General features: G+C 40.5%; 10 protein-coding genes across 13 annotated transcripts; 3 read left to right on the top strand and 7 right to left on the bottom strand.

Moving 5' to 3' along the window:
* The first annotated feature begins 9410 nt into the window (after window positions 1-9410).
* On the top strand, window positions 9411-9704 carry LOC131347519 (persephin). The gene has a single exon (XM_058381619.1). It carries the CDS (start codon window positions 9411-9413, stop codon window positions 9687-9689), a length of 279 nt encoding a protein of 92 aa, XP_058237602.1. The 3' UTR covers window positions 9690-9704.
* On the bottom strand, window positions 9546-14417 carry wdr83 (WD repeat domain containing 83). The gene is made up of 10 exons (XM_058381617.1): window positions 14083-14417; window positions 13459-13579; window positions 13240-13345; window positions 13102-13150; window positions 11353-11479; window positions 11174-11241; window positions 10981-11089; window positions 10681-10795; window positions 10322-10474; window positions 9546-9685 (listed from the first exon to the last, which is right to left on the bottom strand). Exons 1-9 carry the CDS (start codon window positions 14183-14185, stop codon window positions 10328-10330), a joined length of 945 nt encoding a protein of 314 aa, XP_058237600.1. The 5' UTR covers window positions 14186-14417; the 3' UTR covers window positions 9546-9685; window positions 10322-10327.
* Window positions 14418-15508: 1091 nt separating this feature from the next.
* On the bottom strand, window positions 15509-18303 carry sde2 (SDE2 telomere maintenance homolog (S. pombe)). The gene is made up of 7 exons (XM_058381615.1): window positions 18144-18303; window positions 17338-17455; window positions 17125-17236; window positions 16825-16994; window positions 16526-16631; window positions 16021-16417; window positions 15509-15948 (listed from the first exon to the last, which is right to left on the bottom strand). Exons 1-7 carry the CDS (start codon window positions 18297-18299, stop codon window positions 15730-15732), a joined length of 1278 nt encoding a protein of 425 aa, XP_058237598.1. The 5' UTR covers window positions 18300-18303; the 3' UTR covers window positions 15509-15729.
* A 733-nt stretch (window positions 18304-19036) lies between these two features.
* On the top strand, window positions 19037-20611 carry mrps28 (mitochondrial ribosomal protein S28). Its single transcript, XM_058381618.1, has 2 exons — window positions 19037-19275; window positions 20172-20611. Exons 1-2 carry the CDS (start codon window positions 19069-19071, stop codon window positions 20532-20534), a joined length of 570 nt encoding a protein of 189 aa, XP_058237601.1. The 5' UTR covers window positions 19037-19068; the 3' UTR covers window positions 20535-20611.
* Window positions 20612-21371: 760 nt separating this feature from the next.
* capn1b (calpain 1, (mu/I) large subunit b) lies at window positions 21372-45714 on the bottom strand. Of its 3 annotated transcripts, none has more exons than XM_058381609.1 (23): window positions 45555-45712; window positions 42355-42455; window positions 40038-40284; window positions 35907-35976; window positions 30110-30228; window positions 29194-29327; window positions 28938-29106; window positions 27835-27918; window positions 27377-27462; window positions 26997-27071; window positions 25920-26080; window positions 25561-25730; window positions 25402-25413; window positions 24934-25145; window positions 24778-24817; window positions 24552-24617; window positions 24373-24430; window positions 24214-24278; window positions 23558-23626; window positions 23363-23441; window positions 22915-23028; window positions 22697-22755; window positions 21372-21691 (listed from the first exon to the last, which is right to left on the bottom strand). In XM_058381609.1, exons 2-23 carry the CDS (start codon window positions 42366-42368, stop codon window positions 21665-21667), a joined length of 2130 nt encoding a protein of 709 aa, XP_058237592.1. In that variant the 5' UTR covers window positions 42369-42455; window positions 45555-45712; the 3' UTR covers window positions 21372-21664. The 3 variants fall into 3 exon arrangements, with proteins under 3 accessions (XP_058237592.1, XP_058237594.1, XP_058237593.1); XM_058381611.1 differs by lacking the exon at window positions 42355-42455 and adding an exon at window positions 42874-42899 and having other exon boundaries at window positions 45555-45686; XM_058381610.1 differs by lacking the exon at window positions 42355-42455 and having other exon boundaries at window positions 45555-45714.
* Window positions 45715-46263: 549 nt separating this feature from the next.
* On the bottom strand, window positions 46264-61211 carry LOC131347511 (calpain-2 catalytic subunit-like). Its single transcript, XM_058381612.1, has 21 exons — window positions 60913-61211; window positions 60352-60421; window positions 56323-56441; window positions 56016-56149; window positions 54489-54657; window positions 54307-54390; window positions 54143-54228; window positions 53861-53929; window positions 53294-53454; window positions 51884-52053; window positions 51319-51330; window positions 51008-51219; window positions 50007-50043; window positions 49792-49857; window positions 49630-49687; window positions 49482-49546; window positions 49243-49311; window positions 48674-48752; window positions 48198-48314; window positions 47567-47625; window positions 46264-47458 (listed from the first exon to the last, which is right to left on the bottom strand). The coding sequence occupies exons 1-21, from the start codon at window positions 61147-61149 to the stop codon at window positions 47435-47437; spliced, it is 2097 nt and encodes a 698-aa protein (XP_058237595.1). The 5' UTR covers window positions 61150-61211; the 3' UTR covers window positions 46264-47434.
* Window positions 61212-62460: 1249 nt separating this feature from the next.
* On the bottom strand, window positions 62461-68664 carry LOC131347602 (calpain-2 catalytic subunit-like). Its single transcript, XM_058381764.1, has 12 exons — window positions 68491-68664; window positions 68160-68238; window positions 67632-67750; window positions 66634-66767; window positions 66319-66502; window positions 66146-66214; window positions 65608-65696; window positions 65387-65461; window positions 65009-65169; window positions 64139-64296; window positions 63941-63952; window positions 62461-63112 (listed from the first exon to the last, which is right to left on the bottom strand). The coding sequence occupies exons 1-12, from the start codon at window positions 68662-68664 to the stop codon at window positions 62936-62938; spliced, it is 1431 nt and encodes a 476-aa protein (XP_058237747.1). The 3' UTR covers window positions 62461-62935.
* Window positions 68665-77789: 9125 nt separating this feature from the next.
* LOC131347512 (calpain-2 catalytic subunit-like) lies at window positions 77790-86273 on the bottom strand. The gene is made up of 12 exons (XM_058381614.1): window positions 86034-86273; window positions 85724-85793; window positions 84987-85105; window positions 83123-83256; window positions 82823-82991; window positions 82599-82679; window positions 81571-81656; window positions 81329-81403; window positions 80937-81097; window positions 79459-79616; window positions 79261-79272; window positions 77790-78483 (listed from the first exon to the last, which is right to left on the bottom strand). Exons 1-12 carry the CDS (start codon window positions 86205-86207, stop codon window positions 78292-78294), a joined length of 1431 nt encoding a protein of 476 aa, XP_058237597.1. The 5' UTR covers window positions 86208-86273; the 3' UTR covers window positions 77790-78291.
* Window positions 86274-92765: 6492 nt separating this feature from the next.
* LOC131347515 (calpain-2 catalytic subunit-like) lies at window positions 92766-104676 on the bottom strand. The gene is made up of 12 exons (XM_058381616.1): window positions 104503-104676; window positions 104250-104319; window positions 103411-103529; window positions 98255-98388; window positions 97959-98127; window positions 97759-97839; window positions 97372-97463; window positions 97146-97223; window positions 96735-96895; window positions 93888-94045; window positions 93730-93741; window positions 92766-92957 (listed from the first exon to the last, which is right to left on the bottom strand). The coding sequence occupies exons 1-12, from the start codon at window positions 104674-104676 to the stop codon at window positions 92766-92768; spliced, it is 1440 nt and encodes a 479-aa protein (XP_058237599.1).
* Window positions 104677-105933: 1257 nt separating this feature from the next.
* On the top strand, window positions 105934-118304 carry LOC131347309 (calpain-2 catalytic subunit-like). Of its 2 annotated transcripts, XM_058381274.1 has the most exons (21): window positions 105934-106279; window positions 107156-107225; window positions 108972-109090; window positions 109691-109824; window positions 111529-111697; window positions 112505-112588; window positions 113624-113709; window positions 113800-113874; window positions 114165-114325; window positions 115298-115467; window positions 115573-115584; window positions 115707-115918; window positions 116147-116183; window positions 116276-116341; window positions 116414-116471; window positions 116569-116633; window positions 116782-116850; window positions 117477-117555; window positions 117637-117753; window positions 117873-117931; window positions 118110-118304. In XM_058381274.1, exons 1-21 carry the CDS (start codon window positions 106043-106045, stop codon window positions 118131-118133), a joined length of 2103 nt encoding a protein of 700 aa, XP_058237257.1. In that variant the 5' UTR covers window positions 105934-106042; the 3' UTR covers window positions 118134-118304. The 2 variants fall into 2 exon arrangements, with proteins under 2 accessions (XP_058237257.1, XP_058237256.1); XM_058381273.1 differs by having other exon boundaries at window positions 115298-115584.
* The last annotated feature ends 1207 nt before the right edge of the window (window positions 118305-119511 follow it).

The raw sequence follows: 119511 nt of genomic DNA on the forward strand, positions 1-119511 counted from the left end.
AAAAAATAAATAAAACATCTGTTGAACAAAAATCACACATCTACCCCAAAAATTATTACTTTTTTTTTTTTTTTGTATTTTGGTGTTCACAACATGACATGGACCTCTTGCATAAATAGTGTCTACAACAGCAGATACAAAAGAGACCCAGGTGGCAAACGGAGGCTGCGCCAATGTCATCAATGCCATCTTGACCAGTGGGCAAACTCTGGGCTACTCGGCCACCTTTAAAACCATCTTGCAACCACCGAGCCGAAATTGGGTGCCTGGGTTGGGCTACGTAATTTCCTCCACAGGCCACCAGGGTCGACTATATTTAAATCCACCTTGTTTGCCCAGCGTTGGCAGGAGAAGCAAATGCTCCTTCATCACCACATGGAAATTTTGCAGGGCTGTTTTTATTATTAAAAGTGCTCCTTTGAAAACAATGGCTCAGTGAAAGCACCTTACATGTCTGTAGTGTGAACACACAGCCATACAATCAAAGTTATGTTCTGCTGCTGGCCAAGCAGTACCACTTATCCTCTAAATTTTTATGTTTATCCTGCTCTAGTACACATGATTCAATCAATCAGCTTATAAAAATGGGTCCCTGAATTGCTTGAGCATGAAAAACACTAAAATGTACAGGACAGGGGATACTCCGGGTTCTGGGTAGGGAACCTGTGCTCGAGGGCCCAGCATTTGGGAACTGAGCGACCGTTGAGCCTCAGGGGATTTTTCTGGCATCTTTTCCATTATACTTCCAGCATGTTACCACCTGAATGCAGGGCAGACTGCTCTTGATGTATGCCTACCAAGCACCTTCACACGAATCTAATCAGCCAGTCATGTGGTAGCAACACATGCCATAAAATCATACACATACAGATCAAGACCTTCAGTTAACATTCACATCAAATATAAGAATGGGAAAAACATAGATGTCATTCTGAATCATGGCTGATCCATGGCATGGTGGTTGGTTCCAGATGGGCTGGGTTTGAATATGTCAGAAATCGCAAATCCTCTGGAACTTTAATAGGTGCAGATGGGTTAGAGTGTCCATGCTGGCCCCTACCCACTGCCAAAAGCACCTACAGTAGGCTTGTGAGCATCAGAACTGGCTAACAGAGCCATGGAAGAACGTAGCCGGGTCTATATTCTGGTCTAAATGTTTTCTTTTATATTGTCAAGTGTGTATGTTGCTTACCTGTTGAAGAGATGGCACCACAGGAAGAAAGCAAGCTGATGGAGGCAGTATGGCACTCTGGCCAAGGTTCTACTGTGAAACCTTGGGTCCTGGCATTCATGTACGATATGGCACATATCACTTACCAAACTACACCGTTGCTTCACGGCATTCCCGAAAAATCAGTAGCCGCTTTCAGCAAGACAATACATTCAGAAAAGGCAAAGAGTTTAACTCTGTGTTTCTGTGCTGGACAAACAACTCTGATCCATCAAGGCCCTACCTTAATCAACTTAAAGGATCTGCTTTTAATGCCTTGGTGCCAGATCCTACAGCACTGGATCAGAGATGTTTTGGTGGCACAAGGGGTGATTTTAATGATATGGCTGATCTCTCTCTCTATATATATATATTTTTTGCTTTGTCTGCTTTGGGCATCCATAACATTTTCATTCAGTTATTGATCTTAACTGTATAATCTTAATCAGTACAGTGTACTAACGAATTGTCCACCCAAAGCAAAACTGAGGATCTGGGAAATCCCTCTGGAAATTAAGATCAGCACTTGGCATGACCACTGGACATAAAATAGTCGCTCATTCTTAATCTGGCAGACATCCATTTATAGCAGCTCTGCCATGACTACCAGTTATAACGCAAAGACTTTCCCATTCCTTTCTGTCTAGTCGTCTCTGATAGAAGATCTCTGGAATTTGTCTCTTGAAGCATTTTCTATCTTTTACTTTTCAGATACGACAGGCTTTCATTCATATGCTTATAAAAGAAATCAAAACAGACATTGTACCGTATATATCACCGGTCATCTTCCACCAAAATACGATGGCTCCATTTAGACAAATGTCATTTTGTGCAAAGTAACCATACTGCAAAAACATAGTGCCTACCAACACAGCAAAGCTCAGAAAAGTTTTTTTTTTTTTTATTTACTTAAAGTGGTAGAAATAGCAACATACTATTGGACTGTTTTATCCAATATAAAACATATGTAAGACAAAGGGGGCAGTGAAAACTGACCAACCGTGCCAACAACTCCATAACAATGTAGTTACAGAGTAACAAAGTGACTGAAAATGGTTCCCCATTGGGGTTCTGAGAGTATGGACGCTACCAGTTGTGCACAAATGTTACCACATGGTCGCAGGTTCAAACCCCTTCTTAGAATGTGAATTAAACAGTAGTTTAACTATCGCTAAGTTCCTAACATGCGAACCATCACACAAATCTGAGAATGGAACTGAACCAGTCTTGCCCTCCTCCAAAAGTCCATTCGAGCCACTGTAGACAAGTGATGCTGGATGGAGTGATGGAACAGAGAGATGGAGGAGGGATAATTCAAGCCGGTGGAGGAGGCCGGCCGCTGTCCGCCGCCTAAGGTTTGCCGGGTCAAATTTACGGCGTAAACAGCAGCCGCACAGCGAGCTTCAGATTCCGAACTAATTCCCAGAAAATGCTTCCCATTACGGCCCCTGCATTCCTGCCCAAAGCAGACGAACCCTATATGGACCAGAGATGAGACCTGCGCCTTCCTGAACCAACCAGCCACCATTTCAGCAGCGCACCAATACGCTCAGGCCCTTTACAGCAAAAATGCGGGTTGATGCGGAAATTCTTTTGTTAAAATTCAGTTTACATCTGTTAAAAGTTTGGATAGAATTTTTAAAATCCCGCTACTCCATACAAATTTAAGTGCTCTCCGAGGAGGTTCTTTAACTGTTCTTCATAGGGGTTACAAGAGAGTACTTGGCAAAAATAAATTTCGATGGAATAAAAGGATGTCACACACACACAAGCTGGCACCAAAGGGCAATTTGGTATAGTCAATCCACCTACTGGCTATGGGTGGAAACTGGTCTACCTGGAGGAAACCCACCCCGAAGTATTGAAAGTAACTTGAGCACAGGATGGAACCAATAACCCTGGATCTTTGAGGAAGCTGCCTGCTGCATCACCAATTTGAAAATGCAATGCAAGACAAATTCAATATAGTACATACTCAGTTATGAGAGGTAAAGACATTTGGGACAGAGTTCCAAGGATATTTTAGCTCTAGTTTCCACTAGATGCATTAGAGTTCCTGTATGTTTGGAGTTGTATGTTCAAGAAATCATATACTTGCAGAACAGATCTACTGTCTACAGTAAATAGTTTAACGTCACTGGGAACAGCAGTCCAGAGAACTATGAGAGGCTGGTGACAGAACAATGGTTCTTCCACATCACAGCACCCTGGTATTGGATTTTTTCCTTTAACAGCACAGCATGGCATGTTTTATTCGTAACGTAATCCAGTTAGGTTTTTAGACTGAGTCACACTCATCTCCAGAAAGACCACTGCTTTGTAGAGACTGACGTTTTCACGTTCTTCATTCGATTCAGCTGGCAAAGGAATTTATAACTAGTCACCAAAACCCAAAAGGCTTTGATGATGAACACAGCTTTTTTTATTGGAAAGTTCAAGAACCATTTTCTTTACAGAATCCAGCTCTGGGAAAATGTTTTCCCTTTACAACATGAATACATGAAAGCGTCCATGTTTCAGTACACCCTCATATGCGACGGCTTTCCCCGTGGATAGGACAGACAAAAGACTAAAGGCCAGACAGATGGACAGCTCACACAAGGAGAGAGAGATAGAATAGCCATTCATCTTTTCTAAATCCTTCCCTGGAGAGAGAAAGATGAAGGAGAAGAAAACATTCCTTCCGTGAGTTCCTGCAAGAAGCAAAGCCATGAGGAGGAGTACAGTGGAAGATACAGCAAGCCTTTTGGCATGCCCTTTCACAGACACTGTGGAATCTTGGCCTGTCTGCGTGCAGAATGGCAGGAATCTCATATTAGTGTCATACAATGAAAAAATAGCTCACCCTCACGCTATAAAACATGCAGTTAACAGAAAAGAGAGGAGTGGACTTAATATACAGCAGGTAGATTAAGACAAGCTTGGATGGATTCTTCTCTTTATGTCCCAGTTTTCAGACATTCACTTTGTTGACACGCACTCTACTCAACAGTCTACTGACCCCCTTCGTTTGACAAAAATTAACAGATTGGGTTTTAATGTCTGGATTGAACTAAGCCAGATTTCATGATTTAATCAGATCCAGAAGCTAAGATCCAGTTGGTGTCAAAGTTTTCTACACACTGTCAAAAAAGAACAATTCTCTTTACCTCAATGTTGATCATTTCCACCAGGTCGAAGATAAGATCTGTGGGTAGACATATGGCTGAAGTAGATAAAAATAGACAGATGTGCAGCAGGAATATATGGAAACCCCATCTTTATTTCAGTCCCTTCCGACCAAGGGATGATAATGGGGTCATGATGTCACCTCATTTAGTTACTTGAATCTTTAGACACTTCCAACAGTTTCTGAGCTGCATTATACACTATACACATTATACACTATATGGCTGAAGGTATGTGGACTCATGAGCATTACACCAATATGTGCTTTTTGAATGGCCCATTCCAGATTTTTTCCCCCTTTGCTGGTCAGAAACTGTAGGGGCGGTGGTAGCTTAAGTGGTTAAGGTTCTGGGTTGTTAACCGGAAGATCGGGGTTCAAAAAAAAAAAAAGCTCAGCTCCGCCAAGCTGCCACCATTAGGCCCTTGAGCAAGGCCCTTAACCCCACCTGCTCCTTGGGCTCAGCAATCGTGGCTGACCCTGTGCTCTGTCCCCAACCCCCAAGGATGGGATAAGCAAAGAAAGAATTTCACTGTGCAGTAATGTATATGTGAAAAATAAAGACAAATTAACTTAAAAGAACCTCCACTCTTCTGTGACAGATTACTAGACTTTTGAATGTTGCTGAGGGAATTTGTGGTCATTCAGCCCCAAGATTCATTAATGAGGACAGAAAGGAAGAGGCCTGGGGTACATTTAGTATTCCAGTTCATCCCAAAGGGGATCAGCAAGGTTGAGGTCCACTCCAAACTTTGCAAACCATATCTTCATGGAGATTGCTTTATGGACAAGGCCAGTGTCATGCGGGAACAAGCTTGGTTCCAGTGAAGGGAAACTAAAATGCTACAGCATACAAAAGACATCCTAGATGATTGTGTGCTTCTAACTTTGTGGCAACAGTTTAGAGAAGACCAAGATATGGGAGGACAACCTATGACAGGGTCATGGGTACCCAAAGCTATTTTAAATCTGGTCTGATCTCAAAAATAGTTACTGGAGCACAACTCGCAGAAAATGTTAAACACTACAGTGCATCGCAGGTTGCTGCCTATGGGGCTGCATACCCACAGACCAATCTGAGTGCCTATGCTTTCCTCGTCCACCACCGGAAGCACCACATTGTAGCTACAATGGCTGGGGGTATGTGTATTGCTTTCCTGGGGAGGACATGGCACCAGTACTCATCTTGGGCAGAAGGCAAGTCGGTGAAGGCAGTGTGATTCCCTGGGCAATGTTCTGTTGGGAAACCTTGGGCCCTGGCACTCGTATTGATGTTACTGTGAGTAAATCTCATCATAGCAACTGTGTTCCCTAATGGCAGTAGCCTCTTTTAATAGGCTAATGAATCCTGCCACAGTGCAAAATTCGTTCAGGAATGGTTTGTGGAATTTGACAAGGATTTCAAGGAGTGACCTCCAAAACCCCAGGTCTCAATCCGACCAAGCATCTGTAGTATGTGCTGGACAAACAAGTTCAATCAATGGAGGCCCTACCTCGCACCTTTCAGGACTTTAGGAATCTGCCACTAACACCTTTAGAGGTCTTGTGGAGTCCATGCCTCGGCAGGTCAAAGCTATTTTGGCAACACGGGGGGAACACGCATATTACTAGGCAGGTGGTCTTAATTTTAGGGCAGATTTGTGTAAGTAATGCAGGGCACTACAATAGATTCTGATCACGGAATCTTTTTTTGGTGTCTGTCTTTGATCACAGAGCTTTCTGGAGCACCCCATTCCACAGTTAATTTTTTTTTGCATATATCTAGTCATTAACACAAGCTTCAGAAATGCAGTTGAATTAACTGATCAGGGCTTTCTACAGACATTTTTGGACCTTAATATGCAGATGACACAAACTTCTACAGAACAGAGACTCTGTGTTAGCCGTTTTGTCGTGCAGTACTCCAGACAAAGCGCAGCAAGCATGAGCTAGCTCTGGGCCAACATCAGGAGAACAGCAGTGGAAAGTGGAAGTTCTGAATCTAATCCTGTGGGTGATGGATGGGTTTCCATGGTGTTGCATTATGCTTGGAAGCTTCCCTCTAAGGCTCAGGTTTTTTATGGTGTCCTGTTAAGCTGTGGGTGAAGTCACTAGACAGCAGTTTGCGTTGATCCAATGTGTGTATATAAATACCTTTTTTTTTTTTTGTTTTTTTACATTTTTTCTCTTTATAACAATAGATTTGATAGTTGTAATTGAAGTTAGAATCTTGGGTACATGGGCTTTTCCTTACTCAAGGAAACTGCAATCTGCAATCAAGTAAATGCTAACAGGAACTAACTTCTTGAATTAATGAAACCTCGTTTTTATGTCAAAAGGCTGTAAGAAAATATGGTTGGCTCTGGTCTGATGAGACCAAAACTGTTTGGCAAAAAGCATTACAACTGGCCTAATGCTGTTGAGAACATGAATCATACAGTGTTGCATGGTGATGGCAACATCATGTAGTGTGTTACACTTGACCTCTTGATTGCTTCACAGATCAGTACCATCCACCAAAAGGGTACCGACTAAGCTTTGTTGGACGGACTCCTCTAGGTAGAGTCTAGGTTATGGCAGATTTTTTTCCATAAAGTAATGAGGCAAGGAGTTCTATGACTAGTCACAATAAAGTGACAACCTCAAATGTGGAAACCCTCACTTTGCCAAAGGATTCTTTACAACTGAGTCCAGATTAAATTCCAAGCAAGTCTGACAGCAAGCTCATCAGTCACCATGTTTCCTTGGTGGAAACTTACTTCTAGATCACTGTTGGCTCCTTAAATGTGTGTCTGCTACATAACGAAATGAAAATACTGGAGCAAGATAGTAAAGCTATGATGTTTTAAAACGTTTGGGCCCTTGGAAGCTACCAAAAGTCTTGCAGTTAGTCTGTGTGTAGGTTTGAAACAAGAGGGGGTGAGTTTTTGGTCATCTGTAACATTGAACAAAGATTGGTTAGGTGTAAAGTTCCTGAGGTCAGCAGGTCAACAGTCGCGAGTTATCAGAAAACTGAAAGGCAGCAGGATAAGAACACGAAAAATGGCAGACATCTCCACACTTTTTTAGCGTCTTTCCCCCTGAGCATAACCTTATAAAGCACAAGGAACATATGACCGTGCTGCAATCCTTCTGCCAGTCAGACACATTCCACAATTCCTTCGGCATTAGTCTCCTCAGAGCTACTTTAGGAATGTTGCAAGTAGGGGGAAAAGGCACATTTCTGATAAAATCCCTGAATTTATGTTCGGATTTCAGAAGTCAGTCATCGTTCTCGGAATGTTTCCAGGAAGATATCTAACCGTGGTCTGCCGTGTTCTTTTTTAATTATTATCCTTCGGTCTGTCTTGTCTTCATGGATTTAACCCGTTTACTTCCTCATCTGCAACCTTTGATCAGCAGGTCACGTGTGCTCGACCCGAACGCCGGTCCCGAATATGAACCATCCCGCTCAGATCAAGCCCTGGAGTGTGATTGGCTGACGGATTAAGATCGCAGACACCTTGTCCCGCTCTTCGGCAAACAGCTTTATGTGATTTAGCTTCAAAACTCTTTAAATGATTTATTCTCGCCTCCCATGTGCTCGGGGCATCGGAAAACACCTGCGAATCGATATTTATGCCATTTCGGTATATATTTTTGAAAAGATCAGCGTTGTCCCGAGCACAGGTGAGAAGGGGCGGGGCTAAGCCAAGCCCCCATCTTCCTGAGACAAGCATATATGAAGCAGGCTCTGGTACACATCAGCATCATCCACTTTTTCACCTTGAAGACAAGGCAGAGACAAGATACAGAGGACGGGAAAAGAAAGATGTGTTCTCTTCTGAAGCTTTCCATGCTGCTGTTCTGCTTTCAAGTAGGAGAGGGACACTGGCTGCACACGCTACTGGGTAAGTCCAATAAAAAGGTCATGACCTTCTAAAGAAGGGAGCAGAATCATTTTTTTTTACCCCATCTAATTTTTTATTTAATTTAGCACATTTTAATGTATTTTTGTAAGACTATTTTAGCATTACAGATACAGGACAGTGGGCAGAATGCTTATTTGCTTTCTAGAAAATTTGTATGTATTTTTATTGCTTTTCTTCAATTAAAAATCATTTGAAAATGTCAACTTTTTACAGCAGTGAATATAGATTTACATTTTATATGCTAAAGTGTTAGGACTTCAAACACCTACACAATAACTAATACACAGTTCTCACAGATTATTTTTAGTTTGTTTTTTACATTTAGAAAAAAAAAATATATATATATATATATATATATATATATATATATGCGTGTGTACATGCATTTACACATTCCAATAGGTTCTAAAGGTTGTTTTATAGCACCACAGAACAGACAGATTGTCTATGGACTGAGGAATCTGTGTCCTCATCTTTCAGCGTCAGATATCCAAGAACAAACCACTTACTCTGAATCGGGCCTCCCAGATGAGCCGAGGAGAGAAGGAAGAGGAGAAGAAGAACGAGAGGAGCGGGACGGATCGGGGAGACGCTGGGGAGGAAGCGTGCTGCGTTCACGCCGCAGCTCAGAGGACCCGTGTGGACTTCATTCGATTCTGCTGCAGGTTCGAGACGTCACACATATCAGATATCACATCTATATAAAGTGTTTTACACGGGGTGATGAGCTAGTCTGACAAATCATTGTCCTATGGTATTAATCAGCCGTTTAAAAACACATAAGCCGAGAGTTAAAATTAAAAGAAGAAATTTATTACAAAATCTTTTTACAGAAAAAAAAAAAAAAAATCATTTATATAACGGAAAAGCCCTAATTAATTAGCGTCCTTTCAAAGACAGATGATAGAGAGAGTGGCTGTGAGGAATGACTTAAAACACCAAAACTGCCCAAGGAGCAGTAGTTCTGGTCAGCAATAACATGATGTTTGGTGATTGATAGCCAACATGTACTAGGAGCAACAGGAAATTATGAAAACTGCATGTTAATTTGGTGTACTGAAGTCAGCAGTGAGGTTTCAGTCTACTGGTACACCGTGACATCTTAACCACCTTAATACAGATGTTTATAGTTCCCTGAATCCACATGTTCGTGTTGCAGGTACGGGACCTGGGGCTCGGCTACGACTCGGATGAAATGGTGTTGTTCAAGTACTGCAGTGGCGCGTGCCCGCGTGTGCCGTCCAACCACGACCTCACCCTCACCAATCTGCGCTTGAGCGGCGCTCTGCCCCCCACCGAGACCTGGCACCACGCGCCATGCTGCCGCCCCACACGCCACGAGGACATGGCCTTCCTCGACAACGCCCACCGCTGGCACAAGGTCGAGAAGCTCTCCGCCTCTGCCTGCTCCTGCGTCGGCTGAAAAAACAAAACAAAACGATATGAACATTCGTATTTGGTGGAGAGAAGGGAAAAAAAAACAAAAAAAAAAACGCTCAGGCTGTAAATAAGACCCGTGTTTAAGAACAGCAGGTAACATAACGCTGACCGCGTATCCAAACACGCTGCGTGTCAAACGCGCCTCTTGCTTTCTCTTGATACTGACGTGGCTTCTTTCGCTAGTGACGCTGAAAAGTTCGGCTTTAGCTTGCGATGGCGGTAAGACACAGCTGAGGGATTGCGGGGTCCGAACAAATTAGCGGTTGAAAGCAGACTTATAATATATTTATGTACTGTAAATTATTTATTTATTGTTTTTCTTTTTTAAAAGAAAGTCTTTTTATATTTATTGTTAGTCTTTGTTGTTCCTCTCGGCTGTGTACATACAGTGTGTTCAGTTTCAATAAAGATGTTACATTTGTCTTTATTATCAAAAAAAAAAAAAAGAAAGTATTTTTCATTTATAAATTTAGCATTTTAATAGTTTATGAATTTTCAAAAACAAATCCTAAACTGATTCTTATTAGTCAGAAATATATATAAACAATGTGCCTTTTTATTGCACCATTTACTTTGTGCGAGTGAAACAGATCCAGGTTGTGTAAAGTCTCTCACCGTGTCTTACTCAGCCGTGTCCATTTCCTCTGGCTCCGCCCCCCAGATCTGGACACGCCCCTCCATGGCTGTCAGCAAGCGAGGCTCTGTGGGGTGAAAGGACAGCGACTGGACCACGGCTTTCCCGACGGGCAGCTTCAGGGTTACTGAGCCCTAATAAGAGATCAATCACTTTATTAATCCCAGAGAGAAACTGCTGAATAAAAATGTTGTTGTTTAAGCCATCAGTTAGACATTTAATACTGCAGCATATGAGGATTTCCTGGTGCCTGGTGGTGTGTTAAGAGTTATTGTGCGTGTGTGTGTGTGTGTGTGTGTGTGTGTGTGTGTATTAGGGGTGTTTCATGTCCCTCACACACCTCCACCAGGTCCCAGCAGTACACGTGACCGTCCTCAGAGCAGCTCAGCACGTGAGTGTCTTTCTCAGACAGGCAGCAGTCCAGCTTGTAGTCTTTATTCTGGTGTCCTGTATATCTGTGTACCAATACAACACACACAAAAATCTTGTCTTGAATCCCAGAAACACTACCTGATAGTAGAGACACATATAGCACCATAACCTAATAAAGTGACCAGTGAGTGCAGAATAAATTACACTTGCTTTCATTGACTCTGTGCATGTGAGAGTGTGTGTGTGTGTGTGTGTGTGTAAGACTCACTCTCCCAGCAGCTCTCCAGTGTTCTTGTCTAACAGACGCACACTGGCATCAAGACTGGAGCTCAAGGTGCACTGACCATCCTGACTGAAACACACACACGTGATCGGACCTGCAACACACACAAACATGCAGAAACAAATAAGTGACTTTCCCAGAGACCTTCCTAAACCTGCCAAATATTTATAACACTCACTGCCGATGAAGTCGACGTGCAGTTGGCCCATCCGTAGATCGTAGCGCCTCACCCGGCCGTCCACAGAACTGACACACACACGGCATTTTGATTAGCTCAACAAACCTATGCAACTGTCAATCATTCAAGATTCACATCACCTTGCGCATCTGACATTTGATGATGAGTTTGGTTCTTACCCAGTCAGCAGCTCGTGCGCAACCACTTTCAGGCTGCTGATGCCGTCTCGCGCCTCGTCCAGTTTCTGAATCGGCTCCATCTTTCTGGACCGAGTGTCCCAGCAGCGCACCGTGCCATCTATTGAACCTAAAATCGCACAGAGTCTCATTTAACCCTTTTGCATTTAGGCCGCGAAAAATTTCGTCGCCGCAATACTCAAACAGGTTTTCCCCTGCTTTATTTAATCGTTCTGAAAATATGCTTGATATCATCAAACTCTTGTACTAAAGTGAGAACTTGCGAGATTAAACCTATTTCTGCCTAAATTCAAAAGTGGAAAAAAATACTAGTTTCTGTGTGTTGAAGGTGTTAAATGGATTAGCATAAGATGGCAATGGAGTCGGACACTAGCGTGTCAGATTTTGAAGGTTTTACGCCAGAATATGTGGAAGAATTGGAACAAAAAACTAGCGAGTTATCGTCAAATGAACCCGACAGTGATGTGCCGGAAGTTTCTTCATCCGGTGAGGAGCATTTAGTGAAAGTGACGATATTCAAGACGCAGTTCAGAATATCTCGGCAACGTGGATGAGAAATACGACGCCAGTTCGTGAGGTAAACTTTGTGGTAAATACTGGTCCAAAACACAATCTACCACCAGAAGCTCGGTCATGTTTTCTTGTTTTTGCCTCAATCATTCTACAAGACTGTTGCTGAAGAAACAAATAGGGACGCTGAACAGTGCAAGTGGCAGACAGGATCCAATATGGCGGCCTACAGATGCGTGAGAAATCCGAGCGTACTTTACATTAAACATTATGTTTGGAATTAAGCATCTACCAAGATTATGGAATTACTGGAGCCCAGATATAAGGTATGGTGATCCCTACATCTCCAGCATCATGCCAAAACCTACATTTTGAAGCTAATTCACCTGAGGGACACATCAAATGCACCAGGCCGAGACGATCCACCCTACAAAGTACGACCATTGTTGGGATTACTGACTGAGAAATTTTAGGAAGCCATTTCAGTGTAGATGAAGCTAGGATTGGTTTCAAAGGATGAGCGCATTTTTGACAATACATGCCTGCAAAACCGACCAAACGGGGCATCGAGGTATGGGAGCTCTGTGAATCGGACACCGGTTATTGCTCCAACTTTGAAGTCTACAAGATTGATCAGTACATCTCCTACTATCCTGTTGGACGTCCTGGCAAAAAAATGGCGGAGATACATCATGTGGTTTTTGGTGAATGTTACAATAGTGAATTCTTCTATTGTGTACACAAAGAGTTACAAGAATCCACCTCCCTCCAATAGATTACGACCACATGAAGTTTCGCGTTAATGTGGCATCTCGGCCGTGTGTCGACTTTTCATTTAGAAAGCATAAGGCTTAATAAGGAGGAAAGCTAAGCAATGTGGCCTACAAGTAAAAAAAACAAAAAAAAAACGTGTAAATATTTCTATGGAGGTCAGATTTTGATTCATAGGATAGAAAACTTGACTAATGCTAACACGTACACATAAGAAACACATACAATATTTTAAATTTTAATGACCTTTTATGAAATTACTATAATTTTATATATTAGAATTCTACAACAAAAATGAACAGCAATACACTTAATAAAAAAAAAGGTGACTGTAAAACTATATGAACATATAAGGCATTAACTTCCCCGGGGTAATATGAATGCGAAAGGGTTAATAGTAACTACGAGGTGATTGGAACATGAGCGGTCACTCTAGTTAAACGGACTCACCCGAGAGCATAACGGTGGCCTCTTCGTTGAACCGGATGCAGTTCACTCTCTACAGAAAGAAGAGAAGTGATTGAATACTATTCAGTGCAGCAGTGTGCAGCTTCGCATGTAGCAATAGTAACGTCACACGGCTCGTACCCCGGCGTGTCCGCGGAGTTTGCGGGTGACCTGCCCGGTCGCTACGTCCCACAGGACCACCGTCTTGTCTGCGCTGCACGAACACAGCTGACTGTTATCATAAGACCTGTGACGATACAGACAAGAGAGGACACCGCTGAGCAAGTGCAATTCTCCACCATGGGTCTAATCCTACCGCAAACACACTAAACATCACCAGGTTAAAGGTGAAGCTCTCACCCGTCCGCGTCCAGCACCTCGTAGCCGTGGCCGGTGTACGTCTTCAGCAGAGCTCCTCGGCTCGCGCTCCACAGCTTCAGGCTTTTATCGCTGCCACACGTCATCAGGTAGTTCCCATCAGCTGGAAAACATTTTAAAACCATTTTATTACAACATAGACTGCTGTACTGATTAATAATGTCCATGGCGGCTTTCACGTTCTATCCTTTTAAATGTTCTCAAAACACATTCACTTGACCAAACATTTCCTTATTTATATTATTATTAATATTCTGCTACACATCACTGAACAATTTTATTTATGAACTTCACAGCAAGTTGATAATTATTTAAAATTTGTTAAACGGATGGATTATTATTATTATTATTATTATTATTATTATAGCAATTTGGTGTAGTGGGTCTATTTTATTTTAATAAATTTCAGAACAAAAATATAAACACAAATAATTACATTTACTAGGATAAAACTAGTTCAAGTTTTATTAGCTTTATTATTTATTAAAGTATGTTTAAGAGTGACGTAACGGGTCCCCTAATCATTAAAATAATCATTTTAACACTCGATAGCTCTACTTCTTTTTATTTTAACTTCTGTTTTATTGATCTTTTTTGTTTATTTACCGTTGAAGCGCACCGCTCTGACGGCGCCCTGTTGGCAGTCTACAGTCCGGAGAAGGTGCTGCGGAAGGCGGTCAGGCTGCGGCCGGGGCTCGGGGAACGCCATCACTCTCTCAGCCTCTCACTCTGCTTTAGCTTAGCCGTGCTAAACTACACTAAACATTTAGTAACCGGAGCTGTGCTTCGACTCAAAACGACCTTCTTTCCGTAAAGCTACTTGCAGGAGCCACTTTTCTCACTAACACAAAGTTTCAATTCAATATATAGAACTACTAAACGCTTAATACATTTAGTCTACAGATTAAATCAGCTGCTACCGCCATGTCTTTAAGCTCATGGCTGCGTCTTAAATAAAACACTACCGTACTACGTAGTATGCCTAAGTACAACGGTACCTTGGATCTACTCAGTGCACTACTTAGTAAGACAGAGTGCCGATTGAGACACAGCCTCTGTATTCCTTTAACTACGTCACCTCGGAGTAGATTCATAAACTTTTGCGCCCCTGCTGACTTGGAGTCTGCACGCGCGTTTTGTAGCATTACTTAGGGGTTTTTTTTTCTTCAGAAAATAAAACTTAATAAAGAAAATAAACAAAATGAATATTCCCCTTTCCTAATTATATAGCCATTAAGAAACCCTGGGCTTTTCTAGGCTTCTTTTGCAGCTTTAGGAATCACAGTATGCTACCATTAACTAGCTAGCAAAGAAAAGCCAAAAACACTACTTTACAAAATTGTTTTTATTTTCAAAATATTAAACATCTTTAATAGTTCAAACGTGTGAATTTTCAATGACTTTTCAATATGAACACTGTACCAAATAAATGAGGGTTTTTTTTTTTTAAAATGGCCGCCGCTAGCTTCTCTCTCTCTCTCAGAGAGTCAGAAAACACTGAGCCATCTTTACCCGAGAGGAAACTTTCACCCTAAATGTGTTTCTACTCAAATATTTGGCATGTGAGACTTTTGTGCTTACTTGCCTTCTTTAAATTATTGTTTTTTTTTTGTATTTTAGTCTAGTTGTGACCAATTCCTGTGAGAAGCTAGCGTTTGTGTCACACCGACGTCAAAGCTAATTGAAATATTGATATGGATCCTGAATATATGTTTAAAGATAAATTGACCAAGTATAGACTTGTGAATCAAGCGTCTGATGATTTTGGGATACGCTTTATGTTTCACGTCACATTCACATCCGTTGTTTCAGACACTGGTCATCTACATTAACCATCACACATCATACCTGTACTGCCAAACCTGAGGAGCAAAATTTGGACACTATTCATAAGACATTTGAGAAAATGGGGTGGAAAAAAATCTAAATCTACAGATATTACATACAACTGTAGTTTAATAAGCCAACATACATTAACAGAAAATGAACAAAATCCATATGGGGGGGAGGAAGAATCATCCCAGTTATATCATTTCTCTTGAATGTATAAATGATTCTCTTTTGGATGAAACTTTAAAGTAAATACTTAGAACGTTCTTTAAAAAGGCACCGAACAACATTAACAGTCCAAAAGGCTCCTTTGCATTCTGCCTTAATGCAAGCTAGGAAATGACAGTGAAATTTCATTTTACAGAATCAAAATTGATTAAAAAGAGTAAATAAAAAAAAGAAGGGGGGGTGGGGATGTCCTGGTTATTTTTTCTTGCCCTTGCTGGGTTTGGCTAAGAGAGCCAGGTCAATCTGATCAGCAGTCAGTCCTCTGACGGAATAGAGGCGAGCAGCACGCTCTTGCAGCATCCCTCCACACTTCATCCCACGCTTCATCAGCTCAGCCTTCAACCTCTCCAGACCCAGAGCCTCCAGCTCCTCCACCCCGCTCACAGACAGCAGGTCTAACGGAGTCTCAGTGTCCTGATACAGATATACAATAAGTACTGTAGTAAAAAAATTTGGTGAAAAGGAAACCAAAATGTCGCTACTCACCTCTGGCTGAACTGGCTGTGTGTCTTTAGTCTCGACAATTGTGTCCTCAGCTTCCTGTTGATCGCTGACATTCTTTTTGCTCTCTTCTGTTTCTGTCTCCTCGGGCTTTCCATGTTCCTCTTTCTCTTCTGCTTTCTCCTGGCTGGAAGACGGCGAGCAGGGAGCTGAGCCTGCGTTGGAACTGCTGTTGCTACTACTGCTGCTGCAGGACTGGTCCTGAGACTCGACTTTCTCCTGCTCCCTAGTTGCTGTTGTGGGTACTGCGGCTGGCTGAGAGCTGCAGGAAGGACCAGCACCGGAAGAATAAGCGGAAGAGGAAGAGGAAGAAGCTTCGGCCTCGCTCTCATCACTGTCTCCATCCGAGCTGTCCATTTTCTCAAGGTCCTCGAGGCCGGTCCTGGGGAAATCAGGAATGTCAATAACCGTTCTATAATACAGTGTTTAACTGGCTGTCTATGATTTCCATTTCAAATATCCAGAGCACTAATATTACTGGATTTCTCACCAGAAACATTTCTTCTTTGAAGACGTGGTGCTGTCTTTTTTAGCCGGGCGTTTGCGATGCGGCTTTTCGACTGCCTGGACCACTCCACTGGAGGAAGCCTGCATGCCTGGATGGAGGGAACAATCGATCAAAGTCTAACTCGGTTCAGTTCTAGTCCAAGAGAAAGGCTTAGCTAGGACAAGCATCAATGAAAGTAGAGAAGAACTAGCAGATTAAAACTAAGCAGCATCTTTGTCATCAACAATCTAGAGCCATACAGAGGTCCCTAGATCATTTTAGTTCTTTTCTGAATAATCAACCTTTGAGCACAGAGTCCTCCAGCCTCTCGGAGAGGTCGTGACACTGCTGCTCGTACTCGGAGTCGGTGAAATGGTGTTTGGGCTCAGCTAGCTTCCTCTGAATCCTCTCCAGACGCCGCTGCTCCTTCTCTGCATCACGGTCAGCCTGCTTCTTTAGCCACTCTGCCATTCTGTGCTCACACAAACAAAATGTTACTCTCACATCAACTATATTGACACTCATGACAATTAATGCAACAATAGTTTTTCATATCTATTGCACCCTATCCCACTTTCCCCTTGCTCTATGCTGAACCTTACTCTTTTTCGTGATTGACATCTCGAAGTCTCCGCCCACTCAGATCCCTGCAGGCTTCTCGATTGGTGGTTTTCTCGATCTGCGCCCCGAGAGCTCGCAGCATGGAGCCGAAACCTGACGCACAGACATGATGAACGTCATTAGAAAACGAGATGCTGCATACAAAATTCACACAATCAATAAATAAATAAATAAATAAATAAATAAGTAAGTACCTCCTTTTCCACCACATAAACGAGGCTCGAGTCGATAAATCGCTCCAGCTTGCAGTCTCTCATCACCATATGATATTCGGCCATTGTTCTTCACGTAGAAATCCACAGAGGAGATGGCCTAAACAGGAAAATTAATTATTTAAGCAACAAAATATAATGTTTTCAACAACAGCTGTGGCTCAAGTGGTTAAGGCTGTTGATCACAAGGTCGGGGTTTGAGCCCCTGCACCACCAAGCTCCACTGTTGGGCAACTGAGCAAGGCCTTAACCCTCTCTGCTCCAGGGGTGCTGTATCATAGCTGCCCCTGTGCTCTGACCCCAAGCTCCTCAGCTGGGATATGCGAAGAAAACAATTCCACTGTGCTGTAATGTATGTGTGGTGATAAAGACTTCTTAACATTGTGATTGGTCCAAAATGAAGCAGATGTAAATCCTAATATAAAACAGCTTATTTTCCTATATCATGGTGTCCAGGAATGCTTTATTCCTCTTACACAAAGTCAATTTTACAATAATCAGCGTTTAACGTTGTTTAGTGTTTTTTTTCTTATGTATTTCCTTTTCTTCCCAAATACACAAAAGCCTTAACTGTCTCTATACTCCTGATTGTTGTGTCCCTCCTTTGATTATATTTATATATTTTCTCTCTCTCTCTCTCTCTCTTTTGTCTGATGTATACAAACTGTCAACACCATTTCTCTAACTTTTACGTAATCAGCCCTTTATCCTGTTACCTACCTACACACCAGACTGCTTGAACACTCGTAACTAAATCCGATCGAATAAACTAAAACTATTTAACTCACCTCTCCGGGGCTGAAAAGCCCGATCAGGTCGCTGACAGTCGATTCGTGTGGAACATTACAGTTAATAAATCTTAGAGACGGAGAAACGACGAAAACCTCCATGTTTACAGCGTCGTCGCGTTCAGCCTCCATACCGTCGCGTTTAAATGTCGTCATGCACTAGAAATGACCACGCATGCGCACTACAGCTTACATGGAACTAGATAGATAGATAGATGATTATTATTACTGCGTTATTATTATTGTTATTATTATTAATATTACTGCGTAATTTTCCCCTTTTCTTTCTTTTTCAACAAGCATATTTATACGATGTATTTTATTTAATATTTATATTTTGATATGTTTTTTAAATCTTTTTTGAAACAGATCAATCTAGAGTGTATTTAATTTACATGACTAAATAAATGTATTTGTTTGTTTTGCTTTTTATTTGTTTACAATCTTGAATCGGTCAAGATTAAGAAAATTATATTTTAAATTTAAATTATATATATATAAATATATATATTAAGAGGGCAAAGAAATCCGTCCGTATTTTGGCGACGCAGTTGACCGTCACTACGGAAAGCAGAGAGGATATTAATCTTTTTGAGCAAATCGCGTTGTTTAATGTTTGGTTCAAAACAAATTCAAACTCCCTCATGTTATAATTCGGCCATTTTTTTTATATGTATACGATATATTCATAAACAGATGTTGGTTGTTTATATATATATATATAAAATCTTCAGCTGAACTACAAAACCCTCCTCGTGTGTTCCTGTCAATGATATGATGCTAAGGCTAAAGCCCAAATAGCGCATTCCGCTAATCTGTATCTGCATATAAGCACTACATAGTGCATAAGCTAGCTGACTGTCCTCCCTATCTAGGGCACTTCACGTGGAATAGTGTAGCTGTTTGAGAGTGGTCCAGTCTCAAAATGGCGGCGCTGTACAAGGTTGCGAGCAGCGCGAGACGCGGAGGAAGATGTTTATTAAGGAAACCTGCAGTTTTTCTGGGGAACAGATTTTGCAGCAGCGGTGACGAAGGTGTTTCTACAGCAGGAGGAGAAGAAGAGAAACAGAGAAGCGGCTTTGCTGCTGCTTATGAGCTTCATTCCGAGATGAAACAGCAGCAGGACACCGAGGTCTGATCTCAGAGAACTCATTAATATACTCTGTATTTCAGTATATATGCACTGTTCAGTCTACAGTCACGTGTTAGATGTCAATTTATATAAATTCTGTGCACCAGTTACACATCTACCTATTCATTTAGTCAGGAATAACACACTCAGGGTCGTGCTGTTACAGGAGAATAATCCATTACCAGGTCTCTGCTAAGCCCTGAGGTCTTTTATTCCTCTTTATAGCTGATAATTACACTGTTTACTGTAATAATCATCATGTCTTACTTTAATACCCACGAAACAGATCAGTTCCTGGTATCACTTGCCTTACAGCAGCTGTGACAGACATCTCATCACCCTCTCCCTTTTCTCTGTCGAATTTAATATCATCATCATCATCATCATCATATCTTGTCATGTTATCAAGAAACTCCTTTGTCCTGAAGATCCCCAATGCTGTGCCTGGACGCAGATAACCTCTCGAGCTGCACTGTTTGTCTATTTATTTCGTCATAAAACAGAACTCCGGCCTTTCTGTGTGGAGTTCGCATGTTCTCCCCGTGCCTGCCTGGGTTTACTCCGGGTTCTCTGGTTTCCTCCCACAATCCAAAAACATGTACATTAGGTTGAATGGTAATCCCAAATTGCCCATAGGAATGAGTGTGTGTGTGGTTGTCTGTCTATATGTGTGGCCCTGCGATGGACTGCTGACCTGTCCAGGGTGTGCTGGGATAGGCTCCAGCAGATCCCCGTGACCCTAATTAGGAATAAAGCGGGTGTAGAAGATGAATGAATGAAAACAGAACTCCATTATATGTTTCTTTAAGGAAATTATAACAGAATAAAGATGAAGCTGGTGTTTTGGTACTTATCAAGGTTTGCTGTAAATGTTTTTCTTTTTTTTTTTTTTGCAGAGCCGCAAGGTGCGCAAGGTTCCCAAGAGCTCCTCAGACGACTCTCAGTCCTTTGCGTCGCTGCTGCGTCACTCGCCGTTGATCCAGATGGGTCCGGCTAAAGACAAAATCGTCACCGGTAATGTTTTCCACGTGGTCCAGGATGACCTGTACATAGATTTCGGTGGCAAATTCCACTGCGTGTGCAAGCGGCCCAAGGCGGACGGTGATAAATACCGGCGGGGCAGCGTCGTTCGTCTCAGGCTGGAGGACCTCGAGCTGACCTCACGCTTCCTGGGTGCGAACACCGACACCACGCTGCTGGAGGCCGACGCCACCCTCCTCGGACTGCTCGAGGGGAAAGAGACCAGAGAGAAGCAGTAGCTTTTCCCCCACCGGAGACTGTGAAACTGTTTGTCGTTATTCTGTGAACAGCGATGAATAAATCATATTTGAATTTTTTTGGACGTCTAAAGGTTTGACTTGGGAAAGTTTATTTATTAACTTTACATGAATGCGCGTTTTCGAATACATTACGGTTTCCATAGCAACAATTCACACAGGGATTACTACGCTACACGCATCACTTAATCAGAAACAAACGAAAAAACGGCTTAAAATTACGAGTCATTGTGTAGTAAAGAATAAATAAAAAAAAAACAACGTATTGACAAACTGCTGTAGTACGAAAGTCGAGCCCTGTGCCACGTAAGGAATGAAGGCGGCCATTTTGAAATGAAACTTTAAACCAAAATCAGTAAAAACAACCCAGACGTTTCTTTTCTGTTTCATATAACTTTATTGTTAAGCAGCATTTCTTGAGAAAACAATCTACAATGAAATAATACGATAAAATAATCTCGATTAAGGCTAAAATGGCAAGCGTAGATCGATTTGGTTTTTCGCTTCGAGTATGAGAGACACAAAGACACGTAGTGAAATGTTATCAGGTGTGTGCCGAGGTCAAGCTTTACGTTATGATGCCATCATGATATTATATGTAGCTTTTAGCTTTAAATGGATCTCGCATTGATCTCAGTTTGGATGGATACTTTGGAGACCGTCATAACATGCATGTTGAACGTTATTTCGCATCGTCTGACCAAAGTTCCCGGCCCACGCCTAATCATGTACTGTTCCATGAATATGCACTGGATATGTAGTGGTGTACTTCTAAATACAGTGAAACATTCCACAACTCCCAATAAGAGAAAATATATATTCTAGGTTATCAAATGCTATGAAATAAGATAAATGACATGCACTTAGGCACAGTGCAGGATTAACTCGCTCTGAATAAACATGCAGTTGTGAGTGTGTGTATGGAGTGCAACACAAGTTGTATAGTTTTATGTGGCTGAAAGGTTCATGTTGCATAGTCATTAACATATCTGAGTTGGGTCTAGTTAGCAGTGAAGTGGTTAAGGCTGTTTTCTCGCCATCCTAGGATGACCAATGCTCCGAGAGTGGTCTTCGTGGACATCGGTTTCTTGGTGCAGGTTGGCTCAGGAAACTCAGCCGCACATGGTCACGTACAGCCACTGTGTCCGAGAAAGACAAGGGTTAATTCCTATACTCAAGAACTAACACCATTAAGTGATAAAGCTCCAAGAGGAATGCATAGAAAGCAAACATTTTTATTTAATAGACTCTAGTTGCATCCCAAATGACATACTGTGCACTGTAAAATCTAGTGCTTGAACTTCAGAGAGGTGGTATTGTCGACAGTTATAAGACATCCTGTCCATCAGAGTGTCGTCTGCAATCTCAAAAACAAAAAGCAAGGTCCGTAAAGACGTGGATGAGTGAGTTTGGTTTGGAGGAACTTCACAGAGTCCTGACCTCAACCTGATAGAACACCTTTGGGATGAATTAGAGTGGAGACTGTGAGCCAGACCTTCTCGTCCAACATCAGTGCCTGACCTCACAAATGCGTTTCTAGAGCAATGATCATAAATTCCCATAAACACTCTCCTAAACCTTGTGGAAAGCCTTCCCGGAAGAGTTGAAGCTGTTATAGTTGCAAAGTGAGAGCCAACTCCATATTAAATTTATGTGCATGTAAAGGCAGATGTCCCAGTTTTGGCCTGGCTCCCAGTCTCCGCTCTAATTCATACTAAAGGTGGTCGATCAGGTTGAGGTCAGGACTCTGTGCAGGCCGGTCAAGTTCCTCCACACCAAACTCTCTCATCCATGTCTTTATGGACCTTGCTTTGTGTACTGGTGTGCAGTCATGTTGGAACAGGAAGGGGTCATCCCCAAACTGTTCCCACAAACTTGGGAGCATGAAATTGTCCAAAATGTCTTGGTATGAAGCAGAAGCATTAAGAGTTCCTTTCACTGGAACTAAGGGGCCGAGCCCAACCCCCGAACTGAATGATTTGGAGGGGTGTCCCAAAACGTTTGGCAATAGAGTGTATTTGAGCATTACTACATCTTGATGGAATTTTAAGGGAGAACACACTATTCACACTATCTGTATGTGATTTGGGACACGCCTGGTGAGTATCGACTTACTCGGACGCAAACATGCAAAACAAACCCACCTCGGAGATGTTAAGCTCAGCGACACCGGAGCTTTCTTTGTCCATCGCCATAAAGGATCCTGTTTGGACAGAGGCAGAGTAGGTCTAATTAATATCCACTGAACAAAAGCTGCATGCAGAACTCTCTTCTCTAGTATCTGTCAGTGGTTTTAATGTTATGGGTGACTTTGTATATCTTCAACCTCACACTGAGTGATTAGAGCAGTTTGGTTACTTACTAAACATGGCCTCCAGTTTGACCAGGCAGCAGATGAAGTTATCAAAGTCGATTACTTCTTGGTCAGCATAACGTGCCACCAGCACCTGGTTCAGCTTGTTGTTGAGTTTAAAACCTGAAGATGGAGAAACAGATAATCCATGACAGGCTATCCATCAACATCATTTTACGCAATGGCCTTCCAACCAGGAGCTTTTTCCACTCTTTCACACAGAGTGTCAGTGGAAAGATTGTACTTCAGTACTGTTCAGCTTTAGCAGGCAGGAATTAGATCTTCTTTTTTTTTTAACAGTCTGTCCCAAGAGACTAAACCTCTGAGACGTTACAGATTTATACTTAAAATATCATTAGCGATCATCTTGTGGTCCCTTTTCCACCCTTTCAGTAGTAAGTAGAAATGTGCCTTGAAACAAACATGCATGTGAACAAAAAGACGTCTGTTGCCTTACCGGCAGACTCCAAGGCCAAGCGCATCTCGTACGAGCTCATGTTTCCCGATTTGTCCAGGTCATATTCCCGGAAAATTCCCTGCAGAGATGGTGGAGAGAAACCAGGAATTAAAGAACACCACCATACGTCTCACGCTGAGTTCAGATTTGAACAAACAATCTTGGATTATAAATCTCCTTCAGCATGGCACTCACCAGCCACTTCCTGATCTTATTCCACAGGATCTGGAATTCCAAGAGTCCCAGGCGAGCGCTTCCGTCTTTCTGAGAGTCACCTTAGTCAAGGTTGTGTGTCTTTATTTTCATGCGGAAAACTTGTCAGCTACAGTGGGCGCAGGTTCAACGTCCACTTTTGGTTCCCACCATAGCCTCAGATTGCTAATGTGGCAAATTCGACTTAAGATTCTTCTTATATGCGTTCTGAGATGCTCTTCTGCTCATTACGGTTGTAAGGCATAGTTATTCGGCATAGGGTCCTGGAGAAACGTTGTTTCATTTCACTGTGTACTGCGTCAGCTATACGTGGTCGAAATGACAATAAAAGCTTCTTGAATCTTGAATCGGTTTGAGCTACATTTCTTTTCACATGCATGCAAACACGCATAAAACATGACGTTCAAAGCGGTGTGCACGATCTAGCGCGTTACACGTGGTGAAAAAATCATTCAAATTGGAATCTTTGACATCAGATCATTTGTAAGAGAAGGCGGTGTGTGTAGATCCGTGATCAGTGACTTGTTTCAAAACTCCTCTGTGAAAGTTACAGAGTAAGGTTTATATACAAGCTAACAGTCATAAGTTTAGATCCTTGATTTAAACACGTTTATATATAACAAATGATTGTAGGATACATCCATGAGGGCCACCATAGACCTGCAGGACTCCATACTGAACCCGTCTGTCTTCAGATCCCGGTCTGAGGAGGGGGGGGAAAGCAGCACGTTAACACACTCTCTCTCTCTCTCTCTCTCTCTCTCTCACACACACACACCTATTAATAACAAGCTTACGTTTGGACACTACTCTGTTCAGGATGGTTCTAAGCTCGTGGACTGATATCTCCATATCCTACAGAGAGAGAATGTGTTACACAACTGTAATAACATAAACCTGGGGTTATACCATTATACAATTATAGACAATTAGAGGGCTTGGATGTGCAACAGATGCACGAAATGACGCATCTTACCTCACCAGAAAGCTGAATGAACATGTTTCGGAACGAGGAGTCGATATCGTCCTCTGTGATCTCCTCCTAGACATGCACAATACACGTGGTGTACACAAACCTTTGCTTAAAAAGTAGCTAGCTGTATTCTGTGTGTTTGGGTAAAATGGCAGGTTTTCTAAAAATCTGCTGGAACAATGATCGAAATCTTAACCAGTTATATCACCCAATTAGCTACGGCCTTTACCTCTTCTTCCGGCGTGAATGACACCTCATCATCCAGCTCTCTAAAACAGAGCAAAATTGCATTCATTTTATATTAACAGTTAAATAAGTAAAACTATGGTTACTTATTCCCTATGGAGAAATGATAAGCTCAAATGAATAAATAAACGTCGCTCACTCCGTCTCAGACTGTTTCTCTGTGAACACACGGAGGACGAAGTCGGCTTCTTTCCCGGGTTCGAACGTGGAAGGCACGATGATGTACTCTCCCGGAGGCAGGCGGAGTCGCGTGCTCACCTCCCGCAGGTTGATGAAGGTCTCAGATCGAGCGCAGGACGAGTGGCGCAGGAAAAACTCCTTCTTCAGGTGAACGCTCTGGCAACCGTGGAACTGAGGAACGATGACAACAGAGTTCCTTCGTTTATATCGAGTGCAGTTTTACTTTAGCTAGCTCACTTTATTTACTTTAAAAAACAAAACTTCTACTTAATAACAAGCAGCGGTACCCCCACAACCACCCCCTCCCCCTTTTTCCGAAACCAAATGGACCAACACTACGCTGACACACATTATGTGAATGGAAACAATTTTACTGCATGTGACCCGTCCAAATGTAACAGGAATCCAGTACAGCCGAATTGTTTACCTCATCTGGGACCTGCAAAAGAGAAGGAAGTGTGACATTAGTACGATTTTATCATCTCCAGAGATTTGGTACAGATTGTAACTTCCAGTACTCAAGAGCAAATCTCAGAATCGTATGCTTGTGGGACAGAATCGTATGCTTGTGGGACACCTGACTGACCTCGTAGATGGCGAAGCCGATGGTGTGCATGTCCTGGCCCTGTTTACGGTAGCGCCGCCGGTCCTTTTGCATCAGCGCCACCAGGAAGCTGCATGCCACTTCAGGGTCATCGGGGTCATCGTCCTCCTCCAGCAGTGTGATTTTGTACTGTGGGTTTATCCAGAATGTGTCTGATGGATAGAGAGAGAGAGAGAGAGGGAGAGCAGCAAATATTGTTTAGCGTGCTTAGTGAACTGTCAATACTGTGTAAATACAGGATGTGTGTACGTGTGTGGTCACTGCACAATGATACGACACGTACAATGCTCACCTGATCATCAGTATGTTATGTGAGGGTGTGTGTTTGGGTGCGCACGTACTGGGATGATTCCTGCAGCCTCCCGCCGTACTTCCTCTCCTCCACGTCCCGTCGAACTTGATGGTGTTCCAGAAACTCAGACCGTCGTCGCTTAGTGCATCCGGTGTCAGGTTACAGATCTCCAAGCGTGAGAACTGGCGCTTAAACTCCTGAAATGACATCCTGACAAAAAGATTGGACAATTAGATAACCTAGGTTAAGTTTTAAAAATAACGCTCTGCAACAAAATCAAGACATCTGTGTTTCAAATTTCGGTGGCTACATGCCAAAATCTCAGTATTTTCAACAGCATGTGAATAAACCGAGCCACGTGTGGTACATGTTATTGTATACTACATTATTAAATAGAGTATAAAAAAATAGGGTATACTTGTAAACACACTTCTACATCTGGATAGTATTAGTAGCTCTGCTTTTAATGTTCTGTAGTAGTGATTTCGGACTGTATTTTGGACAGCGGCGAGACCGGCCATGCTGTATGGTTTAGACCAGGCGTTCTGGCTTCTGCTCAGTTGGAATGAAAACCTGCACCCACACCGGCCCTTTGCGGATAAGTTTCGACACCCCTGGTTTAGAGGCAGTGTCACTGAGACAGAGACAGAGCTGGAGGTAGCAGAGCTGAAGATGTTGAGGTTCTCTTTGGGAGGGACACGGTCGGACAGGATTAGGAACGAGTCCATCAGAGGGACAGGACATGTTGGACGTTTGGGGGACAAAGTTAGGGAGGCCAGATTAAGATGGTTTGGAGGAGGGAGAGTGAGTATATCGGTAGGAGAATGTTGGACATGGAGCTGCCACGCAGGAGGAAAAGAGGAAGGTCAAAGAGGAGGTATATGGATGGAATAAATGAGGATATGAAGCTAGTGGGTGCAAGTGTTGAGGATGCAGAAGATCGGGATAGTTGGAGAGAGATGATTCACTGTGGCCACCCCTGAGGGGAAAAGCCGAAAGAAGAAGAAGAAGAAGAAGAAGAAGTAGTGACTCTGGACTGGATTCGGCTTCACGTCTTTGTAGCGCTTTGGATGAAACCATATACAAAAAGATGAAATGTTTTCATGAACAAAAACTCAAAACTCACCAGAACTCTCCGTCCTCTTTTTTGCAGTTCAGCTCCTCTCTGTCAGACGGATCGATCTGGTTCCATTCAGATGAACTGAAGAAGTACGGTGATGTCAGCACACGTTTCATAACCAAACAGCTCACGTATACAAACGGTCATTTCAGGTTGTCTAAGACCGTTAATTTCAGCTTTTAGATCTTAAACACTTTAACTTAGATTTAGACAGAGATATTGTGTTGGAGTTTGCAAATCTGACACTAAATAATGATGTTATTGCTGTCCTGTTCTATAAATCTCGTAATCTGCATTCCAGAGATAATTTAGTTGATTTTGCACAAACACTGTGGAAGTAGGGTGACTTTGGTCATGCAACCATGCCTTCTGACTGGCCGACTCACTTGTCACTCCACGCCCCTGTCCACTCAACCTGTCCCCACGGGTTCCTGATACGAATCAGCCTTTCTCTGCTACCACGAAAATCCACCTAGAGAACACACACACACACACACACACACATCAATGAATAAGTTTATCCATTTTATTGCTCTTCACCACTCTGCACTTTTAATCCTTACAATTCTGTCTGTTGTACTTTATTACGTCCTTCCTTTAAATTCATGATCTCTTTATCTAGCATCAGAAATCACAAGTGATCTTTTTCCAAATAACATCATATCAGCAATCAGTCTGGCTTGTCCCTATTTTTCTGGAAGTGACAGTATAAGCAATTTTCAGACATTTCCTCTATTTCACTTCTCCATTACATCTCACATTTCTCTTTTCTTTTTTTTCTTCACATGCAGCTGTGCCGATTACACGGCCCTAGATGAATGGAAATGTGGCGCTCCGGACCCACCTCTCTGAGTCCTGTCACAGAGTAGGCGTGACCTTTCACCAGCTTCTTGAAGGTCACCGCTTCCATGTCGAAGGCACTGGTGATCTGTACGTAAATTTAAATACACTTTATTACTCGAAAAACAAACAAACAAACCAACCAGCCAATTACTTCCCACACAATCAAAAACACATACAATTTCATTTGAATATGGTATGCGGTGAAATTGTTCAAACCTCTAAGCAAATGAATTAAAACCACAGAACAAAACAAGCCATGCTTAAAAAACTATTATGTTATGCCTCAAATTGCTTCCCCAGGTCTATTATTGACTTCGGACCAAACCCTTTATCCCTGGGGTATAAATTAAAGTGTGTACAAACAAATCAAATTTCTTCATCACACCACAGCGAAAAGCAATAAACTTCAGGGATGAAAGGCAGAAGGATGATCGTAGAACAGAGGTTTTTGTGGCAAACAACAAAAACATATAGACTGTATAGACTACCAAGCTGACAACACCACTGTAAAACATGGGAGCTCATCAGGAATTCCACTGCCCGGCATATTTCAGACCAAAACCTGGTTATCTCTCTCAGGAGGTTAAAACCTGATCCTAAATCAACATTTTGTCCTCAACATGAAACCCACCTGCATAATATTATGCAGGTCTGCCGTGTGCTGCCAAAACAGCTCTGCTGCTGTGAGGCACCGTGCATCAGCGTTAACTTTTCAGCAATCTGTGCTACAGTAGGTCTTCTGTGGGATCAGATCAGACGAGTCTAGGGTGGCCATGTCCCTGTCACGAGTTGTCCTTTCTTTCGATAACATTTGGTAGTAACCACTGCGTCCCAGGAACACCCCACAAGACCTACTGCTTTGGAGATACCAGTCGTCTAGTTGCCAGTTTGGTCTTTATCAAAATCCTTACACTCGCCCATATTTCCTGCTTCTAACACATCGGATTAGAGTTTTTACTTTCTGCCTAATATTGCCCACCCCTTGTATCTACGCTATTCACTTCACCTGTCAGTGGTTTTGGCATGTTTACCTATAAATTGACAGACCTGATGAATACAGCTACGTGTACTGATGTGTCACATGGTGGCACCGTGCAGACTCACGTCTATAGAGCAGCCGAGCAGCGATCCTCGTTCCAGGGCCTTTGTGATAATGCGGGGCAGATCTCTGGGCGCTGACTTCAGCTCGTACATCTCGGACACTCCGCCTGTGAAGTCCTCGAAACCCTCGGTGGTAGAGCCTCCGGACAGAGCCTCGTATGAGCCGTTCAACCTGGAACGCAAGCATAAAACATTTATAAAAGTGTCAGGCCTATGCAAATATTTCAGAGGCACTCGCTTATAAGAGTCGGGTTATTACTTAGCGTAGGCTTTCTCCAGCAGGGCGCTCCAGAACTCGGACCCCTCCACCGAGTGCACGAAAACAAGCTCTCCGTCCTTGACGGGCAGGCGGTCGTCGATGACGACATCCACCCAGTCACCGAACTGCCAGAACTGCAGTGACAAAACAGAGTCAGTGGTCTCAAAAATGGCAATCAACGCAATCATGACTATCTCCAGTGACGTACAATCCTAGTCCCTTCATTAGAGTTCAGGAATTTAAAATGGCAGTCACTATTCGTTAACGATTCCGCCAAGTGGTTTCTTTTAGGAAAATTTTTAACAGTCGCAGAAAAACAGGTGGATGTCTCAGCTAGTTTGTAGTGAGTCGAAGTCGGGCATTCACACCAAAAATATCTTCAAACTAAAGTAATCTTTTTTTTTTTTGTTGCTATGACCCACTCATTCATTACTGTTATGTGGCTGGAATCATTTCTTGGCACTACAGATTGTTGTGTAGTATTTTCTGCTTTGGCAGAAGTTGAAAAGTGGAACACCCATTGACATGACAAACAGAATGTGAAACAGGACCAACACGTTTTTTGGCGGACGGTTGTACAATTTATGATGGTAATATGCGGGTTTGGTTGTATCTTTGTGCCATTTTTGCTTCCATCTTCCTTCCACCCACACTAATTATGGTCACCCAGTGACCATCCAACAACTGCCCTTATGTACCGCCCTGACCACATGCTAGAAATTTTAAAGAAAAAAAAAAAATAAAGATTTCTGCTATTGGTCTGTATTTCGGAACTTGAGTCACTGTTGTGACGTACAAGTCTGAAATATGACCGGTGAAGGCGAGGTGTCAGCTGCTTTTTACGATCCAAGATATTGGTGGAAAAAACAAACAAACAAATAAACACATAGATGTATTTGTTGTAAATGAATTGCACCTGAAAATGGAAAATCCCGGCGTAATCATCTGTGAAGCTCTGGCCGTGAGGAACCACCCTGTGTAAGAGCTTGTCATTGAGAGTGAGAGATGCGATAGCAGCCAACAGCCAGCAGTCACCTGAGAAACAGAGCGAGACAAATAAATAAAGCAAAACAAAATACACACACACACACGAAAAACCAAACTCCTCCAACTAGCAGTGGAGCAAAGGACCAAATTTCTGGGTGTTATATAAACATCTTGCCTACCCTTATTACCTCCATCTACGTTGACCGATGTTGAAGGTCACAGTTAAACCCTGCCCTTGCCTATCATACAGGTGACGGTTAACACTTCAACCTTAAGCAACGCAGCCACCAAAAGTGTACGCTAGTGAGTGAATGAAACTTAATCGATTAAGTAAATAAATGTAATAATACACTGATCAGGCATAACATTATTATGCCTAATATTGTGTTGGTCCCCCTTCTGCTGCCAAAACAGCCCTGACCCGTCATACACTGTGTATTCGGACACCTTTCTATCAGAACCCGCATTAACTTCTTCAGCAGTTTGGGCAACAGTAGCTCGTCTGTTGGATCGGATCACACGGGCCAGCCTTCTCTTCCCACGTGCATCAGTGAGCCTTGGCCGCCCATGACCCTGTCACCGGTTCACCACTGTTCCTTCCTTGGACCACTTTTGATAGATACTGACCACTGCAGACAGGGAACACCCCACAAGAGCTGCAGTTTTGGAGATGCTCTGATCCAGTCGTCTAGCCATCACCATTTGGCCCTTCATCAAACTCGCTCAAATCCTTACGCTTGTCCATCTTTCCTGCTTTTAACACATCAACTATGAGGACAAAATGTTCACCTGCTGTCTAATATATCCCACACACTAACAGGTGCCATGATGAGGAGATCATCAGTCTTATTCACTTCACCTCTCACTGCTCATAATGTTATGGCTGATCGGTGAATAAATAATAAATTTGCGTGATTTTGTGTTCATTTTTTTGTTCAAAAGGCAGACTGGAAATCTTGGCTAACAAGTGAACTCAGTAGAATATTAAGTCCTGCACAGAAAGTTCAAACTGATTTTATTTATTTATATATATATATATATATAATGCAGGGAGTCATCCATACACTAGCGAGCAGCAACTAAACACCTAATAAGACCTAAAAGGAGAAGCATTCCAAGAAGCTTCGCTATCACATTCATCTTCACCCCTTCATCAAAATGGCCATGAATCAAAGAAGTGACAAGCCTAACTGGATAACCAGCAAAGGCTTTCTGTGGAAATAACAGTGGGGCAAAATATCTGACCGGTGAATTTTGGACTGGACTTGATCTTAATGTTCAAAAAATGCTAGTTAAATTTATATGAAAAAAAAATTGTATTGGAATTTGTTGCTTAATTCTAAAGCACTACGTGAGGGATGTTCAAGTTAAGATGGTGAAGGTCCACCTACACGAAATTCCTTGTTTATCAAGGCCTTGGACAAGCTACGACTACACATCGCTGGATGATTCCTGGCTATAAACAAACTGGACTTTGACATGGTTTTGATCATCGCGTTCGTACTTTTATTTAATATCACGAGCTAACAACCTTAAATTGGACGCTGTTAAAAAAACATGTTTCTCTGCTCAATTGTCTTTAAACATTGCCTTTCTTTTGTTGTCAGTTCTGTAATCAGATCAGAGATGTGAACACGTTCCTCACTGTGAGGGAGTAGATCATTTGGACGTATTGGCTGTACGGAAGATCTGCTACAGACAGGGTGCTTCTTCAGGTTAAAAAACTCAAACTAGTTTTTCTTCTTAAAACACACTGAGCTCTTCTGTTACAGTATTTTTCCATGTGCCCTAGCTGAAATGCTCTACTGGACCATGGTGACCGTGGCTATTTGAGAAAACCCCGCCTGCTTCCTGGCTAGGACACGAAAGCGATGACTGTGGGATTGTGAGCTGTTTGGAATAAGGCCTAGGGTGAGAGTGGGAACTAGAGAAAGAAATGAGCAGGAAGAAAGACAAATTCAGACAGAAAACCACAGACAGAGACAGACAGAGACACGCAAAGCAAATGAATGACTAAACTGCATGCGATGGAAAAGCTGTAATGGTCAGTGTTCTGCTCTACACAACATAAACAACGCCTCCGCCTGCTCTCAGCGCTTTATTCATCCTTCCACACACTTACTTTCACTCAAACAATACTTAATAAACACTCTTTAAAAAAAATATAATACAAAATATAATATAAATATTATAAAAGACTGGAATCTGCAGCTGAAATCTTCTCTGATGTTAGAATAAAAATATTGTTTTTATTTGAAACGTTTAAAAAAATAACTGCGAACGCTGTGTATGATCCCCCCCCTTTTTTTGTTTGTTTGTTTACGTATTTATCCTGTGATTTGTTTATCATTTGTTTCGTCCCCCCCTCCCCTTTTTTTTTCTTGTTCCCCCCCCAAACTCGTGAATCATTGCATATGTTTGTGTTTATAATTGAGTATTCAATAAAAAGTTGTTAGCAAAAAACACCACTGTGATGTAGGGCAGTTCTGTTGCTGTTGTTGTTTGTTTATTTATCTGTACAAACACTTCAAGTAAACATTCGCACTGTTTGGCTGCATAAATCTAAGTCTTTTCAGCCTTTCCCGTTCCTCTATGCTCCTCCATCGCTGTTAATTTTCTGCTAATTTATCGACAGTAACAAAGCTAAGCTAGCTAACTCTTCAGCTAGATCGCGCAAGCGTCTTAATCAGAGACGTGGAATTAATTAGCTCGCGTTCCCGGGAGACCAGTCGAGTTGACATTTTTTTCGCTATAAAATATACACAGTATCTTTCAAATATTTGGACGGGTACAACGTAAAATAAACCATTACTAAACCGCGGCTATTTCTCAGTGTAATGAAGGTTTAGTTGAAGCGCCATTATTCGCGGTGCTTCATTTAATAAAGGATGCGGGACGGTCTCAGCGCACATGCTCGGCAACAGAAGCCGCGAGATACTGCGATATAGGTCAACGTTTGTGTGTTTGTTTGTTTGTTTGTTTATTTGTTTGATCGATCTCATATGACGTTCCCGCTGTGAAAGTAATAACAAAAAATAATAAGTAAAAATAAAGCAAATAAATCTGAACAAATACATAATAAAAACAAATAAATAAATAAAATAAAATAAAAATCATGGCTCTTTTGATTGGACCACAGAATACCAGTGAAGAGATGTCAACATGTTCCTTGATTTTAAACACCTATGTGTTTGTTGTCTTCAAATAGAGCGAAGTGCTTGGGATAAAAACCTCTGCCTTATTAATAAATACAGCATGACTGTCAATATTTAGCGTTGTTACAGAAAACAGAGGCATTTTAGGTTTAACTTGGCTCTTGGTGGATGTTGAAATTTCACCTAAAGTGGAGGATTTCGCAGGTCTGGAACACTTGCGGAAATGTTTTAAGGCATAGTTAGGCAAGTTAACAGAAAATAAACAATAAACAAATGAAAAGATAAAGCAATTCTCTGGACACTTATCTCGGTCTGGGAGCGATGCAAATATTTCCAAACCTCTGATGGATGTGCAGTAATAGGAATGAAAAATAAAGAAATAAATAAAACCAACAACTGGCTAAAAGGACAAGATGTAAACGTCATCAGAAGCTGCATGGGAACATTACAAGAAGCTGCAGGAATATCTGGAAAGAACTGATCAAACCCTGCATGTAGAAACACTCCAAAAACACCCAAGTTCAAATCAATCACTCTATACACCATGTGCTATGGTCTGGTGAGACAAACATTTTGGGTATAACTTGGGTAAAACACCATATCCACGATGAAGCACGATGGTGATCATGGCTACGTGACTGCTTCTCTCAGCTCTTGGAGTTTGGAGCTATTCATGATCCATGTTACAACTGCCAAATCAAGAGGTTTTCTTTGCTTCTATTATAAACAAAGGTGCTTTAATACAGTATGAAAGAGTGTGAGACCTGAAACCCATCCTTTCGTTCACTTTGAACACTTCTTCTGATATGATCTTGGCTTTTTTAAACATAAAAAAAAAAAAAAAAAAACTTTCCATGTTTAAGAAGAGAGTGTAGACTTTTTACATCGACTCAAACTGTAGTCACGCAGCCTGCAGTAACTCAGAGCACCACCAGAGAGAGAGAGAGAGAGAGAGAGGGAGGAAGGGCGGAAGAGAGAGAGAGGGAGCAAAGGAGAGAGAGGGAGGGAGAGAGGAAGGGCAGAAGAGAGAGAGAGAGAGAGACAGAGAGAGAGTGAGAGAGAGAGAGAGAGAGAGAGAAAGAGGAAGGGAGGAAGGGCGAGAGAGAGAGAGAGAGAGAGAGAGAGAGAGAAAGAGGAAGGGAGGAAGGGCGAGAGAGAGAGAGAGAGATGCATGGCATAACAATGCTTGGCATGGGAGTCCAATCCCATTTTTCCACACTGCCATCCTGTTCGCTCTCAGGATTCTCATGAAACACACATTCATTAAACACACACTTACTCACACACACATTCATGAAACACACACAATTATTATTCTATGACATGAATTTCAGCAGTTGTGCTTGTAACTGTACACCATGTTAGAATGCACCAAAACTTCTCTCCGCCCTGTATGGCAAACCAAACCTTGTGGGCTCTCTCTCTCTCTCTCTCTCTCTCTCTCACACACACACACACACAATGTAAGCGATGGCAAGCAGCCAAACCTCCGAGCGCTCTTTTCTGCTAAACCACTCTGTCTGTGACTCATCACTCAGGCAGCGAGCTCTACACACCCCACGCCTAGGAAACACACTCATATGCTCTCTCTCTCTCTCTCTCTCTCTCTCTCTCTCACACACTCAAGAATTTACACACTCTTTACAGTTTTTTTACAGCAGCCTGCCAGGTCAAAATCTGATCCCTGAGTGCTTCATTAGTTTGACCCGTATATCTGCCCTGCCGGCCAGCAGAAAGCCGTTCTGTCAGAGGCCCAGACCAACCCACATGACTCAAAACTAAGTAGACAATCCGCACAATGCACAGCGGTTTTCCTGTTTTCTGCGACCGTTGGCACACCACCCACTGTAGATCTTACGCTAAAATATTCAGCCAAACCCTGGGTTGTGCAATTATGCTGCTATCTGATCATCATGGGCGCTGACGACCTGAATCACAGGCTGTGGATTTACTGGAATAATCCCTGTCTGTTCACAAGCTACTCAGTAGCTAGTCACATACGGTCACAATACTGAAGGTGAAAAGGTCTGCTTTAATCAAACGTTTAAACAATTTCAGAAAGTAGCATTACAAAGTAACCAGGAAGCATTAGAAATAAGCCTCGTGAGGCAATAGGCAACAAGTGGGCGGGACTGTAGGGAAAAAGTAAACAAAAGTCACCTGTAAAATCAGAAATTACAACAGGATCACATGTAAATTCAATCCCATCCGAATAGGGCTTCCAGTTGTTTTTGTTTGTTATTTTCACAGTTTCACTGCACTGTCATCCTTTGCTGGTTTGTTACTATCAGAGTTCTCTCTTTCACCAGTATATACACTTTTTATTGCAATAAATGATTGTTTTCTCTCTTCTGTGAAGACTGGCACGTTACAGACAGCGTCCGAGATCCTGACACTTTCATACGTACCGGATTCGTATCTGTTTCCAAAGAACCTTTAAGGACGTACACTCACTCCTCATGAGCTTCAATCTTGTCTGCAGCTTAGAAGCAGTTTATCTAAAGCCTGATGAATAATGCATGCCTGAATACGGGTAATAATCCTTTTACAGCATGGTCATTTAGGACTCACCCAGAGCTCCTTGGCAGATATCGGTCCGTGTGGCTCCGCCCACGATGAACTGAGGATCTTCGACCAGGTCCTGTAAAAAAATCACAACAAAGACTCAACACCTCTCCGCTTCGGGCTTTCATTAGTACTTTCTTTTTAGTGCTCGTATTTTTGCGTTTCTAGAGAGAACACGTCAATAAATCATGAAGCCATTAAGCAGCACTATAGAAGCTCAGGCAGCCTGGATGACGTAAACACTCGCCGCTGATTTAATCAGGAAACCAGCTGACAAAGCCGATTTGATAAGTGACAGGTCCGTGTCGCCATAACAACAACAAAAAACAAAAACAAAGCCAGTGTTTATACAAGAAACTAAAAGTATATCCTAAGCGATAGAGTGATATTTTTAAGACCATGACGTGTCTTCAGTGCAAATAATTGTTATTGTTGAGATGAGTTTTTTTACCAAGTAACAACACATCCTGAATAATTTCAGACAATTACAATTTTTTAATTAATTCATTAAAAAAAAAAAAAAAAACTTTTTACTGGTTTCTAGCTACATTTTTTGGCCCAAGTTAGCTTCAAATAAATAAATAAATAAATAAATAAACTGCTGTCTCCTTCAGTAAATGTTGCATAAACCATATCAATGATCACGTGTTTGTTAAATAATCTTCGGGTTCATTTTAATATCACAAATCCCTGTGATTGGTGAACCTGTTGCTATAGATACACTACATTTCCAACACACATTCCATTAGAAATGCCTGTGGTATACAGCTGCGCGGTCTCATGTAGCCAGGGCTGACGGCAGAAGATCCGATCTCCACAGCAGCTTTCCACGGCCAAGAAACCGCCAAAGAAGGCGTGTGACTGACACGTAAAGCAACCAATCACAGTTCATTTTGTACAGCATCATGTTTAGGGGCGTTGACATGTAAAGTCCATGTCTTTATAAAAACAAACCAGTGAGCCTCGATGGTTTTATGTAAGAAAGACGTGCAACTTCACATCATTTGGAAAATCCAGTGTAATCTGAACCTCATAAGTGCTCAGAGTCACGACGGCTTCCTTCTCACATGAGGGAAGTAAAGCGTCACAATGGCTTTGTTTCCAGGAGGACTGTTAAAAAACGTGACACGCACGTCTTCCGGAAATCCTGTCGAATCCGCCTGATCAGATGATCACTTCGAAACGTTTCCAATTTTGTGATCCGTACGCATCAGACGTTCAGGGAACGATTCATGAGGTCTGAGACTGAGACTACGCCAGACCTCTGGCTAATACATCAAACACATCATTTATTCCTAAAGTCAAGCTTTAAAGTGCAGCCTGAAGCTTTAATCGCCAAGCAAAGGGTTAACAGTAAACACACACCCCTAGGTTTTATTCGCTCGTCCATATTTGCATGACCCGAAGGGTGTGCGTGTTTGTTTGTGTTGAACTAGGATACAGCCAGAAACTCTTCCCTCAACAATTCAAGAGCAGAGGAACAAGCCAGCAATCTGTAACAGCTCATAATCTTTCCTCGTTCACTTCCCTCTATGAGTCACAAGTATGCCTCAGTGGAAAGGAACACACCCGTGTGGACGATTTACACTCAGAGCCACAGCGTCATGTCACTTAGTCAGTACAGTCGAGAGCAAAGGTTTACAACTTGCATTGAAATACTGTTTGTGTGTGTGTGTGTGTGTGTTGTGTCGTAAACTATAACATCAATAACACAAAGCAAAAACCAACAGTAAAACAGTTTTAACGATGAACATGGCAAAGGATAAGTCGTCGTACAACATGAAGGACAGGAGGACTGTGGGGGCGTGGCTAACATGAGCCATAAAAGGGAATATATTTTTTCGATTCAGAACACTGATGTGACTTTCCAGATCCTTTGGTTGTTCTTACTTGTAAGAGTCGACTCCCAAATGACTCACTGGAATTCTTTCTCGCTCTTTGCTATGACTAAAGGCGTCTCATGAACTTTCTAATTAAAGAAATAACCACGTACACAGTATGTGATTCCCCTCGAAAACGGAAACGCAGTATATAGAAATAAACCCGAAGTTTCTGTTACTAGTCAATATTTAACAAAAAAAAATTAACCAACCAAAAATGAGTACACCCGATGATTCAGGACCACACACCTTGCAGCTACACACACTGACACTTATTTTACCGCAAAACACATCCACTGTATAGGTTATGCTGTAGGAGCATCTACTCAAGTGACTGATATACCAGATCGCGCCTTATAAATGACCGCTAAAACCGCTATCTATGACCAGATGCGCTTGACGAGGCACGTCGTTATGGAGATTAGACAAACACTGTAGCATTGAACAGTTGTTTTGTGAGCTGTGTGTGTCAGCATGTTGGCCACGAGAGAAAAACCCTCTAGTGAGCCTCTTGCACTCTGTGACAAGCCTGAGAGAAGAAGGAGGTTAACACCAAGTGATGACCAAACACGCACAGACATGCACACACACACACACACACACACACACTCCTGTACTCTGTTATGCTCAGTGCACCCTTTCATATGAGTCTAACTTATCCAGCTGAAGCAAATATTTACCATATCCAACTGGAGCATTTTGATTCCTGAAACGTTTCACAGAACCCAAACCAGTTCCAACATTTTAAAACACATTGAAAGCATAGTGTAGCTTATTAACAGTATTTTCTCCCTTTAGCTTTCATTAAAACTGCTTCTGGATTGCAGTTGAAATGATTTAAACAGTAATGGATTAAGATAAAGAAAAGTAAACCCTCTGTTAATTGTGGTGGTGTTGTTTTATTTCTATTTATCAGGCCCTCACTAACTTGTATATAAATAACTTCACATGACAGGTTTCACGTGTAGTCAAGCTTCCTGTGAAGTAAACCGACATTCAGAAAGCAGGTGTGAAAATAATAAGTAACATGTAGAACCGCTTTTAGCAGCAATAACTGAAGTTAATTTCCTGTTCTGCATCAGTCACTCATATGGGTTTGGAGAAACTCTTTGCTTCAGTTCATTGATATCTGAGGGTATTTTTTTATGCACAGCCTTCTGAAGGTCTCACCACAGCAGCTCACTGGGGTTGAGGTCTGGAAGAAGGAGGATTTTTTTTTATTACCGTCACAGGTACACAGTGAAATTCCTTCCTTGCATGTCCCAGCTTTGGAGGTTGGGGTCAAAGCGTAAGGTCAGCCATGATGCAGCACCCCTGGAGCAGAGACGGCTAAGGGCCTTGTTTAGAGAACCAACAGTGGCAGCTTGACGGTGCTGAGACTTGAACCCTGATCCTCCGATCAACAACCCAGAGCCTTGGCCACTTGTCCTCCATTTTTAACCATCCAGACGTTGAATTACTGGTTCATCAGGATCACTGTCCTGCCGCATGACCCAGTGTCACTGGCTGGACAGATGATCTCATATTTATCTCATACATATTCTGGTGGAGTTTATTGTTTTCTCAGAAACTGCAAGTTTGTGGGAATTAGTTAGCTATTCTACAAACCGAGGTCATGCTGCCATATGCTTAAATGGACAGTCTTTGGAATGACTTTGCTGGGATCCTCACTAGGCAACTAGCAACTGTCCTGAAGGCTCTCAGCTTGTAAAACATTCATTCTCACTGTATAATGGTGAATTTCAAAATGTCTGGAGACGGCCTTATAATCCCTCTCAGACTGATGAACAGCAACAGTTGCTTTTCTAGTCGTGGCTGATGTCTGTTCTTCTTGGCACGCTGTAGACACACACCTGAGTGCTCCAGGCAACTCCGAGCTTTTTTTCCATCTACTCTTATGCATTTCATTCGTAACAACTCTCTTAATGATAGTAAGAAGGATGTACTTATTTTTCTCACCTGGGTTCTGAATGATGGTCATAGAAGTAGACGAGGACCGTAAAACTGTTATTTAGACCCTGAAAAGAAAAATACTGAGACTTCACTGAGACTAATCCTAGCTCCGATTAAATTCATTTCCAGGTATAGGGATACATGTTTGGTATTTTATCCATTCATAGGTACATTTAACATTGAGGAACATTTTTACAAACCACTAGTCCCTCTTATCTGCTTCTTTGGAGTGACTGATATATAGACCAACCCACTTTTCCTCATCAGTGATGGTGCTTAGCTAGTGTGTGATGATGTGACTCACTTTTGGTCGCTTCCACTCGACTCCACGTGTTTTAGACGAATTAGGCGCGAGCTCCTTGAATCCGAGCGATGGCGACCGGGCCGGGAAACAGGGGTCCTCGAAGAGAGTGTTGTTTTCCAAACATTCCTGTCTGAGTGCCTGGAAGTCCTGGTTGAGGAAGGTGATTGCTCTCTCGTTGGTGCCCACGCCCTCTGCCCGCAGGCGATCGTACTGAATTCTTGCTGACATCCCACCAAAAACGTACATGCTACAGGGGGGTACAGGAGACACGTGTAAATAAGTGTGTGTATGTATAAGAAATGACAATAAGTGTGTATGTCAGTGTCTAAAGGCCTGTTAACACCAAACTGTATGAAAAAAAATAGTCATTTCCAAAATGATTGGCACCCGTCATAGACAAAAATGAGAAAATAACGAATATAAAAAAAATCAACAACATACAATAAGTGATATATTGATATATTATATACAAATATATATATATTCAAATATATATATATATATATATATATATATATATATATATATATATTTGTATATAATATATATATATATATATATATTTGTATATAATATATATATATATATATATATAATATATATATATATATATATATATATATTAAATATAACGGAATGCTCTTTAATGATTTTTGAACTATTTCTTTAGTAGCAGCCTTTGTCCGAGGAGTATTTGTTTCAGAAGTATTAGCACCCTATAATAATTAAGATTTCCTGATCATCGTCATGTAAAGTTTATATTCACTTGTAAATAGATCAAATATGATTGGTATGAAGTCTTTTTAACCCCTCATACCAACAAAAAATATATCTGTCTGATCTGACACCACACGATTCGAACTGTAGTTTAGATTATTCTCGGTAAAGCTTTATAGCCGCATCGCACGCGGTTCTCGGCTTCCAGACAGGTGCTTGTTATGAAAGTAGTGTCTAGCAGCTCATTTGGAAACTTGACAAACCGAAGAACTACCTCATCTGTGCAATAATTACACTGAACTTTGCCTCGCTCTCAGCTCTTTTGCTGAATGTTTTCAACATAATGAAAAAACATTCCCGTGGACCTGTTTTTGGTCAGAGGGGAACAAAAAACAGCAGTAAACTTGCTCAGTAACTCAATTGTCCAAGCAGCCAATCACGTAGCGGAAGTGAAGGGGAGTCCGAGTTCACCTTCGCCTCAGACTCCTGCTCATGACTGAATGCAGTGGAACCTGATGTGGTCTCATTGTGCTATAGCTTAGTGGTTTGGTTTGGATGCTTTTCTGCACACGGTGGGCACCGTATCTTCCCTGGTAGCTGAAACCAATCTAGACGTTCCCCTACCTCTGGTGGAGTGTGCTGCTACACAAACACTTTTTAAACTGGACGGTTAGGGAATGTAAACTGGATCCTTTTAAATAAATGGTGCCGGTAATTCTTTAGGCTGGACTGTAAAATAATAAGAGAAATGTCTTGTGAACGTTGTGAACTGGCCTACAATTTGTTTTGGGGCTCGAGTGAAACCGCTCGTTGCACAGTCTCAGCTCCAGCATGAGAAACTGGAACCTTCTCTCACGATAGTCCTTTTTTTTTTTTTTTAGGGTGTTTTTTTTAGTAGTGGTTAATTTTGTTGACCAAAACAAAAGCAGCACAAATACACTTTTCTGTTCCTTCTTTAATGTTTCTTGCACATGGCCAACTTAAAGAACAAAAATTAAAAGAAGAACAAAAAAAAAGAACCAAATAGTTGTTGGTTTGGTGACATTTATCTGATACACTGGTTGTCGGTGTGAACAGGCCTGAAGTGAGGAGGAATAAATGGAGATTCATAGTGATTGTTACTTAGAGAGGCATGCAGGATGATAAATGTGTTGACTGTGGGTGTGTTTGTGTGTGTGCAATGTTAAAAACATAAAAGAGCATGTGTGGGGAAAAAGAGGGAGAGAAAGAGAGACTGATTGGCTGACACAGGCAGCTATTACAGTGTGTGTGTGTGTAGACTGCTATTACCGGCATTCAGCAGACACAGCTGCTACCATGCATGCAGAGTGTCTGCATTCCTACACACACACTCTCTCTCTCTCTAAAGCAGCAGTTGACAGAAAGCTTTTACGCACAGCGCTCGATACACAGGAAGCAGTTAAAGTGGAACATGCGCTTAAAGGACAGAGAAGTCTGCATCATGTCGTGATACATGGGTAACCATGAGATAGCATACAACAGCCTCACAGCAGCATTTTGACTATTTTTGCTTTTCTCGCAGAAATTTAGCCTTTTGACAAAACAAAGCGGGTTGAACGTTAAAGGAGACGTTTGTCACTTTTCCGATTTCATTTCCCCAAAGCAGGCGCTGCGGAGACACGAAAGACTCGTCTGTGTTCTCACTGCACTGGCAATTCCCTTCACAGGCAGCAGGGGGCGCTAGAAATGACAAACAGCTCCTTTAATGATCCGTTAGGATTCTTGGGTATATTTTAGTGTCACATTCACACACTGTTCATGCGGGATACGGTACACTGTGATGGCAAAACCAAACGCTGGCGTGTCACATCCTGACTCAAGAATGTGCTTTAAAGCTGTCTGAGATCGGTGTAGCTGTGATGGCAAACAAAGATATTTCTATTGGAACAATGCTGGAAGTGACACGACTTGTTCCGGAAATATGAAGCATATGTATGACATGATGTACATCAGCAGTGCAGCTGACTATTTTGCTGTTGTTCCTCTTTATACCACCGCGATTTGTCGCCGATTGTTCACAAAACGTCGACACTGGAGACTCCTTACGCCAATGCTAAATCGAAGTTATTCAATTCATAAAGAACACACACACGTGTACCTGCAGGTCCTTGTGGCAGTGGCAGGCTTTGAAGAAACAGAGGTTTTATTTATCAGAGTGAAAGGCCATTAGATTATATAGATTATATATATACATACACACTAAAAATGGGAAAAGAATCACTGAATCATATAAGTGAATCATATACCCGATTCACACTGTACGCTTTTCAGTCATATAAGTTATAAAGTTATTTATTATACATTATTATATATTAACAAATCATACATAAAAAAAAAAAAAACAACAACAAACCCAAACAAACAAAAAAATGAAAACTTTGAGAAAAAGTCAAACCACAGTATCAACATATAAGTTTTACCTCCTTTAGTGCTGCACTGGACCCACGATGCTAATGTTGCTAACGGGCACACACACCCTCACACAAAAGTTGTTTTTTTTCCCTTCTTCTTCTGCAAAATATTTGGCTTTAAACCATTTGTTTAAAATTATACATGTAAAAAATCATAGATTTATACCTTGTTTTTCAGCAAAAGGTTTCCCCTTTACTCCAGCCACAACATGTCTGAAATCTGAGCCTTGCCTGTTTAGCCTTGACCTGGACCTAAGATCCTAACATTGCTAACAAGTCTCTGACACTTTTTTTCCCCCTCCTGCAAATTATCCGCCTCACAACACATTCAGTCTATTTAGTGATATCACTCCGGTGTGTTTTTAGTCCCAGTATGTCTGTAATGATTAAACAAGCCCTCACAGTAAAGCTCAACCCTGTATTGTTATGAAAGGCAGCCATCTTGGACAGCTGGAATTTTCCCTTCGGTGCTAATCATTCACTCGTGTTTTGTAGCATGTTTGAGGGTGGAATTGGAGCAGAAAATCTGGGAAAAGTGATGCCAAAATGATCCCTTTTATTATAAGATACTTTAATTCAACGTTAGATTTTAGCACTCGCAAGCAGAATGAATCTGTTTGTGAAGATACCACGAACCCTTTCTGAAAATCTCATATAACATTTTATATACGTTTGTTTATAAAAATGTCACCTGTGTTTTTGCTGTTTTGTAAAATTAAAAATAAAATATCACTTGAAGTGTTTTGTGGGCAATTTATTTAAAACCTGAAATCGTAAGCAGATTGCCACATGCCATAAATTTAGCCATAATCGATCCGTCTCTGTCTGAATCAGCAAGTTCCAGCATACATAAACACACACATCTACACACACACACACACACACACACACACTAGTACTGATAAGCTTAGAGTGATAGGAATTGTATTCTTAGCATGATTTTCTCCCAAATATCCACCAGAATTTAAAGAGAGATTATAGAGAGATTTTGGCAGCTGATTAATATTGCGCAATACCGCGTCCTGAAGTAATGTATCCCTCTTGGGGAACTCTTAAATGTTCTACAAAAATTTCCTGTAAGAAAAGTTTCCTTTTTAGATTATTTAAGTCCCGGGCTTTTCTTTTTTGAAAAACTGTGTTGAAGCTGAGTGGAGGTGTTGAGTCGAGATGTTCAGGTGTTAAAACACCTCACCATGCCAAAAGTGTCAAACTGTTAAAGTTAGTTCCGACAAACTGGTTAGGTTTAACTGGTTTGCAAAAATGACATGCGACGATGCAAACGATCCGACTCCGAGGCACATGGTCGATAATCTGGCTGCTATGACAGCTCTTAATCAAGAAATAAAACATCCGTTATAGTAAAAGAATGCACAGTAGTGTGACAAGACAGGTCCTGACGTGAAGCACACCCTGAAGCGTTTCATTCCTTTTATTCGACTCATTAACAAATGACTCTACTGCGCTTATTAACCGTTCAGAGTCACGTCTGCTCCTGTTATCCTTTACGTTACACAGCTGTCCCCTCATCAGGCTTTAATTAACCTTGTCACGATGCGAAGAAACTGGACAGAGAAAGCTCCTCCGATCCTGAACACTTACTGACTGTTACAAAAGCACTGACACTGGAGACTCCTTCCTCTGGTCTAGGTGGAACGTTGTTTCACTTCGCTGTGTACTGCATCTGCTATATATGGTTGAAGTGACAATAAAGCTTCTTTGACTTTTGAATGTGGAATTACAGAAGAGATAAGACAGGTTTAAGACTGATCCTTATGTTTCCTCCTTACTGTGACTATACAGTAGATGCCATAACGTATTAGAGTATTAATATAAATCGGTGAGACGCCTCGAAGCCGGATCTACTTTTAGAGCGGTGACATTAGCAACACTTTCTGACCAATCAGATTAAAGGATTCAACAGCGCCGTGCTATGAGAGTTATTCGTGTAAACTATGCTGATTTATTATGGGCACTGAATTAAAGTAGATTTTTTTTTCTTCTGGTCTCTTGCGGACCATTTTAAGGTTCAAGTTTTGACGTAAACACTTTTATTTTCGCAGACTAAACTGCACCTTAGGCCTCATTGTACCGTTACTCTGCTCGAGTCAGTGTTTATTTAACGAGCGTACAGAATGTATGCCTCTTCATCTGGGTGTTGTACCCAACCAAAGCATGCTTGGACATAATATTTGGTAGCATTAATCATACGGTTCAAAATGAATACCATATTACATTAGGATTTGTTCGGCCATATATAAATAAATATAGAGGTAATCAGTCCACGCACATCCGGTGCACCCCGATAGTCATCAAAAAAGTTATTTAAAAAAAAAAACCCAAACAAAAAACCGGAAGGATGCTCACTTACCACTATTTCGCTCTCCGATTTGCCTGAGGCGACTAACACACAGCTGTTTACATGAATTTAAATGGGGGAAAAAAGGATGGATGAAGTAATCGCACTCTCTCTCTCTCCCATACACACACGGTACAATCTCTTACTGCAGTGCGCAGCCCTACCCTTGGAGGCGTGGCCTCCGAGTGGCAGATGCGAAGGGCGTGTCTTAAATCGACCCTGTTCCCTATATAGCGGACTAAATGTAGGGTAGGCAACATTTAAACCTGGGGGTTTTTCTTTCTTGGGGCTCTGCACATACAAGCAAAATACAAAAAATTGAAATTTGTTAAGAAAAAAATTATATTTCTGGTTGTTTATGGTCAAAAGAAATCAAATCTACTAAATGCAGAAATAAAACCTCATGCGCATATTTCTACTATTTACACCCTGCTACATGGTGTATTTCTACACATACATTTCAAGAAATAAAAGTTATTACATTTTATTAACCCCACATCCACAGTTTGAATATCTCTATTCCAGGTTAGTGTCAAAGAGCACTAGGTTAAACCACGCCACAATAAACATTACATGGCACACGATACATGAAATTTACTACCCTTTACTCTTTTTTCTTTTACACTCCCCATTGATTGATTTGATTTGAGAGGAGACGTTTGGAAATCTTGCACAAGAAAAATGACTGCGCTTTGAGAAACAAACTTTTAATAATGGAAAAAGGCACTGCACCATAAACCCGCCAAAACACAAACCACGCAACAAAATCATGTAGCATTTTTGATTATAGTACCCCTGAAGGTGTCACTTTCTAATCAGAAATGTAATCCAACCTGGATGAAAAAATGTTTTTATATGTTTTTCAATGCCAAAACAGATCTAAAACTAGCAGGCCTACACCCTTCCCTTCAAAAATAAGATAGAACTATGAATATGCATTAATATGCAAATCGAAAAAAGTCTAAAACCCCACCCCTGCAGCATTTTGGGGAAATCGAGCTGCGTTTGATCAGCACTGTAATATTTGAAGTGATTTATTCAAATTATCGTAACAACCCTGATTCATTCACTACAAACATGCCTTTATTTCTAACTAAATATTCCCAGTTCCCCTCTAAACTACCCTAATTTGCATATATTAGCATACGAGTCTGCGGGAGGCTTAAACTCTTGTCTATTTTGTGACACAATTCAATTCCGTTTTAGTCGAATAGTGCTTTTAATAATGACATCACAAAATAATATTTGTTTTCCTTGGACCTTCTCTCTTTTACTTAATACATCAGGGGTACTTTTTTTTTTTTTTTTTTAAATGCAGAACAAAAGAAATGTCAGATATATTACATCACAATGAGCTCCTCCATAAACATTTCATAGATTTGATATTATATGTTTAGTGTTTTTTTTTTTTTAATAGGTAGCCCAAAAATGTTTTGCCTTTCCATCATTATATAACCAAATAAAACCAAGGCCAGATTTCTTATCATTTATGTGATTGAATATTGTGCGATATATTTCAGCCGATGTCTAATCCAAGAAAATACAAACTTATCTTTGGTTAAAAAAAAAGAAACCAAAACCTCAATAATAGAAATCTTTTCTTTCTTTCTTTCTTTCTTTCTTTCTTTCAAATACATATCCTATAGTATAAAGACTTTAATTAGCATAATTGTATGTTTTATGCAGAATTAGCAATCCTGACGATCAGCATGCTAATCCATGTGGTATTATAGTACACTTTTAATGCACCAACTATAATTAATGACCTAGAAAAATGTTCATAATGTCCTTATGCATACTGCTGCCTTAAGTATCATGGAATGTTTTCATTTTTAAGCAACTGAGAATTTTTAGTATTGTACTCTTAGCTTGGATGCTCAGGCTGGAGCTTTTTAAATCATAGTCAAACACAACCACTGTGGAGAGAAGAGAGAAAACGGTGCTTAGATCAAAATCGACACATTTCCATTAGATATTTTCAAATATAAATATATACATATGTGTGGAACGTGAGGTAAACAAACCGATTCAAAGTTCATCTCTAAGAAACCGGTGTTGTGTGGATCCATTTTCCGGAAAAGTCCTAAACAACAGGAAAAAGAAATGCAAGATGTGGTAACAGGCTTTTTTTTTTTTTTTAATTGTTTGACAAATATTTAGTCAAGGATTGAATAAAAAAGTAAAAGAATATTATGAAAGGTTCACTTCAGGTATTAACAACTTGCTAGTATTTCAACTAGTTAGCAGTTAACTTGCAGACAATCTATGCTAACTGCTGAATACTGTTGTTCCGAGAGTCCTACATTCCCTAGATTTATAAATCACATAAAGAGCACATGGCAAAAGGTCCTATGTTCCCAGGATCCTATGAGCCTAAGGGAATTAAACCTGTTCCAACATGACTGGAATGGGATGTTGAGCCTGCAAATATGCATGTGATGGTCAGACATATAGTGTATATTACTCCATCCTAATGGTGTGTTTTCATTGTAACAGGCATTGATGGAAACCCCTCTACCATGCTCAAGCACACAAAGTTATTCCAGCTTTTTGGGAAAGGCCCACTTTTGGACGTGTTGGTCAGGCGTCCATGTACTTTTGGCATTATAGTGTTGCCTTTTTTCTTCTACAGGAAGAATTTCAGACTATACTTACGGAACATCAGCTCCAAACGCATAATGCAGCCCACAAAGTCATCAAAGTCAATAGTGAGGTCAGGATCAGCGTAGCGGGCCACCAAAAGCTGGAAAATGGTATCATTCAGAGTGAATCCTATAAAAAGAAATGACAGAATCAGAGCCTTTAAAGGCAAATTGTTCCTCTGAAATATTACAATAAATTCAAAACAGTGTCAGAATGTGTAGGAGTATGACGGTATGATTTGTTTGCAAAAAAAAAAAAAAAACTTGAATGAATTAACCCACAGGCTAATATGAAACCATGAACACATTTGGACTATTTCGTGCATTCTTGTAAGTCATGCTCTTGATCTATTCTAAGATTCCCACTCACATCACTGTGTATAGCTGTGTGAAGCAGCAGACAGTGTGTGTGTGTGTGTGTGTGTGTGTATATCAGAAGAGTGTGTGAATAGAGGTCTTGTGACTGATGTGGGACGAGGCTTGACTTACCAGCTTTCCCCAGTGCACCACGAAACTCTGGTGTGCTTATATTCCCAGAGCCATCCATGTCGTTTTGTTTATAGATTTCCTACAGCAACCATAAGAAATCACTGAGAAATTCATTCCAACTACAAACTACAAAGTGCTTTGAAACCTGGAAAGATCATTCCTAGACTTTTGTGCTTTTATTAATGCAACAATTTGTGATGTGCATTTGTTAATGTTGTTATTTTGGTTACATTTGTAATGGTATGCTAGTGGAGTAAAAAATAAATCCTAAAAATTACAGTTAGGGTTCCTTAAGGTGCTTGGAACCCTAAATTTAGCTGCAAGCAGCGATCATCGGGGTCCGAGCACCTTCCGCAAATATTACTCCCAATGGACAAGATACAAAAGAAAACTAAAGATTAAGAGAGATTATTTCTAGCCATTACAATAGTTTGACCATTCAGAAGGTTTTAGCCAAGATGTGTTTTTCTAGCTGTTATGTTATTCTGAATATTTTGAGTTAAATTTGATACGTATATATATGAAGTTTATTTATTCTGTTGTGCTGACTGGTGATCATTGAATTTTACCAAGTATCTCTGCACTTTCTTCCACAATGTGGCGAACTCGCCAAGACCCAGCTTCCCGTTGCCGGAGTCCTTAGAGTCAGTCAAGGGAAAAATTCAAACATGGTGGCTGTATAAGAAGCTACATTTTCTTGGAGGACTTGGAGAACTTGCACTATTACGTGGGTAATTATCAGTGTGTGTGACATCAGCACTTTCGGTTTAATATTAGCAGAATATTGCCTGTATTAGCATGAGGATACATCCATGAGGTTGACCAAGGTGCGACACGTGTCCATGGAGAAGCCGTCTGTCTTAATGTCGGTTCCTTGAAAATCAAAACGCAGTGACGTGAGACAAAGTCCGGCAATACTACGATCTGTTTGACAGGATGATAAAAACCATACGTACGTTTGGCGATAACTTTGTTCAGGATTGTTCTGAGCTCTGAGGCAGAGATCTCCATGTCCTGAGAAGAGACAGAATTTCAGCACAAAAGACTACAAGCTGCAAACTTAAAGACAGTGCAGAAGTTCATATATATCAGATAACATGGAAGCGCTGTGTACATACACTTCCTGCCAGTTTTGTGAACAGACTCCTGAAGTTTGAATCTAATTCACTCTCCGACACGGTTTCCTGAAAAGCAAGGATCGGATGTATTTATTGCCAAGGAAAGAATTCACGTTCAAGAAATCTATAATTGTTTTCAAGTAAGATTAATGGATTTGAATGTGAGCTTTAATAAACACGTGAAAAAACATACTTTGTAATAAAACCAAACTCACGTCTATTAATTTAGCATCGACAGGATCATCACAGCGCCTGGGAGGGGACAAGAAAAGCTGTTGCTCAAGAAGTTGGTGTGCGTCAACTACTAATCCTGAATTAATTATCGAATAATAATTACAGAATTACTCATTTATGCATTCATTCATTCATTTGTTCTCTTTCATACATGTATTTCTCAATGTTTCAAGCATTCATTTATTCCTACTATACAATCATTTCTTTCTTTCTTTCTTTCTTTCTTTCTTTCTTTCATTTATGTTTTTTGTCGTTCTTTAACTTTTTGCCAATTATTCATCTTCATTTTCATTATTTCTCTCTTTTTCAATAATTCATTCATTCATTTTTCCTTCTGATTCATTAATTCGATTTCATTTTGCTATGAAATCATTGTTTCTTACATTGATAATTTTATTCACTCCTTCATTTTTTCACTTAATGTCACAAGCATTATTTTCCACCATTCATTCATTCATTCATTCATTCATTCATTCATTCATTGTTCTGTCTTTCTTTTATTCATGGTTTTATTTATTCTTTTTGTCATTTTTACATTTGTTCCTTTTAACAGTTCTTTTTCAATCATTTATTAATTCTTTCTTTCTCATTCACTCACTCGCTCATTCGTTCACTCAGGCATGCATTTATTTTCATCGACTATTTAGAGTTTTTATTAATTTATTCTTTCGTTCTTTCACTGATTTCAGTCATTCATACATTCTCTCTCTCTCTCTCTCTCTCTCTCATACACAGTGATGGTGTTTCATTTATAAAACACTGTTTTGTGTTTTCTGCCTTTTATGGCATTTGGTGGGTGTGGCTAACTTGCAAAATAAAATAGTAATAAATAAAACACAATAAGCAAATTCCAACGGGCATCGAGTGTTTAATGTAATGTGAGATTTATGTGTATTAGTGTAGACTTTGCCTATTTGATATCCAGCTGATTGTTGTCCATAAAAAAGATGCCATTCAGTGAAAGATGATTTAAAATGCTTACTGTGTTTCGGTCTGCTTCTCAGAAAAGACACGCAGGCAGAAGTCACCGTTTTTGTTAGGCTCGAAGGTGGACGGCACGACGAGGTATTCGCCTGCAGGCAGCTTGAAGCGTGTGCTGACCTCACGCAGGTTGATGAAGGTCTCAGAGCGAGCTTTCTGTGCGTGCGTCAGGAAAAAGTTCTTATCCAGGTGAAGGTTCGTCTGGCCTTTGAACTGGTGTTAAGACAGAGCTGATCAGAAGGACAGGAAGTGCACAGGAAACTGCGCTGCTACATGAATGAGAGCTGATTATTAAATTATCATTGCTCTTACCTGCGCAGGCACCTGTGGAAACACAGAAAATAAAAACGTGTCAGATCAACACGAACATGAACACGTCACAAAAACAACATCAATTATTTGTCTTTCAAATAGGTACTCCCGACAATTTTCCCCAAATCTTTAGATCACACACATCCTCAGGCATCATCACAACCCAAACAAACATGCAGCAATGTCACTGGAGACTGGAAACCTCCCCAGTGGGAAAACGTCCTCGATGAATCATCTTCCTGTTCTCCAAGAATATCACAACAGCTTTTTGTCTCATTAAACCAACCTTCCTTTCTCACACATCCTCCACCCGAGTTCCTCCTTTCCTGCATTCAGTTCTTCATTACCTTCTTTTATTGTTTCTTCCATATACATTGTCATAGTGTCGGTGGTTTTGCTCAAAACCAATCGGATTCAGTGCTCATTATGATCTTATATTGATATTATACAGTATAAGGAGTAGAGTGCTTTTTTATATGAATACCTATATTATAAATTTTATATGAATTCCTATAATCGCATGTAAGCTCCAGGATCAGGATTTAAAAGAGACTGTGGCTCTGACCTCGTAGATGGCGTAGCCGATGGTGTGCATGTCCTCTCCCTCCTTTCTTAACTTGCGCCGGTTCTTCTGGATCAGACCCACCACGAGGCTGCAGCCCTGCTCGTTGTCGTTCGGGTCGTCATCCTCTTCGTTCACCTTGATAACGAACTGCGGGTTCATCCAGAAAGAGTCTGCAAAAGTGAACAGAATTTAGAGTTTATAGAAACAACGACATGTTCGGGCCAGAGAAATCCTGAAAGAGCCAAATCATTATTTCGAATTCAGCGAAGATTATAAGGACGTTCTTCATGACTAATAAAGTGAATTGTTTTTTTCCTGAACACCACAGACCCTTTTGCTCAATCTAACGTGTGTCCAAACTTTGATATCCTCCTTTAAAATGTTAAAACTTATCCATGAAAAGCACTTAACCCTCAAATTCTTGGATTATACCCTCTCTTTTAAAAGAAAAAAGGGTCAGCCACGTGCATAAAATCAATTCAATATATCAAACACTGGATGTACAGCTTGCCCACAGTGAAGCACGGTGATGGTAGCACCATGTTAAGCGTTGCTAATTCGTTACTACTCGGACCTGCCCTCTGCACCTTGTTGACTTTTGGAGGACGGCCTCCTCTACGACGAGTTGCTGTTCTGTCATATTCTTGGATATGTGAGTAGTGGCTACCACTGATCTATCTGCGATTGTCGGTTTTGTGTTGGTTTTGTTCTGTTTTTATAACCAGGCTTTGATTTCCAGAGCTGCTTTGTTAGCTCTTTGTTCTTCAACGTATGATGAACAAACTCTGGTGTCGTTCAAGGACAGGTGCACATCACGTGACGCTCAAGTTTTTCCGGAAGCTTACGGAGGCAGCCCTGGGTTTTAGTTAACCGACACCACAGCGTGATTTTTTTTAAGGGTATTTAGACTTGGAAATGAGAGAAACGCCACATTCAGATGGACAATTCTGACAGTCGCCACGGTTTCCACGGCACCACCAATCAGGTTCAGAAGCAAAACAATGAGAGATAAGGGTATGAAGGTGTGGGGAAAATAAGGGAGTACGCTGTTGTCCTTCACTCTCGCATTACTTTGCTTTTCATTTGCATAACATTACACTCCGTCCAAAATGTCCACATCGCTCACCCCGCCCACTTCGCTATGAAAGGTCACTGGAAAAGGAGTAACATCCCGGCGCTTTGTCATTTTGCTGGCGGCGTAAACATAGAATAAAAGTCTTTTGATTGACTCTGAACTAATACGTCATCAGACATTCATTTATTATTTAATTCATCCCACTCTGCCCTACCTGTCTTTCATTTCTTCCCAAGAGAGACGCGCCTGAATCCTGCCTAGCAGGTTGGTCTTAAACAATCAACTCCAAACTGTGAGTTTATTAAAAAAACGCTGGGTTTGAAAATTGTACTTACTAGGATGATTCCTGCATCCTCCGGCGGTGGAGCCCCTCCTCCAGGTTCCGCTGTAGTTGCTCACACTCCATGGCTTGACCTGGTCACTGGTGATGGCGTCGGGGGTCAGGGTGCAGATCTCGATACGCGAGTAATGACGCTGGAATTCAGAAAACGACATCCTGTGCGCAAACATACAACAAGACTCGCGTGAACTCGCTGGATAAACCCGGAATCCAATTCTTTTAGCCTGTTGATTTATGGCAGCGTCGTTTTCCATAGGATCTTAGCAGAGACTAGTTTTTTTACTTTAAAAAAAAAAAAGACCACAGCTTTAGCAATACTAAAACAATTTAAACATGAAAATTAATTATTTTGTGTCTGTATATAGGATTCATTTGTTTTAACCCCTTAAGTCTGCTTATTATTCTACTTTAAAAATTCTGAGCATTTTGAAATAGATTTTTTTTTTTGCACATTTTTTTCACAGAATAAGATGTTTAATTTGAATATAGTGTTTCAAAAGTATTACCTGAATATTTTCAATAATATGATAAAATATCTGTTTGGTACAATTCATAACTTTACCAGAACTCTCCGTCTTCAGCGTTGGCATTCGGACGCTGCGAAGGATCCACGGAGTTCCACTCGGACGAACTGCAATAGCAGGGATAATGCATTGATGTGGCCATTTAATAAAAATGGTCTGGCTTTATTACAACATCCTGCTACACACCGGTGTGTGTAATGAAAATAATATATTCATAATGTAAGAGTTAGATTACTATATATTATGTACAGTATACCTATCTATTACTTATAAACAGTAATACAGAGTGTAGCATGTTTGTGTGTGTGTGTGTGTGTTACCCATCACTCCAGGCTCCAGTCCACTCCACCTGACCCCATGGGTTCCTCATGCGCACCAGCTTCTCCAAACCACCACGGTAATTAACCTTAAAGCAAAACATGTAATGAAACACACACACAATGTGAAATTCTGATATTTATTCATTTGATTATTTTGCTTGTACCTCGACAGCTCCTGTCAGTGAGTAGGCGTGTCCCTTCACCAGTTTCTGCCGAGTGATGGCCTCTGAATCGGCAGCACTCGTGATCTACACACACACACACACCAAAATGAATAGTTCATTTCAGCTAGGCCTGGTCATTAAAAAAAGAGAGGAGCATGTATGTGTGTTAAAACAGTGCTCACATCTATGGAGCAGCCAAGCAGAGATCCAGATGCCAGAGCTTTCTGAATTATCTGGAACATGTTCGCCGGCGCGTTCCTCAGCTCGTACTGCTCGGCTAATCCACCGGTGAAATCCTCAAAGCCCTCGGTGGTGGATCCTCCAGATAGAGCCTCATACGAGCCATTCACCCTGCAGAAAGATGGGGGGGGGGAGCAGCTGATGAAGTAGCAGATAAATTGCTGGGATAATCAACTAAACTGTTTACACACACAATTCGATTCCATTAAGTATAAGTACCAGTCATTATATCTTATTTAACTGTCTACCCACAATTTTCTCTGCCCTCACAAGCCTGTGATTCCCATATTGGCTTGCATCACTTGGATAGAAATGGCATAAAATGGCCCAAGAATTAATGATAGTATGCATTTATTTTATTGTGCATATACATGACATTATTTAATTTGACAACAAAATCATTTGAATTGCACAATCCATTACCATAAATAAATTCATAAAATAAATGAAATAAATAAAACCTTCTAAATGACACAGAAGGAGAATGTTAAGGTTTCTCCAGTGGGGATTGTAGGTTCGTGAGGTTTTAAGAATTACTGCTGTTGAGCTGATTGATTTTGTAAGCTGTATCTTAAAACAGGGAATAAAGCAACAGATTCCTAAAACACTCCTCGTGCCCCTATTTAAAAAAAAAAAAAAAAAGCCACCCCCAAGCCCAAATCAACTCCATGTGTGGATCACTTCCTTGAGTTGGTTTCAATTAAGGTTGAATCATGTTATAGTCAAATTGCAGGCCAAAGCCATGGCTCTGTAACAGGTTTGGATCTTGTGCTGCTGCCAGGATCTAACTGGAAAGCAGTGTGGCTTGTTGACATGGTGGGCAGTAAGGAGGTAGTGGAAGTGTTAGCACTGCTAACAAGAAAATCCTAGCAGGCAGAGAGAAAAATCTGGATTTTAACAACAACAACAACAAAAAAATATCAGTCGGTGGATAGGACCAATAGAAAGAACAAGAAAAAAGAAGAAGCAGCCACACCTCCATTTTTTTAACCCAAGACCCCCAAAGCCCTGACCAGTTGCTTTTTAGTGGCTCACAAGACTGAGATTTGTGAGCTCAATGGTCATATAGATAGTGCTGTCATAAAGCAAATGTAAACTCTACCAGAAGAAATTAGACATTTCGCATTACACGTTTCCCCTTTCCCCTTTGGTGAAATGCCTTTACTGTAAAGGTTCTGTCTTTTTATCTCTACCAAAGAATATTGGTGCAGAAAAACTCTACAGAGTTTCTGGAGTTATTTTAACAGTACAGCTGCTGCTCTTCAGACCTAGGAGAAGGTAATTAGGGCACCTTAAAAGGCTATTCCCCAGGATCCCTTGGGGCGGTTTAGCATTCAGCCTCAACTCACTAGCTAATTGCCCAGACGGGTAAAGACGTGTTAGAAAAGGGAAGCCATCCAAAACTGGTGTCTGACAGTCCTGTTTCAGATTCTGAGCACAAGCTGGCTAAGAAGCAAAGATACACTTACTTAGCGTAGGCCTTTTCCAGGAGGGCGCTCCAAAACTCGCTGCCTTCTTCCGAGTGGACAAACAGCAGCTTCCCGTCCTTCACAGGTAGCCGATCGTCGATGACGACATCCACCCACTCACCAAACTGCCAGAACTAAATAAGTGTGGAAAGACTTCTTTTAAAAACAAAAACTGGAGCACTACAAGGTCAAGGCAAATGTTTCCATCTTTTTGCTGGACATTATGTGATGCTGATGATGTAGAAAACTGGTGTCATATCCAAAATATTTACTGCTACAAAATCAAGAGATTGGTACACATGAACACCTGAAAGTGGAAGATTCCAGCGTAGCCTGCGTCAAAATCCTGGCCACTGGGGATCACCCTGGCCATCACATCTTCATTCAACGTGAGAGAGGCAATGGCTGCTAAGAGCCAGCAGTCCCCTGAGAGACGGAAACAGAAAAATTCACCTCAGATGCTTTGAATCACATGTCCCAACAATCACTTATACAACATTACAATAATATCACGGCATTATGTCCAATTTACTGAGCAGCCTACAGACATCTGTCTTCTGAGGTTCTGTATTTTTGGAATATGAAGGATAATCAGGAGTTGGGAAAAGCAATCCTAGAACTTGAGCATCGCTATAATACTTTCTAACTTTCTGACTTTCTTTTGTAAATGCTCACCATTAGAAATCCAGTGATGCAGTGCACCAGATTTCAGCGTGATCAGACCTTCCTGATCTGAACTTAACCCCGCCCATTATGAATGACCTCCCGGAGCACTATTTTTTTTCAATCCGTGCAATCAATCCTCAGCTACAAATTAAGCTCCGCCTACAGCAAGGATTGACTGTCGTGTGCTGGTCATACTGCCTTTTATTCGTTGCTTGAAATTTCAGACTGGATAAGATTTCAAGTATTTGAATACCAATTTGGTGTACTAGGTAGTAATACATTACCACACTTATCCCTTCAGACAAGCTGTCACCACAGAAACGCTACTCTGATCTGAATTACTGCCGGCACTATAATTACAGAAAATTAATCACCACCTTCTAAAAAATCAGAATCAAGAAGTCAAATGCTGCGTGGTATTAGTTTATTTATTATTGGGACAGTCTCGAAAAAAACCCCTAGGGTGATTCTTCTTTGCTCTGGGTCCTGTGATTACTTTTGGAATGCTGATGTGCCACAAGCATGGAGGTGGAACACGAATTAAACTTCAAACTTCAAATGCCAAATCATCGGCCTGCGCCGCCCAAAGCGGCAGGTTTACAGAGAGACACAATCCATTGTATTCAGCCTAAGCTTCCGGTACGCAATGGCTTTGCATTTGGCGCGAACCCTGAGGGAAGTGTGGTCACAACCGATTTGCATACACTGACACACAGTGTCTTAAAACCAAAACAAGTTTTGACATGTCTTCTTTTGCTGGATGACAGAACGAGCAGGAGAATAAATCTGTCAAGTTGCCAATGAATTTACAGCAGACTTTCCTGTCTACCAAATTTGCTCTACTTCCAGTCAGCCATTTCCACATAATCGTTAAGGGCTTTACTTTGAACTTGAACACACCCAAATGTAAGTGGAACGTTCACACCTACTAATAATAAAGGTTTGATTGGTCCACACCAAACCCATAAGCACCCGCTCTTGGCTGTGCTGTCACCACTTATAGAAGGCCATGCGGCAGGGCTTTAATCTTCTCATCTGTCCAGCTCTCTTACTTCCTTATTTATCTAAACTGCCTTTAAATCTTCAGTGTTCACGCTTGAAGCACCTTCACGCCTCGTACAGCCCTGACTCTCTGCTGGATGTGCATTGTGGCCCAGCATTCCACGTCTCTGCTACTTCTACACTGGATGTCTATGGACATCAGTGAGCAAGAAAGGAACCATAGCGCATGACAAATATTTCAAAATAAAGACATATCTAAACTGTTTCCTGTTTACCAGGCCATATTTCTCAATTTTTGGTCCTCAGCTCTTGAAATAAACATTTTGTAGAGATTTCTATAGCAAATGATCTGATCATATCTCCATCTTGAGAAAAGAATCTACGCAAAGTTCACAAGAAACCAACTCCTCGACGATGAAACTTATTTCTAGGCATAATTTACTACGTGCTGTTTTTAAGCTTTAAATCTTCTTTTTCTCTCTGCATTCGGGTTGCGAATTTTAGAATAAGACTCAAATAAGAAAGCGTAAAGCTTATAAACAGTCAAATATGCCTAGCCATACTCAGTAATCCTTTATTTGGTTTATTTTAATCGTATAGGATCAGTTTGACCAGATTCACGTTGCTAAGATGTAGATTTTATTCCTCCAGTGAATTTGTGAAAAATTGGAAACCAAACCCAAGCAGTCCGGGAAACGATGTTTACACGCTGTTTACTAGAATATTGCGTCTGTCTGTTGCCAGAGACCAAAAAAATAAATAAATCTGGACCCGCTTGTGATTAGTTCATGATGAATCTGTTGCACAAATTAAATAAATAAATGCGTAGATGTACAAGGCATGTGACGAAAACATTAAACAATGCAACACGGATTAAAAAGTCATGCAAATCGTCCTGCATGTATTCATTCCTGCACAGCCAGCGGCTGTGTTTCCTCTCTCATCTTTGTTTGCTACTTGGATCATATTTCAGTCGGAACGTCAGTGCAGGCGAAACAAGATCATATGTCTGATAGTGCTCCGTATTGTGAAAAGACCTTTAAGCATAAATCCATATAGCGTAAAGCGTTAATACTGTAGTGAGACAAACATCTAATGCTGATCCGAAGTGTTCAGATTAACACTCACTAGCATTAATATACAAATTTTTGTTCAATTAAAGATGATCTGTGGGGCATCATCCCTGTGCTCTACTACCACAAGTTAGCTCTGTTTACGGCTGAATAAACAAAACGATAATCCTGATCATTTTTTTGCCCTAATAGCTGTAATTTTTGCATCATTTCCTCATCATCTCCTCCCAATAAGGCCCTGTTTTTCTCAACACATTAATAAAGTCCCTCCAGAATGTGGTCCTTTTGGCATTGCACAAATGATCACAAAGGAGTGACCGCAGTTTTTTCGTGTATATTTGGGCAGAGACGTGTTGTGATGTCGCCACAACATGAGTGACGGCATTCAGCCAAAGTCATCTTCGTTTGAAGTGCATTGAACATGATAGAAAGTCATTACACATGTGTCTTCGCTGGTAGGAAAAGTCCTGTCTTTTCAACAGTTCAGGTAGTTTTCCACACAAAAAAGCCAAGCAAATTTTAAAAAAGCCTCAGCAAAATCAGGCAGTTTTACCTTCCGCAACATCCTAGAAAGGACTGATTTAAAAAAAAAAAAAAATCAGTAAAACTGATTAAAAATTGAGTAAAAATCATAAAATTTACGTTATTAAAAAAAAAAAAAACCCTCCTCTTTCCTGAGGAAAACAGACAATACTGATGGTCAAGAATCACTGACACTGGAGACTCTTTACACAAACGCTATATAACGCTATATCAACTTGGTATAGTTTATAAGCTGTTAACAATGGTAGATTTCATTCTACAAGTCCCTTCTGACCAAGTACAACAAACTCATTTTACTCATTTATTTATTTATTTTTATCATTAATTAAAAAATATACAGTAAAAGTAAAAGAGCTCAAACGGAGGGGGAGAAAGTCAGTCACTGCACTGAATCCGAATACTAAATATAAATGCAATAAAAACAACAACCAAAGTTTCAGCTCATCGTGGGGATCATTTGCTTTTAACACCTGCCCTTAATTAATGAACTGGATCTGTGAAATCAACAATATAGTGTGTCCAACAGGACAATCCTTAAAAACGCTTTTTTTCGTGACCCATGAGATTTGATTCTCTGTGTCTGTCTGTCTGTGTGTGCATCCTGTGACACACCCCGCTAGTTCTCCAGGTGACCCTTTGTTTTCATTGTTAATACTCGGTTGACCGAGATGCAATTTATACTTGAACTTTCACACTGCTTAGCTTTTCAGCCTCTGCATGAAAAGAATCGATTACGTATGATTTATTTACGTGTACAGAAGAGGAATGTCAAACTTTAAAGTGAAGAAAACTTATACGTATATGGGATATTATTTCTATGTATGTATATGTATGCGTGTAAAAGCTGTAGAACTGGTTCAGGGAGTTAACCACTCAGTGTGGTTAAAGGAGGGTAGCAATTACCAGCTTATTTGTTTTGTGTGTGTGGGTGGGTGCATGAGTGAAAGAGAGAGAGAGAGAGAGAGAGAGTCACCACTTCCTATTTCAGATGTTGTTCATCAAAACAACACCATAGGCAACAGCATCTATAGTGACCGTGATATCTGCCTTACCCAGAGCTCCTTGGCAGATATCGGTCCGTGTAGCTCCTCCGGTGATGAACTGAGGTCTGGAGCACAAGTCCTGTTATTGAATAAACATACAGGCACATAAAAAAAAACCCCCCACATACATTCATAAACATAAACACTCCTGTAGCAACCGTCCTTCCTGAGTGTGCAGTGGTGCTGGTTTAATCTGACACCCATCTTTTACTACTGATGGGATTATAAGCATTTTTTGTGAGATAAAAAAGGTGATCTTGTCAACATTCTGAGGATATCCATATAATATAAAACAAAGACCAACCCCCCCCCCTTTTTTTTTCTTTTGCTCCCAGCAGTTTTAACAAAAAAAGAAAAGAAAGAAAAGTTTGCATCCCTGCGCAATCTTTTCATGCCTCAAGATTTGGTTTTCCCCCTGTCTTAACAAGATATTTCCCCCGCCCCTTCCCATGCCAAATAAACCTGCATGGAAAAATTTCCCGACAGCTCAAGGCACCATTGTGCTTCTTGCCCCAGCATCAAGCATACGTTTCGCAATCTGAGTTGAAGTAGTTATTCAGCACTACTTACCCCGGGTCTTTTCCATTGTACTCCCCTGGTCTTGGCGGAATTTGGTCCGAGCTCCTGAAAGCCCAGGGACTCTGGCGCAGCTGGAAAATAAGGATCACTGAAGAGCTGCCCCTGACTTTTGCACTGACTCCGGAGCGCCTCGTAATCCTGGTTCAGATATTTGTTGGCGTTCGCATTGGTGCCGAAACCCGCAGCCCGGGCTCGCTTCTTAGCCAAAGTGGATGCCACTCCCGACATATCTGAACCTGCTTTCACTGGAGGATCCGAATGAAGTGCACCGAGATCTGCGATTGCCTAAGTGAGTTTAAGGAAGTTTTGGGTTCTCCTCCTTCGGGCGTGGTTTCATCTGTCATGCGAACCAGGAGGACTGAATTCAGTGCGTAAAAAGCAGTTTCGTGCGCAAGACATAGTACTATTACTACCGCTATTATTATTATTATTATTATTATTATTATTATTATTAGACTATGGAACTAGAAATCAGTTCCATCTTGCAGATGATGTAGGAACAAGAAGCAGGAAGACCTTGTTAGCTGAAAACCAGTTCTTTGTTTTTAGTTTTTATTTTTAGGGCATAAAGTGACGTCAATGGGCTTCTATGTCAGATTCACAAAAAACACTGTGTTTTCATGGGAGGAAAAGATTAAAGCACAGTGGACAACAAGCTTTTAACACGTCATATTGCGTCTTCCGGCTCTGCTTCTCTTGAACCCCCCGGAGTAAACCAGAGGTATATTATAAGACCTGTGCGTTTCCTTGTTTACAACCAAGAGCATATATCTATAACCCGTGTACATCATCAGGCATGTGTTTTCTTTCTTTTAGTTTGGTTTTCAAAGAGGGAATGAGATTTTGTTATTCACAATATGATAAGCACACTTCAGTGTTTCACTGTGCGCGCAAAGATAACATCACTGTGTTGATGCGCATCTCATCCCGTATGTATAAACTGTCAGGGGGATTTTTTTTAACACATATTCAAAGATGTTCATAAAAATGTTACACACATGCAATAAGGAACTGGTCAGAACTATCGATTATACATCGACATGAAGTGAAAATGTGTAGAAGATTTTATAGATGAGCTCTGTAAAGAAAAGCATGTCTCTTGCGCCCTCTAGTGTTGGATCAGAGCACATTCTAAATAAACACACAAACCGGATCTACAACTGAAACGGTGTTGCCTTAATCTTCATCTCAGTTAAGGTCAAAATGAAAATGAGGACCAGATTAAAAATTAGAGACAGAGAAAAAGAAAGTATAGCCAACTTAAGGTCTATGTTTTTTATTTATTTAAGCCTTGAGCAGTCCCAAAAACCATAAATCAACAAGGTAAGAAGAACCCTTATAATCCAGTAACATGTAGAAACACCATTACTTGATGGAAAGCACATAAAGGATCTTATTGCCTATTAACCAGGAGACAGGAACACGATTACCAAGAACAGGATAAAAGGAACAGGTTTTCATATAACATAGCCTTGTAATAGTATGTCAGCAATGTGAAATATGCTTTCGGATGAACTTATGCATGTGCAGTGTGGCTGAATGAGAGTCCACACCAAAGGCTATTTTTCATTTCATTGTCTGTACCACTTATCCGATCTTTTCTCGGGTCACGGGGAGCCTTTGCCTATCTCGGACATCATCAGGCATCAAGGCAGGATACACCCTGGACGGAGTACCAAAGGCTATATTCGATTAATTATTAGAAAAGAAGCAATCTAGTGCCATTACTTGACTGGGACATTACAACACTTTTGTACACAAAAATAGTGATGTAATTTTACATAAGCAGCTGCTTTATCAACAATGCTGAGAGAAAAGTGTGATAAAATGATGATTCCCAGTTATCAGAAGAGTAAGAAATAAATCAAAGAAAGATTTTTAAAAAATAAATGAAATATGTAGCAGTTAATTAGCATATCCTGATTGGTTGATTTGCGTTAATTTGAATATGTTTATTGATTAGTTGCTGTGCATTTGTTCATTCATTTGCACATGTTTAAAAATAGCAGGCAGCCTACTTCTCAGAAAACACCCGCAACAGGAAGTCGGCCTCTTGATTTGCCCCATAGGTGGCAGGAATGATGACGTATTCACCAAGCGGAAGGTCAAAGCGTTGACACACCTCCCGCTTTGGCATGAATTCGCTTTGAGCTGCTGGTCTCTGCAGATCATCAGGTCCAAGGGAGAGATGCTGCAACACACAACACACAGTGTGACATATTGTGTAAACACACAGGATGTGTTCACTGTCAAATGATTGTCCAGAGAATTTGTAACAATATGTTTGTGAAGGATATTTCAAATCTCATGTTGTTGATGGGAGGTATATGTTCACATTATATAAAGTCCTAAAATGATCTTAGGATATTATAAATAGTTGTAAATGTCAACACTTAAAAAATACTTAAACCATTTTGCATGAAAACAAGCTAAATTCAGTTGCTTGTGGATTTTTTTGCTAAACTATCAATACACAGTAGGTTACAGATGATGTGTTGAAGCAGTGCAATGAAATTCAGTCTGGCTAATGGGTGGATCGGTTCTCTGTTACTGCACCAAAAGCATGTAAACCCCTGACCACCACACAGCACCCGCATGTGCTTCTACCTCACACTGTAGCCACAAAGTTGCAATTGAATGTATTTGCCTACTGTAGAGCCCCAAAACCCAATGTACACAAAGTGAGCTCCATGACGACATGGTATGCCGAGGCTGGTGTGGGAGAAATAAACAGCTTGACCCTGACTGAACACTGCTGGCATTTCACCTGACACCAGTGCCAAGAAGATGGAGATCAGCCTTATATTAATATAACCATGGTTTTAGAATGAGATTTTAAAAAAGCACATATGGGTGTGATCCTCAAGTATCTACAAAGTTTTAGCCCCAGACTGTATGTGTCACAAAGGTGGTGTGAAGGAAGAGAGGAACAGAGGCTGGCTTCAAGATCTTCGGGATCTGGTCACAGTATAGCGGCTACTTCAGACTGGACTACACCACTGCTACCTGCAATACACACCTTATCTGGGACCTGCAAGGAAAACACACACACACCAAAGAATAAGACCATTATAATGCTGAATAGCTTGAAATGATTAGTTTCACTTCAAATGTCCAATTGTATTGAAGAACTTTCCTTAAAGATTCTCTAAACACACTAGCAAACAGTGTACCATCCTTTCACCATTACTGATGTCTTATAAGGTTACAGTGTTACCTTGTAGATGTAGAAGGCAATGCTGTAGTTTTTGCCTCCTTTTTGTTTGGCTTGTCGTGCACCAATCTGCATCAGTGCCACAAGTACTGAACATTTGTTATCGCCGTTACTGTCGATGTCCAGTTCCACCCGAAACTGCGGGTTAGTGCTGAATGTAGCTGCAGAAACCACAAACACAGTGTGAGGACTGGTATACAAATGTGGGCCGGCTTTTTCATAGAAAAGGCATCTTTTATAAAAACTGTGTTTCGAGGAAACACAGCATAAAGCTAATAGAATGACTTTAAGTGTGTGTGTCCTACATAATTATTATTATTAGGTCATCAGTGAGACCGAGCGCTATAACCCTAATGGTGTCATTGTCAAGCTACTGATAGATATTAGTGTTTACCCAGTGTGTGATTTGGTGATCGTGAGTCCTGGTGTGTGTTTGACTTTGAGAATCTTGAGATGCTGTAGTTCTCAGTGGTCATGTGTAAGCTCTGGGAAATGTAGATGGATGCTACCCTGGATGGTCACAACCACCCAGCATTGATTATATCACCCACACCCATGCCTTATACAGCAATACTGCCTAATATTTAACTACGTCTGTCTTTGGTTACCAAATTTGACCCAGTGTTGGCGCTAAAGTGTTGCATATGCAGTCCAAATTTGGTTCCAGCATTGTGCCAATTTTTTGTCTCCTCCTACAAATTTTGCCCAATATTTTTTAGGCAGATTTCACTGTCATCAACAAAGTAAACTTCACAAAAATGTTAAAAATGTTAAATATTCCAAACAGAATTCGTAATAGGCTGATGAATCTGACAGCAAAGCTGCCAGTGATTATAATGGTTGTTATTATTATAGGATCACTTGGTAAGTCACCTGGGAAGTTCAGGCAGCCACCAGCAGAGATCCCTTTTTTCCAGGAGCCCTCGAATTGGCAAGAGTTCCAGCATCTCACACTGTCATTGCTTGGAGAGTCTGGAGTCAAGTTACAAATCTCTAGCCTCGAATAACGCTGAATGTAGTCTGCATATGCCATCCTGAGAGAGAGAGAGAGAGATTTCTGTCCTCTTGATTGTCTAATTGAAATGAACAGATGTACAGGTGCTCTATAGAGAACGGATTGTCAGCATAGTGAAGCTAATCATTTTAAGTGTAAATGTAAGCTAACTTTTGTCTTGGTGAAAGCTTTACAACTTAAGTGGACCAGCTGTGGTAAAGACAGTGAAATAAGAAATAATGGTGCCTCAACCTTACCAGAACTCTCCATCCTCAGCTGAGTAATTAAGCTTGGCCTTATCCTCTGGTGAGACTTGGTCCCACTCTTTGGACCTGAACATGAAATCAAGATGGATTTTGTCCAGTAGAACATCATTAAACAATAATTATCTGTGAACTTTTGGCATTTTATTGGATTCAATAACACAATGTTTGATTGCATAACTACATACTCATAATGTATTTTTTCGACAGCTTACCGATCGCTCCAGGCACCGTTCCACTCTATGTGGCCCCAGGGATTTCTGAGACGAACCAATTCCACGACTTTAGTATCACTCTTCCTCACCTACAGCAAAGGAACCATCAGTACAGTATGTCTTGTATAGGGGTTCCTAATAAATTGTCTAGTGAGTGTAGATTACAGTAGGTGTGCATGTAGGTTTCAATGGTGTACAAAAAAATTATTCATGGGTGTCTGAGGTGGCCTGGGTGGGTCATACGTGAACATACCTGGAAATATATATAAAATATTGGTTGACAAGTGTTTGTTTAATGGGCAGGGTGGCTTAGCACGTTTGCCTCGCACCTTCAGGGGTGCACAGTTTGCATGTTCTCTCCGTACTTCAGGGATTTTCTCCCACCAGTCCAAACGTGCAAACATACACTGTAGGCTGATTGGCATCTTTTGTGAGTGAGTGTGTATAGTGACCTGGTATAGACTCCAGGTTTCCTGCAACCCTGTGTAGTATAATGGCTCCAGAAAATAGATGGAAGTGTGTCTTCTCAGTGTCTGACCTTCTGTGCTGCCGTGATGGAGTAGGCATGCCTTTTCACCAGTTTCTCTGTGGACCTGTGTTCAATTTCCTTATCGCTGGCCTGTGAATAAACCAAAAAAAAAAAAAAACCCATAATTTCAAAATGTATTTCAGTAATAAAACTTATTTGTAATAGTTTTTAGGCAATAAAGCTGCTATAGTACATACAGCAATGGAGGTACTGAGCAGAGAACCCCGACGCAGAGCTTTCTCTATGATGTTAAACAGGTTCGGTGGGGCTTTGCTCAGACTGTACCACTCGGCAATTCCTCCTGTGAAATCCTCATGGGCTTCACTGGCAAAACCTCCGGAGAGATTCTCATAGCAACCGTTTACCCTTTAAATTAGACATATTAGAGCTTTTCAGAGACCTCTCTATGCATTACTAACCAAGAGCCTAGATTTGATACAGAAAAACTCATCCAAACCCTAATTTATGATAACTGACATACTAATACACACACTTACTTAGCATAAGCCTTCTCCAGGAGCGCACTCCAGAATTCAGTTTGTTCTGTTGATTTCACAAACAGCAGCTCTCCGTTTTTGGTGGGAAGCTTGTCGTCGACAACGACGTCCACCCACTCGCCGTACTGCCACAGCTGGGAAGGTAATCAAACACAAGGCATGTGAACTCACCCTGGAAGGTACCAAACCCACAAAGAGATTGAATTTATGGTTGGCAAGTAGCAGTGCTCCAGACTGGGTTAAGTGTCCATAGAGAAGAGGTCCAGGTACAACCCCAGCAAACCTAGTGATATATTTTGAATATATTTTAGCACGCTCTGCTTTGGGCTGACTTTGTGATACCATTTGTTTATTGCCCTAACTTATGACTGTGATATCCTTTTTTTTGACCTAGGCATTCTTTCTGTTGTGTTTCGATAAATATGATAAATCCACCAATGTACACGTCAACCACCGCGACTGTTTCTGATGATGTTGTTTATTGACCTGTCGAAAACAAACTTTCTTCTGTATAAATACTCCCCGTTCATCTCAGTAAAATATAGAAGAGTTTTCTATTCAATCACAGTCTCTGTGTGGTTCTTTGGCAAAAAACTTCCCTGATATCAGCAGAGCTAGCGGCGGCAACACAGCTCAGGCTTCTTCTCAGAGTGAAACCGAAAATTCGCTACATCCTAGCAGCCAACTGGGATCATACGGAAACTTCATAAAAACATCCCCGGTACCACTGAGACCCCATAGCAGCCAGGTTGAAACCTCGACCCCTAAAAGTCATTTAAGAATTTTACCACAGAAAATATTTTGTTTGTTCATTTTCTGCTGATTTAAGGCTAACTATATGTGATCATGCATTAATATATACTATTTTTTTGGACAATGAAACATTTCACTACATGTTGCATGGTTGTGTTCATGACAAATAAAATGTAAAATGAAATTTAGAAATAGGAAATTGAAATTTGAGTTTCAGAGTTGAACCAAACACTGGTATGATTTACCCGAAAGTGAAAGATGCCAGCATAATTTTCTGTAAAGTTCTGCTCAGGATGAATCACACGAGCGAGAATGTCTTGGTCCAGAGTGAGGGCAGCAATAGACGCCATCAACCAGCAGTCACCTAGAAGGGTCAAAGGTCAGTTGAACCACTTGCTATTTACACCCATTACCTCATTGTATTAGTGGGTTCATGAAGTTAAAAGACATGACTTAAAATAAGAGAATTGCTGTGATATAAGTAGAATCAAGGGGAAAAAGCACAACCAACCCTACAGAAAAATAAATCCAAATGTTGTCTTTAATCATTGTAATAATTATTAAATAATAATCGTTGTTTTCTTGAGATCATGAGAAAACAAGAAAGAAAAAAATATAAAAATGCATGACCTCTTACGACTTTTTAATTCTTTTCTGTTCTCCTGGTAAAAGTGTGGTAAAGTAAAACAAGGCCTTTTGTTTTCTTTTACAAGCTGAATTAAATAATATACACCTCAATAATGTGTGCATTAATTAATTCATTTATGAATTACCCAGATGTCCTTGGCAGACATCGGTACGTGTGGCTCCTTCGGCGATGAACTGGGGTTTCTGAGGTTCGGGACATAACTCCTGCAAGACAAATTACAGCAAAATGCAAATGGAAACAGGTAAAACATGACTTTTACTTAGGATAAATGTGAGTATTTATGTACTATTGGTATCTTTACTCCACAACATACCTCAGTAATCTGTATTGGATATCATTTTTCATCATTCTCCAAATTTATATTAATGTTTCACCAACAATGAAAAACTGTATTTTTTTTAATGATTACATGTTGGGGAAAAAAACTAGTTACTTATTAATTCAATACCACTTACCCCAGGTCTTTTCCATTCCACCCCCTTGGCCTTGGCTGAATTGGGTCCAAGTTCGTTATAGCCCAGAGACTCAGACGCAGCTGGGAAACAAGGATCGCAGAATAGCTTCCCTTCCTTCAGACACTGACGCCGGAGGACCTCGTAGTCCTGATTCAGGTACTTCGATGCAGACATGTTTCTGTCTTTTGATGAGACTCGTGTGAGAAAATGTTGGCTAAAGTGTCATTGTCAAAGTGAAGATCAGTTATTTATAGTTTCTCCTCCCCTAGTGTATGGATTCCTGAGAAATTCAGAAAAAAATCTAGAGAACAAAATAGTCAAAACCAACAAAGAAAAAGAAAAACCCAAACAATTTGCTTCTCACTGTGTCTTGAGTGGTGTTTCTGCTTGAGTAAAATAGTCAACAAACATTTAATGACATTTATTCAATACAAAAGAAACTAGTTGCATGCATGGCTCAGGTGAGAGTTTCCTTGGCTATGTGTTTGGGATCATTGTAATTTTGAAATGTCCACCTTTATTTAATCTTCATCATCCTGGTTGATAGCAGCAGATTATTATCAAGAATGTCTCAGTACATTTCAGCTGGTGATTTTGGATTGATTCCACATTGTTACACATAACTTAATTTATGGACAACTATGGTTTGATTTCTTTGCATGTGTGGATGGCATGGGATGTTATCAACTGGTGATTTTCATCTGGTGAAAACCTAACAGTTGCACCTTTAGAAATATATTTACTGAAAAAAATGGTGACGGGTTTAATACTTATTTCACCTGCTGTGTTTGTGTGTGTGTGTGGCTTTAATTAACAACATTTCTAGATTAACCTACCCTACAGTAGTCAGCAGTCTAGCAACTGCCGATAATCACTTTTCTGGTAAAACTAAGCATCCATACTGTAGCCTGTTGGTCATATTAACCAGTGTGTATCTTCTGTCAGTTTGGTATATTACGTCTACGTAGCTCAATAATTAAAATAGTTTCACCACAGTAGGTTACAGCTAGCATTTAACGTTAACTGTAATGGTGCTGCACAGCAGTAAGTAAGTTTTTTTTTTTACTGATTTATTTATTGAATTTTTAACAACAGCAAAAAAAAAAAAACATAAGAAAATAAAAATCACAAAAAAGAAAAAATAAATAATAATAACAGCAATAATAATAGTAATAATAATAGCAATAATATCACCTACATAGCCTTGGGGGGGCTTAATAACAAATCAGGAAAAAGGGAGGGAGAGGGGAGGATGAGGGAATAAATGGAGGGGGTGTTTTTAATTGCAGCTAATATTGTGCATATTAAGTGCTTGCCTGGTAAGTACAGACTAATAGTGCATAGCAGACTGGCCAATCAGCCAATAGAGACTGCATCTAGCCTCAGAGACTGAACATGCTCCAAAAAGGGTAAGCAAATTTTGGTAAACCATGGAACCTCGAAGAGTGTGTTTAATGGACTCTGTGCACTACTTTGCACTGTAAAACCTTGTGACGAGCACAAACAGATGATGTATGAAGGAGGCAACACAGACCAACTGTGAAAAGCTTCAGTTATTTGATCCAGCAGAGGAGAAAAATTACGATTAAATAAGTCTGAGTAGTTCTTGGGTACACATATGCCTAAATAATTAAAATTGCCATTTTGAAAGGGGATAGGCGGCAACTGTGGAATTTATAGGCAAGAGTTCACTCTTATGAAGATTCAGTTTATACCCCGAGACCTGCCCAAATTCCTTCATTAAGGCTAACACATGAGATATGGATCTATCTGGTTCAGAAATAAAAATCAAAAGGTCATCAGCATACAAAGACAGTTTGAGTCCCCTCTTATCATATGACTCGAACCTGAGTGCCACCGCAAGTGGTTCAATAGCAATAGCGAAGAGTAAGGGGGAGAGCATTATTATTGGTGCGGAGAGAGGCATAAGGAAGTTTAATCCATGAGATAAATTTACTACCAAATCCGAATCTTTTTAATGAGTAAAACAAATAAGGCCACTCCACCTGGTCAAATGCCTTCTCTGCTTCCATTGAAATAACCAACTCCGGGGAGGCTGAAGTTGAAGGGGAGTATAAAATATCAAATAGACGTCTGATGTTGTGAAAAGTGTCTGCTCTTCACAAACCCTGTTTGGTCTGTAGAGATGATTGAAGGCAGAACAGCTTCCAGACGCCTTGCCAGCATCTTGGCTAATATTTTAATGTCTGCACAAAGAAATAGGGCGATAATTGTTGCAGAAAAGGCGGTCCTAGTCCTTCTTTGGAATGAGAGAAATGATGGCCTGCATTAAAGTAGGGGGCAGAATGTTGGACTCTAAAGATTCATTGAACATATTTAGCAGTAGTGGGGAGAGTTTATCAGCAAACATCTTAAAAAATTTAGTGGGCAGGCCATCAGGCCCTGGACATTTCCCATTCTGCATTGAGAATAATGCCTCTTTGACTTCTTCTACTGTAAAGGGCGCATCCTGCCTGAAAGATGTATCACAGTCAATGGAGGGAATGCTTAGGAGCTTAAAGTCGTTCCAATTGAGCTTCATCAGATACACACTCAGACCTGTATAATGAGGCATAAAAATTCTTGAATTGGTCATTGATAGTTTGAGGGTAAATAGTTATGCTATCAGCTGCAATAAGTTCAGGATCATTTGCATCCGCACATCTGGATCTGGAATCTACCAATTCCTTGGAAATGGACATGCTCCTTTCAACAGTGAACTTCCTGCGAAAATCAGAGTAGGATATTTTCTCTCCCACGATCAGAAAGTAGTGACGAGTTGAAGCGCCATGGGGTTCGCAATAAGGATCTACCAGGAAATGAGATATCCATTATGATGGTAGCATGATCTGAAATAACAATAGGGTTGTAGAAACAGGTACTAACAGAAGGAAGCAACTTATTGTCAATGAGGAAGATCAATTTGTGAAAAAGTACCATGGACAGAAGAAAAGAAAGAAAATTGCTTATTGCTAGGATTGAAAAAACGGCATACCTCTGAGACTGCATACTGCTCCATAACCAGTTTGATGACTTTGGATGACTTAGATGGAGAGAGGGGCTTACTAGATGAACGATCTAGTGTGGGATCGAGATAACAGCTGAAGTCACCACTGAGAATAAGTTGACAAGAGTCTATGTCTGGAAAAGAGGAATTTTTTAAAGAAATCCTCATTATCCCAGTTTGGGCCATATACATTAGCCAGGATCAGAGTAGTGCCACAGACTTTCCCTGTAACAGTAATAAAACGACCATTGGGGTCCGATATGACTTTAGATACAGGAAAGGGTACTGACTTGTGCATAAGGATAGCAGTTCCATGAGCCTTACTTGAAAATGAAGAATGATACAGTTGGCCTACCCATCCTCTACGAAGTTTAAGATGGTCCAATGGTTTCAGATGGATCTCCTGCAAAAATGCGATTTTAGCGTTTAACTGTTTCAAATGATCAATCGCCTTATTGCATTTCGCGGGTGAATTCAGCCCCTTCACATTCCAGCTGGCAAATCTCAATGCACCACTTGGTGTCACTTTTACATTACAACTTAACATAAAGGAAGAATTCTAAAGGCAGTAAACCTGTAACAAGTGAGACAAAATTCCCAGAAACTCGTAAAAAATAGTTAGAGTAAGGGTAGCAGCATCCAAGCACACTCTGATAGAAAGATCAGCGAAGATTAACACTTCCCTACATCTATCGCGCCCACAGTATTATGCAGCTAAACTTTACAAATTAAACATTATCCAACATCTCAAGTTTTCCAATTTTAAAGAAACATAAAATAAAGAAAAGGGCTGTGGCTAAAACTTAAAGCCAAACAGCAAATAATTGTCTACTGAGGAGATACCACAGGACAGGATAGACCAGGTCGACAGTACCGTACAGCGTTTGTATTTAAGCCTGGACAAATTTGATAGCCTCCGAAGTGGACTGGATCCACATTTTCTCCCTATTAGGTAAAGTGATGCGCAGTCTAGCTGGGTAAAAGAGCGCTGGCTTGTACAACTCGGCCATGGGACCTCTGTACTCGGCACACTGCTTCAACACTTCAGGGCTGTAGTCGTCAAACAGCCGAATCGTATGGCTTTTGTAAAGCAGGGATCCACGTTTACGAGCCTTGCGAATTACCAAGTCCTTAACTTGGAACAGATGAAAGTGCTTTTCACCCGGGCCCGGCTTAGGTGCGAGACTACTATGCGCTCTATCCAGCTCAGGGGGCGAAGCAAAAATGTCAACTAATAGTTGGTAAGCCAATGATCCGGATATTTTGGCATCATCTGTGTCCCTCCAAATCCGCTACTTTCAGTCTGAGCGACTCATTGACTTTCCGCAAACCGGAAGAGGTGTCCTCGAGATGTTGAAGCCGTTGATCAGTTGAAATGGCGTTAGTTTCTAGCGAGTCAATGTGTTGTCGGTGGTCAGTAATTATGGAACGGATGCTATCCGGCATTGAAGCGAGGGACTCAAATGACGTCTTAAAATCAGCCAAAAGTGAGCTAATGTCCGCCATAGTTATGCTAGCCATTGGCGATCGCTCCTTATCTATTTCCACGGGTTTTGCTTTAGCCTTGGACATGACAAAGCCGTCAAAATGATTGCAACTAGTTTTAAAAGCTATTATGTACACTATAAATGAAAGAGATGTTTAATTAGAAGATTATAAGTGAACCTGCAGGAGCACGCTAAACGTGTGACTACTCTACACGCCACATATCCGGAAGTCCCATGTATAAAGTTTTAAATCAAACAGGAAGCTTTTAGGAAAAAAATCCCATGTATGTACCTCCATGTAAAGTCCCATGCATCTACAAGAAGTGGTAGAAGGTGAAACCAGTACATATTCATTATATTAGAATAAAGTAATAATTTTATTTAAATACAGGAAACAAATCAAAAGGCATGTGAAGGACTTTCCCAGGCCGCCTGAAAAATATTCCCAGATGGGTGACTATTCGAGAAATACTTTAATAAAGTGGAGAACCTTAATCAGTGAAGACGCTTTCTAATGGTGAATGGAATGTCTTTGCACTTCAGGCAAGTTCTTTAGTTTCATCTGGTCTTTCATGCCAACAGAACTTGACGTGCACCCATAGTGTTTTACTGAGTCAATTAATGCACAAGATGGCAGACAACCTACAGTAGCTGCGTATTAATTCAATACCTCTTACGCAAGGCCTTTTCTATTCCATCCCCTTGGTCTTGGCAAAATTGGGTCTGAGTTCATTACAGCCCAGTGACTCGGGTGCAGCCGGGAAATAAGGATCACAGAATAGCTTCCCTTCATTTATACACTGATGCCGGAGGACCTCGTAGTCCTGTTTCAGGTACTTCAGTGAGGACATGTTTCTGTCTTTTGATGAGACTTGCGTGAGAAAATGTTGGAGAAAGCGTTGTTATCTAAGTAAGGATCAGTAGGTTTTGGTTTCTTTTCCCCTGAGGTATGGGTTCCTGAGAAAATCACAAAAAAGAACAAAAGTGTCAAAACAAAAATAAAAAACATCAACAATCTGCTTCTCGCTATGCGTGGAGTGGATTTCTGTTTGAATAAAATAGTGACAAGACAACATAGAAATAAAATCCATTTTTCATTCAATTATATATTTGATTCTTCTGCCACACACACACACACACACACAAATTGTTGTGTGTGTAACAACAATTTGAGCACCAGTGCTTGGTCTGTTGGATTGGATCTCACAGCCTTTGCTCCCCATATGAATCAATGAGCCTTGGCCGGTTCACCACTGTTCCTTTGTTGGACCACTTTTCACAGATAGTGACCACTGCAGACCGGGAACACCCCACAAGAAATGCACAAAAAAAGGTATGCACGCTCACCATACAGTACAAGACTCCACTGCCGAACAAAAAGCATGTTGAAGCTCGTTTAAAGTTTGCTGCACAACATTTGGACAAGCCTGAAATACTGGGAGAATATAGTCTGGTCAGATGAGACCAAAACTGAACGATTTGGATGCCATAATATGCAGAATGTTTGGTGGACAAATGGCAAAATGTTTGGAGGTGGGAACGTGATGAGGGGCTGTTTTTCCATCATACATACCAAAACATTCTTGATAAAATTCTGCTGCCATCAACCAGGATGAAGATGAAATAAAGGTGGGCATTTCAGCAAGACCATGATCCCAAACACACAGCCAAGGAAACTCTTAGTTGAAAAATTAAGCTGCTAGAATGGCCCAGCCAATCACCTGACATAAATCCAAATGAAAATCTATGCAAAGAACTAAAGATCAGAGTTCACAGAAGAGTCCCACAGAACCCTTAAGATTTGAAGATTAAGATTTGACTGTTTGCGATGAAGAATGGGCCAAAATCACACCTGAGCAATGCATGCAACTAGCTTCTCTTTACAGGAGGCGCCTTGAAGCTGTCATTATCAACAAAGGCTTTTGTACGAAATATTAAATATTAAGCATGTTCGATACATTTTCCCTGTGTCATTTCACACTATGGCCATCTACGGTTTGATTCCTTGGCAGGTGCGGATTGCGTGGTTTGTTACCAACATCTGGTGAAAATGTTATGTCAACAGCGCCTTTAGAAATATATTTACTGAGAAAAATTGTGATGTGTTTAATACTTATTTTACCCACTGTAGATCTGTTTAGTCTGTATGTCTGTACATACTTCACTACTGCTTTACACGTCTGGTGTACCCATGTGCAATGACAATAAAGTGGAATCTAATTTAATCTTAAAAAAAGAATGTAATAATATTATTTTAATGCGTTCTTGCTTGCTGATGGTGAATGGAATGTCTTTACGCTTAGATTGAGGCAAGTTCTTTAGTTTCATCCTGGTCTTGCAGGCCAGCAGAACTTCAGGTGTGCCCATAGTGCTTTACTGATTTACATTCACATTTCTGTCATTTGTCAGACGCAGCGACAAACAAATCAATATCTGGACATGCAGATCTGTATCAATAAATACATCAACAGTGGGTCACTAGGTTACAGACTTAGGATACCATCAGCCTAAATCTCTGGTTGGAGGAATTACAGGACATTTTTAAAAATAAATACAGAAAACAAACGGGGAAAAAATAAGAGCTAGTTTAAGAGCTTCAGGAAGAAGTAGGTCTTCACTTGTCATTTGAATAGAGCTGTTCACCCATTCAATTCAATTCAATTCAATATATTTATATAGGGCTATATTTTAACCAAGGGCATTGTCTCAAAGCAGCTTTACAGAAGCATAGAAACATAGAAAAAAATAATAAAGTTATGTTACTATTTATCCCTGACATTTATCCCCAGTGAGCAAGCCTGTGGCTGAAAAAAACTCCCTGAGATGATTAGAGGGAGAAACCTTGAGAGGAATCAGGCTCAGAAGAGATCCTCATTTGGGTGACAATTACATTTATTGGTGGTTTATTCCACCACCTTGGTGCAAGAACAGAAAAAAGTCTTGATGTATAACTGACAGATGGTGGGACCAGTCCAGCAGTGCTAGTAGATCTGAGGGAGTGTGGTGCAGTGTGAGGAGTGATGGGGCTTTCATTCAGCCACAAGATGGCAGACAAACTACAGATATTCCTCAAAGACTACAGGAGTGGATTGGAAAAGGCCACTGATAAGAACGTAGTGGGCGATGGATAATCTGTACCTTTGGGGAATTTTTTTCTATACAAATCAGACAGTGTTGGTTTTCCTTTCCTATGGAGACCAGACAATGATTTGATGTATATTTGTGATGTGTTTCTGATGTACTTTTTACTCCCCTATAACAGCATGTGTGTTTCAGTTCTCTTATACACCAGCAACTTGCCAAATATTGATTAAACAATTATTATTTTTATCCATTAATAATTGCATTTAATGGTGTGGACGTTTCACAAAACAAGCTGGTTCTGTTATGATGTTATAACAGTGATAAACAATCATTCCTTCATCAGCTTCTTTTTTCTTTCCTTCTTGAAACTAATGAGAAGAATAAAATTAAGTTTGAAACATAACTGAGAAACCGCAAGGTCTTCTGTCCTTACAGCTGTACCTTAAAGTGCTGGGGTTACATTGTGCATTTTCTGTACATTTGTATGTTATGTGGCGTGTCCCCCCTTCATGTCCCCATGAATACATTTTTAAAACTCTTTTGAAAGTTACTAGAACAAGTTCATTAATACCAACCTGTCATTTGTCTGGCAGCCGGAACAATAGTCAAAGCTACTGTTAAAGAAAATTAAATCAACACCTCCTGACAAGATCATGCTTTCTTTTCCTCTGATGTTTTTAAGGACCTTTGCCCAAACCCTCAGTTCATTTGCGATGGAGCTACGAGGACTGACATCCGTCAGGTGAGCTGAGATACCATCTTAACTGAACCTCTTCAACAGCTGATAAATGTTTCATAACTGTTTGAATGCTGGTGCCACACCGGATTGTAATATAAACTGTAATCAGTCAAAAAGTCTCATGCATGATTTAGCATTGTTTTAGCCTCTGGGTGTCAGATATGGTGATAGGTGATCGTACAGGGTTAAATTTCTGACTTTCTGAAAAAATGAAATGACAAAAATGAAAAAGAAAAAAAAAAAAAAAGCCATGGTGCAATACACATACTGTCCCTGGCATCTGTGATGAATGTTGTATAAGCTGAATGTTGTAACCCATCCACGTTACATCAGTACAAACTGGAACTAGGTTTTATTACTGTGCAATCTGCAAAAAAACCATTAACCTCAGATCTTTAAAGTGAGTCACTGGTACATAGTCTTTAACACCTAAAAACTTGAACCACAGTCATAACTTTATAATCTCAGCCAAAGGCTAAAAATACTGTAAGAATACAGCCTTGGAAATATGTTGGTCCACCAGAACAGCTTCAGTGCAAGGCTCAGGAGTAGTACTGGAGCAATGGACACCGTTCTACCCAAAGATATTCCCTCAGGTAGCGATTTGATTATAGTGATGTTTCGTTCACGAACGATTCGTTTATTTTGAACAAATCCTTAATGTGACTCGTGAACAACGAGTCGTTTCAGAGGTCGATTTGCTCATTTTGTATTGACAGTGCTTGTGCAACATCCTACAGGTTCTGTACGGGAAACATGATTAGTTCATCTCCCGAGTCATTCGCTCATCACGTGACGGCCTCATAGGCTTCATATCCTAAATAAACACGCAAACTGTAACAATCTTGTCTTAATCTTGATCTCAGTTATGATCAAGATGAAAACGACCAAAATCCATAAAATGAATGAAAAGATTAAAAAAGGGAAAAAGAAAGTATAGCCAACTTAAGGTTTTTATTCATTTAAGTCTTAAACAGTCCACAGAACCATAAATCACCATTCAGAAATCAGGTAAGAAAAAAAAAATAAGTACACCCTTATAATCCAGGAACATTTAGAAATATCATTACTTGAAGAAGAGCACATAAAGGATCTTATTGTCTAATCATATTGCCTAATAACCAGGAGACAGGAACACGATTACCAAGAACAGGAAATCATATAACGTAGCCTTGTAAAAGTATGCCAACAATTATTGTGAAATATGCTTTCAACTAATGTATGTACTGAAATACGGTCCACACCAAAGCCTTAATTATTAAAAATAAAAAGCAACTTAAAGTAATGATGTAATTTTACATAACCAGCTGCTATCGTTTTATCAACAATGCTGAAAGAAAAGTGCGATAAAGTGGCCGACACTAACCTGCAAATGATTCCCAGTTATCATAAAATAAATAATTAAAGAAACATTAAAAAAAAAAAAATCATAAGTGTAAAATATAAATGAAATGCATAGCAGTTAATTTGCATATATTGATTGCCTACTTCTCAAAAAACACCCGCAGCAGGAAGTCGGCCTCTTGATTTGCCTCATAGGTGGCAGGAATGATGACGTATTCAGCGAGCGGAAGGTCAAAGCGTTGACACACCTCCCGCTTTTGCGCGCATTCGCTTTTATCCACCAGTTTCTGGAGATCATCAGGTCCAAGGGAGATGTTCTGCTTTCCTTTATACTGCAACACACAACACACAGTGTGACATGTATAAACACACAGGATGTGTTCACTGTCAAATGATTGTCCAGAAATGTTTGTGAAGGATATTTAAAATGTTGTTGATGGGAGGTATATCTATATATTATTATACATTATATTACATAAGTCCAAAAATGGTCTTAGGATATCATAAATTGTCATCAATGTCAACACTAGTTAAACCATTGTGTATGAAAACAAGCTAAATTCATTTGCTTGTGCATTTGTTTGTATATTGCTAAACTATCAATACACAGTAGGTTATCTATTGAAGCAGTGCAATGAAATTCAGTCTGGCAAATGGGTGGATCTGTTCTCTGTTACTGCACCAAAAGCATGTAAACCCCTGACCACCACACAACACCCGCATGTATTTGCCTACTGTAGAGCCCAAAAACCCAATGTACACAAAGTGAGCTCCATGACGACATGGTATGCCGAGGTTGATGTGGAAGAAATTAACAGCTTGACCCTGACTGAACACCATGACACCTGACACCAGTGCCAAGAAGATGAAGATCAGCTCCATATTAATATGACCATTTTAGAATTTTAGGTTTTAGAATGAGATTTTAAAAAAGCACATATGGGTGTGATCCTCAAGTATCTACAAAGTTTTAGCCCCAGACTGTATGTGTCACAAAGGTGGTGTGAAGGAAGAGAGGAACAGAGGCTGGCTTCAAGATCTTCGGGATCTGGTCACAGTATAGCGGCTACTTCAGACTGGACTACACCACTGCTACCTGCAATACACACCTTATCTGGGACCTGCAAGGAAAACACACACACACCAAAGAATAAGACCATTATAATGCTGAATAGCTTGAAATGATTAGTTTCACTTCAAATGTCCAATTGTATTGAAGAACTTTCCTTAAAGAGTCTCTAAACACACTAGCAAACAGTGTACCATCCTTTCACCATTACTGATGTCTTATAAGGTTACAGTGTTACCTTGTAGATGTAGAAGGCAATGCTGTAGTTTTTGCCTCCTTTTTGTGTGGCTTGTCGTGCACCAATCTGCATCAGTGCCACAAGTACTGAACATTTGTTATCGCCGTTACTGTCGATGTCCAGTTCCACCCGAAACTGCGGGTTAGTGCTGAATGTAGCTGCAGAAACCACAAACACAGCGTGAGGACTGGTATACAAATGTGGGCCGGTATAACTGAGCTAAGCCTCTCTGGTCTTTCATAGAAAAGACATCTTTTATAAAAAGCTCTTAGAATGTTTGCGTTTCGAGGAAACACAGCATAAAGCTAATAGAATGACTTTAAGTGTGTGTGTCTTACATAATTATTATGTCATCAGTGAGACCGAGCGCTATAACCCTAATGGTGTCATTGAGTTCGTAAATTGAGTACCTAAGTGTGGGTACGCAAAAATTTTATTAATTGCAGGGAACAAGAGCATACAGCATAAACAAGGGCAGATTGGACTAACAAAACTAGATGAACCATGAAATACTAAATAAAGACATGGTAATGACTAGCACAAAAGGACACAGAGTGTATACATGACAATGAGTAAAAGAACAGAGTATTTGTTAGGGAGACCGTATGGTGATGGGGGGAAAAAAAAAAAACACCATGTGAAAATAGGGTAAATGAACAGGACTGCACAACAATTGTTTGATTTCCATGGGCTCTTGTTTTGTTTTGCTTATTTGATGAATAGTGACTGAGATGCTGTAGTTCTCAGTGGTCATGTTTAAGCTGTGGGAAATGTAGATGGATGCTACCCTCAATCACAACCACCCAGCATTGATTATATCACCCACACCCATGCCTTATACACCAATACTGCCTAATATTTAACTACGTCTTTCTTTGGTTACCAAATTTGACCCAATGTTGGCGCTAAAGTGTTGCATATGCAGTCCAAATTTGGTTTAATCGTTGTGCCAATTTTTTGTCACCTCCTACAAATTTTGTCCAATCTTTTTTGGCCAAATTTCCCCGTCATCGACAGAGTAAGCTTCACAAAAATGTAAAAACTTTTAACTGTTCAGCAGATGAATCTGACAGTAAACAACAACTTGAATGAATGTGTGTAGATGTGGCTCCCTTAGCCCGGGTGTTTGCACTGAACATGCTGTTTGCATTATTATTATTATTATTATTATTATTATTATTATTAGGTACATTTGGAAGAATTTCTTTTCCTAAATTTACCTTTATGTCTACACTTAAGTAACATAATATATTAAGTAAAAGAACTGTCAAAGCTAAGTGGAAGTTGAAATAGGTTCGTTAGAAGCAGGTTAGAATCATAATTAACGCAACAATGTGAACAGAATAGAGAATTATTGATATAAACATTGTTAGGAAATCTGTATGATTGTGATCTTGACTTAATCTTCCAAGTGAAAATAGATACATTTAACTACCAAATTCTGTATAGTCTGGTGTTAGGCTAATTTGGTAAGTCACCTGGGAACTTCCGGGAGCCACCAGCAGAGGTGCCTTTTTTCCAGGAGCCCTCGAATTGGCAATAGTTCCAACATCTCAGACTGTCATCGCTTGGAGAGTCTGGGGTCAAGTTACAAATCTCTAGCCTTGAATAACGCTGAATGTAATCTACATATGTCATCCTGAGAGAGAGAGAGAGAGAGAGAGAGAGAGAGTGTGTGTGTGTGTGTGAGAGAGAGAGACATTTTTCCATCCTCTTAATTGAATAATTACATAAATGAACAGATGTACAGGTGTTCCACAGAGAATGCATTGTCAGTGTAGTGCAGCTGATACTGTAATTTTAAGATAACTTAAGTGGACCACCTCTGGTAAAGACAGTGAAGTAAGAAGTAATGGTGCCTCAACCTTACCAGAACTCTCCATCATCAGCTGAGTAATTAAGCTTCTTTTTATCCTCTGGTGAGACTGGTTCCCATTCTCTGGAGCTGAACATGAAAACAAGATGGATTCTGTCCATTAGACATTATTAAACAATAATTTCCGGCGAACTTTAGACATTTAATTTGATTAAAAAACAGACAGTGTTTGCATAACTGCTTACCCACAATGTATTTTTAAATCTATATAATTTCGTGATAAGTCGACAGCTTACCCATCGCTCCAGGCACCGTTCCACTCTTTGTGGCCCCAGGGATTTCTGAGACGAACCAGTTCCACCTCACTCTTACTCACTTGCACCTACAGCGGCAAGAAGGAACCACAAATACTGTATGTCTTGAACAGAGGTTCCTAACAATTTTCCTAGTGAGTGTAGCTTACAGTAGGTGTGCATGTAATTAAAAAAAATAATTAACTGGGGTGCATGAGGTGACCTGGGTGGGTCTGAGAATTAGGCCATATGCTATAGATTGTAGCCGGTAACTATAGCATGAATCCTGTCGAATGAATTGGGTTTAAAGTGTGCAATTTGAATGTATCTGGAAATACTCTCCAGACATGATCATTGTGTTTGTGTAAAAAAATGAAAATAACCTTATCAAATATACATCTAAACCCCAATTTGTAAAGCAGATTTTCCATATGGACACAAACAAACAAAAACGGTATATCGTCATTATTTAACAAAAGGGCTTATAGCTTTCCCCAGACTGATGAGCTGTCATCACCTTCTTCCTGATGTCCTCAGATATCTCCTTTCCTCTTGGCATTGTTGGTCTTTGTGGGTACACCACAGTGGTTTGGTTGGTTTCCTCTCTCTTTTAGTCAGTGTTGCCCAACCCCTTTCCTATCAATGTCTATTTTGATTGGTCTGCTTAACTGATTGAGCACCCAAATCTGTTTCACCTGAATCAGTTACCCACTTGACTTTACCAGTGCAGCTGGGGGGTTACTTTAATTTTACACATACACTAATTCCATCTTTTATGTAGATTTTTTTGGCTGCTTACACAATTACCTCTAAACAAACAAATGCAAGTCCAAAGACATGCTTTGTAGGCTGACTGGCATCTCTAAATTATCTGTGGGATGTGTGTGATCGCGCCCTCAGAGGGGGTGGCATCCCACCCAGGGTGTCCCCTAACTTGTCCTAACTGGGATAGACTCCAGGTTCCCCGCAACCCTGTGTAGAATAAGTGCGCCAGAAAATACATGGAAGTGTGTGTCTTCTCAGTGTCTGACCTTCTGGGCTGCTGTAATGGAGTAGACATGATTTTGCACCAGACACTCTCTGGTCTGTTCTTCTTTTTTTCCATCGCTGGTCTGTGAATAAACCAAAAAAAACATGATACTTTTACAAAAAATTCAAAATGTTTGACCAGGTATAGTATTATTTCAGTCTGAACTCCTGTAATAAATGTTATCCATAATTGTTTGATTCATAATAAAGCTGCTATAGTACATACAGAAATGTGAGTGCTGAGCAGAGAACCCCGACGCCGAGCTTTCTCTATGATGTTAAACAGGTTCGGTGGGGCTTCGCGTAGTTTGTAGCACTCGGCAATTCCTCCTGTGAAATCCTCATTGGCTTCACTGGCAAAACCTCCGGAGAGATTCTCATAGCAACCGTTTACCCTTTAAATTAGACATATAAGAGCTTTTCAGAGACCTCTCTATGCATTACTAACCAAGAGCCTAGATTTGATACAGAAAAACTCATCCAAACCCTAATTTATGATAACTGACATACTAATACACACACTTACTTAGCATAAGCCTTCTCCAGGAGCGCACTCCAGAATTCAGTTTGTTCTGTTGATTTCACAAACGGCAGCTCTCCGTTTTTGGTGGGAAGCTTGTCGTCGACAACGACGTCCACCCACTCGCCGTACTGCCACAGCTGGGAAGGTAATCAAACACAAGGCATGTGAACTCACCCTGGAAGGTACCAAACCAGGGGCGTATGTAGGATTTGAAAACATCCGGGGCTAACTGAGGAGAGGGGGTAAGCAAGAATAACACGTTTTATAAGGGCATTTTTTATGTAATATTGTTTAATAATAAACACAAATGAACACAAACAGTATGCAACTTTAGAAAATTTAATTCAATCTTTTTTCTGACTCCTCCCATCATTGCAGAGTCTTGCTACTAAAAAAGGAGTTCATTAAATTCATGACATTTTCTCTCCCATGCAATATTATCTCTTTTACTGCTTGTGTGTGGAGCAGTGCCGTGCAGATCCTTTATTATTAGTATTATTTTACAATAATCTATACTATACATGCACCTATTATTTCATTCCTGATGCTGTCACTACTGTATGGATTATTCTTTGTTTATTGTTTTTATTTTTTACAGCTTCTCTTCTCTTATCGTTCTCTCGATCTTACTGCTTGTATCTTGTCTACTTCATGCTCTTGATGACTTTTCTATACTATCTTTTTGAGGGTGGAGTATCTCCGAGCCTTGAGCAAAACGGTCAATTATCATGCTAGTATTTCTAGTGCTGAGAATTCCTTTATCAATAGACAGAACAGCCGAATGATGGAGTCTGTACTGGTCCATTGTTCCCCTAAGTCATGTCTGTAAATTTTAACTCAAATACTGCATTAGTTGAATAATAGAAAGTCATGAGGTTCAGACTGTAATGCCTTAGTGCTTTAACAGTTTAGATTTTATTTACATCTATCTTTAGGATGATTTAATTTAAGGCTTTTGTTCGTCTTGGGTGTGGAATAATATTCTAAAGGGTCCTAGATGTCAGGGGTTTTCAGAATCAGAGACAGTGGGCCTCCTTTTCGACACAACATACATTTGTTAGCCGACTTGTTAACATTAAATATTAGAAGTTAGACTTTTATCTGAATAATAAGATTGTTGTGTTTTCTGACATTTTTATTGCTGTCCCGTTTAAGGGCTGTAAGGTATTTAAGTCACGTGGTGTGAAAGCGGCGCGGCGCAGACCGACAGGTGTAGGACATTAAAGTATCGCGGCAACAGTGCTCTAATAAAACGATCAACATTTCATTAATTCCTCGACACTCCTGTGGAAAATTCGGGATAAAACATTCCGGGCTAGATTAAAAACATCCAGGGCTCGAGCCCCAAATGAATGGCCCTAGCGACGCCCCTGTACCAAACCCACAAACAAAGAATTTCACTTTAAGAGAGATTGAAATTATAGTTGGCAAGTAGCGGTGCTCCAGACTGCAAACCTTACTGTGATCATATTGAAGCTATATTGAACCACTTCAGACACTATAATAGCAACCAGCAGAGGCTCCTTAGCTGTTGACTAGCTACATTCTAGCAACCAGCTGGGATCATACTGAAACTTCATTGAAACATCACAAAATTAATTTTACCAGAGAAAATTTTTTTTTCTTGCTGCTAACTATATGTGATCTAACCAATGACCTGCATTAATATATTCATTTTTATATTTTTTAATATTCTTTCTTCCCTTTCCCGCCTGGATAGCAATTTTTTGTAATTTTATTAAAATTCTCTTCTTAGATATTGTGAAATTTTTGTATTCTTATTGCTTCTATTTTTAAGACTCAGAGAGTCTATAAAGTGTTTCACTACATGGTTGTGTACGTTACAAATAAAATGTGTATGATTTACCTGAAAGTGAAAGATGCCAGCATAATTATCCGTAAAGTTCTGCTCAGGATAAACCACGCGAGCGAGAATGTCTTTGTCCAGAGTGAGAGCAGCAATAGCCGCCACCAACCAGCAGTCGCCTAGAAGGGTCAAAGGTCAGTTAAGCCACTACCTATTTACTCTCATTATCAATTATATTATTGGGTTCATGGAGTTAAAAGAGACAACTTAAAATATGGGAATTGCCGATAGTATACGTACAATAAAGGGGAAAAAACCAACCAACCAACTTAAAAACAAAAACAAAAAACAAGCTAATAAAATAGATTATTTTCCAGTAACTGCATTTCCCATAATTTTTTCATTTCATTACTTTACAGCAGCACTGATTCTACTTATGTTCGCAAAAAAAAAAAAAAAAAATTATATTGATTTTCTTTTGTGGTTTCTCGCGGTCGAGACTCAATTTTCTTGAGATAACAAATGTTGTTTACTTGAGATCATGAAAAAACAAGAAAGAAAAAAAAAAAGGCATGCCTCCCCATGCCTTTCTTAAGAAATGCACAATTTTGTTTTCCCCAGTAAAAGACCTGTTTATCTCGTTTAGTGAGTGCCTGTGTGTGTGTGTGGTGTGGTGAAGGAAAACAATGCCATAATGTGTGTTTTATTTTACATTTTACAAAATACTGTGGACCTAAATATTGTGTACATACATTTATTTATTTGTTTGTTTGTTTATTCATATATTTATTCATTACCCAGACTTCCCTGGCAGACGTCAGCACATGTGGCTCCTGCTATGATGAACTGGGGTTTGGGATGTATCTCCTGCAAGACAAATTACAGCAAAACACAACTGGCAACAGGCAAAACTTGACATTTATGTAGGATAAAGTAAGTATTTATGTACTGCTGAAAAATATCTTTACCCCACAACATACTTTAGTAATCTGAATTTATTACCATTATCTTTTATCATTCACTAAAGTTACATTAAGGTTTTTTCGAACAAAAAAAGACTTTTTTAAACAAGTCCCTGCCCTAAAAAGTAGTTGCAATACCACTTACTCCAGGTCTTTTCCATTCCACCCCCTTGGTTTTGGCTGAATTAGGTCCGAATTCATTCCAGCCCAGAGACTCGGGCGCAGCCGGGAAATTAGGATCGCAGAATAGCTTCCCTTCCTTTAAACACTGATCCCGTAGTACCTCGTAGTCCTGATTCAGGTACTTTGATGCAGACATGTTTCAGTCTTTTGATGAGACGTGTGTGAGATGTTGTTGTCGAAGTGAGGATCAGTTAGTTATGGTTTCTCTTCCTCCTGGGTGTGGACTCCTGAGAAATTTGAAGACAATGCTGGAGAAGAATTTAGATTAAAAAACAACAAAAACATGCTTTTTGCTGTGCCTCGAGTGGATTTCTGCTGAAAAGTGACAAAACTACATAATATAAAATCCATTCTTCATTCAATTATTTAACTTATTATTAATAAAAGTCGCAACAAACAAATTATTACTTATTTGTATAGTACGTTTAACAAACTCAAAACTGTTTTACAGAAATATAGAAACATAATAAAAATGATTTATGAAGTTTAAAGTTAAGTTACTGTGTATCCCTCACTGGCACGTCACACAGGGAAGCTGAACACCAGAGGAATCCCCTCAAAATAACTCACAGCCATTAATGTCTAAAGGCCTGGTCACACTACAAGACTTTAACCGTCGGCAGATCGCTTTGCTGTTCAGACTACATGACTTCACTGTATGTCTTTTTGTCCTTGTGGTGTTCACACTACGTGACGCTTCGTAAATGATCCACAAGGGAGGGGTCGCACACCACACCATCTGACAACAACTCTTGTCACTCAACGCCTTAACGCCGTCCCCAAACCACGTTTTGTCCCGAAAACACACGCGACAGGTGGATCCGGAAACGATGCGAGATTTTCGGTAGAGGTTTGTTTTGAAAATGGACGTCGGCAGGAGTCTCGCTCTAAATAAATGTTAATTTATTAAAATAAATGTTGTGTCCACACTATTTTTGAAGCCATGTTGCTGCTGCTGCTGCTTTTCTTCCGGTGACCTCAACTCTGTTGACTCTGTTGCTCTCTCATTGGCTGGAGGTCGTAACTACAATTGACACCACGTGATGTCGAGTCGGCCGACATTTTGTCAGCGACGAGTCAGCGAGCCTCTTTGATGCGTCGTTGAGTAGTTCACACATAAAGATTGCCGAGCGCTGATCACCCGCTGATTTTCCCACGATCACAGACCGATCTGTCGGCAAGCCCGTTAATTTGCAAATCAGGCTTAAAACCCTGTAGTGTGAACTAGGCTTAAACCATTGCCAACAAAAGTGAGTACACCCTTAAGTGGAAATGTCCAAATTGGGCCCAATTAGCCATTTACCCTCCCCAGTGTCATGTGACTCGTTAGTGTTACAAGGTCGCGGGTGTGAATGGGGAGCAGGTGTGGTAAATTTGGTGTTATCGCTCTCACACCCTCTCATACTGGTCACTGGAAGTTCAACATGGGACCTCATGGCAAAGAACTCTCTGAGGATCTGAAAAAAAGAATCGTTGCTCTACATAAAGATGGCCTAGGCTATAAGAAGATTGCCAAGACCCTGAAACTGAGCTGCAGCACGGTGGGCAAGACGATACAGCGGTTTTACAGGACAGGTTCCACTCAGAACAGGCCTCGCCATGGTCCACCAAAGAATATCTGGAGGTTGTCTTTGGGAAATAGACGTATGAGTGCTGCCAGCATTGCTGCAGAGGTTGAAGGGGTGGGGGGTCAGCCTGTCAGTGCTCAGACCATACACCGCACACTGCATCAAATTGGTCAGCATGGCTGTCGTCCCGGAAGGAGTCCTCTACTAAAGATGATGCACAAGAAAGCCTGCATACAGTGTGCTGAAGACAAGCAGACTAAGGACATGGATTACTGGAACCATGTCCTGTGGTCCGATGAGACCAAGATAAACTTATTTGGTTCAGATGGTGTCAAGCGTGTGTGGCGGCAACCAGGTGAGGAGTACAAAGACAAGTGTGCCTTGCCTACAGTCAAGCATGGTGTTGGAGTGTCATGGTCTGGGCCTGCATGAGTGCTGCCAGCACTGGGGAGCTACAGTTCATTGAGGGAACCATAAATGCCAACATGTACTGTGACATACTGAAGCAGAGCATGATCCCCTCCCTTCGGAGACTGGGCCCCGGGGCAGTATTCCAACATGATAACGACCCCAAACACACCTCCAAGACGACCACTGCCATGGTGATGGATTGGCCAAGCATGTCTCCAGACCTAAACGCTATTGAGCATCTGTGGGGCATCCTCAAATGGATGGTGGGGGAGCGCATGTTCTCTAACTTCCACCAGCTCTGTGATGTCATCATGGAGGAGTGGAAGAGGACTCCAGTGGCAACCTGTAAAGCTCTGGTGAACTCCATGCCCAAGAGGGTTAAGGCAGTGCTGGAAAATAATGGTGGCCACACAAAATATTGACACTTTGGGCCCAATTGGACATTTCCACTTAGGGGTGTAGTCACTTTTGTTGCCAACGGTTTAGACATTAATGGCTGTGTGTTGAGTTCTTTTGAGGGGACGGCAAATTTACACTGTTATACAGGCTGTACACTCCCTACTGTACATTGTAGCAGAGTGGCATTTCTTCAGTGTTGTCACATGAAAAGATAATAAAATATTTACAAAAATGTCCGGGGTATACACACTTTTGTGAGATACTGTATACAGTGCCTTGCAAAAGTATTCACTCCCCTTGGCATTTTTCATGTTTTGTTACATTATAACTTGTAATTTATATGTTTTTTAATCTGAATTTTATGTGATGGATCTGCACAAAATAGTTGGTGAAGTGAAATGAGCAAAATATATATAAAAAAGAATTTTTAAAAATCTGAAAATTGGCATGTGCATATGTATTCACCCCCTTCGCTATGAAGCCCCGCCAAAGTTCTAGTGCAACCAGTTACCATCAGAAGTCACATAATTAGTATATATTAGTAATACAGCTCGGGAAAAAAATAAGAGACCACTGCCCACATTTGAATCCTATTGAAAACCTCTGGAATGTCATCAAGAGGAAGATGGATGGTCACAAACCATCAAGCAAAGCTAAGCCGTTTGCTTTTTTGCAAAAAGAGTGGTATAAAGTTCCAAACTAAAGTGAGAAACTGGTGGAGAGCATGGAGCCAAAACCCATGCAGATCGGGGTTATTCCACCAAATACTGATTTCTTAATGTTATTTAGCCAGAGCATTAACACAATTTGTTTACATTTTGTTTTATTTGAGTTATTAAAGCTCTGCAAATATACTGCGTGATCTTGGGTTATTTTGATGTGTTGTCATTTCCTTTAAATATACACTCTAAATAACAATAGTTATATTTTGAATTTAGGAGAAATGTTGTCACAAAAAAATGAAACAAAACTGTTCATCTCACCAATACATGAACCTGGAAGAAAAAAACAGAAGAAACTGATTATTTTTTCCAGAGCGGTACATATTAATAACAACATTACAACATTTCTAATTTAACCTTCCCCTAGCCACAGGTCAAGCAAGTGTAGATAAGCACTTTTCTGGTAAAAGTAAGCATCCATACTATAGCCTGTTGGTCATTAACTGGTGTTTATCTGTCAGTTTGGTATATTACCACCACATACAAGTTTGGTATATTACCCCATTAACTTTAATTGTAATGGTGCAACGTATAAAGTTTCTAAACAAACAGGATGTTTTTAGGAAAACATTTTTTGTGCATGTACAAGAAGTGATAGAAGGTGAAACTAGTACATATTCATTAAATTAGAACAATGTAATAATTTTATTTATATGCGTTTTTGCTTTAAATCCAATTTTGTACATGCTACAGGAAATCAAATCAAAAGGCATGTGAAGCGATTTCCCAGGCTGCCACAAATATGTTCCCAGATGGGTGACTATTAAAGAAGTGCTTAAATAAAGTGGAGAAACTTAATGAGTAAAGAGGCTTCCTGGTGGTGATTGGAATGTCATTGTGCTTAGATTTAGGCAAGTTCTTGACTTTCATCTGGTCTTGCATGCCAGCAGAACTTGACATGCACCCATAGTGTTGTACTATTTCAGCCAGGGACGATTCTAGGATTTTCATTTAAGGGGGGGTTTAGCCCCCAATGAGAGTATAAAATTAAAATTAATAAATAAAATAAAATAAACGTTACTAACAGACTAAATAATTGCAGCATTCCACTGTATTGCATAGATGTGTATAACATTTGAGAACTGAACAAGCCAAATGAGAGTCTTCCTGATCACACACACACACACACACACACTTGTCCTCTGATCCTTGCTCTGCTAAAGCCCCCCTAAAAATGGCCTAGCGACGCCCATGATTGCAGTTAATGCGCAAGATGGCAGATTACCTGCATTAGATGTGTATTAATTCAAAACCACTTACTCAAGGTCTTTTCCATTCTACCCCCTTGGTACTGGCTGAATTGGGTCTGAGTTTATTATAGCCCAGAGACCTGGGCTCTGCCGGGAAATAAGGAATCGCAGAATAGCTTCCCTTCCTACAGACATTGACGCCTGTTTCAGGTACTTCGATGCAGACATGTTTCTGTCTGTGATGAGACCTGTGTAAGAAAATGTTGGGAAAAGCGTCGTTGTCTAACTGAGGAGCAGTTATTGAGTTTCTCCTCCCGTAGTGTGTGAATTCCTGAGAATTTCACAAATATTCTAGAGAACAGAAAAAAAACATAAACCATTTGTTCTTGCTGTGCCTCAAGTGGATTTCTGCTTGAATAAAATATTCAAAACAACATAGAAATTAAATCCATTTTTGATTCAATTATTTCACTGATTATTAATAAAATTTGCAACAAACGAACAATACTTCTGCCATACATACACTGTATTGCCAAAAGTTTTGGAACTGCATTTCCATGCGAATGAACTTTAATGGCATCCCATTCTTAATCAGTAGGGTTTAATATGAGGATGTGATAGGAGCGGTCATTCAGCCACTGTCCACCACCTCAGCATCAGCTCTGCCAAACTGCATGGAGAAGCAAACACTCTTTACCACACTTTTTGAAGACTAGCACCAGGGACCAAGCTTGTGTCAAGATGTCCAACATAGCCCATGTGCTGTCGTACTTTCTACGATACAACCAGCTGGGAGGATATTCCTCAAAAGACCATAACGGTGAAGTGGAAAAGGCCATCGGTTAGAACTCTGACAGCAGGTGATGGATAACTTGTACCTTTGGATAACTTGTGTTGGGTTTCCTTTCTTGTGGAGATCAGATGATTTGATGTATGAAAAAGTATTGTGTATGGTTCCAGAATAACCTTCTGACCCAATGCAGTTACTTTTTCTTTACTTGCTTTTACTTGCATTGTTAAGAGTTGACTAATATCTATATATTATACAAATACTAGATAACACAAAACTACCACACTGCATAATGATCCTGTGTACTTTGCTTAGAAATCAATTAATTATTAATGACAGGCAATGACATGCAACAGCTAACTTAGAATTAAACCAATTAAGTGGCATAATGGCTGCTGTTACAACCCTGATTTATTATAACAACGTGTGTTTTAGTCCTCTGTTTTAGTAAAGTGAGTCACTGGATACGTAGTCATGTGACACCTAAACACCCTGAGCCACATTTATAATCTCAGCCAAAGGCTAAAACTACTGTAAGAATGCAGCCTTGGAAATATGTTGGTCCAACAGAACAGCTTCATGGATGCCACGGATGCTATGGATGCCATTCTACCCAAAGCCCATCACTATTAGCATTTTGCTAATAGTGATGTTCCGTTCATGAAAGATTCGTTTATTTTGAACAAATCCTTAATATGACTCGTGAACAATGAGATTGATTTGTTCATTTTGTATCGACAGTGCATGTGCAACATCCTATAGCTTCTGTACGGGAAACATGATTAGTTCATTACGTGACGGCCTCATAGGCTTCATATCCTATATAAGCACGCAAACTGAACAATCTTGTCTTAATTTTGATCTCAGTTATGGTCAAGATGAAAATGACAAAAATTCATTAAATTAAGAAAAGATTAAGAAACAGAGTCAGGGAAAAAAAGAAAGTATAGCTAACTTAAGGTAAGTTTTTATTTTTATTTAAGTCTTAAACAGTCACAAAAACCATAAATCAACATTGAGAAACCAGGTAAGAGAAAATAACACCCTTATAATCCAGTAACATGTAGAAACGCCATAACGTGAAAGAAAGCACCTAATTGATCTTATTGTCAAATCTTATTGCCTATCAACTATGAGACAGGAACATTACCAAGATTGCCAAGAAATATGAAATATGCTTTCAGATGAACTTATGCATGTGCAGTGTGGCTGAATTAGGGTCCACACCAAAGGACTAATTATTTAAAAAAAAAAAACAACCTAAAATGTAATATAGTGTCATTAGTTGATTGGAACTTTAACACAAAAACAATGATTGTAATTTTACATAAACAGCTGCTGTCGTTTTATCAACAATGCTGAGAGAAAAGTGTGATAAAGTGGCCGATACTAATCGGTGGATGGTTCGCAGTTATCGAAAGAGTAAGAAATAATTAAAGACTTTTTTTTTTTTTTTTAATAACAGAAGTGTATAAAATAGCAGTTAATTTGCATATATTGATTGTTTGATGTGTGTTCATTTGTATTTATTTATTGATTAATTTCTGTGCATTTATTGATTCATTTGCACATATTTATTGGTAAATAGATATTACTGATTAAGTATCAGGCAGACTATTTCTCAGAAAACACCCGCAAGAGGAAGTCGGCCTCTTGATTCGGTTTGAAAGTGGCAGGAATGATGACGTATTCAGCAAGCGGAAGGTCAAAGCGTTGACACACCTCCCGCTTTGCCACGAAATAGCTCTGAGCTGCTGGATTCTGCAGATCATCAGGTCCAAGGGGGACGTGCTGCTTTCCTTTATACTGGAACACACAACACAGTGTGACATGTTGTATAAACACACAGGATGTGTTCACTGTCAAATGATTGTCCGGATAATTTATAACAATACATTTGAGAAGGATATTTAAAATCTCATGTTGTTGATGGGAGGTATGTGTTTACATTATATAAAGTCCTAAAATGGTTTTAGGATATAATAAATTTCCATGAATGGCAACACTTTAAAAAAATGAAAACAAGCTAAATTCATTTGCTTGTGCATTTGTTTGTATATTGCTAAGCCATCAATACACAGTAGGTTACAGCTGATGTATTGAAACAGTGCAATAAAGTACAGTCTGGCTAATGGGTGGATCGGTTCTCTGTTACTGCACCAAAAGCATGTAAACCCCTGACCACCACACAACACCCGCATGTGCTTCTACCTCAAACTGTAGCCACAAAGTTGCAATTGAATGTATTTGCCTACTGTAGAGCCCCAAAACCCAATGTACACAAAGTGAGCTCCATGACGACATGGTATGCCGAGGCTGGTGTGGGAGAAATAAACAGCTTGACCCTGACTGAACACTGCTGGCATTTCACCTGACACTAGTGTCAATAAGTTGGAGTTCAGCTCCATATTAATATGCTGATGGTTCTGGAATGGGATGTTCCCGGAGTATCTAGAAGGTTTCAGCCCCATACTGTATTTGTCACAAAGGTAGTGTGAAGGTAGAGAGAAACAGAGGCTGCCTTCAAGATCTTGTCACAGTATACCAGCTACTTCAGACTGCTATCTGCAATACACACCTCATCTGGAACCTGCAAGGAAAACACACACCAAAGAATATGCCATCATAATGCTGAATAGCTTGAAATGATTAGATTCACTTAAAATTTCCAGGTGTACTGATCAACATTCCTTAAACATTCTCACGAAAAAAGAATTCTTGATAAGATGATGTTACCTTGTAGATGTAGAAGCCAATGCTGTAGTTTTTGACTCCTTCTTGTTTGGCTTGGCGTGCACCTTTCTGCATCAGTGCCACAAGTACTGAACATTTGTTATCGCCCTCACTGTCGATATCCAGTTTCACCTGAAACTGTGGGTTTGTGCTGAATGTAGCTGCAGAAACCACGGACAAACACATAAATAAATACATACAGACAAATTCTAATTATGCCATCAGTGAGACCGAGTGCTATAATGCTTTGCCTGAATGCTAATGGTGTCAAGCTACTGATAGATTTTAGCGTCAGGATACAGTTGAGGATGCAAATGTGGGTACGCAACAAGGGCAGACAAAACTAGATGAACCATTAAAGACTATAACAATCTCGAAAGGTATGGTAAAGATTGGCAAAAGGACACAAAGCGTCCACATGACAATGAGTAAAAGAACAGAGTATTTACACTGTGTGATGTGGAGTCCAGGTGTGTGTTTAGTAATCAGGTGAGTTTGACTGCAAAGAATCTTTGGATGTTGTAGCCCTCAATGCCATTTACAGAGTAAACCTCCAAAAGTTGTCCAAAGAATTTTAAATACTTGATAAGGTTTGCCTGTAATGGACCAGCAGATCTGACAGTGAAGCCACCAAACAGGAAGTGAGGATGTACACTACCAGGCAAAAGTTTGGACACACCTTTTAATTCAGTGTTTTTTGTTTAGGGATTTATTTTCTACATTCTAGAGCAATACTGGAGACTATGAAATAACACACATGGACTTAAGTAATCCATGTGTAATGACGACAAAAAACAGTCAGTTGTTATTTTAAGACACGAAGGTCAGGAATAGTTCTTGCAAGAACAGTATTGTCAAGTGCATTTGCAAAACCCATCAAGCACCATGATGAAACTGGCTCACATGAAGACCATCCCAGTACAGCAAGACCAAAACTGACCTCTGCTGAAGTTCATTTAGAGTTACCAGCCTCAGAAATCACCAATTAACAGCACCTCAGATTAGAGCCGTTATGAAGGCTTTACAGGGCATCAGTAGCAGACATATCTCAACATCAACTGTTCAAATGAGATTATTGTGTATTTCGGCCGCCTTCAGCATTGTTTTACAATGTAGAAAGACATAAACATCAGGAAAGAAGACATTAGGTTGTGTCCAAACTTTTGACTGGTAGTGTATCTCAACTACAACCTAAATTAATATGTGAATGTGTGGCTCCCTGAGTCAGGGTGCTTTGTGCTTAAAATGCTGTTTGAGTTATTATTTGTAACAGCCTCACTATAATTCCAACCACTTCCGGTTCAGCTGTTCACTTCCGGTCTTTTATACTGACACCACCATTGCGACCACGTAAAGTATTGGTAGTGTCTGTGCTATCATGCCAAGCCATTTATTGTCTGCCTGTATTTATTGTGCTCCAACACACGAGTTTCTGTTTCTTGGTTTACCCATTTTGTATTGTGTTTTTGTTTGTCCTGATGGCACACAACAGAATATTTTGCCAATGTCAAATACAGTGGAGGTTTCCCAGCTCCAGGCCATGGTTGTTCACCATGGGGAAGTCTTAGCGACCTACCAAAATGAGAATGGTGCTGTCACATCACCTCCTAGAGCTGGTCACGAGAGGGAGGCCTCGCCCGAATTCTAATCCACTTCCGTTTCCACTCAGACGTAAAAGGACAGCGCTCACCTGGTATGATGCGAGGTATTGTCTCTGATGGACTTACTAAGCGTTGTACTCTCTCTTTGTGGATTACTTTTTGTGGATTACCCGGACCGTTTCTCGTTACGATTTTCTGCCTAGTCTCTGATATTGCCCCCCCTTCTTCTCTGCTCAAGGATCCGGCCTCTTCCGCTTCCGGCGGACAACCGCAACAGGTTCAAGGCCGAGCCAGAGCAGAACCTACATGCATGTCCCTACCTGGGGCAGCAGACCAGTGGCACTGATTTCTAAGCCAGTGTGACATTTTCACATACCAGCCAATGGTGTACCAGGACAATGCAACAAAACTTGCCTTCATGTCATCCCTCCTCACACCTTACTTCTTTCAGTTGATCCGTCAGTGTAACTATTGCAACTATGCCAGAGGGTCAACACTGCTGCCGACTACGTGGTCAAGTTCCGTATGTTAGCTGCCAAAAGCAGATGGAACGATACAGCCTTAAAACCTCTCTACAGGGAGGGACTGAACCCAGCACTGCAGGTGGAGATGGCGAGCAAGGACAAACAGATGGCTGTCTCTGACTACATCACCTTATTCCCCCATCTGGACTATCTGCTCCGTAATCAGCACCCAAGGTTCCAGTCTCGGGATACAGCCCCATACAGAGAAGCCCCCTCTCTTCCTGAACCCATGCAATTGTATTGAAACCATGTTGAACTAACCCATAACATCTCAGCCCTAGTTGACCCCGGATTGGCCATGAATCTCACCCATTAGCAGCTGGTTGAAGAACTCCATCTCCCCATTGTACTATGTAATGCACCCACCCCCCACCCCAGAGGATCAGGGCTGTTAACAACCGGCCTATTGGGGATGGCTATATCACCCAGATATAAAACAGAGATGCGGCCTCCCAAGTGCCAAAAAATATAACAGTCAGAAATTGCTTCAAAGGGAAGTGGTAGTTGACAAAATCTTATTAAAAATAATGGTCTGAAATTGCTTTCTAAGGGAAGTGGAACAATTGACATAAGTCAACAACGTAAACAGAATACAGAACTATTAATATAAAGATTTATAGGACATCTGTGTGACTGTGGTCCTGACTTAATCTTCCAAGTGAAAATAGATACACTTAACTACCACATTCTGTATAGTCTGGTATTAGGATAACTTGGTAAGTCACCTGGGTAGTTCAGGCAGCCACCAGCAGAGGTCCCTTTTTTCCATGAGCCCTCAAATTGGCAAGAGTTCCAACATCTCAGACTGTCATTGCTTGGAGAATCTGGAGTCAAGTTACAAATCTCTAGCTTTGAATAACGCTGAATGTAGTCTACATATGCCATCCTGAGAGAGAGAGAGAGAGAGAGAGAGAGAGAGAGAGAGAGAGAGAGAGAGAAATTTTTCTCTTCTCTTGATTGATTGATTAAAAAATAACATAAATGAACAGATGTACAGGTGTTCCACAGAGAATGCATTGTCAGTGTAGTGCAGCTGATACTTTAATTTTAAGATAACTTTTGTCTTGGTGAAAGAGTTTCACAACTTAAGTGGACCAGCTGTGGTAAAGAAAGTGAAATAAGTGCCCCATCCTTACCAGAACTCTCCATCATCAGCTGAGTAATTAAGCTTGGCCTTATCCTTTGGTGAGACTTGTTCCCACTCTTTGGAGCTGAAACAAGATGGATTTTGTCCAGTAGAACAAATCTTTAAACAATAATTATTGGATTTTAAAACACACAATGTTTGATTGCATAACAACGTACTCACAATGTACTTTTAAAACTATATCATTTTATGATGATCAGTCAACAGCTTAACCATCACTCCAGGCACCGTTCCACTCCACCTGGCCCCAGGGATTTCTGAGACGAACCAATTCCACCTCTTTAGTATCACTCTTCTTAACTTGCACCTACAGCAGCAAAAATGGAACCATTAATACAGTATATCTTTTATAGGTGTTCCTTGTATATGGTCTAGTGAGTGTAGATTATAGTAGGTGTGCATGTAGGTTTCAGTGGTGTAAACTGACTGGCATCTTTTGTGATTGTGTGTGTGATCATGCCCTGTGAGGGGTTGGCACCCCGTCCAGAGTGTCCTCTGCCTTGTGCCCCATGGCCCCTGGGATAGACTCGAGGTTCCCCGCAACCCTGTGTAGGATAAGTGCGCCAGAAAATAGATGGAAGTGTGTTTTTTCAGTGTCTGACCTTCTGGGCTGCCATGACGGAGTAGGTATGCGTTTTCACCAGATGATCTGTGGTCTGTTCTTCTTTTCTGTCATCGCTGGCCTGTGAATAAACCAAAAAAATTCAAAAGGATTGATCAGGTATAGTATTATTCCAGTCTGAACGTCTGTAATGAAAGTTATTCTTAATCATTTTGGGTAATAAGCTGCTAAAGTACATACAGAAATGGAGGTGCTGAGCAGAGAACCCCGGCTCAGAGCTTTCTCCATGATGTTAAACAGGTTCGGCGGGGCTTCGCTCAGAGTGTAGCGCTCTGCAATTCCTCCTGTGAAATCCTCATTGGCTTCACTGGCAACACCTCCAATGAGATTCTCATAGCAACCGTTTACCCTTCAAATTACACACATAGGAGCTTTCAGAGACCTCTCTATGCATTACTAACTGAGAGCCTACATTTGTCTAAAAAATCATCCAAACCATAAATTGTGATAATTGACATTCTAATACACACACTTACTTAGCAAAAGCCTTCTCCAGGAGTGGACTCCAAAATTCAGTTTGTTCTTCTGATTTTACAAACAGCAGCTTTCCTTGAGTGGTGGGAAGCCTGTCATCAACAACGACGTCTACCCACTCGCCGTACTGCCACAGCTAGAAGGCAATCAAACACAAGGCATGTGAACTCACCCTGGAAGGTACCAAGCCCACAAACACAGAATTTCATTTTAGGATAGTTTAAACTTATGATTGGCAAGTAGCAGTGCTCCAGATTGGGTTCCCAAAATGTCCAGCAAGGAAAAGTGCGGCCTGAGCAATCCTTTCGTGGGATCATTTTGAAACTGTATAGAACCACCTGAGACACCCTATCAACCAGCTGAGGCTCCTTAGCAACTGATCCCTGCAACCAACTGGGATCATACTGAAACATCACATACATAGATCACAGTAACCACCTGAGACATGGAAAAAACATAATCACACGTGCTAAGCAGAAGTTGTGGATGACTGGTGAGGTCCATGCCCTGCTCAAACAGAGGGATGCTGCCTTCAAGTTGGAAGTAGAAGGACCTCTCTGGTCAGCAAGGGCTCAGCTTTCCAAAGGCATCAAGAAAGCAAAACACCAGTACGCACAAAAAAATTAACAATCCCTTCTGTGATCCTCAGGACCCCAGATGCATGTTTCATGCCCCAACTGACTACAAAATCACATCACATACCAAAAACAGTGACACCCATCTCCCTGACATGAAGCTCACACGAGCATGCAAGTCAACGCCCACCCCTGAGAAGCAGGTGTTCTTCCTGGCTACAGCTGATGTGAGGAGGACACTATCTAGAGTCAACCCACGGAAAGCTGCAGGACTGAATATTACACCAGGAAGAGTGCTGAGAGACTGTGCTGACCAGCTGGCAGGTGTCTTTACAGACATCTTCAACATTTCCCTGAGCCAGGCTGTGGTCCCTGTGAGCTTCAAAAAGACCACCATCATCTCGGTGCCAAAGTAGTCAATGGTGAGGTGTCTCAATTATTACTGCCCAGTAGCAGTGACTCCCATCATGATGAAGTGCTTTGTGTGTCTAGTCAAGAGGCACAGTCACATTCACACTCCAATTTGCATACCGTTCCAACCGCTCCACTGCTATCTCCTACACCCTGCACTTTGTTCTCTCACATCTGGACACAAAGGACACATATGTCAGAATGCTATTTGTTGACTTCATCTCAGCATTCAATACAATCATCCCCCAGCAACTGTTAGGAAACTCTCTCTACTGGGACTCCACTCCACTCTGCAAATGAATTCTAGACTTCCTGACAGAGAGACCACAGTCAGTGAGCATCAGCAGCAGGACATCAGGCACCATCACACTGAGCACAGGTGCCCCCCAAGTCTGTGTGCGGCTTCAGGAACGGGTTGGGTGACCACCCTCCTCTGCTCATCAGTGGATCAGTAATGGAGAAAGTCAGTAGTACCAGGTTTCTTGGTGTACACCTTTCTGATGACCTTACCTGGACTACCAACACCAACTCCACAGTGAAGAAGGCCCAACAACATCTTCACTTCCTGAGGATTCTGAAGAGAGCCATCCTCCCTCCACCAATCCTTACCACCTTCTACAGAGGATCTGTGGAGAGCGTCCTTGCCAGCTGCATCACTGTATGGTTCAGAAACTGCAAAACCTTAGAACGCAAGACTCCACAGCTGATAGTGAGGACAGCTGAGAGAATCATAAGTGTTTCCCTCCCCTCTATCCAGAACATCTATCCCCTATAACCAGCCTCTGCCATTGTGAAGGATCCCTCTCACCACTCCCACAGTCTGTTCAAGCCCCTGCCAATCAGACAGGAGGTTCTGAAGCATCAGGACCCACACTACAAGGGTCTGAAAGAGCTTCTTCCCCCAAGTTGTCAGAGCACTAAATACCCTGGTGCCACCCATCACCTTGCTCCCACCTCCTTAACTGTGCACTATGGACATTAATGGTCACTCAGTAGGCATATGGAAATAGTAGCACATTTGCAGACATCTGCACTCAGGTATTTTAGCTGTTTACTGTTTACTATAGACATCCGCTCATTCTTTTAAAATATACACATTCGACACTGCACTTACATTTCAACCTTACATTTATCACATCTACCGCATATTCATTGCACCGTAACTCTGTTATGTTTGCTCTTGCTGTTTCACAGTATATGCACCTTGGCCCATTAGTAACGACATTTCATTCTTATGTATACTGTGTATATGGGGTGGTGGTAGCTCAAGTGGATTATGCTCTGGTTCGTTGACTGAAAGATTGCAGTTCAAGCCCCAGCACCGCCAAGCTGCTGCTGTTGGGCCCTTGAGCAAGGCCCCTAGCCCACCCTACTCCCAGAGCACTGTATCATGGCTGACACAGTGCTCTGACCCTAACCCCTAAGGATGGGCTATGTGAAAAAAAGAATTTTCACTGTTATGTATATGTGACAAATAAAGACAACAGAATGACAATAAAGCTTGAGTTGAGACTCCATAGCAGCCATGAACTAAACTAAAATTCTAACCCTTTTCCAGAGAAAGTATTTTCTGTTAATTCCTTATTGCTTCAAGGCAAACCATATGTGATCTACCACTGATCGGCACTAATATATACATTTTCATATTTTAGATTTTTCAATATACTATCTTCCGAGCTCCGCCAAGCTGATTTAAAATTCTCGATTTCTTGATTTCAATCCAGCCCTATATTATAACTTTTTTCCTTCTTATGAAGGGTGAACATATAGCTGATAGTATCCTATAATATACTCACTCGAATTGCTTTGTATATCGCTAGTTTTAATTGTTTTCCAGAACACCCACATCTAGCCGGTTAGACCATTAGCATCGCTATCCCGCTAGCCCGGCTATCGCCAGTTTGTTTGTGTTTCTCACACCGATTATCTCTGTTGTTACTGCTCTTAAACACCATGTCGATTGTGTGTCTCGCTACATTTAGGTCATGTCCCTAAACTTCTCAAGTTGGCAGTCATTAAGCCTCATCTTAAAAATCCTAAATCAGACCCTAATGAAATAACAAATTACAGACCGATTTCAAACCTTCCGTTTATATCTAAAATACTAGAAAAAGTGGTGTCAGCTCATATATGCTCCTTCCTACAGGAAAACAACATCTTTGAAGAATTTCAGTCAGGTTTCAGGCCCCATCATAGTACAGAAACTGCACTAGTTAAAATCACAAATGTCTTGTTTTTAGCTTCAGACCAAGGCTGCATCTCAATTTTAGTCTTACTTGATCTTAGTGCTGCATTCGACACTACAGATCATAACATTCTCGTAGATCGCTCACAAAATCACACAGGTATTCAGGGACAAGCATTAAAATGGTTTAGATCCTACCTGTCTGATCGATACCACATTGTAGATTTAAATGGAGAACTGTCCGGTGTAGTGCCAGTGAAATACGGGGTCCCACAAGGATGTTTTAGTTTTCTCAGTTCTGCTGTTCTCAATATACATGCTTCCCTTGGGTGACATCGTTAGAAGGCATGGGATTAGTTTCCACTGTTATGCCGATGACACCCAGTTATATATTTCATCAAAACCAGATGAAATATCTAAATTGTCTAGACTAACTGAGTGTGTTAAAGATATTAGAGATTGGATAACCGATAATTTTCTATTACTAAATTCTGATAAGACAGAGATATTACATATTGGTCCAAAAACCAGTACACAGAAGCTCTCACAATTCAGCTTGCATTTAGAAGGATGTACTGTTACTACTAGCTCAACGGTGAAAGACCTGGGCGTAATATTAGACAGCAACTTATCCTTTTAAAATCATATTTCCAATATCACAAAAACAGCCTTCTTCCATCTTAGAAATATTGCCAAGCTTAGGAACATTTTATCTGTATCTGATGCAGAAAAGCTAGTTCATGCATTCATGACCTGGACTACTGTAATGCATTACTAGGTGGTTGTCCTGCATCTTCAATAATCAAGCTACAGTTAGTCCAGAAGGCACCAGAGTTCTTATCAGATCAAGAAAATATGATCATATAACCCCAATATTATCATCCCTGCACTGGCTACCTGTTAAGTCTAGAATTGATTACAAACTAGCACTAGTTACATACAAGACTCTAAATAGTTTAGCTCCCACGCTCTCTAAGATCACAAAACTCTGGTAGTTGCCAGAATATTCTACAAAGTCTACAAAAGGGGGTAGAGCGTTTTTGTATTTTGCTCCTAAACTTTGGAATAGCCTTCCTGACAGTGTTCGGGGCTCAGACACAGTCTCCCGGTTTAAAAGTAGACATATCTCTTTAGCCTGGCATACACATAATTCATCCCATAACCTCGTACCCCAGTACAGCTGATCAAATGTACATTATCATCTAGTTCTGCTAATATTATAGGAACAGCAGCTACGCTGATTCCTTTCTACCTGTTCGTTTTTCTACCCATCCCGAGGCATCTGGAGATTGTGCCAGCTCCAGTAGACAGAGGCCAACCCTGCGAGGATCCTGAGGCATCCAGAGGTGGACCAACTTCAGCTGGATTCTGCTTCGTGAGGATTTGGGTATATCAAGGCAACGCTGCCAGCCCTATGTGGACTTTGAGGACGACAACAACCTCCTAATTAACACACACACTAACATTCTACATCACACTGTAGACTGTACATAACTGCAGAAAGGACAGAGAATAATTTATCACACTCTCCGGTGTCACCCAAATGAGGATGGGATCCCTTTAGAGTCTGGTTCCTCTCAAGGTTTCTTCCTCATACCATCTAAGGGAGTTTTTCCTTGCCACACTCGGCACAGGCTTGCTCACTAGGGATGATTGTTTACACTATGTTTTTTGTTTCTTATGTTCTGTAAAGCTGCTTTGAGACAATGTTCATTATTAAAAGTGCTATACAAATAAAATTGAATTGAATTGAATTCTTCCCTTTCCCACCTATACTAGCAATTTTTAAATTTGTAATTGAATTGAAATTCGATTCTTAGATGTTTTCAATTTTTTTTTTGTTTTACTTCTACTTTTAGGACATAGAGAGTCCTGAAGTGTTTCACTACATGTGGTCTGGTTGTGTCCATGACAGATAAAATTTACAATTAAATTTTGAATCAGAAATTGACATTTGAAAGTTGAACCAAACAGCGGTACGATTTACCCGAAAGTGAAAGATGCCAGCATAATTATCCTTAAAGTTCTGCTCAGGATAAATCACACGAGCGAGAATGTCTTGGTCCAGAGTGAGGGCAGCAATAGACGCCATCAACCAGCAGTCACCTAGAAGGGTCAAAGGTCAGCTGAGCCACTAGCTATTTACTCCCATTACCTCATTTTATTAGTGGGTTCATGAAATTAAAAGAGATGACTTAAAATATGGGAAATGCTGTAGTATAAGTAGAATCAAGGGGGGAAAAAACAGCCAAACATATAGAAAAAAAAAACAATCTAATAAAATTAATGATTTTCCTGTAACAGCATTTCTCAATCATTTATTTTTTTTATTTATTTACTTACTTATTCATTCATTCATTCATTCATCAGCAGCACTGACTGTACTCATGTTTGCAAGTCAAACCATGTAATTGTATGATATTTAAACGCATTAGAAACGTCCTATTTTACGTGCATCATTAGATTTTTTTTTTTTCTTTGTTTTTTGTTTTTTTTTAATTAATTTTTATTCATTATTTTTGTGAATGACACATGGACGCTTACGACTTTTGTAATAAATTCACAATCATTGTTTCCTTTTCCCCAGTAAAAGACTTAAAGTTGTTTAGTGAGTTACAAACTCTATATTTATATAAAAAAAAACAGGAAGCTTATTCTATCTGTATAATAGGCACGCGCCCCTGTGTGTGTGTGTGTGTGTGTGTGTCAGGTGTGGTGAAAGAAAACAATGCCATAAGGTGTGTTTTATTTTACAGTCCTAATTAAATAATGTAGACCTAAATAATTTGTGCATTTATTTATTTGTTTGTTTGTTTTATTTTTTACCAAGTTTTCCTTGACAGACATCAGTACGTGTGGCTCCCTCAGTGATGAACTTTGGTTTGCGACATAACTCCTGCAAAACATATTTACAGAAAACAACAACAGGCAAAAATGTATGTAGGATCAAGTGATTATGTATGTACTTTTTTAAGGGTTGCCCCACCACATAACTCTGTAATCTGTATTTAATATAATTTTTCATCATTCACCAAATTAAAAAAAAAAAGTAGTTGCATATTAATTCAATACCACTTACTCCAGGTCTTTTCCATTCCAACCCCTTGACCTTGGCTGAATTGGGTCCGAGTTTATTACAGCCCAGAGACTCGGGTGCTGCCGGGAAATAAGGATCGCAGAATAGCTTCCCTCCCTTCAGACACTGACGCCGGAGGACCTCGTAGTCCTGATTCAGGTACTTCGATGCAGACATGTTTCGGCTTCTGATGAGAAGCGTGTGAGAAGATGTTTGGAAATGCGTCATTGTCAAAGTGAGGATCAGATATTTATGGCTTCTCCTCCTCTGGGGTGTGGATTTATTGAGAAATTTGGAGACAACAGAACAGATTAAAAAAAACAACAACAATCTGTTTTTTGCTGGGTCTCGAATAGATGTGTGTGTGTGTGTGTGTGTGCAATAACAGCTTTTCTAAATTAACCTACCCCTAGTCAAGCAGTCAAGCAAGTGTAGATAAGCACTTTTCTGGTAAAACTAAGATTCAATACTGTAGCATATGGGTCATGTTGGTGTTTATGGCGTTTATCTTCTGTCAGTTTGGTATATTGCATCATGCAGGTCAGACATTTCTTTACCTCCTCAAACCACTGTTCCACCACATTTGGTTACACCTAGCATTTAACTGTAATGATGTTTCAAAACAAAGCATAAAGTTTCACAATGAGCAGGATGTTTTTTAGGACCAGAAAATTGTGCAAGCACAAGAATTGCTTGAAGGTGAAACCTGTATATATCCATTATATCGGAATAATGTAATAATTTTTATTTCAGTGCATTCTTGCTTCCTAATGGTCAATGGACAATGGAATGTCTTGTGCTTAGATTTAAGCAAGTTATTTTGTTTCATCCTGGTCTTGCATGCCAGCAGAACTTCAGGTGTGCCCATCATGTTTTACTGATTTTTTACATTTATACTTCAGGCATTTGGTGGACGCCATTATTCATAGTGACGTACAAAAGTGCTTCAGACTCTGCATCAGGAAGTACAGCAACACTGGTTCAGTAGGTCACAGACTTACCATCAGTCTAAATGTCTGTTGGGAGGAATATTGAATTAAATCAATGCAAGTCAATTCAGTTTATTTATATAGCGGTTTTAACGAAGGGTCTTGTCTCAAAGCAGAAACATAGAAAAAAATATATAACGTTAAGTTACTATTTATCCCTAACATTTAGCCCTAATGAGCAAGCCTGAGGTGACCATGGCAGGGAAAAAACCCCTGAGATATGAGATATGAGAAAGAAACCTTGAGAGGAACCAGGCTCAGAAGGGAACCCATCCTCATTTGGGTGAGGAAAAGGTGGTGGGACCAGTCGAGCAGTGCTAGTAGATCTGAGGGAGTGTGGTGCAGTGTGAGGAGTGATAGGAGCTTTCAATCAGCCACAAGATGGCAGACAACCTGCAGAAAGGTACACACACATACCTGCCCTGCACCTTCCCCCATCCTCTGTACTCCACCCTCCACCACCTCAGCATAAGCTCTGTTAAGCTGCATGGAGAAGCAAACACTCTTTTCCGTGCTCTTTGAAGACTAGCACCCGAGACCAAGCTTGTGTCAAGATGTCCAACATAGCCCATGTGCTGTCCAAGAGGCAGGACAAAGAAGAAGGACTGGGAGGCAATGACAATGCCATTCCTTTCAATAACCAGGATTTTGAGAAGCTGCGACGTGAGTGCTTGGAGAGTGGAAAACTCTTCTGTGACCCCACGTTCCCCGCCGAATCCCGCTCTCTAGGATACAACCAGCTGGGAGGATATTCCTCAAAGACCATAGGAGTGGAGTGGAAAAGGCCATCGGTAAGAACTCTGACAGTGGGTGATCAATAACTTGTACCCATAGTGCATTGTAGACAGTGTTGGTTTTTCTTTCTTGTGGAGATCAGGCAATGATTTGATGTATGAACAAAGTATTGTGTATGGCTCCAGAATAACTCCCCATAAACCTTCTGACCCAGTGCAGTTACTTCTTCTTTAATGTGCATAGTTAAGAGTTGACTAATATCAATATATTATACAAATACTAGATAACACAAAACTACCACACTGCATAATCATCCTGTGTGCTTTGCTTAGAATTTAATTAATTATTAATAACAGGCAATGACATGCAACAGCTAATTTAGAAGCAAACCTTGGAGGCAACTGACACTAAGATCACGTTATAATTAAAATAATTAACAAATAAGTGGCATAATGGCTGCTGTTACAACCCTGACTTATCATTCCCCTATAACAACATGTGTTGTAGTCCTCTTATACAACAGCAACTTGCCAAAGATGGTAATTACTTTTTGATTAAACAATAAATGTATTCATTCATATCTCATTGCATTTAATGTTGTGGAATATTTACAAGACAAGCAGGTTCCTGTTATGATTAAGTTTGAAACGGAAATGAGAAACCACAAGCATTTCTGTGCTTTCAGCTGTACCTTCAAGTGCTGGGGTTACATTGTGCATTTTCTGTACATTTGTATGTTATGTGGCGTGTCCCCCCTTCATGTCCCCATGAATACATTTTTAAAACTCTTTTGAAAGTTACTAGAACAAGTTCATTAATACCAACCTGTCATTTGTCTGGCAGCCGGAACAATAGTCAAAGCTACTGTTAAAGAAAATTAAATCAACACCTCCTGACAAGATCATGCTTTCTTTTCCTCTGATGTTTTTAAGGACCTTTGCCCAAACCCTCAGTTCATTTGCGATGGAGCTACGAGGACTGACATCCGTCAGGGAGCTCTAGGTGAGCTGAGATACCATCTTAACTGAACCTCTTCAACAGCTGATAAATGTTTCATAACTGTTTGAATGCTGGTGCCACACCGGATTGTAATATAAACTGTAATCAATCAAAAAGTCTCATGCATGATTTAGCATTGTTTTAGCCTCTGGGTGTCAGATATGGTGATAGGTGATCGTACAGGGTTAAATTTCTGACTCGCTCTGCTGATCATCAGCCTGAAAAAAAATCCAACAACAAACAGTTAAGCCATGGTGCAACACCCGTACATGCCATATGGCTGGTAATGTAGTATAAGCTGAGTGTTGTAACCCATCCACGTTACATCAAAACAAAGGGATTAGCTTTTATTACTGTGCAATCTACACAAAACCATTAACCCCAGATCTTTAAAGTGAGTCAACAGGGGCATAGTCATGTGACACCTAAACGCCTTGAACCACAGTCATAACTTTATAATCTCAGCCAAAGGCTAAGAAATACTGTAAGAATACAGCCTTGGAAATATGTTGGTCCACCAGAACAGCTTCAGTGCTAGCAAGTCTCAGGAGTAGTACTGGAGCAATGGACACCGTTCTACCCAAAGATATTCCCTCAGATAGCGTTTTGATAATTATGGTGAAGAGTACTATATAAATATCTCATTGGTTTTCAAGGCCATAGTTCATACGTCCTCGTACCCTCTGAATGGGGGGTGGGGTTATGCTAAAAGAAACCATGCCCAGTAGGATTGATACTTCCCTATGAAAGGCATTGTTTTAAATCTGTGTGGCACAAATACAAAGAGAAATGAAAAGTGAAGAGTTTATTTGCAAAAACAGATAACTCCGTTTTTTATTCATTTTCAGAAATCGGGTTTTTTTGTTGTGCATTCCAAGTAAGTTCAGTCAACCTGGAATTGGGTTGTTTTAATTAAGTAATAATAACTCATTAAAATACTGGTAACTTACAAAATTAAAGTCCATTGAAAGTATGTTTTTTATTTATTAAAAGTCTGTCCTTTAGACTTCAGCGGATAACTCCAACAGTCGTTTTTTTTTGCCAAAAGCAGATAACTCCACATTGTATCATTCAGAGTTAAACAAAACAAAGTAATTGCTTTGTAATTGCATTTAAGTGCTATATTTAACATTGTTTAACTTAAAACAAGTAGTCTAGGAAAAGAGCAGTAAACATAATAATAATAATCTTTGTAATCTCCTCAGCTGACGGTGTAGACGCCTGACAAACTTTGTTGTTGTGATTACACGCAATTCAGGGAGCTTTTCCCTCACCACTATAACGTGCTGCTTTAGCAATGTTCTGTGGAAAAGTTTCAGCTTGCAGTGAAATGTGATGCCTTGAAAGTGGACAGTACCGGCTTTTTTGACAAAATGTGTTTAGGGTTCAGATCGTGCTATATGTGGAGAATAACAAACAACAATCAGTTCAATTTTTGTAAATATGTCATTGATCGGTTTTTGCAAATAAACTCTTCAAATATATATATAATAACCCTGGATCCTTTGTCACTTAGTGTGTATCTATTACCTGGAAAGGTGCATGTATTGTAATTAAAGGTACAAGAGTGGTCCTCCAGGTCCCTGTTTAAAGGCATGTATGAGATCTCATTTATGAGATACACACCATATCCCAGAATTTGCTCAAAATACTTTTTCAAATGCTTTGAGTAAATTCAGGCAAGATTTTTTTTTTAATATATTATATATTTTAATTACCTTTTGTATACGTGGCCTTTGACCCCTTCAGGTGACTGTTGGCTCCTGGCAGCCATTGCCTCTTTAACTCTGGATGCTGATATTCTGGCCCGGGTTGTTCCTGCTAACCAGAGTTTCACTGAAAAATATTCCGGCATCTTTCATTTCCAGGTAGGAATGATATATTTTGTTGTTTAATGGGCTGATAGGGTTTAATAAGGGCTTCAAAATAATTGTGTCAGTTAGCAGACTATAAGTACCTAATTAGAGATCTAGAGAAAGACATACGTCTAAGTATGTAGGGCTTTCTGACAAAACCTATACAAATGAAATCTCAAAACAACTTTCAAGTGAGACATTATCCTTTCCTTGTGTATTACTTACTAAGAGCTTTGCTCAAGTATCCAATAGTATACCATTGGCAGTCTTGGGATTTGAACTCATAACCTTCCAATCACTTACAATTAAAAGCTGAGCATCAACTGCTCCAGAGACATCTTCACCTATTTAACCTTCTTTGGCTGTAAACTAGCACAAGTCATTGAATTTGTGTGATGACTGAGAGATTGGCTTTTAATTTATAATTAGCCACGAAAGCTAATCAGAATAATGATTAATTTCTTAGACATAATCCTAACCACATTTGGTTATGGCCTAGATCTAGATAAGTGTTATTTTTTTGCCTTTGACCTGGGTGTGGAAATTTCATGCTACTATTACAGATTTATTTAACTTTAATCTCTAAACTTGCTTAAACCTCTCCATCCACAGCTTTGGCATTATGGTGAGTGGGTCGATGTTGTCATTGATGACCGACTGCCCACAAAAAATGGTGAGCTGCTGTTCGTTCACTCGGCCGAAGGGAACGAGTTCTGGAGCGCCTTGCTGGAGAAAGCCTACGCAAAGTGAGTGTGTGATTGCATGTGTAAATAACACTGATGCTTTTTCGTGCAAGATAACAGGCGGTGTCTTACGTTATCCTGAGTCATAGTCTGCAAACATTGCTTGCCATATCTAGCCACAGCCCAAAATACACATACTGTCCACCTCGGTACTACATCTTTTAGTTTTTGGCCAGTTTCTTCCAGAACTTGTGGTGTACCATTTAGCTCCTTTCCTTGATGTGTACCAGCAGAAAAGTCAACTCAAGATTGTGGCCCTATATAGTCTATAAAAGTGCCTCCCTATGTACAGCTAATGAGGCATTACCTCCGTAAGCAGGAATACCTGCAGATCTGATGGGAAGAACTGGATCAGGTTTTCACCTATAGCTAAATCATTACCATAAAAAAGCAAGAGCAACTCTCGTTACTTTGTATAAACAGAGCTGGCAGGGAGCATGAGGTAACACAGAGGCAATACTAACCAAGCAAAGACATCAATTAAACGCAGAGCACTGGAAGAATTAATGCAGTTAAGAAAGCAAGTTGGCAGACTCAACTGCCAGAGCCTAGTCCCTGGTATGCACTGGACCACCTACCACTAGTACCCTACCTGGCAGGTCTTTGGTGCACCATACATTACCATAGATCTGAATGGATCTGGGGTACAGGTGGCTGGGTGTACCTTTCATTTTGGGGTAGCTTTAGCTTTAGGGTTTTGAAAACGTATGTGCAAGTCAACCATCAAGCGCCAGCATTCACAATATCTGGGTGTACCACTTTATCTGGACCATTGACTGTTGGGTAGGCGGTCCCAACAGCAAGCTGAGCCAAGCCATACATGTGTCCTGATTTTGCATGTGATATTGCTCAGATTAAATCACTTGAGTTGTACAGCCTGTAAAGGAGTCACTTGACTACTTCACAGGCTGTTAGCATTAAGCCAGTAGTGAATGAGGCATGTACCACTACATACTGTGTACTGAATGTTTACCATCTGGCTGCCAATATCACAAAGGCAGGTGTTAGCGGCTTTACACACACACACACACACACAACCTGTGGTGTTAATCGATCAAAGAGGGAAGTTGAAGTTGAAATTTCTATGCCAAGGCCGGAGCAGCATGTGGTAAAAGAATGTTGGAAAAACAGGTCTTAAAATGATGAGCAGTCTTAAGATCTGGCTACCAGTCATGGTGATTTAATCAAACACACTTTATTCCAGAAATCCTGTGCCATGAGAATTGGTTGAAGGTAGTTCAGCTTATGTGGAGCTCCTACAGAAGAGTGGAATTTGCTCTATTTTGGGAACAGACAGACAGATCCGTGTTCAATCCTATGTGATGAGTTTCTTGATTAGAGAGCAGTACCACCACTTGAGTGATTCTCATTCACAATAATGTATAGTATTGGAACTATTTCCAAGTGTTGTCCATCAGGATGTGTTACAAACCCACTAGATGAATCTCATTCTCTATTTCTGAAAGAAAACAAGTATGATGTAAGGTTACATATCTGAAGCTTATTTCACATGGAATATTGTCACTTGGCATGACCATTAGGTTGAAGAGTTTGGACCTTTTGGATATTATCCATTTTCCCAATTTCCTATGGGTGCTTGCACACAAAACAAACTGCATGTTTATCCAGCTAATTCAGGGCTTCAGAGTCACTTTGACTAGTCTGTAGTGTTCCAAGTCAAAGTCCAAGTGCTGCTTTTCTTTCCAGGGTGAACAGCTCTTATGAAGCTCTTTCCGGTGGCTCCACCACTGAGGGCTTTGAGGATTTTACCGGCGGAATTTCAGAGAGCTATGAACTGCTAAAACCCCCACCAACTCTGTTTAACATCATCAAGAAGGCACTGGATCGTGGATCTCTGCTTGGCTGCTCTATAGACGTGAGTATTTCACGGCTACCTGTTTTATACCTTCATCATTATTTTCACAAACTACAAAACACCTGATTGGCCAGGACCATTCATGTCAAACGCCATCGCCATCATAGACTTTTAAAGGGATACAGGCATTTCATGACACATCTAAGGGGCTTTATATTGTCCCAGTTAGATACGTCCAGTTTCTTCGGTTGTCTTTTATTACAGGTTTAATGAGGTACCAATCTGACCACTCACTTACATGTTCCATCAGCCTAATGGTTCTCATAAAAAAGGTTACTCCCTTGAAATAGTTAAATAATCATACTATTTTGTTTGCTAGTTGAACCATGCAGGTTGCTTCATTCTTATTGCTTCAACAAACAAGACCGTAAGCTCTACTAGCTGAGCTTTCTCAAACAGTATGTCAAAATAGATAATGCCTCGTTCATCAGTCTGCAGGTGAGCAATCAGTCTAATTTGTTTAGTAACATGAAACCCATTGTGTAATATTCATTACATTGCAAAATGACCAAGTGCAAAGTGTTGTTATTAAGTGAAACCCCACATAATGCATCAGACCTAATCTCAGGTAGCATATATCTACTCATGTATTTCGTTTCCTATGTTTCGCTTTCATACAAATCTATACAAGATGTGCTTGCCCTGGAGCTCAAAATATCATTCATGAATAATAAATGTCGACATTAATGTTGACCTAGGAACAGCATTTCATAATGGACATGGATTGTGCTAGTTGTAATTTTGATATGAATAAAGTGGATCAGAAATGGACCTGTATTTAAACATCTATGTTCTGCTCCTGAACAGATCTCCAGCGCATATGAGACAGAAGCAGTGACCAGGCAGAAGCTGGTGAAGGGACACGCCTACTCTGTCACAGGAGCAGAAGTGGTGAGCCCTGGCTCTCGCTCCCTTCCTCACTCTCTCTCTCTCTCTCTCTTTCTCTCTCTCTCTCTCTCTCTCTCTCTCAGGTATCCTTGTGCCATCAGTCAATCAGTCGTTTTTAAACGTTTGTAAATATTTAGAAACTGTCACAGCCAGTGAAAGACGTGTACCAGTCTCAGTTTGCAAATATTTAAAGATAAACTCGTCTTTGTACATTCCCTGGGAATTATGAAATGTAAGCAAAAACAATTCAAATATGTCTACATTTAGCACATTTTCCTCAATCTAAGGACTGCATAATGATGTGATTACAACAGCAATTATTAAGTATTAGAATATGATTTTTTTAATGTAAAATAAAATTATTTCTGTTTATCGAACCAACACGAAAATTAGATGTCAAGCTGATGTTTTGGGCATTAAATTAGCCTATGCACACCTGATTTTCTGACCTTGATTTATTATGAAAAGTTGTATGCACATAATAAGTATTCATTAAATAAATATTTTGTGTCATTGGGTGTGACTCTCAATAATATACAAAGTTTGTGCTTTATGCCAATGTTCTTGTGGATCTTTGTTAAATGTGCTGGATCAGGTGCTATTTTATCATTTCTAAGTAAATAGTGTTGTTTAATTAGCACAAGTTTGGTGTCATTAATGTGAAAATTATGACTAGGACGATTCATGCAGCATTATATTGGGAAACCTGTATTGAGTGTTGATTTCAACTGAGCGGGCCGCCCAGAAAATCAACTTAAGCAAGCGTGTAACATGCATGACTCTGAAATGAGAGAACTTCCCCAGCTTAAATATTGACATAGCTTTTGTAGAACTTTAGTCAGTTACTCTGAATCCAGCCCCTGTGTGATGCTTCTACTGTAGGCTCCCAGGGAACAATGGTTACTGATCTGCCAAGCTGCCTCTGTTGTGCCCCTGGAGCAATGCCCTTAAAGCTGTTCGTTCTGTATCATGGCTAAACCTGCTCTCTGACTTGTTAGAAACCTGTGACAAATAATAATAGGACTCTTCATCTTCCAGGTTCATGTGTATGGCAACCCAGTTCAGCTAGTGCGGCTGAGAAATCCATGGGGTCAAGTGGAATGGACCGGAGCTTGGAGTGATGAGTAATGACGCTTTATTACAGCAACTAGATCATCAGTGTCCTAAATTAGTGTGAAAACTGATGAAAAATCTTTTGATGCTTTCATCCTTAGCTCTAGGGAGTGGGACCGAGTGCTGCCAGAGGAGAAGGCCAAACTGGATCACTCAGCAGAGGATGGAGAGTTCTGGTATTAATTGATTGATTGATTGATTGATTTCCTTCCTTCATCCCTTCCTTCTTGTTTACCTGTAATCTTCTTCAAAGGTTCTCATTAAAATGTTTTTACAAATCATTTGCATTTTGACAATATTTCTCACAGAAGCATATGATTTAAGATAATAATGTACAGCAAACCCTAAAAGTGTCAGGATTCAGTCTTCTGCCTTCTCTGTCTGTTTAACTTCAAATGGATGGTGTCAACGCTTCTTATAATCAAATTCAACAGTTTTAATAAAGACACACATGCTCTTCTTTCAGGATGGCTTATTCAGATTTTGTGCAGCAGTACTCCAAGTTGGAGATATGTAACCTGACTCCTGACACGCTGACGAGCGAAGGGGTTGCCCGCTGGAGCTATCATCAGTTTGAGGGCACTTGGAAGGTTGGCTCTACTGCTGGCGGCTGCAGAAACAACCCAGGTTCTTATTCTTATATATTCTTATTCTTGTCTATCTTAAAAGGTTAGGAACTTCTGGCTGTCTGGAAGTCCATGGACTATAGGAACAAAACGATGCCAACAGAAATGGGCTCCTGTGAAATAAGGGTCTATGTGCAAAGAGGTTTATTATGCAGACTCAGTCAAAGCACAATCCAAAACCCAGACATGTTAAAGCAGTCAGGATCAGAAACAGTAAACAAAGCCAAAGAGTAATCCAAAACAGAATCTAAAATAATCCCAACAAGGCAGTCAGACATAACAAACTTGTGCAAAAACTAGGTATGGCAAGACTTCGCAACTAAGATTACATGAGCTGCTGACATCATGCTGTTACACCAGGAAGTGATATACCTTTTAAGAGTGTCTAGTAGTGGTGAGAGCCCCTCCCCCCATGAAGTCAAGAAGCATCTTGTACAGCAAATTCCAAAATACCATATAGCACTGAAATAAAGGCCTAATTTTTTTTTTTTTTATCACCAGCTAAGGCTAGGAATGGATGTTTGTATCTCTTTTCATGCTTCAGATGCTATTCTGACCCCAAGCAATTTCCAGCGCAACAATGCTACAGTTCCAGTTGAAAGATGGACAAAGACAACACATCTGCAAAGCACAAAACTGTGCACCTCTGTTTATACTTTAAAAAGGTGGGTTAGGGTCAGAATGTGCAAAACAAGGAAAGATGTGAAGCCATGTGAAATGGTTGAATGATGTACCTTGGTTCTGCAGTTCTAGGGGAAAAGCTAATAAAACTGCAGGGGATATTAAATATTAAACCTGAATATGGAGTCGGGTAATCCTGACAGACTTGATGATAAAATGTGGTACGTTATGGGTAGGTCAACTCCATACTGTTACCACCCTGAAGTGGATTGCTACGGCTATTTATTTACTGCATGTTGTTTTGAAAGGTCAGACACACTATCCTAATCATCTAAAATTGTATTCCATCTAGCGACGTTTTGCTCAAACCCCCAGTACGTGATAACGCTGGACGAGACGGACGACGACCCCCATGACGGCATAGACGGCTGCTCATTTTTGGTCGGCTTGATGCAGAAAGACATGCGCCAAGAGAGGCAGTTTGGACGAGACCTCAACACCATCGGCTTTGCGATCTACAAGGTAATGACCATCAAGTATTTCTGGACTAAAAACAGACCCAAATCTGTTTGCAGTAATACCAGGAATAAACTAAAATATATTCTCTTGTGTGGGTTTGCGTTTCAGGTTCCTGATGAGGTGCGTGTGGCTGTTGGAGTGTTAAATTAGCGCTATGGGTTTGCCTGGGATTAATTATCAAATGTATACAATTTAGCAATTTAAACAAATCTCGGGTTGTTGTCTATGTATTTGTCCTGCAGTATAAAGGTCACAATAACATTCACCTCGGCCCCGACGTCTTGCTGCGTCAGAGAGCCGTGGCCATGAGCAACACCTTCATAAACATGCGTGAGGTTTGCTGCCGTTTCAAACTGCCGCCCGGTGAATACGTCATTATTCCCTCTACGTTCGAGCCGCACCGCAAGGGCAACTTCATTCTTCGTGTTTTTGCTGAGAAACAGGCAACTGCTGGGTACGACACCTGTGCTGCAGGGGATACTATCTGTCTTAAATCATAACTGCAATAATACACACAAGGACGTGATTTGAGCCCAGGATAGAAAATATGGACTGAACAGATTTCCATTTTAACTGAATAATGTTGATAATAATGATATCCAATGTTGTTTCCTATAACGAAAGCTTGAATAAGTTTCATTTCCTATTATACTTCCTGACTAATCCCATCCTGTGCTTTTAGCCCAATGGAGACTGACATCAATGCCAATATTAAAGAGGTAAACTAAAATAATCAGAAATGAATCTTCTTCTTCTTCTTCTTCTTCTTTTTTTTTGATAAAATCTGCCCTCACCACATTTTGTCTAATAGGAGAAGATCTCAGAGAAAGATGTGGACCCACATTTCCAACACCTCTTTAAGCAGATTGCTGGAAACGTATGTCAAATTATTACATAGCTCCATTACTGCGAGCCTGGAACTGCTCTAATTGTGTCGTTTCTTCTCCAGGATTCTGAAATTTCTGCCTTAGAGCTGCAGAAGATTCTGGATAGAGTCGTGTCTCAGCGTAAGAGCTCGTTTGTCCTCAAGTGTCTTCTCTGTTTTTACTTGTTTTTCCACACTGTACTCTGTGCTCATATTTTCTGATGGTTTGTTTCATGTAGGAACTGACCTGAAGACTGACGGCTTCAGCATGGAGACTTGCCGCCATATTGTCAGTCTGCTGGATGTATCCTTTTATGGTGGATGCTCTTCCTTCAAAAGAGCCAAGCAATTATTTAGACATGTTACACTCAGGAGCAGGTAGCATCACTGCGACACTGTTAATTTGCCAGATAGCATCTGCTTGATCAGGTTTTGGCCTTGACAAGACTCAGAAAGATGGAAGTGGGAAACTCGGGCTGTTGGAGTTTCACACACTCTGGGTGAAGCTGCAGAAATATATGGTACGTAACGTTTACACAAGTACATTTATCTTGCAATCTAAGTGAGGAACTTTTACTGAAATAATTGATAAGGCTGCAAATTCAGGCTATGCCTAAAGGATAACCTCCGTCAATAAAAGTTTTAGTTTGAGTCTTTTTGTTCTCCCCAAGATTAGGTCTTTGATGGTTAGATGGATGTTGAATGATTCCACAAAGTTCCGCCCCAGGTTCTACTGTGGCCCCTAGGTGTCCGAGTTTCCTCAGCGAATTTTTATGCGTTTTTTCTAAAGTAGTGTCAAATCTATAATGAATTCAGAAATTACTCTGTTGCTCAAAAGCTCCTGGATACACAATTCCACTTGACTATATACAGTTGTAGAAAGGACATTATTTATAATCACACGCTCAGGTGTCAGTTGAGGATTAGGTTTACTTTTGAGTCTGGTTCCTCTCAAGGTTTCTTCCTTGTACCGTATCAAGGAGATGACTTTCATTCTCTCTGGATAAGAACATCTGAACATATAACCTACATATATCTCGTAGGTTATGAGGAATTAAAAAATCTAAAAGAAAAATTATAGTCAGTATTACTCATGACTAGCGAACTCACAATTTGAGGCTGAACAGATTTTTCTGCACTTTAACAGGAGATCTTCAAAAACCATGACACAGACAACTCGGGCACCATGAGCTCCCATGAGATGAGAGATGCTCTCTCCAAAGCAGGTCATGATTGTTAATGTGGGATCTTAAACATACATTTATCGCACACTAACACTGAGCAACTCACTGCTATTGTTCTCCCAGGCTTCCAGCTGAACACGCCTGTCCTGGAGGTGATTGTGACTCGCTACGCCGATCAGCAATGCGCAATCGACTTTGATTCCTTCGTAGGCTGTGTAATCCGTCTGGAGCTGCTTTTCCGTGAGTGGATGTTAAAATTAACAAACACTTTGGAATTTGGTTGTTGACCTAAATTATAAAAACAACAATTTCAACAACGACCCCCCCCCCCCGTGGTAACATTTGTGTTTTGTGTTCAGATATGTTCAAAAAGTTTGACAAAAACAATTCTGGAAAGATTGAGCTGGATATTCTACAGGTAAGCATCTTTATTTGACGTTACAAATAATCCCACTGTGCTAAGGGTGTGAGGCAAAGCTGCTGTCTAACCTGAAAGTGCTGTCAGAGGAAAATAATCCAGTTTGTGGGGTCCTGTTTTTATTCACTACACAGTGTTTAACATTTTAATATATAATATGTGCGTGTGTGTGTTTCAGTGGCTTTGCCTGGCCCTAAGCTGAAAATGTCCTGCGGTGTACTGAGGAGGCGACAGCACTGATTTATTCCACGCTGATTGTGTTCTTAACCAAATCATTGGAACTGTAGTTGACATATTTCATTATCGAGCCAGTTGTATGACATGAACTGGTATTTTAGACAAAATATGAAATGCAACAATAAATGCTAATCAAACCCAGAATTCAAGTCCAGTCTTTGCTGCTTTCCGATGGTTTGTAGGTTACTGGTTAATACTCGTTGCCTGACTAAACCTAGAAGCTCCTCTGAAGTCTCTAAGTCACACCCTGCTTTATTAATGGGTTCATTATTTGATATTAAAGACTTCTGCTGCTATGATAAGCACGTGTTCAACTGGTACATAATGTGTTATTAAAGATTAGGTGTTTCCAACAACATTCAGGGAGAATTGGAGATACGGCTGATTCGTGAAGTCATATGCTAAAGTGGGACAATATGATAGTGGACTACTGACGCTGCAGAATGTTACGTGTGAAATATGTTTACTGAATATAATTTGCTCTGTGAGACTTCATCCATCAATTCATTTTGTACCAGGGGACACTCAATTACACACATGTTCACACATTGCGGACAATTTAGAGATACCAATCAGCCTACAATGGACTTCCTTGGACTGGGGGAGAAACCGGTGTACCCTGGAGAAACCCCCACACTTTTTTCACAATGCTATATGGAGCATTCAGAATGAACTATGAATTGTGAGTTATTTTCTAGCTAGTTTTTACACTCTAACACAAGGTGGAGTGTTGTGGTGACACAAAACTGTCCCAGCTGAGTTCTGAACACTGATGTGTGTGATTTCAATGAATCCCTTACTACGTACGCTTAATGCTGATAAAGTCATGTTGCCTCCAGTCCTCGGCCCCAGCTCCAAGTGCTCATCTTACACACCTACTCGAGCCGACAGAGGAATTATAATATTCCTTAAGGAGGCAACAGGGACTGAGGAAATGTGTGTTAAAAAAAAGCACCGGTATCTCCAGGATCAGGGTTTGGCTGCTGATAGCCAGAGTATAGTTTAAACAAAACACCTTTCTCAAGCTTATTAAGAAAACACACCCTTGTACACACACACACACACAGACTTACACAAAGCCCTCCTCTTATTAAGGCGGGTTACAGGAAAGCTCTCCATAATCGCATGTTGTTGCAGGTCAGTTAAAGGAGCGGTTTACTTTCAGAACAAAAATTTACAAATAATCTCCTCACCCCCTTGTCATGCAAAATATTTATGTCTTTCTTTCTTCAGTGTCGGAGAAAATATAATATACCCAGCTTTGAATTATATACCTAGCCTTAAAAGTAGCTTAAGTAATAATGTACTCAATGCTCTAAGCTCTGACTTAGCAATATTCTGCC

This window comes from Hemibagrus wyckioides, linkage group LG27, assembly GCF_019097595.1.
Source record: "Hemibagrus wyckioides isolate EC202008001 linkage group LG27, SWU_Hwy_1.0, whole genome shotgun sequence".
In the NCBI taxonomy this organism is placed as follows: domain Eukaryota; kingdom Metazoa; phylum Chordata; class Actinopteri; order Siluriformes; family Bagridae; genus Hemibagrus; species Hemibagrus wyckioides.

Coding starts and splice junctions, on each gene's coding strand:
- LOC131347519 (XM_058381619.1), top strand. CDS start 9,411: ATGTTCGTGTTGCAGGTACGGGACCTGGGGCTCGGCTACGACTCGGAT.
- LOC131347512 (XM_058381614.1), bottom strand. CDS start 86,207: ATGTCTGCATCAAAGTACCTGAATCAGGACTACGAGGTACTACGGGAT. Junction 82,680..82,822: donor TGCTCAGCACTCACATTTCT/GTATGTACTATA, acceptor GTTTATTCACAG/ACCAGCGATGGAAAAAAAGA. Junction 79,617..80,936: donor TGGCTCCCGGAAGTTCCCAG/GTGACTTACCAA, acceptor TGGTTTCTGCAG/CTACATTCAGCACTAACCCG.
- LOC131347602 (XM_058381764.1), bottom strand. CDS start 68,664: ATGTCTGCATCGAAGTACCTGAATCAGGACTACGAGGTCCTCCGGCGT. Junction 66,768..67,631: donor CTGGCATCTTTCACTTTCGG/GTAAATCATACC, acceptor TTACCTTCCCAG/CTGTGGCAGTACGGCGAGTG. Junction 64,297..65,008: donor TGGCTGCCTGAACTTCCCAG/GTGACTTACCAA, acceptor TGGTTTCTGCAG/CTACATTCAGCACTAACCCG.
- mrps28 (XM_058381618.1), top strand. CDS start 19,069: ATGGCGGCGCTGTACAAGGTTGCGAGCAGCGCGAGACGCGGAGGAAGA. Junction 19,276..20,171: donor AACAGCAGCAGGACACCGAG/GTCTGATCTCAG, acceptor TTTTTTTTGCAG/AGCCGCAAGGTGCGCAAGGT.
- LOC131347515 (XM_058381616.1), bottom strand. CDS start 104,676: ATGTCTGCATCGAAGTACCTGAATCAGGACTACGAGGTCCTCCGGCGT. Junction 104,320..104,502: donor TGGAATGGAAAAGACCTGGA/GTAAGTGGTATT, acceptor TATGTTTTGCAG/GAGTTATGTCGCAAACCAAA. Junction 98,389..103,410: donor CTGGCATCTTTCACTTTCGG/GTAAATCGTACC, acceptor ATTGCCTTCTAG/CTGTGGCAGTACGGCGAGTG.
- sde2 (XM_058381615.1), bottom strand. CDS start 18,299: ATGACGACATTTAAACGCGACGGTATGGAGGCTGAACGCGACGACGCT. Junction 16,995..17,124: donor GATGTCAATCACGAAAAAGA/GTAAGGTTCAGC, acceptor GTGTGAGCACAG/AATGGCAGAGTGGCTAAAGA. Junction 16,418..16,525: donor TCAAAGAAGAAATGTTTCTG/GTGAGAAATCCA, acceptor TGATTTCCCCAG/GACCGGCCTCGAGGACCTTG.
- wdr83 (XM_058381617.1), bottom strand. CDS start 14,185: ATGGCGTTCCCCGAGCCCCGGCCGCAGCCTGACCGCCTTCCGCAGCAC. Junction 13,346..13,458: donor GAGGTGCTGGACGCGGACGG/GTGAGAGCTTCA, acceptor GTATCGTCACAG/GTCTTATGATAACAGTCAGC. Junction 10,475..10,680: donor ACTGCTGGGACCTGGTGGAG/GTGTGTGAGGGA, acceptor ATCTCTTATTAG/GGCTCAGTAACCCTGAAGCT.
- LOC131347309 (XM_058381273.1), top strand. CDS start 106,043: ATGTCCAACATAGCCCATGTGCTGTCCAAGAGGCAGGACAAAGAAGAA. Junction 111,698..112,504: donor TGCTTGGCTGCTCTATAGAC/GTGAGTATTTCA, acceptor GCTCCTGAACAG/ATCTCCAGCGCATATGAGAC. Junction 116,634..116,781: donor ATATTGTCAGTCTGCTGGAT/GTATCCTTTTAT, acceptor GACAAGACTCAG/AAAGATGGAAGTGGGAAACT.
- capn1b (XM_058381609.1), bottom strand. Junction 26,081..26,996: donor AAAGAGGACGGAGAGTTCTG/GTGAGTTTTGAG, acceptor TCTTTTTGTCAG/GATGTCATTTCAGGAGTTTA. Junction 25,731..25,919: donor AGGCTGCAGGAATCATCCCA/GTACGTGCGCAC, acceptor TCTATCCATCAG/ACACATTCTGGATAAACCCA.
- LOC131347511 (XM_058381612.1), bottom strand. CDS start 61,149: ATGTCGGGAGTGGCATCCACTTTGGCTAAGAAGCGAGCCCGGGCTGCG. Junction 48,753..49,242: donor AGAAAGTGCAGAGATACTTG/GTAAAATTCAAT, acceptor TGGTTGCTGTAG/GAAATCTATAAACAAAACGA. Junction 48,315..48,673: donor TGGTGCACTGGGGAAAGCTG/GTAAGTCAAGCC, acceptor TTCTTTTTATAG/GATTCACTCTGAATGATACC.